The sequence below is a fragment of the Onychomys torridus genome, chromosome 11, assembly GCF_903995425.1.
Source record: "Onychomys torridus chromosome 11, mOncTor1.1, whole genome shotgun sequence".
Taxonomy (NCBI): Eukaryota; Metazoa; Chordata; class Mammalia; order Rodentia; family Cricetidae; genus Onychomys; species Onychomys torridus.
In genome coordinates this window covers 61538948-61642463 of record NC_050453.1, presented here as the reverse complement: position 1 = coordinate 61642463, position 103516 = coordinate 61538948, and the positions used below count along the sequence as shown (strand labels likewise).

General features: G+C 48.4%; 2 protein-coding genes across 2 annotated transcripts; both read left to right on the top strand.

Annotated features, from left to right (window-relative positions):
- Window positions 1-26606: 26606 nt before the first annotated feature.
- Slc26a9 (solute carrier family 26 member 9) lies at window positions 26607-52378 on the top strand. Its single transcript, XM_036202784.1, has 21 exons — window positions 26607-26697; window positions 33448-33590; window positions 36033-36172; window positions 36301-36411; window positions 37073-37248; window positions 38740-38904; window positions 39503-39655; window positions 39947-40029; window positions 40762-40909; window positions 41794-41907; window positions 42089-42166; window positions 42679-42774; window positions 44622-44728; window positions 45322-45391; window positions 45485-45577; window positions 45715-45828; window positions 46288-46569; window positions 47456-47510; window positions 48252-48394; window positions 49419-49490; window positions 51145-52378. Exons 2-21 carry the CDS (start codon window positions 33466-33468, stop codon window positions 51190-51192), a joined length of 2373 nt encoding a protein of 790 aa, XP_036058677.1. The 5' UTR covers window positions 26607-26697; window positions 33448-33465; the 3' UTR covers window positions 51193-52378.
- A 21337-nt stretch (window positions 52379-73715) lies between these two features.
- Window positions 73716-100606, top strand: Pm20d1 (peptidase M20 domain containing 1). Its single transcript, XM_036202263.1, has 13 exons — window positions 73716-73899; window positions 75270-75356; window positions 79810-80042; window positions 80640-80726; window positions 81225-81358; window positions 82138-82257; window positions 83436-83511; window positions 83970-84031; window positions 84245-84323; window positions 86576-86647; window positions 93165-93333; window positions 94973-95072; window positions 97351-100606. The coding sequence occupies exons 1-13, from the start codon at window positions 73746-73748 to the stop codon at window positions 97472-97474; spliced, it is 1497 nt and encodes a 498-aa protein (XP_036058156.1). The 5' UTR covers window positions 73716-73745; the 3' UTR covers window positions 97475-100606.
- Window positions 100607-103516: the final 2910 nt, after the last annotated feature.

The following is a 103516-nucleotide window of genomic DNA, read 5'->3' as shown; positions in this document are numbered from 1 at the left end:
GGACGAGGCGACCCTCAGAGAGTGGGGAGGACAACAGGCTGAGGAAGAAGATACATTGCAGGGTGCTGTCGTCCAGTCCAGGCCAAGCAAAACCATATGTGACGCCGGGCGGTGGTGGCGCACGCCTGTAATCCCAACACTCGGGAGGCAGAGGCAGGTGGATCTCTGTGAGTTCAAGGCCAGCCTGGGCTACAAATCAAGTTCCAGGACAGGCTCCAAAGCTACAGAGAAACCCTGTCTTGAAAAACAACAACAACAACAAAACAAAACAAAACAAAAAACCAAACAAACAAAAACCATATGTGACAAAGCAAAAAACCTAAACGTCAAATTAAGGGGGCTGTGCACCCCAAGTGTCAGTGGGGGAGCAGGGGAGTGGGACTGGAGAGGTGTGCGAGGTGGCTAGGCTGAGTGGAAATGCTGTATCACTCCAGCTGGTGGTGAGGTCATTTTATCATGAAGCTGTGTATCATGGGTGGGTGTGAGTGCACAGACCTTTACATGACTCAGATAACCCAATTTCAAAACCTACACCACGCCCTAAGCTTATCCCATATGTTGCATGCCCAGCACATAGTAGGTGCTCAACAAACGTTTGTGATAAACAGGTATGGGGGCATTTAATTTGGTGCTGTTTGGCTTTGTTGAGACAGTGTCTCTGTGTAGCCCTGGCTATCCTAGAACTCACTCTGTAGACCAGGCTAGTCTCAAACTAACAGAGACTATAGTCTCTGCTCTCCCAAGTGAAGTTCTAGGATTAAAGACATACACCCCCACACCTGGGTTTGGTGGGGGCACTTGTTTTAAGTCTATGAGTGAAGGGTAATATATTGTGTTTAGAATGTGTCTTAGCTATTTGGGTTTGATTACAGAAACTAACATTCTCTAAAGAAAAGAATAAATGTTTGTGACTTCAGCCATAAGCCTGGGATCTCCACTGTCTATAAAGGGCACAATAAAAGAAGGTTGAATGAATGGAAGGTTGAATAATAAGGAAACAGATGAACACGTTCATGGATTTTTTTTTTTTTCACTAGCTCCACATCTTCTTTCCAGGATAACTCTGGGATTTGAATCCTCTCAAAAACAAATAAAAACTTGAAATTAGAGCATGATTCATGCTCACAGCTTCCCAGAATCTTGAGCCACAAACCTGATAATCTGAGTCCCGAGAAGGTGTGGCCCCCTCTTCTAAATTAGACCACCGATCCTGTGCAAAAAATTCTCATTATCTCCCCTTTCCCATGATTCCGGGCACCTTCCCATTCTTGGACATGTCTGCTTATTGAGAGGAGAGGCCATAGACTGGCTGTTGGAGAACTCCTCTGCAGCTTTTCTTGATGCCAAATGGCCAGGAGCCTTGGTCTTGCCTGTATTGATAGGACATGATCAGAGGAAATTAAATGGATTTGCACATCTGGAAGAGGCTGGAGTATATTCTATTTCAGAGCAGATGTGAGCAGAGACTTGCCTACCGAGTCATGAGCAAAGCAGCCACCTCCTAAATCACACCTGCATGACCTTGAATAGACTTTCCATTCCCAGCTTCAGTTTCTGCTCTGTGAAAGGGTGGCAACTACTTCTTGCTGATTTCACAAGGCTCTATAAAGATTTTGTTTATATGTGTGTGTGTCTATATATACTCATAAATACATATTCTTATATACATTCTATATACCTATACAGATATATATATATATAAAATTATGAACATGCTGGCGATTGAGAATCCATGAACTTTTATACTTAGGTTATGGGGAAAAGAACACTAGGTTTGGGACTGAGGTAGTAATTTGGGGATCAAATGTGTGCTGAAGCGTACTATATGCACCAGGTGCTGTTCTGAGCAGGCCTCACAACAGAGCCACGAACTAGGTGTATCATCCTTCTGATGCACAGGTGGGCGAAGTGTGGCACGGAGAAGCTAATTAACTCCCCGGAGTTGCACAGCTAGCGTGTGGCAGGGCTGAACTCTGAGGACTGAGCCCCTCCTTGGCTAATGTGCCTCCTGACTGAGAGGTTCGAAGCCCAGCTCCTCAATGCTTCTCTCTTTTCACCTCAATTGCTTTTCTCCACAGAGCAACAGGAATTGGCATATAAGAGCTGGAGCGGGAAGCGTGCACAGAGCAGAATGTCTAGGAGCTAGTGTTCCTGAAACCATCTGGGACCCCGCACGGTGGCATGCTAGGGGAGAGGAGTCAGGCAGAACAAGGGGGAAGGGCCACCTCTTCAGCTCCTGCTCTCCTAGCGTAAAACAGAGGCACCGAGGCCAGTCCTGCCAACCTCAGCAGCTCAGGAGGTGATGAAGTGATCAAGGTGTGAACCGTCTGTAAACTGTAAAGTGCTCATCCAGGGGATAGGTTCGACCACTTTGCTCTTTGGCCATCTATACTCACCAGGATTTCTTCATGGCTTGCAGATCTCTGTGCCATTTAATAAACTGGGTAATATCTGGGGCAGAACAGAGCCTGGTACAGTGAGTATGACGTACAGTGTGCTTATTACATTACTGACTACCGTTTGATGGGCTCCCACCAGTGCCAGACACTGGCAGACACAAGCATGGTGCTGGAATTCATTTTCGATATGAAGTTATTACTGTCCCTGTCAAGGGAGGAACAGAGACTGAGAGGTGAGTAACTTGCCCATGACTGTCCATCAGTGAGTGACAGAGCCAATGCTCTAACTCTCTCTGACTTCAAAATCTGTCATCTGTCACCTACCCCAACTCAGTCACACTCTTTCATTCATCCAACAAGTATTTTTTAGATGAGTGTAGAAATGCATACCAATAATCCCAGCCTTGGGAGGATGAGGCAGGGGGATCATAAGTTCAAGGCCAGCTAAATAACAAAATACTGTCTCAAAAAGGAGGAGAGAGAGAGTGAGAGAGAGAGAGAGAGAGAGAGAGAGAGAGAGAGAGAGAGAGAGAGCTGGAGAGATGGCTCAGCAGCTAAGTGTACTTACTGCTCTTTCAGAGGACTTACGTTAGGTTCCCAGCACCCACACTGGGTAGCTCATAGCTAGCTGTAATTCTAACACCTCCGGCCTCCACAGGCTCTGCACCCCCCCACCATAATTAAAAATAATAAGATAAATGCTTTAAAATGCAAGTATGCATGCGTGTACGTATTTCTGAGCATCTGCTTATGTTCTATGCCAGAGACTGGAGACACCCATGGACAAAGCTCCACATAGATAAGACACTTGTCACTGTATAACCAGGAATCCTAGGCTGGGAGCTGAAGGGGGATTCTGGGAGCAGGGATATCTTTGCCAAGCCCTGAGCTGGTGAGGAGACACCGGCCTTCAAGATTTCCCAGAGAAAGAGCGAACGAGAGCAAAGAAACTGAGACGTGAAGTTGTTGGGGGGGCCCCAGGCAAGCAGGAGGCGCCCCAGGATAGGAGCAGAAGGTGAGGGGGGGACAGTGGAGGAGGAAGACTGCACCCATACCACATGGGGCCTGGCGCACTGGGGAAGGACGCTGTCCAGACAATGGAGCAAGGTGGCCTGATGCACATTTTAGGAGGATGCTATTGCTTTGGTGGGGTATTATAATTAATAACTGTTTAAATAGCATGGAAGTTTACAAATAATAGTTCCAACAATGTGAGATTTAAAAAAAAAAAACTGGAAAACAAGGATGGGAAGAGCTTTGAGATGCTCTCATGAAATCAGAGAGGAAGCTGAGAGGGGGTGGGACAAGTCCTTCAGCTGGCAGGGCTTTCTAGCAGGTGTTTCTCTTCCACAGAAACAGACCTCATTTATCTTCCAGACAATGATCCTTGGCTGTAAGTAGAAAAAACAGATCAATTTGCAGCCCTTCCCTGTGAGAGGGGCCAGAGTTCTTCCCACCCCCGCTGTCTCGGGAGAGCGTCCTCTGCTGCCAGGGTCAGTGGGGTGGTTGGAAGGGTTCACTTAAAGCCAACCCCTGCTCCCTGAAGGTGGTCTGGCTCCGAGATGTAGACCCACCTCTGCCACAGTGTAGCCTCGGAGTCAAGCTCTTAGGGTTCTTGCTGTGTAGCTGCTCTGGAAGAGGAAGGTGTCCCGGGAACACCATCCATGCCTCGGGATTCTTGAGCATCCTAGGACCAGAGGGTGTTCCTGAGACCTGGCCAAGGCCCTAGGCATTGCCCTTCTCCAACTCAGACGTCTACATGCCTTCTCTTCTGGTTTCCTTCATCATATCTCTACTGTCCTCTTTTCCTACAGGGGAGGAGGCACATGACATTTTAGGACACTAACCAGAATCAGAAGAAATCTGACAGGGTGGTACATCCCTGTAATCCCAGCACCTGGGAGACTGAGGCACCATGAGCTCACAGCCAGCCTGAGACAAGATCTTGTCTTATAAAAAAAAAAAAAAAAAAAAACACTAAAATTTCTTAAATCCAAAGAAAATTACAACAAAGAGGAACTTTTAGGAAGGAAAACATTGAATTGGAAATTTTCTAGAAAACAGAATAATCCTTCCGGAGCAAATTATACAGTATTATGCAAATTTATGCAAACCAGTCCTTTCTCTTTATTTACAACGCCTCAAATCTTGAAGCCTTGGGGAAGTCTAGAGATGAGGCAATTCCAGCAGGAGCCCACAAAGCTAATGCAAAGAAAAGCTTGAAGAGGTGAGGTCCAGTCTTCTTTGGTCGGCTCCACTCCCACCGGAACCCACCCTTGGAAGGGACGAGGGAAAACCCCTCTACCAACAACCTCCAGCCAAGACTCAGTCCTGGTGACTGAAGGGAACACTTAGGTATCAGATGAGATCACTGGGCAGATCTGAAGGAGCCGAGAACTAAGAATAGACCCCTGCAATACAATCTCTCTATGCTAGCAGCATACAAGCACAGCTGTTTTCCACTTTCTTCGTCCCCTGATCTGAAGGAGACAGGACTTAGAAAGAGCCGGAGGAAGGCAGAGGGCAGAGGCCCAAGAGGCCAGGTTGACCTTCACTCTCATTTGCATATCCAGACCCAAGTGACCCCAGCAAAGGGCAGCTCACAAGGCAATCCAGATGTCATAGAGAGAGCTGCTGTTCCAGGCATGGAGTCCGGGGGCATGGGGGTGCAGGGAGTGTCGCCCCACATCTCTGGGCTTGTGAGACAGGTGCTATCCCTTGTCACTGCCCCCTGCCTCCCAGGGAGTGTCTCTCACTGCCTCTCTCTGTGGAGGGATCATCTCCCTCCTGCACCATTCTCTCTCACAATTGCTGGTCCCCCGCAGCACCCCCAGGGCCCGCCAGGCACTTGAATCCCTCCCAACCAGGAGGATTAGCTCCTCTTTGGTTAGCCCATAATGGTCCTTCACATCCTTTGTCGCCTCTGTTTGCATCAAATATTGAAGCTCTCTCCTGAAACTCATTACAGGCCACCAGGACAAAGGCTTGCTCTCCATGGTCTCCAGGGCAGACCCAGTGCCAGGATGTTCCTCACAGCTCACCTGCCACCTCTTCTCCAGTTACCGCCCAAGGGAATGAGCCACCGAGATGGCAGGCCAGTGGGCAGAGCAGCTGCCGTGGTACCCACACCCCCAGCGCTGCCCACTGGAGAGGAAATGGGAGCTGAGTGCCCTGGGGGTGAGCCCAGATCACAAGTGCTTAGAAAACAAGAAGGTCAAAGGTGAGAGCCTCGGAGAACACAGTAGCAGAATGCTGATGGGTGACTCGCTCTCACGCCTCTGCCCACTTGGAACATCCCTGTGTCCTGTCCTCAGTCTCGCAGAAACCCCTTTACGCATGCTCTGGGTCTTAGGCTAGACCTCACCTCAAGATCTCCTTAGGGGACATCCTCGCCTCCAAAATGTAGGTGTCCTTCAGTTCTCCTGTCTGTTATTGTAAGGGCCACTCACTTCCTGCTTCCTGTTCCTGGCCGGTACCCCGGCCTCTGAGCTCACACGTACAGTCAGCACTGTGTCTACGCAGCAAACACAGATCCTCAACATGGCGGAAACACATGGCTGAACCAATGAGTGAGTGCATGAACAAATGACTGAGTGAGGGAATGAGGAAGCGGGGAGTGGAGACTAAATGAGGAGTGAGTGAGGGAATGAATGAATGAGTGAATAAATGATGAGTGAAGACTAAATGAGGAGTGAGTGAGTGAGTGAATGAATGAGTGAGTGAATAAATGATGAGTGGAGACTAAATGAGGAGTGAGTGAGTGAGTGAATGATTGAGAGTGAATAAGAGGTGAATGAAGACTAAATGAGTGAGTGAATGAATGAGTGAATGATTAAGAGAGCGAATAAATGATGAGTGAAGACTAAATGAGGAGTGAGTAAATGAAGTGAGTAAATGGAGTGAGTGGACAACTGAATGAGTGAGTGAATGAGTGAATGAGTGAATGAGTGAGTGAGTGAGTGAATGAGTGAGTGAGGGAATGAATGAGTGAGGGAATGAATGAGGGAATGAATGAGTGAATGAGTGAGTGAGTGAGTGAGTGAGTGAGGGAATGAATGAGTGGACAACTGAGTGAGTGAGTGGCTGACCCACCTCACCCAGCACTGGCTGTGCCTCATTGAGTCCTCAGCATCCCTGTCTGGTGGCGTTGGGTCATGCGTGGCCCTCAGAGGGCCTGGCCTCCCACAGCCCCCTCCGCTGGTGGACACGGTCCCGTCCTGCCCACGCCCCAGCTGCCCTGCAGGAGACCCCGAACCAGCTGGAGCCCCTGTTCCTTCCCGTGCCTGAGGCAGGAGCAGCACTGGACAGACAGCAGGAACGGATGTTCTGATGGGCAAAGGGGACGTGCGGGGTTGAGCAGGCACGCAATGCAGAGGCACAACCTGGCGGCTGGCTCATGGCGAGCAGCATCATGAGAAGAAAGAGAACGCATCTCCAGGCACCCAGCTGCCACCGTGGCACAGGCGCTGTGTGAGGACCAGTCTCCAGGAAGCCTGAGGGCTTGAGAGCCACTGTTGGGCCAGGCTGCCCGGCCTGCGATGTCACTTCCCAACCACTGAAAGGAGGGACTAGACAATTACTCAGTTCTCTTCACTTCGGCTTCTTCCTTTATCCAATAATGACAAGAGTAGTCTTGCCTCACAGGCTCCGACGAGGTGAGGTACATTAAGCACCCAGCGCCCAGTCTGCCCTCACTGGGAGCTACGGATCATCTCCCCACTTTGAAGGAGAGGGGTTCCAGAACTTATCTGAGGTTACCAGTGACTCAGGAACCCTTGGACATGGGCCTGGAATACTCAAGTTTCTGCTCCCGTTCCCTTGGGGACAGGGTTTGAAGCATTCTTTCACTGCTTCTTGTATACAGTTCCAGGCCACTCTGCAAGGTGACAACAGACCTTTCCTGTGTTCCTCCCAGGGGGGTACTGGTCTATAGATACTCTTAAAGAAAAAGAATTGTGGGTCAGGGTGCTGAGAGACGGTCCTCATGGGCTCTTCAGAGGAGCCTGAGCTGAGCATCTGAGAGGTCGGGTTTCCATTGGGGACCAAGGTGTCTATGGACACACTTCATAGGCCTGGCCAATTGGACTGAAACACATGTAGTGAGTCAGGAGCTTTCCCTAACAAGACCATCAGCGCTCCAGGGACATCCTGGGTTGCTCAGCTTGGCCACATGACAGACCTTTGAGTCATGTGGGAGGCTCCTGTGGAAATGTGGTGACATACTAGAAGGCTGGCAGTCAGTCAGCTTTCTAGATGTGTGTGTGTATATATGAGCCATTGAGGTAGTTGGCACACGCAGGGAGTTCAGGGAGGAAGGAAACTCCACTAGAGGGCTTTCCAGCCTGCTAGGCACTGCGTCCCACTCCCATCCAACCCCCAACACACCTCCTCCTCTCACAAACTCCCCTTGGGGGCCAAGTCCGGCTTGAGCAAGAGCTGCACCTGTGTGTGCCAGCCAGAGAGCTAACTCTGGATGGGGACAAGGAGGCTGCCAGGTAGGCAGGATAAGACCTTCTGTGTGACCTTCGGCACCTGAAAGAAGGATCCAGTGCTCCTTGTTCATGGTTCTTGCCCCTACACTGATGAAGTGCCAGGCATTGGTAGACCCTAAGTCGTATTGAGTAACAACTGAAAAAACTACCCTCAAAAAGCCCAAAACTAGAAGCCATCTTCTTCAGCAGGATCAGCGCCTCACAAGTCCCTTCTCATCCCGCCTCCTTCCTTTCGGCCGACCTTCAGTCTCCAATTATTTGGTCAAAAGTCTAACAAGTCTCTCAAAGTTCTTGGGTGGTGATGAAGTGCCCCCTCATTTTTCTCTGGAATTAGTAACTCTAAAAAAGAATTTTCCCTGACTTCCTCGCTCTCCTTGGCCCACATCCATGCCTTTCCTCAGGTTTCCTCTTTGGGCATGAACCTTATGTTCCTGGTTGGCTTGTGATGGGAGTGAGCACTTGAGAATTGGGGGTGGTAACACAACGGACACAGAGGTGAGAAAGCAGTTTTCTCCTCCAAGGGCGTCCGGCCAGGGAAATGCCTTCCTGCCTGGGTTTCTGCTCACTCAGCCAGTCTAATCTCACCACCACCACCCCAGACTCCTTCCTGGCATCTAAGGAGACCAATGCTCTCCTGCACAGAACAGTGTGGTGATCTCATGCGGTGGCTGGAGACCCGATTGTTCCTAAGAACTCTGAGGAACTTACTAGAATGCAGGTTCCTAAGCCCATACCCCATGGTGCTGGGGTGGTATCTGCCCAGCTCTTCTAACCAAGCCCCCACAGGATGTTGACAACCCTGGGCTAGGAAGCCAAAGGGTCTAGTGAGAGCTAGGCCATCCATAATAGGCCAATAGAGGTGGGGACACTGAAGAACCAAAAGCTGGACAATAGCCATCACAGAAGAGTGAAAGTCTCTTCCACCATCCCCCACCTAGGGGCCAGAGAAGCAAAAGGCAGAAAAGTCTCAGAGAAGAGACAAAAATACAGCCTGACTGACCTGGTTAGCTTCTACAGTGACAGATGGTTCCCTCAGTTTCGGGACACTGAACAGACTGGCTGTCTCATTCATAAAGATACCTGATCACTGGGCAAAGCAAGGAAAAGGCGGGGTAATGGCTGATTTCTGCCCTGAGAGAGGGCCCTTAGCTTCTCTGTGTTCTACAAGCTCTGCTTTCCTATATCTCAAGGCAGACCCTGAGTGTTCCACACCTCCAGCACCCCTGAAGCTTTAGGCTGAGCAGTATCACTGCTCCAACCCCTCAACACTACAGACCAGACACCTAGATTCAGCCAGCTTCTGTGCGTACCAGCCCATCCCCACCTCAGTCAGGGTAGCTTCAAAGCAAGCAACCTATGTCCAGTAGCCTGGTTTTGCTGCTAACCAACCTCATCCATAAAGTGGATTCCCACCTCCTTCTGAGGACTGAGTGAAGCTACTAGCCACTGACTTCCAGATAAAGACATCTCTAATCAGTCTTCCTCCTGAGTGATGTCCAGGTACTCTGAATTCTCTGCTAGGTTGATTCTGGGGATATAGAAATGAACAGCATGGTCCAACAAAGCCCAGAGGCTGTGGCTTCCATTGGGGTCTACCCTGGCCCTCATCTCTTGGCCACTAATGTGTGCTCTAATGGAAGACAGACACAAAAGCAAGAATTGATCACTTGTTGCACATGATGATATAATAAGGCTAGGCAGGGGCTCGGGAAGAGGAGAGGTACCAGATCAAGGCTAAGGGCCGGGAGGGGGTGGTAGCAGCAGGTGTGCCTCCCTCAGAAAGCTGTGCAGAAACAGAGAAGAGAACATTCCAGAGAGCAGATTAGACCCTAGGAGCAAAGGTGTAAAATCAAAAGCATGGCTATCATAGCTGTGAATGCTTAGAGAAGGATTTAGAAGTCACCCAGCTGCTACGGCCAAGGATCTCAGGAAAATAATATAACGGAGACTTTTGTTAGTTGTTTTTTTTTATTGGTACATTACCATCTTGTTTGAATATTTATAGTGAGCAAAAATTAGTTTCAGAATCAAAACGTATATATGTAATTAGTAGAGTATTCTGTGTCTGGTGCAAGTCTGAGAGACAAGAGAGGAGCATAGGACGTGTAGTGGAGGAGAAAAGCAGGGAGCTGCCACAGATCCCAGGCCTGCAGAAACAACAGTCTGACTCTAGCCCAGACAAAGTCAGACTGCTCATTCCTGGCACGGGAGAATGCCCCTCAGCTGGACTGGTGTTCCGCCATGATGCTTCCCCAAAGCTCCGGGGAGTAAGCTGCCCACAGCCATGCCAAGGTAAGACTCAGGCAGTGCCCGCCAGCTGCATCAGGGAGCTCCAGGCTTCTTGGAGAGGGGATTTTTTTTTTCTTGGCCTCTGACTTTCTCAAAGTCTCATGCTCTGACCCCGACCCCACCCCTGCCTGGATCTGAGCTAAACTGGAGGGAGATGAAAGGCCTGAGCTCTTAGTATGAGGTCACTGGCAAAAGAGAAAGTAAGCACCGAGAGATAAGTCCCCCTGACTTTTCAAATTAGTTTCGTACGGACTCCAGTCACTTTTCTGTAGAAATCCTTTATTTGTCCTCTGTCAGAGAAGAAGGAAATAGCTCACAAGCTATAACTCAGGCTTGTCACTCAAACATGCACACATGTACAGTTTTTATTTCTCGGTTCAGAGTGATCCTTAAGACATGGTTGCCATTTTTAAAACTACAACAATGTCCCCACCCCAGAACAAACTCTCCCTTTCACTGGGGTTGGAATTTTATTCTGGGGTTAGGCATTAGGTCAACTTCATCCTCTACCTAGTTTCTCTCTCTCTCTCTCTCTCTCTCTCTCTCTCTCTCTCTCTCTCTCTCTCACACACACACACACACACACACACACACACACACACACACACACACTATACCACACCACACCACACAGATGTCCTAGTCAGGTTAAGTAAGGCTAGGGTTATAACTCAGCAAATTAATGAGGTTTGTTGATGCGGTACCCAATTTCTTTTGTGGAAGGATGGGCCAAAATGGCATCGTTGTTTACACTGCTTAGTAGGGGAACAGATTAAGGGAACAGCCCAAGACAAGGCTGAATTAGGAATGGTATACAGCACCAGTACTTTCTCCTCAGCTTGAGAACTCTAGAGAATAAAACATGGGGTTGTGAGGGCAGGTGGCGCAGAGAGGCCACTTGTTCAAAGCTTGGTTAGTCCTGAGACTGGGGACCTATAAGAAGCCAGTCCCCATTCCTTCTGAGTGATCGAAATGGAGAGCACTCCCACCCAAACTGTCCTACTCACTAAAACCTTGGTCAGCTAGGGGCAGCGCCGGACATGGGGACATGATTTACGCAACCACCGGTCCAGATGCTGCGTCTTCATCACCACACAGAACAGCTAAGAGACGGCTGGAGGTTTCCAAGAAGGCTAGAGTCTAAAACCATTAAGGTGAAAAGTTGCCAGCTGCCGACCAACATCTGGTCATCTGTGCCGGGAAACAGAGATACATACTTGGGGAAGAGGGCAGAGAAAACAAGATTAAGGTGAGGCGGGGCTTTGCTGTCCTTGAGTCACCTGAAGAGCTGTCAGGAAATAAGAATGACAAACCTCTTGTGTAATGGATCTGGACTCCTAGGAACACAGCCTGGGGATCTGCGTGTTTATTTTTAAATCTTCTAGATGGTTCTCAAGTAGAGCCAAACTGAAGAAAACTATGTATTCAAATGAGGAGGAATCTGGGTGAAGAAAGAGGGTGTTAGGACAATGGGACATGGGATCCCAGGTTTGGAAAGGGAAGAGCTGAGTGCCAACAGTTCTGAGCCAGTTTGTGGTGGCCCCTAATGCTGACCAGTGGCCAAGAAAAACCCAGACTCCTTCACTCTGAGCAGTTTCAAAAGCAAGCTTTCCAGGGAACAGCTGGTCTCCTGGGAGCAGGGCACCTTGTCATGAGAGATCTGTCAGAAACAGAGACTCATCTGTGTCTTTCCACAATGAATTTGCTGAAGGACAATAAAATTCCATTATGTCAATTTCCTTGGCTTTCCTTCACCAATACTCCTAACCTAGTACTTATGGATATGCTGCAGGCATGGGTTCTGTCATTCCTATGTTAATGACTAACGTCAGCTCCCAGGTCATATGTTACAGTTCACATAATGACACGAGTTAGAGGGCGGTTCAGAAAGGGTTAAAGCAGTGATAGGATCCAGAGGGGTCTTGCTGAAGGCAGGGCAGAGGGATCACTGCAGTTAGATGAACACAGCTCATCCACAGAGCTACTCCAGAACACACTGCAAGGCAAGGCACTGGGCTGGTTTGGGGCATGCTGAGTCCAGACTGATTGCAATTGGTCGTCTTAAGTGGGCCTCATTGAGCCAGGCCATCATGTGGAGCTGAGCTCCAGAGATAGAGGGAGGAGTTTGCCACCTGTCAATCAATCGTTGGGATCTTATGGGTGCCATGACCTGTGCATAGAAGAGTCTGGTGGCAGGCAGGTGGGTGCTACTGCACCCCAGGTTGGATAGCCCTCCTTTTGTGTGATCTGAGGAAGGAGTCTCACCATGTTGGTGGTGTGTCCCATGTACCTGATGGCCTCAGCCTAGCTTCCTGGCATGACTGTGATACATCCCTGTACTCACGTGCTCCTGACTTAACTTGATAAGTTGTCAGGTGACAATATTTTATTTAAGTAAATATATTATTATCAGTCTGGGCCTTGTGACCGGTGCTGGACCGATAGCGGCTGTTTACTTGCATAAACAAAATCTAGAGTCATTCTGCCTTGCCGTGAGCACCCAAAATGGAGCAAACTGCTGTTTTACAAAATGGACTCATGCAGGACACAGGCTGAAGGTTTAGTGTGCATTGTGTGGTATCTTAGGGCAGCACCCAGCCTGATGGCCAGACTCTCTCCCACCCTCCCCGCCATCCCAGTTCTGACCGGAGGAACCTGCTCTTCCCTTCAGGGGTGTGCTAAGAACACCCCTGGGCCATTTCGACTAAAAGGTCTAGGAAAAGCTATGCCTCTCAGCCTAGGCAAGGTGTGTATAGTCCGAAGAACCCCAAGCCCAGAAAATAATGCCCCCTGGAGCCTGGAAATGGGGGAGAGGATGACGGGAGGGTAGAGGGGCAGAAGAAGGTAGTAGACAGAGGGAAGGCATTGGGAATGGGGGGGAGGGGGAGAAGGGAGATGGGGAGGTGGCTTTACCCAGCTAAACCGGGAGGGTGTGGTGTGGGTGGGGTGTGGGTGTGGAGAAGGTGCTTTCTTGCGTAGGCATTCTTGAGCCACACACGGTGATGACTACCACAAGGCTCTCTTGAAGCAGCCCGCCCTCCCCTCTCCCCTTTCCCATCCCTTGTTATTTGGGGTGGGAGGTCTTCTAGTCACTTCCTTTGGGTCTTCCCATGTGTTCACTCCTGCAATTACTTGTTCAGTCTCTTACTATTCCAATGTGACTATTATATAACCATCAATGCCCAGGTCACCTACCTCCACAGCATCATAGACTGAAGCTCTGGGCACTTCCAGAGTTCAGTCTGAGGAAGAATTAAAATCTGTGACATTTCTTAAAGAAGCCTGTGTCCACCACGGAGAGTGGTGCACTGAGCCTTGGGACCTGTGAGAACTGTTCAAGCTCCCCCAACTGAGGGGTTGTCAGTGGAGTCTGGGAGGCCACTGGGCCTATCAGCCCGCTGGGAGATAAAGGCCAAAGGAGAAAATAGCTGCAGAGGAACGCCTGGGGAGGCCTCCAGTCACAGTGCCACCTAACTAGCAGTTATCCTGTGTACATGGAAGCTTATCAGATCCCTGCTTCTGTCAGGGAGGCGGGAGGGCTTGAGCACTAAGTATTTGGAATTAGAAGAATCCTGGAGGTGGGGTCAGTTGCCCCCAAGAGATCCTGTACCAGCAGAAAGTAAAAGCTGGGATCTGAAATTCTTGCCCAGCTCACAGATATCTCTACACCCAACCTTGTTGACCTTCTGTGGATCACTAGTGGGCATACAGGTGCTAGCCACATCATTTCCTTATGTAATGGAGAGTGTACCAGGGGATATATTGTTTAGTAGTTAAGAGAAATGTCCAGGGCTGGGGAAATAGGTTAGTGATGGAGCACTTTGTAGGAGGCCCTGGGTTCCACCCTTAACAACTTAAAAAAAAAAAATTTTAAACAGATTTTTAAAGAGTTGAACAAAGAAAAATGTCTTACTTCATATAGCAAATTCTTTCTCAGAGACAGGACCTTATATGCTAAGGGAAGACCTTTGCAAGAACATACTGTAAAATTTTACTTGTATGAATGAAGTCACAGAACAGCCAAACTAAACCAGAGAGGAAAAAAAAACTCAGAACAGCTGTAAGAATTCTTACATGATTTAAGAATAGGATGGGGATTTCTTGGAATTGGGCTCCCAGGGAAGTTCACCCTCATATTCTGTGGGTGTTGAAAGGATCCTGAGTTAGCCAAGGGTAAATGTGCAACGGAATTAAGTATATGGTCCTGCGCAGTAGATTGGTGTGTTTCATTATGAATAAAATTTGCCTCAAAATAGCTGTGAAAAATGCTGACCAGTGGTCAGTGATCCAGCACTGAAAAGTTGGTCTAGATGGAGATGGATGGCCTCACCTTGCTTTGAAATGCATCCAAAGAAGAGGGCTGGTGGGCAGCCAGGGTGTGGGCAGTGGGGAGGCATGGCTAAGAGATGCAAGATTCCAGGTGGCAGGCACATGGCTTCGGCTGCAGAAGTCTGGCAGGTTTTCTGGCATGTTAGTCACTCCTTCTAATAAACTATGGGGAGAGAAAACAAGTCTAAGATCATCCTCCTAAGATCATCCCAGCCCCCCAGGACTCTGAGGGTCCCTGCAGAGTGTCTGCACCTCACCAGCCCTCCAGCAGCTCAGAGCCAGACAAGCCTTGTCCCCTCCCATCAATTGTGCCTGGATTGTTCTTCCTTTGTTCTCCTGCGTCAGGGTTAGGGACCAGTGACTTCATACCTCATTCATCCACTTGGAAAGTCCCCTGATTCCGCTCCTACCCCCACTACCAGAAAGAGAAACAGTGCTCTCCTGTTTTTAGAAACTGTCACACATCTTTCTGAAGCTCCATACTGTCCAGGATGATCCAATAGCCTCGCCCTGAGGAAGCTCCCTTCTGTCTTACCTAAACCCTGCATGCTGCTTTTCTACAGAAGTCGGAAGTCGCTGGAACCTGGGGCCGATGGTTATTAGTATATGTATGTGTTTGTGTCCATGCGCTAGGCTGTGTCAAAGCAACCAGTGGGGCAGAAAAATTAGGCGCACCAGGGTCAATCCAGGCTTTCTTCCTTGATGGCCCTTTGCCCTGCACTCCACCCAGTCACCTGACGCCGCCAGGCCACTGCAGCTAAAAGAGCATTTATTTGGTCATCCAGTCTGCTTTGGCCGAGGACTTCTCTCAAATGATGGATCCCTACCCAGAGGCCAAACCAAGTGGGGGGGCAGATGGCGCTCTGGGGACAGAGGACCCTAAGACCTGGGTCAACACAATGGCCTCTTCTTAAGGCCATCCTCATGGTTCACACTTTCTGAACACATTGCTGTCCATCCTGGCAGTGCACAGAAATCCAAGCCTTAGTATTCTGTCTTGTGACGGACAGACCCTCAGTATCTACACAGGAAAAATGGAGATGAGTAGCCCATGCCCACATCTCAGGCCATTGGCACAACTGGATGAGACCGCACTCACAGAAGCTCTTTGGGAACTCCCAGGGCTTCACAACTGCTAGGCGTTTGCTCACAGACCCAGATGCATTACTGAAGGACTGAGATCCTTGCTGTTCCTTTGTTGGTTTTTGTTGTGTTTTTCAAGACAGGGTTTCTCTGTGTAACAGCTCTAGCTGTTCTGGAACTTGCTTTGTAGACCAGGTTGGCCTGGAATTCACAGAGATCTGTCTGCCTCCCAAGTGCTGGGATTAAAGGTGTGCTCCACCACCGCCCGGCTTGGGTTTTTCTTGTTTGTTGTTGTTGGTGGTGGTGTGTAGCACGAATCTTAAATGGTCTTATTAATAAAATCAAACCTGAGCCAGGTGTTGGGATGAATGCTGGAAGATCAGAGAAGCAGAACAAGCCATAGCTTCCTCACCTCGCCAGTTTCTTAGCTGATCCTGTTTCCTCAGACTGGAAGCTTCTGAGTCCTCATCCAAATGGATCTCAGCTGAACTGTTGCTCAGAAGCCTAAAAGCTTAACCAGCCAAATGCTTCTAGTTTCTGGTCTTCACGCCTTATATATCTTTCTCTTTCTGCCATCACTCCCTGGGATTAAAGGCTCACTTCTTGGGATTAAAGGTGTGTGTCACCATGCCTGGCTGTTTCCAATGTGGCCGTGAACTCACAGAGATCCAGTCGGATTTTTGTCTCTGGAATGCTAGGATTAAAAGCGTGTGCTACCAATCCCTATCCTCTATGTTTAATATTGTGGCTGTTCTGTCTCTGACCCCAGGTAAGTTTATTAGGGTGCACAATATTTTGGGGAACACAATACCACCACAATGGTGTTTTGTTGTTGTTGTTTTGTTTTTAAATAGAGTCTCACTGTGTAGCCATGGCTAGCCATAAAATCATTATGTAGCCCAGGCTGGCCTTGAATCATGGAGATCCACCTGCCTCTGCTTCCCAAGTGCTGAGATCAAAGATGTGTGCCACCACACACAACTGGCTATTTGATATCATATAACCCAGGCTAGTCTCAAACGCATTAGATAACCAAGGAAAACCACGAGCGTCTGATCCTCCAGCCTCAGCCTCCAGAACGCTGGGATTATAGGCATGTGTCGCAACACCTGGCTAAAGCCCTGTTTGTTTTCAGTCTCTGTGAGGGGCACCTCTTCCGCCATCACCTGCTCACTATTTCCAGGAAGGAATATGGGTGACCGAGAAGCCACCAAGCTACCAGATTCTTTTCGGATCCCAAGGACCCTCACTGCTTGCCCTGGAGACAGAGGCAAGGCCAACAGGAGGGCTGAGCCCTCTGCCAGCCTTACTTACCCTAACACCTAGGAAGCAAGGAGATGGAAGTCCCGCTCCAAGTGATGCTGGGATCCCAACTCACCTTGACGAAGAGCAGAGTCTGGTACATCCAAATCAGAGGTCTGGAGGAGAAAGCAAGTGTCTAAGAAGAGACCCTCCATGGCCTTTCTCCCAGCTACCCTCCTGGGTTCCATCCAGCCACTGAAGAGTGTCGAGCTTCAAGAAGTGGCAGGAGCTCTTATCACCTGAACCTAAGTGAGGTTTGCAACCAGATGTATGTTAGAGACCCAATTCCCGCTGTGAAGGGAAGCTCATTGCAGCGGGTTATGATCCAAGAAAGAACTCCCCTGACCCACTCCAAAGAGAGTAAACCAAAGCTGGCAGTGCCTTTGGCTTCACAAGGTCGTTTTAGGTCCAGATTCCTTTGAATTTTCCAGACCACCATCAGCAGGCATGATGGAGCCAGGAGTCAGGAAAAAACATGGGAGAAACACCCACAACTTAAGCCAGGGCACAGAAGTGGCTTTTTGTCTCTGTCACATGGGGAAGGGAGGCTGGGCCTAGCATCCTCTCTGTGACGTTACTTCTGATGATAAAAGCTGGCAGTCTACACCACAGGAACCTCCTCCCGTGCTTCTGATGAACATGAGGTGGCTCCTGGCCATTATTTTCCCTGAGATACCTGTCCCTCAAGGGCTAGAGCTCCAAAATACAGCAGAAGAGCAGAATTTTCCAGATGGCCTTGCTTTTCGACTCACATCATCACCATCACCATCATCATCATCATCATCATCATCATCATCAACAACAACAACAGCAACAACAAAACCTGCAAGAACCAGTTTTGGGTTGGGGAGGGCTGGAGTGTAGCTCAGTGGTAGATACCCAGCCTTGGGTTCAACCTCAGATCCAAAACAAAATAAGCTTGAAGGAGAAAAACTGGAGAATCTCAAACCTAAACCCAGCAAACTACAGTCCAAGGGAGATCCAAGTTAGCGAGAAGATGTGGTCCCCAGCCAGTGGGGCAGGTCCCCAGCCAAAGGGTCATGTCACAAGCCCAGGTTCCTCATGGGAACACTTGGCCCTCCAAACCATGTAGCTGAATTAATTATGCCTCTTCTAACTGCTCTGGGGCAGAACCCAGGTTGGCCACAGTCAATGACGTCAGTAGATGATACAGCTTGTGTCTTAAGTGCCTCCAAAGCTCATATGCTAAAGGCTGGTTCTGCTGCTGATGTCAGATGCTATTAGAAGATTGTAGAAGCTGCTAGGGTGCAGCCTGCCTGGAAGAAGATGGTCATTGGGGGAATACCCCTTTTTTTTCTCTCTCTCTCTTTCCTGGTGGTTTTGTCCCACCATGTAGTGCCTGCCAGAAGGTTCTGCTTCACACAGACCCAAAAACAATGGAGTCAACTGACCATGTACTGAAACCTTTGGAACTGTGAGCTAAAAATAAATGTCTCCTCCTTTCAGTGGTTCTCCTGGTATCTTATCAGGGCCACAGAAAGCTGACTAACATGGAAAATACAATGCCACCATGCCTAGTATATTTGGTCCAGAAGGAAATGAGAGAGGCACGTGCACTACTCCTACGTGCAAGGGGTAAAGAGATGACCCCAGGGGCAAGTGTGACCATTCGAGCCAAGGCCCTGATAGCAACTGGCCAAGTATCACCTACGGTGAGAGGGTAGGCCAGCCTGAGTAAGTAGACAGGCATCCTGGAGCTATGGCTAAGCAGTCTCAGAAAAACGGGGAAGGGAGAAAATTCCCAGATGGCTGGGGAGAGAGGGCTTCACACAAAGGACAGTGTCCACGAGGAGGGAGGGGGTACTCGGGGGGGGGGAGGAAGTGATTCGAGCTGTGTGCTTTCCGGGAATGACGTCACATTTAATCTCCCCCACCTCCCTCTGAGGTAGGTGCTCTTGTTACCCACATTTTGCAAATGAGGAAACAGCTCAGAAAAGTTCAGTAACTTGTTGAAGCTGAGTGTGGTAGCACATGCCTGTTGTATAATCCAGCACTCAAGAGGCTGAGGCAGGTGAGCTGAGAATCTGAGGATAGCCTGGGCTACCTTGAGAGACTCTGTCTCAAAAACATTAAGAATAAAAATCACACGCCCATTCCTAGGGGAAAGCCAGAACCAACCTTCAGGAGCTCTGGTTTCAGGGTCTGACAAACTCAGCTCCCTTCCAGGGCCAGTGGTGGTGTTATATATTCCTGTGAGATGCTCTCTTGCCCTGGGGGCAAACAGCCCCAGATGGTCACATCCCAGTCTGACAGGAGCCCTGGCTGCCTCTCAGCTCCCGCAGTCCAGATCCTACCCACAAACTTGGCACCCTGCCTGCACCCTCAAGATGTCTTTGACTGGAATCACAGCCAAGGAGAACGTACCAGCAGGATGAGACAAGCTGAATGCTGTGAGCAACCTGGCTGGAGCCGGGTCCTAGAGGAATGGTGTGAACTGGCCGGGGAAGGGATGGGCAGGGGGCAGGGGGAAGCCTCTAAGAGAACTCCCAAAGCCCATTCCAGTGGGCCTGTCCCTATACTCCAGAGATGGAGATATATCTGAAGCTATGGACCCCAACAAGACCCAACTAGTCTTTGTCCCACCCACCCAGGGCCTGCCTGCTGGCTGAGGGGACTCAGAGAGGTACCTTTCCTGAATCCACCTCACTAGGGAACTCCACACACATGTCACATGACCCCTGGCTCCCAGAAAGCAAGTGGTGTTGAGGCTGTTCAGGAGGAGTCAAGCAGTTTGAGGAACCAGGAGTTTGTTCCTGCTTCCTGCTCAGAATGGACTTACCCTCCTCTAGCTACCTCCACCCTAGCCTTTGGAAGTTTGGGGAAGGATTCTGGAAAGGGGGTGGGAAGGATCTGAGTCCTAAGTGCCCTGAGCTCAGAGGTGAAAAAAAAAAAAGCAATATAATGTTGACTTTGATGGGGGCGTCGTGGAGTTGACTGATTTACGCCCCTTAAGCACAGCCTCTGAGGGACCCTCAGAGCAGAGTAGACTCTCTAGGGTAAATTGGTGGTGTTGGGGGCACAAGGTTTCTCACAAAGACACCCACACAGAGAGTGGATACTGCCCTAAAGAGTCTGTTTTATTCCAGGCAGGAGCGGCATCTACAGGTCTGAGAGCTCATTCCAACCAAGTAGGGGGCCAATCTCACCAAGAGCTGGAAAGACCACAGGTCATTAAGGAACGTGTGAAGGCTAGGAAGAGAGCAAAGGAGAAAGATAACTATGTGTCCCCTGTCCCCTTCCTTTATAAAGGTCTTTTTTTTTTTTTTTTGAGCTGAGGATCGAACCCAGGGCCTTGCACTTGCTAGGCAAGCACTCTACCACTGAGCTAAATCCCCAACCCTATAAAGGTCTTCTTGTTCAGTCCCTACGCACCAACACTCATACATGGACACACACACCCTCCCCACTGGGCACCTCCCAAAAAGAAGAGAAGGTAGAGGGACCAGTGGCCAAGATACCAGAGTGAGGGCACCTGCTCAAATCTCAGAGGTTACGAGGGAGGGCTGGGGTATGGCTCTGGGGCAGAACGCTGAAGGCTATCAAGAGAGGATATCAATGCTGAAGATAGGCAAGCAGGCAGACAGTATGTGGTCACCTCAGAGCAGGGGTTTGTGCCCAAAGAAAGGAATTAACTTTACCACAGCACCTCCCTTCCGCCATGAGCCCCTTTCACAGACGGACAGACCAAACTTCATTCAAGCAGGCTAATGCTGCGCCCAAGGTGGGTCACATGCCTAGTAAGCACCAGGAATCAGGACATCGTCGGCCTGAAGTCAGCCTGAGGCCTCCTGGGGCCTGTCCTCAAGCAGCTGTGAGGAGACGTGCCACCTTGGAAAGCCCAGCATTTCACATTGGCAGATCTGTGGTTAGAGTCACTGGGACCCTGGGAAGATCATGGGTGATAAGTACCCTCTAGGTTTACCTTCTTTCCTAAAGCGTGTAGACTTGGGAAGGAGAGACAGACACAGTCTTCTCCCACCTGACCCCAAATCACAAACTCTGTTTTTCCATCCAATCCCCAAACTTCCCGAGCCAAGCCAGATGTGGAGACAGGATGTCACCCTACAAACCAAGACGACCAATTTTATGTGTCTCCAGTTATTTCAATTTCGCTGAAAATTGGGCTGCCTACACCCTGCCCTTTAAAGCATCCCCTATACCTAGTTACTAAGGCACAGAGCCCCAGAGTCAGAACTGCAGCCCGGAGGCCTGTCTGTAACCATCAACAGCCCAGAACTTGTCCCCACCAGACCTGTCCTCACACCTGGTCTCAGCATTTCTAGGCTGGCTTCAGCTGCCTTGGACACTCCTACCTAGACGACCAACTTCTGGTTCTGAGCAGTATCACCCCCTCTTTCCCTGCATTTTATTTGTTTGTCTATTTATCGTGAATATGTACACACACATACATACACAAACACACACAGATACACACACATACACAGACACACACACACAGACACACACAGACACAGACACACATACACAGACACACAAACACATACACATACACAGACACACACATACACAGACACACATACACAGACACACACATACACACATACACAGAAACACACACACATACAAACACACACACATACACAGACACACACAAACACATACACACACACAGACACACACACAAAAACATACAAACACACACACATACACAGACACACACACACATACAAACACACACACATACAAATACACACACATACACAGACACACACAAACACAGACACACACACAAACACATACAAACACACACACATACACAGACACACACAAACACATACACACACACATACACACACATATACACATACACAGACACACACACACAAACAGACACACATACACAGACACACACACACATGCACACAAAAACACACACGTACACAGACACACACAAACACATATACACAAATGCATAGACACACATACACACACAAAAACACACAGACAGACACAGACACACAAACACACACACACACACACACACACAGGTCAGTGGGAGGCTGGCTCTTTTTAATTCCACCATGTGGGTCCCAGGGATCAGGTCATCAGGTTTGACAGCAAGTGTCTCTACCTACTGTGCGGTCTCACCAGACCTCCTCTTTCTAGAAGCTGCAGAATTGTCCCAGTCAGAGCCTCAGCCCCTAGGTGTCCACATCCAACAGACCCACTCCCCTCCCAGCAGTCAGACCCACTTCCCTCCAGGAAGACCTGGAGCATCACCACAGGAGAGCAAAATGGACTGAGAAACAGAACATGAGGTGTGGGAGGGAGGTTTTGTGGAAGAAAAACTTGGCCTGTGTGCCAAGGCAGGTGAGTGTCCTGTGGGGCACCAACCAAGCTGCCTTCTTAGCCCTCCTGACGACCTCAGGAAGGCTGCTGGCCTTCTCTGTGGACTTGGGAGGAGCACCTCAGACAAACCCCAAGGCCTCATTTCCCAGGCTCTAGGACAGTTTTTCCCCTTGAGTGACAGACCCTGGGGACTGTAACCTGTCCTGACCAGACCACCCACCTCAAAGGCCACTTTCATCTCCTTCTGGCCTGCTATTCTCCAGCTCTGTCGTGTATATTCTGGAAGCCTCTTCTGTCTGCTCCTGACAGGGTCTTGACCTCTCCGGACTGGTTCTCACTGGGTCTTGGATCCCGCATGCCCATCACGGGACCAGGCAAATGTTACCAGCTCAGGTTTCCTGTGTGGGAAGACTGAACCCTAGCTAATATCACCCTGCTCACCTTACTCTCTTCCCAGACATTCTGACCAGACCATGATGCTGCAGCTGGGGCGCTAAACCCCTGAGCTCCTTTCCCTGGGGAGAGAGAGCTAAGGATGTGACGTCCTGTGGGAAGCGCTACATTTGACCAGTTCCTATGAACTCCTGAAGCTGGCAGCCTGAGGCTCTGGTCAGTTCCTGCATTTCAGGGCAGGAGTGAAGACTTGTCTGTCTTTGGCCTTGAGGTGTTTGTTTAAGTCACTGGGCCACTCTGCTCAAAACATGATCCTGCCCACACCCTTGGCACAGGCTCCATACAAGGCACTCATGCAAGAAGCCACAATGCTAGAAGCCCAGGGATGGACAGTCAGTTCGGGGAGATCCAGTGTCTGTCTTACAGGTTTAGCTTCAGCTTACTCATCTGAAAAGTTATTGTTCCTTAACAGGAACAGCGCAAAGATGAGCTTTGTCAAGAGGGTTCTTGATGAACACTGTGACTTTACCTGCATTACTCAGAAAATCCCCAGACCTGTCTGATGTGAGCACAGCATGTGTGCAAGCCATATGTGCAGGCGTGCACACATGTGCAATGTATCCTGATATGTAGGAGAACCACTGAACTGGGGACACTGAGCAAGCTTGGGCTCAGTAGGGAACCCAAGGACAGGTTTAGAGCAGAGACTCTTGGATTGATTCAGAGATTACAGAGGACTGGACACAATCTGAAAAAGCTCTTTAGAAACAGTGCTTCCAGGAGCATCACACATCCTACTTCCTGGTAGCGACCCCCTGGGGATTTTAGCTCAGCTTTCCTCTCAGCAGGCTGGTTTTTTTGTTTGGTTGGTTGGTTTTTTTGTTTTTTGCTTTTGGGGGGTTTGGGGTTTTTTTTTGGGGGGGGGAGCTTTTTTTGTTGTTGTTTTGTTTTCTTCAAGACAGAGTTTCTCTGTATAGTTTTGGAGCCTATCCTATAACTCACTCTGTAGACCAGGCTGACCTCGAACTCACAGAGATCTGCCTGGCTCTGCCTCCTGAGTGCTGGGATTAAAGGCGTGTACCACCATCGCCCAGCAGCCTGGATATTTTTATGACAGGAATTCCATTTTAATTATCTAGGTATTCAAAAGACAAGTTCCTAGCTCTAGGGAAGTGGTTTTGAAGAGAGGGAGGGAGGGAGGGAGGGAGGGAGGGAGGGAGGGAGGGAGGAGGGAGGGAGGGAGGGAGGGAGGGAGGAGGAGCCAATACAACTTCTAGCCCTAAGATGAGTGTAAAATGGGAACTTCCAAAGAAGAATCTACCCGACTCCAGAGGGAGATGAGGGACTGTGGCTGGCTTTTGACCTGAAAACAGACAGTGAGCTAAGGAAACCCAAGGCTGAGGTGCTCTGGGTGTTTTCACTGCTTTCTATCAGAGAATTGGTCTCTATTTCTCTGTCTCTGTGCTCCTTAGCTCAGCTCCTCCACGTCTGTTTCTCTATATTTTCATGTCCCTACTCAGCCCTAACTGTTCCCAGGCTTATTCCATCCAAATGCCCACCCCCAAGATGCCCTTTCAGGCCTCAGGGCCGCTTGCCCGCCAGTGCCACCTATGTCTCCTCACTTTTGGTCCAGGATCCTCCATCCTGGGCCTCCCACCCAAGCTTCAACTTCAAAGGAGTCTCTGGGTTCACTCGTCTCGTCCAATTCGGTAAAGCCTCCCTGTCTAGAACTTTTCTGAAGGTGGAAAAGTTGAAGAGAGAGCCAATGAGCCCCCACGTCGTTCTGGAAGCCCCAGCTATGTGTCCAGATCTCCTGAGGATACCCGGCACCGCACCCCCACGTTCAAAGGCAAAGTGATATAACAAGCACACACTTAACCAAATCCACTTCCTATCTCTTCCATGAAGATCTTTGTGATCTTGGGGCAAAAAAGTTATTTCCATTTAGTCGACCTGTGTTTACTCATCCAAACATGAGAGCAGCATGTGATGCCACATAGTTAGTTGGTTCTAGAATTAAATTGGATAGCCTGTATGAAAGTTGAAAGGTACTATAGCAAGCCAGACAGGGCTCAGTGGGAACTAGCTCAGTTAATAAAGCCAGCCCTAAACTGGTCGGTAGCCCAGAATATCTATGGGTCATTTCAAAGAGAAGAGATATCCGTAGATAACCCTGTTTGTCTCAGTCGACTGGGCAGTATACTCTCTGCCCAAAAGAAGTACAACCCAAAATTCCCTGATAAACATGGTACCTCAGCAGAGAGACCTATTGTTTGATCCCGATGGTCACTGCCACTTGGCTACAGTCGGAGTCTGATGAGTCATCTGCTTTCTAGGAATTTCCTGGCCAAAATGCAGATCAGGCCAGACTGCCCACTGCGCTGGACAGTGCCAGATGCTGATGGACAGATTCTCGTTTTTCCGTCTTGCTTTGTTCAAAGACCCCATCATATTGCCATTCACCCATTTTACAGACGCAGAGTGAAGTCTTAATGAGCACTAGGCAGTGGGCTAGGTGGTCAAAATGCAGAAGTACACAAGCCCGGTACTGGCCACGGACATCTTCATAGGGTAAGCAGGTTTGAAAGACTGACAGCTGAGCAGATCACGCCCACTGGCTATGCTCTGCAGTATGACACCCAGACAAGAAATACAGGAAGGGGGCGTGCTGTTGATGCAGGAGCATGGGTAAGGGCTCACAGACACACTGCCCACCCACACAGCCTCCCCTCACCCGGGTGGCAGGCATGCTTGGGTCCTTTGCATTCTGGATTTCTCTAGCAAGTTGTCTGGCTACACCTTGACAACTCTGAGTGACCTTGGGTGTTTCCTTAGTCCCCGCAAGCAATGCATCTACAAACTATCCCTTGGGTTGGGCTTGCAGACAATTCATACTTTCGTTCATTCAACAAATATTTGTTGAGTCCCTGTTATGTGCCGAAGCCAATTCATTTCGCCTTCCCGGGGACACTTCCAACAGTGCTCTGCTGCAGCACCCCTAGACCGATTCCATCACACTTCAGAGCTTCTGTTTTATCTTAGAGAGATGGAAGGACAACTCAGGGCTAGGATAGTCTACTGCAGGATGTCTTGGAAAAAAAGGGCACCTGGCATCAGGGATCAGTCCCACATGCTGGATTCCCACACTGCCTTTCAGAGGTCTCTGGCTGCATCTGTGGCCATGGAACCCACAGCTCTGTCCCCAAAAGCAGCTGGGGACCTAAGCATTACTGTAGACTCTGCTACATCGCTCCTGGAAGGGGTAGAGACTGTGGTGTAGAGAGTTACTGGCTTTCAGAACACCTTGCCTAAATTTGCTATAGGTCCTCTGTCTTAAGCTTCTTTACCATAGTGAATCTGAGCCTCGTGCATCTCTGACGGCTCTGAGCATACTGCACGGGGACAAATTTCACAATGACTTCAGGTCAGGGACAGAACTGGAAACCAAGTCTCCACCTCAGCTCCTCCAGGGCCTCCAGACACCATTCATTCCCTTTCCCAGGGTGCTCAGAGGTCCACTGTCCCCCACCTCCAGTTCCCCAATCTTCAAAGCAAGAGCCTCAGAGCCCTACCCCTCAGGTGCCTTCAATAGCGTCCATTGTCCAAGAGGCTGTGTGGCTTGACCCCCAGCCCCATAAGTAGCAGGACAGCAGGCTCAGAGAGGAATCTGCCTGGTGCCCCTCCTCTGCTGACTGCCTTGGGGGAGTCTGTGGGGTAGTGGCCCCGCTGAATGTGACCTATTGTCTTTAGGGTGGATTTAGGAAGTGCCAAGCTCCCATCAAACAACCCTGCTCCCTGGGTAAAAACAAAAAAAGGCTGTTCATTTGGGACCTTTTCCCCCTTATCTCCTTTTCCTATCTCCTTAGGCTTAGCTCTGGTGTAGTGTTCAAAACCACTTCCCTTCTGAGCCAATCAGAAGCCGGGGCTCACCTGTGGCCCTGAGGTGAAGTTATTTATAAACGCCTCCCTGGATTATTTGAGCAGAGCCTTTCACACACCTCAGGAACACCTCTTTGCTGCTGCTGCCCGCTGCCCGGACACACCTGCAGCCCTGCCCAGCCGGCTCTGCTCACTCAGAGGTAAGCCCCACCCAGCCCAACCCACCCTAAGGGCTGGGGGTTATCCAGAGAAGAGGACAGGCCCCAGGGGGACCTCCGAAAGAGAGATGAGAGGGTGGGGGCTTGCCAACCTGAGCACAAGTCATGAGGACACTCTGGACCGGCGGCTATGAGCAGCCCTCCAGCCCTGCCCTATATAGAGTCCACTGTAAAGACCTCAGCTACTAGGCTGAGGAGTAAGCAGAATGGACACTGGGTTGGAGCAGGTCAGTGACACTCAGCTAGAGTGGGATAAAACAAGGCCTTCCAGGGGAAAGAATGGAGCCTGGGCCTTCCTGGGCCACCTGAGTCTCTTAAGTAGCCTGCTCTCTCTACTTCTTTTCAAGTCCTGGAAGCAGAAAGCTCTGGGTACATCTGTCTGTGTGGCTGTCCCTGTCCTTTGGTCCCTAGACACTCTCCTTCCCTCACTTACTTTCCCGAGCTCAGGGTACTGAGCATGAGCTGTGTGGACTCCTATTTGGTCCCTGTTACTTCTGTGAAGCTGAAAGAGGTGGACAGAGAGGAAGCTAAGGAGCAGAAGTCAAGTGAGGGACAGGCTCCATCAGGCAGGGGGAGCGTGAGTGGAGCAGCGTGGAAGGGTGTGGGTCAGTGCGGTAAGAGAGGAGCCAAGCCCATAAGCGCCCAGCTCCTGAACTTCGCACCCTATAGTTCTAAGGGGTCCCAAGGCGTCCTTAGACAGTGCCTCTGCTCTGGAAATCAGCCCAGAGGATCCCCAAACTAAGCCAAACAAATCTTTTATCATCACAGCACCAACTGCTTGGTTGAACTTGGGTCTGTTAGGGCTGAGTGCCTGGAGAAGACCAGCTGTAAGGATGTTGCCCCTTGGAGTGGCAAAGCCTTCCTCACCAGGAAATAGGACAAACTGAGAGAGGAATTTCTTCCTATGTGCTTTTAATTGAAGATACTCCTCTCCCGGAGCCCCTGCAGCCACCCTGCCAACACACACACACACACACACACACTCGCTCTCAGAACCTGGCCAGAGCCTGCTTGGGCAGTATGAAGACAAGCACATACCAGAACTAGATCTGCCACTATACCAGCCTTCCTGGTACATGCCAGGGTCAGTTCTGACCTGGGGCTCACTGTACAGAATCCTGGAGCAAAGGTGTCCTCTTATCGCTTAGTTCTCAGGGGCTTCCAACAGAGTGACATAAAATCTATACTTAGTGAAAGTGTGTCCAATCATACAAAATAACGTGAGGAGGCTTGTTAAAGGAATGGAGACCAGCTGGATGTGAACTAAAGGGAGGGTGATGTGGTCATGACTTGAAAGATAAACCTCCAGGGGAGTCAGCCTTCCCTCAAGGCCACCTGGAATTCTGGCCTAGATTCTTGGATTCGCTGGTCTCTTTAGGGATTTCTAAGACTCTAACCCACGTGTCCTTATGGGGACCTCGTGACCTGGTGCAGGTCTCACTGTTCAGCATCTCACTTAGTCCCTCCGCTGGGACTTAGTCCCACTTTATCCCTTCTCAACAGGGAGAGCAGACAGGCAAGTCGTCTGGGAGATAAGGAATGGGGACTTGGGTGCCACAGCAATGAGTCCCCTTCACAGGATACAGTCCTAGAACCCAGAGAGTCAACATTTGCCTTATGTCACCAAGGAGGACATCGCCTGGGCCTAGAAGGGGACTGCAGATTTGCACAAGAAACACAGTAACAAAAGAAAAAGTATTTCAAGAGGCCGTAGAGGTGACAGGCTTCTAGAGCCTCCCTCCTCCTGGCAGGGACATGGTCTCCAGCTAGGACCCGAACCTTCTGTCCTGTCAACCAACTTAGAGCCTTAGAGAGACTGCCCTTTCTTGGGATACCTACTCTAGATGAGGACTGCAAGGGGACCTCAAGGGGACCTTTCCACTCCCCCAGAACCTGTGATAAGGACACCTGTAATCTGCCAAGCTAGGGCTGCTCCAGTGTCCGGCATAGGTGTGTCAAGGAACAACTCCCCTGAGGCACCCTCCCCCCATCCAGGGCTTAGGGAGGAAGTCATTCTGGGCTATAGTGACAGGGTCACCTCCAGACGTGACAGGAATCCATGGGCAGGCCCTCAGCTTTCTGCTCCCCAGTGTCCTCCTACAGAAAAGACTTGTATCTCCCTCCATTAGGCCAAAAACCATCGGGAGTATGAGCCTGTGCCTGAAGCTTAGGATCAGAGAGGAAGAGGAAGGCCGAGTGAGCTGCCTGAGATGGCAGATCTAGAAAGGGAATCTTCCATAGTGACAGTAATAATCCTAATGGCCAGAACTGACTATGCTTCCCAGGGCCAAGCACCCTGCCATTCATTGCCTTGGGCATCATGCTGAGCACCCCACCCCTCCCACCCCCACCCCTGCCCCCATAAAAGCATCCTAAGGGGATCCACAGACCTAGTTGGACACAAGCTAAGGAGGAGGTCCAGTGGGCTTTCTTTTGTCCGAGCTCATTGGAGGGGGTCCTCACAGAGTCCGTTTCTCCCTTTCTCCAGGTCCTCAGATGTACAAGGTCTCAAGATTCCTCCAGCCTCGGGCTGACCTTATTCCTTCCCCCGCCCCAGATTTACAAATTGCTTATGTGACCACATGTCCTCTTTTCCTTTCCCTTCCCTTCCCCTCCCCCCCTCCCCTCGCTCTTCAGGATGCCCTCCCCCTTTCTCCACAGTGAGATTCACCTTTCTGCCCCTCAGTACTGTCACAGGGCACCTGCAATCTGTTGAAACAGAAGAGGTACACACTGTGTGGTGGGGGGTGGGGCTCAATACACCGCTGTGGCCACAGAACAACACTTGGCCCACCGGGACTGTGTTTAACTAGGGATCAAATCATCTCGTTCCAGATACCTCTCTCACTGTCTTGCTCTGTTGTTGTTGTTGTTGTTGTTGTTGTTGTTGTTGTTGTTGTTGTTTTGGGGGATTTAAAATTTACGTATATGAGTATTTTGCCTGTATGTGTGCATGTATACCACATGTGTGCCTGGTGCCCACAGGGGCAGAAGAGGCTGTCAGATTCCCTGGAACTGGAGTTGGGGGTTGTGAGCCACCATGTGGGTGCTGGGAATTGAACCCCAGTCTTCTGCAAGAGCAAAAGAGCTCTTAACCCCCGAAACCATCTGTTCATGTTCGTTTACCCACCCAATCCAACATCTTCAGGCTCTCTTAGCTCTCTGAGAACCCCTAGGTCCCATCTACCAGAAACTGAGGTCCTCTCCACTGTGACGGCTCACCCCTTTTCCCTTCTCACACTCTGCTTTTCTCCACAGCACCAGGGTCTGAAGGACTGACTGGGGTGGTGTGAAAGGACCATTCTTGCTATGCCCACCCCACCTCAGCCTTCCCTTCCTGAAGCCAGGAAGGAGCCAGGGTTGTCCCTGAGCCGACACTTGCATGTCTGTCATTGTGTAGACAAGCTAAGGCCAGGATAGGAGGCAAAACCCAGGCAGAGTCCTCAGGGGTAAAACAGACCCAGAAGCCTTGTCTGATCACAGGTCATCGAGAGCACACGTCAGCGTTGTCCCTGGGGTCCTGGAGACCCTTCCACCAGAAGCGTTTGAGTAGTTGTCCAGGCCCAGTTCACACACATTGGCCATTCTCCATGACTCAGTTTCCCTCAAACACAAAATAAGAGAGTTGTACCTGCCCGGTCTCAAATCCTCAGTCTAGATAAAACGTCCTGACTTTCAACCAGCTGCTGGCTTCTCCTTTTTATAAACAGGCTCATGAGAAGCCCTGGTCCCCTGCAACACCCTGCTCCTGGAATAGATGAGGAAGAGTATAGGAAAGGAACAGACTGTTACCAAAAGCAAAGGGACTTTTCCTTCTGGTAGCCTGTGTCACTGGGGACTCCCCAAGTCCAGGCTACAGGGAAGCCTTGCCCAGAGAGAGAGGCAGAGACCGTGCTGAGTCACACACCCATTACTCTCTAAAGGATCCCCAACCCGGCCCCTTTCCTCCCTCCTTTTCTGGACAGGCTGAAACCCACCACAGTACCCAGGGCCAGACTAGCCATGAAGGAGACCTGAGAGGAAAGAGCAGTCACCCCAGGCCAGGGTGGTGGGAAAGGCTCCCGGATGGGGTGGGGGGAGGAATTCGAGCAGGTCTTGAGGACAGGCAGGGCTAGACAGACGGCAATGAGTCAGAGCACCTAGGGTGAGGAGGCACTTTGGAGAGAGACCCAAGCCTGTTTGGGGTGAACAACCTGCCTGCACGGGGAAGAGGGACCAGTCAACTGGATCCTCGAACACAAGGCCTAAAAAGGAGCCTGGGCTTGGTCCTTCTGGAAATGACGACTGGACTTTCCAGCCGGCCAGAGGTGCCGAGCGGGAGAGGAGAGCTGGTGGCCAAAAATGCAGTGAAGAATGGTACTTGAGCCGAGTCAGACCTGGAGGGTGGGGGCAGGGCAAAGGCCCGGCACAGGAGGAAAAGGGACAACCCAAGAAGGAACTGGCCCTAGGATTGGCTGGGGGATGGGGACAAGAGGCAGGAAAGGAGTGACTGGGTGGAGGGAGAGAGAGAGAGAGAGACTCCTGAGGAAATGGAAGAGCTGCTGGGGATCTGGAATAATAGCATGGGATGCCCCCTTGCCCCCTCCCCACACGGATGCGCTAGCAGAACAGAGAGCCTTTAAAAATAAATAGCCTAGGGCAATCCTTCAGCCCACCCCCATGCTACTGGCTAGCACAGAAGCCAGACTCCCCGCCTCTCATTCCTCCTCTAAGTGGCTCTGCTTTTTCGTCAGTCAGCTCACCTTGAAACATTTGGCCAGTTCTTTTGGTCTGTTCAGTAGCCAGAGACATACTCCACAAACTGTAAGCATCCCTAAAGCCGGGCCAGGCACTATGGGTTCCTTTGAGGAGTCATACTTGGCACTCATGGCTCCCAAAGAGCCTGTCAAGCAAACCAGCTAGAAAGCCAGACCCTGGCAGACGCCAGGGAGGTTGGGAGGAAAACGAAGCCATGCTGCTCCGTGAAGCATGAAGACTGGAGGCTGGAGAATCATCTCTCATTAAGGAAGAAAGCCTCCTCCCATCTTAATAATCAGTGTCCTTACCATTCACCGGGAACCTAGGAAACTGGCGCATCAGTCACACACAAGCTCACTCAATCCTCACAGCAACTGCCCGGGACTGTTATTATCCCCACTTACAGATGAAGAAACTGCATCTTTGAACACAGGTCATTCTGCATCTAAAACTTGGGCTGTTTTCTGGAGGCCACTCTGAGTTTCTCCCACTACATGTCTCACATACCATGGCCCTTACTCACTTCTGCCGGTGTCTCCTCCAAAACCCCACAGGTTGATTCTCTCAAGGAGCGAGCAGCAGCGTTTGTTAGGTACTAAATACCAAGCGAGTAGCTGGGCAGGGGCTCTGCAGGTAGGTTCATCCACCCATTTTTACCCTCTGGAGGGTATCATCATGGGGTTTCACTAACAGTCCAGCCCTTGGCTGCCTCAGCCCCCAGACCGAAGGAATGGATACACCAATCAATGGATATACCAATCAACTCAAGCACTTCCTTAACCAAGACCCTCACGTTGCTGGCCTTTTCATTTTACTTAATTCCTTCTCGGCCATCATGCTCACATCCCCGTGCAGTGGGCAGCCAAGCTCACGTTGCTGATGAGGGTTTGGAGGATCTGAGGAGCAATATGACCCTTTCCTTCTTTCCAACAAAGCCAGGACCAGTCTCGGGTCCCTGGATCCTCGGCTCTTGCCAGTGTCGTCTTTCCAAAAAGGCATGTGCCAACCACTCCCTGAGGCCTTCACCTAGAAAGTCTGGCGGGGTGGGTCCCTCTGTGGTTGCCCATATCCAACCCTATCTCAAACCTTTTTCGGTCAACCCAGATCCCCCAGGACCTCTCAAATATGTCTTCCTCAGACCCCCCCCATCTCTCTCTCCTCCCCTGAGGGCCTCTACATAGCTTTCTCCCAGCTGAGCTGGAGGGACAGGAGAAGGGGTCAGAGTTAGAGGAGGGCGGAGGAAAGGTTCTCACGGGGAACCCAAGGGCCCTGGCACCAAGCTCTGCCCAGCTCAGCTCCTGGAACATCGCTGAGGTTGCGCAAAGCGTGAGGAGGAGAGAGACACCAGTACACAAGGGTGGAGGAAGCGCTAGGCACAGGAAGCTGTGGGAGAGAGCTGAAGCCGACCATCCAGACTTCCCCAAGCACACCATTGTCCTTCCCCGGGGAAACCTGTTGGTGAAGTCGTAGGCAGGTGCGGCTTATCCAACAAAGGTCCTCCTGAGGTCACGTTGGCTATCCCCCTGCCTCTAGGCAGGCTGTTTTCCCAGTTGTTCCAAAATTAACTGGCTGGATGACATGAGCCCATTTGCCAGGGAAACAGAGGCCTGGGGCAGGAAGCAGTCAGTGGGGCCATCCCAGCCTAAGGGGAGTGGGATTCGTGTGTGGAAACCAGCCCTGCACTCCCACCTCCTCTTTGCCTGGTGTTCGGCAGCAGGGACAGTGTTGTCACGGGTGTGGAGTGCCAGCCACGTGCTGGCTGCCAAGCAAAACAGCCAGGGCGAGTGTGTGTATCATCAGTGCCTGAGAGGGAAGGCCACCGAAAGAATTGAGCCTGGTCGCAAAGCTTGACGAGGAAGGGAGGCACCTTGCTGGATGGGGGCGGGAAGACCGGAATAAATCTCTGTTGCAGTGAGGACCAGAGAGAGAAAGAAGGCCCTAGCTGGCACTGAGAAGGGATGCCCCTCACCTGTCCATACTCTGCTTCTCCTAAAGCTTGTCAATGCCCCAGACATGAGCCAGCCCAGGCCCCGCTACGTGGTAGACAGAGCTGCTTACTCCCTCTCCCTCTTCGATGATGAGTTTGAGAAAAAGGACCGCACCTACCCGGTGGGAGAGAAACTTCGCAACACCTTCAGGTAACGTGGCCCAGAGCCCAGACTCCTCTTTCTTCTGTTCCCTACCAAAATCCATCCTGCTCCAGTCTGGGCTCCTGGACCAGTATCCAAGGGGTTAGGGAAGCCCTGGGGGAGGGGAGATTCTGAAACCTGAATATAAGAACCTGCAAGCTCGTATACCCTGAGACCCTTAGGGAGGTTGGAGAGGAGGAACAGGAACCACTAGCCATTTCAGAGGGTTGTAGGGTGTTTCTGTCCCCTACATAGTGTCTCCTGAAGTCTCAGTCCTCTTAAGCCTCTCGGGTCTTCAAAGGACCTCTAGATGGATGTGCTACAACATGGAGTGGTAGGGAGCACCTGAGCCCCTCCTCCATGCCCCCCAGCCCCTTCCTTGTGTATCAAAAGGCACCTGAGGTCCCATCTCCCCGTGCCTCATCCCCTCATGGATAGTCCTTCTGTCTGGTGCACAGAAATCCTAGAGGAGGCCCTAAATTCCTAGGCTATACTAAGAGGCCTCACCAGCCTTTGGGTTCTTCCCACTCTCAAGTCCCTGTACTGTGGTGGTGGGCTGTGCAACCTTGCCCCGCAGGAAGAGGCTATACACCGTGGCCCACATCCATACCTCAGGAACCCGAGGCCACAGGCTCCCCGCTCCTCCTCCCTCCCCCTCCCCAGGCTTCTGGCAGACCTCACACTCCCTCACTGCCCTGGGGAAACAGCTGATTCAGTTACCTGGATTGAGGTCACCAGCAGAAGCTATAGTGGAGCTGCAGGTGGAACTGGTTGAGGCTGGGGAATCACCCACTGGAGTCTTTCCTAAAAGTCCTAGACCAACCCTGCTTCTCCTGGGAGGTTCCATCTCAGCCCAGTGACACTCAAGAGTTGTGTGCCCAGTGTCTGAGCCTCATCCCTGAAGCCGCGCTCCCCAGACGGATGGGCTCAGCCAGTCTTTGTGTTCAAGGAGTTTTGTTTTTTGTTTGGTTGGTTTGGTTTTTGTTTTTCGAGACAGGGTTTCTCTGTGTAGCTTTGCACCTTTTCTGGAACTCACTCTGTAGACCAGGCTGGCCTCGAACTCACAGAGATCCACCTGCCTCTGCCTCCTGAATGCTGGGATTAAAGGTGTGCGTCACCACCGCCACCGCCCGGCATGTTCAGGGAGTTTACTTTTAGGTTGTTTGTGTGCTGGAGGGATGGAGGATCTGATGTTTTCCTGAAGGTTAGGGATGACTAGAACTCTAAAGAGGTACAGAAAACTAACAGTTCCCATGATACTGGCACAAAAGCCTTGGACAGTGCCTCGCACGCAGGCGGTGCGCCAAGGAATATTGGTTGAATGAATGAATGAGTGAATGAGTGAGTGTCTAGAGAGCTAATCCCTCCCTCCAATTCCATCCTGGCCTCTGAGGCTTCTGTGTAAGTTGTCTGGCGTCTCCTTCCAGCACTCCTTGCAGACTTCAGGTTGCTTTGCCTGACATATGGCAGAGATACAAGGAGGCTGAGCATGTGAGTTGTAGCCCCAGCCAGCTGCCTACCGGTGAGTCCAGTTTTCTCTGCCATAAGCAAACCTGCTGGAGCTCTTGCCGGGCTATTGCCTCCTAGCACAAGCCTTTTAGGTATGCAAGAAGCCATTCACCACCATGTCCTAGGCGCAAGAAGCACCACAGGCCCCAGGCCCCGGAAGAGGCTGGGCTGACAGGCTGGTGGAGATGCCGTTCCGCAGAGTATTTAATCGGAAGGGAAAAAAATCTGCTTAGACTTTCCAGGATACAAAGCATTGTCTGTGTTGGTTTCAGTCTTGGGTGACATCCAGGGGCCCCAGTGTCAGGGAAACCATTGTTGAGCAACAGTAAAGAGTAAAGATTGGTGTGGGGCAGGAAAGGAAGCCTAATCAGACCAGGCCCGTGAGTCACCAGAGGGACCCGGAGCATTGACTTCCCTCACTTGGGAGAAGGAAAGCAAAACCCACCCCAAGTCATCAATCCACTGGCTGTCACCCCAGGTGTGTAAGCCCTTGTTTCTGCTACTCATGAGTTTCCACAGAAGGATCTCAGGGTGTTCCACAAACAGTGGCGATCAATACATACGCCTTACCCTGTTGGCCAAGGAACGACTCTCCCATCTCTCTTTTCCCCTCTGCTGCTTTGCCAGTGGTGAACACCCATGCTAGACTCACCACAGCAGGTTGGCAGAGTGCACCTCACAGGGACAACTGAGGTTGCCTTTTTGAGATGCTCAAAAAGAAAGGAGGCTGAGCTACCATAAAATCAACAGCTTGAAGTCCAGCCTCGTTGATTCCCACGTGGAGAGCTTGCAACGAGGCCCGGGGTGTATTGCTGGGCTCTCCCGTTTAAAGCACAGCTTTCCCGTTGCAGCATCCCGCGGCAGGGGATGTGCATTGACTACTGAGTGAACCAACTCCCAGAGATGCTAGCATCCCTTGTAACCTGCCCTCTTCTCCTCCAGGTGCTCCTCCACCAAGTTCAAAGCCACTGTGTTTGGGTTGTTACCTGTGCTCTCCTGGCTCCCCAAGTACAGGGTCAAAGACTACATCGTCCCTGACTTGCTGGGTGGACTCAGTGGGGGCTGTATACAGGTGCCACAAGGTGAGAGCACCCCCAGCCAGGCCTAGCTGGCCACTCCCTCATTCCTTTTCCCATCTCTACCCTACCAGTCTGTGACCCCAGTGAAGAGGATGCTCTCAGAGCTCAGCCTCCCTCCTTGTCTCCTGTAGGCATGGCGTTTGCATTGTTGGCCAACCTTCCTGCTGTCAATGGCCTCTACTCCTCCTTCTTCCCCCTCCTGACCTACTTCTTCCTCGGGGGTATACACCAGATGGTGCCAGGTGAGGTCTCCTCCCCACACCCCCACAGCACCCCTCCTCCCCCACGACCCCCTGCTCGGCACGATGGACTTGGACCTCAAAGACACAGGGCATGGTGAAGGAGGCTCCATTTTTCCATCTTTATTCTCCTGGAGTTGATGTTGATCCAACCTGAAAGGATGGTTGCTGCATCAGTCCCAGGTCCTTGACGACCTTGGAGAAATCAGTGCACCCGTGTGTGTGCTCAGTCAGCACGGCCTATTGTATCTTCCTCCCAGGAAGGAGAGCCAAGTGTGACCGAACAAGATATACCATATGCTGTGCAGACCATGAACAGATCGGAGACATGGCTGCTCTCAGCAGGCCAGGGCAGGGATATTTGGAGCTGTCTAGGTGTTGAATGAGATGGAGGAAGAGAACCCGGACACAGGGCTGGTTTCTGGTCCAGGCTCTGCTTGCTCTTCTGAGTCGGTGTCCAAAGAGATGATGTTAACAAGGATGTATCTGATCTAGGGAAGTGTCCTTGGCAGCTTAGATATGACTGCCGGTGATGTGCTGGCAGAGACCAGTGTAGGGAACCCTCCCTCTGGGGCTGGTGCGTGTTCCAGGGCTGGACCCCTTGGTCATTTCCATGGGCATGCTGCAAACTTCTGACTTTTGCTGGCTGGGTGGGGCACCACAGGTACCTTTGCCGTTATCAGCATCCTGGTGGGTAACATCTGTCTGCAGCTGGCCCCGGAGTCGAAATTCCAGATCTTCAACAATGTCACCAATGAGACCTACGTGGACACAGCAGCCATGGAGGCAGAGAGGCTGCATGTGTCAGCAACACTTGCCTGCCTGACTGCTGTCATCCAGGTGAGGAGCACAGCCCCCAGCCCTACCAGTGACGTCACCTCAGAAGGTGGCAGGCCACCTCAGCTCTACCTCAAAACCACCCGTGTGGTATTAAAGCTATTCCCCACCCTAGGGACTGAAGGGACCTTAAAAAGAGTTTAGAGTCGCCAGGCGGTGGTGGCGCACGCCTGTAATCCCAGCACTCGGGAGGCAGAGGCAGGGGGATCTCTGTGAGTTCAAGGCCAGCCTGGCCTACAGAGCAAGTTCCAGGAAAGACTCCAAACCTACAGAGAAACCCTGTCTTGAAAAACAAACAAACAAAAAAGAGTTTAGAGTCTCCACTCCTTGTGTGGAGCAGTCTTGAGCTTAAAGTCTGCCCAGAGACGTTCAGATGCCCCTTAGGGAAACCCCGGTCTCTGCCACCATCCCTCCAGCCTCCTCTGCCCCGGCCCCGGTACATCACATAAGCTGACCATCTAACCACACGGGTGCAAAGGGTTCCTCCAGTCTTAATGAAAGAGGCATAGTGTGGCAGAATTCAAGGACACCGGCCACTTCAGAGCGTACCTATCATTCGGTCATCACTCACCTAATGTTTTCTGCCAGGAACTGAGCTAGGCCCTGAGGTTATAAAGATAAGTCAAAAAAAAAAAAAAAAAAAAAAAAGGCCCAGTTCACAAGTGGCTCCAAGCGGGACAGAGGAAGTGGCCTTGTCCACAGATAAATTTGTGTGCCGTGGTGAGATAAGAGACAGGTAGAGCCATGAACAAGTGGTTATAGGAACCCAGGAAAGTCCTCAGAGAGGAGGGGACATTTGACCTGAGAAGACAAGGACCAATGGAAGTTCACCAGTGGCCGAAAGAACAGGTGTAAGGGCTGCAGAGAGAACCCAAGAGCCCCGAGGCCTGAGTGAAGCCTGACTAGGAAGGAGACAGCAAGGAGTTTAGTGTGGCTCAAGGGCAGAGGGTCAGAGGAAGCCAGAAAGGTAGGCAGGGGGTCAGTCATGAAGTCTGCGCTCCGGCCCCTTGGCGGCAACTTGGGTCCTATTAGCCCCAGAAAGAGGGTGGGTGGGTGGAACTAAGGCAGGGATTCCGCTGGAGCCCAGGCAGGAGGGACAGAGGGGTGGCCATGGAGGAGGAGATGGGGGTGGGAGGGAGAAACATTTTGCCAAAAGCATTACCAGTTCTCGGTGGTTAACTATCTGTGGGAGGGAAGGCGGTGAGGTGTGTCTCTGAGTTCTCTGTTGGGCACCAGGTGGCCCCGGGGGAGGACCAGGTTTGTTGGAGGGAACTGAAGCCAGGTAGTGAAGAGACAGACAGGCCGTGTGCTGAGGGAACTAAGGTTTGGTGGCAGGCGCCCAGGTCACAGTGAATGGCCGGGAAAGGTTGCTAGGGACTCTTTTCCCTGAGTCCCCTCCGTCTCTGAGCTGCACAAGGCTCCAGGCCAGGCTATGTTTCCTCGGACACTTGGAGCAGATGACCCACTGTGGACTCTCCCTTTCCTCCCTTCCAGATGGGCTTGGGCTTCATGCAGTTTGGCTTTGTCGCCATTTACCTCTCTGAATCCTTCATCCGGGGCTTCATGACAGCTGCCGGCCTGCAGATCCTGATCTCGGTGCTCAAGTACATCTTTGGTCTGACCATCCCCTCCTACACAGGCCCAGGCTCCATCGTTTTTGTGAGTCCAGAAACACCCTTTGGGGGAGGGACAGGATGGGAGCAGAGTTCACATCCACAGGGAGGTGGTGAACTGGTCACCCCAATAGCTGGCTGGGCCATCGGGCCAAGCGGATCCCAGTGGGTTCTCCTTGTGCAAAAGGATCCTCATGCACTCACTCGGACTCTCTGTGGTCAATCCCTGCAGAACAGGAGACTCCATTGCAGTGTCTCAACCCCTTTGCCTGGGAAGCCCCTCTTTTTTTTTAGTTTAAACTCTTGACAAGAAAAAGAAAATATATTAAAGTCCCCGGCTCCCACATCAGGTGGATCACAAGCCCCTGTAACTCATAGATCTGACACTCTCTCTGGCCTCCACAGGCACCATGTGTGGTATACATACACTTACACACTCACATGAATAATGTGAGAGAGCATGACACCTTAGCACTCGCTCCTGACACGCCCTTTGGGAGAGGGTAGCTGGAGATGGGACAGCATTCACAACCAGGGCTTCTGCCTTTGTATGTCTCCAGTGGCATGCCTCCCCTGGGCCAGGCACCCCAGGGCAGGGCAGTATGGGAAGAAAGGATGGGAGCCTGTGATGCTCTCTCCCTTAGACCTTCATTGACATTTGCACAAACCTCCCCCACACCAACATCGCCTCGCTCGTCTTCGCCCTGGTCAGCGCTGTCTTCCTGGTGCTGGTGAAGGAACTCAATGCTCGGTACATGCACAAGATCCACTTCCCCATCCCTACGGAGATGATTGTGGTGAGGATCCTGCCTGCCTAGAGATGGGGTTCTGGGGGTCAGGATAGGAGGGCTGTGAGTAGAGGTGCCCCTGCCCATCCCTCTACCCACTCCACTGGCAGCCAGTGGGACAGGAATATGTGAATATGTTGTATGGCCCATCACGTGACTGCTCAGGCTACCTCATACACACGCTGCCCTAAGGGAGCAAGATGGTGGGACCTGAGAATCCTAGAGAAAACATTTAGGAAAGACCCCCGACCTAAGCCCTAACTAAGAGCTGAAATCCATTCTCCACTTTGGGGTTTCCAGGTAGTGGTGGCAACAGCCATCTCTGGGAGCTACAAGATGCCAAAGAAATACCACATGCAGATCGTGGGAGAGATCCAACATGGGTGAGTCTGGATCACTCGGAGGCTAACCCCAGCCTGTTCTCCACCAGACCCCGGGGCCCTGATGGAGATGAGAGGCTCCAGGTGAAATGTCATTGAAAACTCTGTGACTCTGACTCAGAAAAGCCACATAACCAGCCCATACTGGCCACTTTATGGGAAATGAGTCTCAACTGCTACCCTCCCGGGCCCCATAAATTTCCTGTCCTGAACACAGTCAAAGAGATCTCTCTCTGAGCCGCCATCGCTGGCTTTCAGCTTCACTATAGTGCATCCTCTTACCCAGGCAGAAAGGAAGAGACTAAGATGAACCAAATTCTGTAAGCATCTGTTCTGTGTCAGGCACCACGTTGGATCCAGGACGGCTGGCACAAGGCTTGCCCCACAGAGTTGGAACTGGGGAGGAGGGAGGCCAGGCCTCATAGCACTAGATGTCTATGGGTGTAAAAACCAGTGTTACAGAGAGTCAGAGTCAGGGCACAAACAAGTGAAGTCCTCCCATTTACTGGCTTGTTGACCTGGACAAGTTAATTCTCTTAAGCCCTGGCTTCCTCCTTTAAAAACCAAGAGTGATAGGACCTGCCTTCTGATTACAGTGAGTGAGATCATGTGGGCCAAGCCATACAAATAAGACCCTGGCATATGTGGGGTCTCAGCTCCCCTCCTTCTCACACCCCTGTGCCCTACCCCTCCTTCTCACACCCCTGGGCCCTGCCTCTTTTGGCCCCTCGGCAGGTTTCCCACTCCAGTGGTACCGGTGGTTTCGCAGTGGAAGGACATGGTGGGCACAGCCTTCTCCCTGGCAATTGTGGGCTACGTCATCAACCTGGCTATGGGCCGGACCCTTGCCAACAAGCATGGCTATGATGTGGATTCTAATCAGGTATCTCCTGCTCAGGATTATGGGCCCACAGAAGCCTACTAATGACAGCTTAGTGGGAGTGGTGATATGACTCAGTGGTAGAGTCCTTGCCTAGCATGCAGGAGGCCTTGGGTTACACCCCAGTATCTCAAAAGGGGAAGAGAAAGATGTCTTAGGACTCCATGCTGAGGTGAGACAGGTTAGGGGCCTGAGAGACTGACCTATGGTTTTCAGCCTTCTTTTCTCTTTTCTTTCTTTCTTTCTTTCTTTCTTTCTTTCTTTCTTTCTTCCTTTCTTCTTCCTTTCTCTTTCTTTCTTCCTTTCCTTCTTTCCTTCCTTCCTTCCTTCTTTCTTTCTTTCTTTTCTCTTTTTCTTTCTTTCTTTCTTTCTTTCCTTCTTTCTTTCTTTCTGTGGGGAGTCTTAGGGGAGAGTTTACATGTTCCATGTGTGTGCACATATATATGCAAGTTCATATACATGTATGTGTGTGCTACTTAGGGAGGCCAAAGGTTAACATCTGAAACCTTCCTCTATCTCATCTCAACCCTCCCCCCTTTTTTTTTTGAGACTGAATCTCTCACTGACATTAGAAAGCTCACTGACTGGCTATATTGCCTAGACAGTAATCTCTGGGACTCCTCCTGCCTCTGCCTCCTCAGCACTGGGATTACACGTCCACTTTTTTTTTTTACACGGGTGCTGGGCATCTGAACCCAGATCCTCATGCCCATGCAACAAGTGTTTACCTGCTGAGCCATCTCCCCAGCCTGAGGCTAACCTTTTGAGTGGTAGAGTGTGGTCATACAGCTCACAGTGGCTTCCAAACCAGGCCTCAGGCTCCCCTCACACAGATGACTGCTGACACCTGGTCCCTACTCCCCACCAACCCTGCCCTCTCTCCACAGGAGATGATCGCCCTGGGCTGCAGCAACTTCTTCGGCTCCTTTTTCAAGATCCACGTCATTTGTTGTGCCCTCTCTGTCACGCTGGCCGTGGACGGGGCTGGAGGAAGGTCTCAGGTGAGCCTTGTCTCAGGGGACCCGGGGAGGAGTGGAAACGGAGCGATTGTTCCAGAGAGTTCTGGTGCCACAGGCATGCCCTCCTTAGCCAGCGAGTTTTCATTCCACAAAAGATGAGCTGGGAGACAGTCAAGCCACGAGACACCCATGCCCACTCACTCGCAGCTCTTTCTCCGACTAGGTGGCAAGCTTGTGTGTGTCTCTGGTGGTGATGATCACCATGCTGGTCCTGGGGTCCTATCTGTACCCTCTCCCCAAGGTAAGAGCCCAACCGAGAGCAGGGAACAATGACAGCCTTCAGCAAGAACAGTCCCTAAGAGTGGGAATGGCATTTGATGGGTTTCCGAGGGCCACCACTGTCACACTTGGAGTCAATACCCTAGGAAGCAACAACAGAGATCTTCTTTCTCGGTTATACTGGTGAGGGAGACTGAGGTTGACAGTCTGACTTGTCTAGTGAGGCTGTGTGGAACTGGTTTCAACCTCTGGATTTCTGGGAGCTTGGTCTCTTTGCTGAAGGGTAGAGCACAGGGCACCCACACAACCTTTTAGGAGGATGTAAGGTGTGAGCCATTCAGGGATGCAGAGAGAGGGCAAACATAAAGGCAGGCCCACAATGAACTCTATGACTCAAGAGTCTATGCTTTCCAATCCCAAGATTGAGGGGGAGTTTAGGGAAAGTCCTGGAACTCTAGCTTTGTCCTGCCAGGCTCCAGGGGCAGGTGTGTGTGGGAACCACAAGTGACACAAAGCAATGGTCTGCTTCTCCAGGCTGTTCTGGGAGCCCTGATAGCTGTCAACCTCAAGAACTCCCTCAAGCAACTCAGTGACCCCTACTACCTGTGGAGGAAGAGCAAGCTGGACTGTGTAAGTGCAGGGTGGTCTCCAGTGACCCACAGGCACTTCCGCCCTCCTAGCTCTGGCCTGATGCAAGGCCTTCCCGTCTGCTGTTCTCTAGTTCCCAGGTGCTGAGAGGCCAGGCTTTGGAGAGCCATTCTTTGTTCAAACCTAACTCAACCACTCCCTGGCTCTGGAGCCAATAGCAAACGCCTTCCCCTCTCTGAGCCTCAGCTTCCGCGCCTGTGAAGTGGGCACGTCCACCTTCAGGATGGCTTGTGAAGAAGGCGGGATTAGGGAACTGCACGCAGTCTGAGTTACATTTGTGGTCAACAGATCACAGTAGCTATCATTTTTATAATTTACTACCCACACCTCCCCTAATCAAAGGAGATCACTCCGGAGAAAAGCTTAGAACATAAAACCAGCAGATCAGGATCCTGAGCAAGCTTCGAGACTTCTCTAGGGCTCTACTTCCCCATCTGTGTGTGGGATGAGGTTGTGTTCCATGCGCATCAAAGACTGGCTCTAAAGATTAGATGAATCGCAATGGGTAAGCGCCATGCTACGTAAAACATCCTGCGACTTCACACATCAGCTGCGCCTTCCCCGGCAGTACTGATAAAGGTCCAGTGTGGCTGGGCGGTGGTGGCGCATGCCTTTAATCCCAGCACTCAGGAAGCAGAGGCAGGTGGATCTCTGTGAGTCTGAGGCCAGCCTGGGCTACCAAGTGAGTTCCAGGAAAGGCACAAAGCAAAGCTACACAGAGAAACCCTGTCTGGGGAAAAAAAAAAAAAAAAAAAAAAAGGTCCAGTGTACTGATGCTGCCTAACCCACCATAGCCCAGGGATGAGACTTATTAAATGCTGTTGAAGATGACAAAAATTGAGGCTCAGCATGGTTATGTAAATAAATCATCAGAGGCAACAGAGGAAGAAAGAGCCAGGGTCTGGCTGGAAACTCCCTGCTGGGCTCCAGACTTCTGGGCTGTCCTGCCTCTCATAGGAAAGGAAATCTTTAAAGTCAGGAAATGTGTGGTCCCTCTGAGGACTCCCAGTGAGTGACAGAGATGGGAAGAAATGAAATGTTCTAATTCCCAGCTCATGGATCTGCTTTTACCACATGGCACCCATCTCCTCGCTATGGCCACAGTCCCTTGTAGCCCTATGGTGCCATGTGACTTGATCTTCTCTGCATCTCTCTATAGACATCCCAGCAGAGCCATTCAGAGGCTCCTGAGGGCCCTTGGGGGCAGTGCACACAACCAGGCCCCTGCCCCACGTTTTCTGTTCAAGAGCCAAGTTCCCATTCAAGCACACACGCATCACTATCAGACGGGAAGAAAGCTCACATTTTCCTGGGAGCACCCTGCAAGGCTAGGACCCATGGCTCTCTGACCTTTCAATCTTCTTGCTGAATGGACCTCATTTTCCCTTTTTATGAACTACACAATGCAGAACCCAACTTTGAACCTGGGTGCATCCGAGCCCAGGGCATGCTCTCCTGACTCTGCTCATGCGGTCTCTCAGTGCACACTTCTACCATCTACTAAAATAGAAAGCTAGAATTCTATTTTTAAAACTAGGCCAAGGACTGGGGTGGGGGTGGAGCTCAATGGTAGAGTACTTGTCTAGTATGTGAAGCCCTGCATTCAATCCCCAGCTCTGGGGAAAAAAAAAAATCAAGAGCCACACTCAATGTAAGAGAAACGGGCAAGCAAACCAAAGTACCAGCATGTGACGCGTTACAAAAATTAAGCAAGAACAGAAGGAGAGATCTCAGTTAGGCAGGCCAATTAGGGCCTTGGCTAACCCCTAAAGACTTCCTGAAAGGGACAGTTTTTCTCCCCAGACTGACATCTCTCTCTCTCTTCACAGTGTGTCTGGGTGGTCAGCTTCCTCTCCTCGTTCTTCCTGAGTCTGCCTTATGGCGTAGCAGTGGGTGTGGCCTTCTCCATCCTGGTCGTGGTCTTCCAGACCCAGTTGTAAGTGACAACCTCATCCTTCCCTGGCCCAGTATGAGGTTGCTGGGCCAGTCTACAAGGGGACTCTCATGCCAAGGCCCAGCATAGCACACTGTCCCCTCTGCCTTCTGGGCCCAGCACAGGGACATGCTGCCAGACCTCAGAAGTAGATAGCCCAGCCAGGACAGTGGGCATAGACTGAGCTGTCTGACATCTGTGAGAACCTCAGCTCAAATGGAACCCTACCCTGGAGAACACTAGGTCAGAGGACGGACTCCTCCAAAAGAAGCCATTAGCACAGGCTGAGGATGCTACAGAGGAGGTCATGGTGTGGCTAAGGACGGTGCTGGGTGTAGGAGAAGCCAGGAAGTGATGACTTTGTCACCTGTGTGCCCTTTTCCCTTCTGTCTCCTGAGCCCCAGTCTGGGGGCTACATCAACATATGCCTGGCTGAAGACCAGCCGCAGACCAGCAGGCCCAGGTCCCCAGGGCAGAAAGCCTGACAAACGAGCCTGCCTAAGGACAGGAGCCCTGGCTGGCTTTCCTTGTCCCCGCCCCAGCATCATGCCAAGCTGCTAGCATCCTTACCCTCCACTCTCCCCGTCTTCCTCCAGTCGAAATGGCTCCACACTAGCCCAGGTCATGGACACGGACATCTACGTGAACCCCAAGACCTACAACAGGGTACGTAATCCAAGCTCAGGACCTCCCTGTTTCATTCACTCTGTCCCCTCCCCAAGACCTATCTGCGACCTGAGCTCAGTCTCCCTGTCACAGGTCCAGGAAATTGAGGGGGTTAAGATTGTGACTTACTGCTCCCCTCTCTACTTTGCCAACTCAGAGATCTTCAGGCAAAAAGTCATTACCAAGGTAAGGCTCCACCCTCGCCAACCAGAGGGCTGAAGAGAGAGTGGCCAGAAGATGGGAGGCAGAAGTAGGTTAGGAGCCAAGGGCAGGCCACCCCACAAAGGTTGAGGTCAAGGTTGCTGTTGGCCTTCTCCCCACAGACAGGTATGGACCCCCAGAAAATATTACTCGCCAAGCAGAAATATCTCCGGAAGCAGGAGAAGAGGACAGCGATGCCCACCCAGCAGAGGAAGTCCCTCTTCATGAAAACCAAGGTGAAGTGAGGCCGGGCCCACTTCCATGCCCTTTCTGATCTTGACCCTGGCTCTGCAGCACATGGAGAGGCAGGCGGAAGTCTCTGCCAGCACTGCTGGGCACTCTTCTAGGGAAGAGGCTGCCAGCTCCCGGAGCAACCACTGCCTCCTATCTCCAGTGGGAATTTCCTAGGTGCCCAGGCTGTGTGAGGGTGCAAGGGTGGGAGAAGCAGGCAGGGCAGACATGGGCAAATGCACAGGGAGTCCTGTCTCCAGAGGGGCTTCCTCTCAAGCAGAGTGGCCAAGGCTTCCAGCTTCTCTGGAAGGTTCTTCCCACTTGGATTGGGAGAGAGAAGCTTGCAAGCCTCCCACAGGAAGGACTTTCAGGGGAAGCCTGTATTCACTACCAAGCTGAGATGTTACCTGCCTCTGCTTGGGGTTCAACGCCACAGTCCCTGACTGTCCCCTTCCCACCCACAGACGGTCTCTCTGCAGGAACTCCAGCAGGACTTTGAGACTGCTCCCTCTACTGACCCCAACAATAACCAAGCGCCTGCAGGAGATGCCAATATATCCTACATCACCTTCAGCCCAAGCACCTCGGCAGCTGCCCCGTGTGAGCCACCCTCCTCCACTCAGTCCCCCACAGAGCCTAGTGACGCGCTAGCCAGCGTCCCACCCTTTGTTCCCTTCCACACGCTCATCCTCGACATGAGTGGAGTCAGCTTCGTGGACCTGATGGGCATCAAAGCCCTAGCCAAGGTGAGGCCTCGTAGGGCAGGGAGGAGGGTATGTGCCCCTACTCCTGCCCTCTTACCCCCAGGCCCTCCTTTGAACTCATTGAGGAAGGTTCCAGACCCTAGGGACTCCTTGTCCCGGATGCAAGCAGGGTGGATATACTCTTAGGGCAATGAGGTGTTGGAGCAAGCTCCCTGAGTCTCAACACATCCACCAAGGCCATCCTGAGTTCTTTGTCACCAGTCCCCAGAACCCACCTTGGGTCCTCTGAATGAGGCCAGTTTGGCTCCTGATTCTGCTGCCCCTTCCTATACTCAACAGCCACGTCAGGAGAGAAGAAAACATAACAATGGTGTGTCCCAAACAGGCAGCTTGCAGATGCCATGAATAGAAAGGCCCATCTGATTACTAATCAGTGGCCCTGTTAATGTCAGTTGGACAGCAAGCCTTGGAAGGGCTCAGATGGAGGCAACCCAGGAGGTCAGAGGGGCACTGAGAATGTACTGGCTAATGTCACAAGGACAGCAAAGGTCCCTCCCTGGTGTTGAGCTCTGTTAGCTTCTCTAGACTAGACCTAGATTCCCGGACTTCACAACGTGCCTAACTGAGCCTTGGTCCTGAGCATTGAAAAAGGACCATGGTAACTTTAAGTGTCTGCCACACCGGCAAAGCCCCATTTCCGCTCCACTTCTCAGAGAGGCCTTGGCCAACACTCCAGAGAGACGTGGGGTGCCCTCTACCACTCATGCCTGTGGCTGCCAGGGCCCTCAGGACTGCTTGTTTGTTTGGCTTCCCCTCTGGAGTGTGTTTCGTGAGTCCCTCTTAAGACCCACTCAGAACATTCCTTTCCTTTCTTTTCTCCCCATTTCCGTCCCCTCCTCCCTTCCTCTCCCCTCCCCAACCTCTCTAGCTAAGCTCCACCTATGGGAAGATCGGAGTCCAGATCTTCCTGGTGAACATCCATGGTAAGAAAAGTGGGGGCTGGGTGGGCCTTTAGGGAGCCAGAAGCTGGAGAAGGGATGCAGAGGGGAAGGGTTCGTGAGCATCCTGGGGGTGGGGTATGTTGATGTGGTTGAGAGCAGGCAGGATTATAATCTGCTCACCACTAACTTGTGTGTGTCCTGACTCAAGTCAGCCAAGTCACTTTACTGTCTGGGGTCCATCTTCACCCATGTAAATTGGAGGTTTGGCTGGTTGAACTCAGGATCCTTTCCAAATAAGATCCATGGATCTGTAGAGGCCCAGAAAACTCACATACCCTAACTTCCCAGGGACTTGTCTCCAGAGGATGCTTTAAGCAGCTCCAAGGACATGCCTCAGAGCAAAGGACACTCACTGAATTTTCACATATGCCTAGTACAGACAGCACACAAGGACCCAAGAGATATATGAAAGAGAGGCACAGATACCGCCCAGCAGGACTCTGCAAGGACCCCATAACGAGCATGTTCATTACTCTTACCCTCAATGAACACTCCCGGGAAACCATCTCTAGAGTGTGATGTAGTAACCTTTCTTTGGCAACTTCTCAAATCCAAAGGCTTCCTTCCGCACTGGGTTGAGGGCTCAGTATTTTCAAGATCATGCTTCCCTCTGCTGTCCAGAACTGATATTGCAGGGCCAAGTGTCCTCTTCACCAGCCCCTCCCTCCAGCTCCAAACCACAACTGCCGTTACTTTTTCCTCACCATACCTGTCTCCTTCCAGCCCAGGTGTACAATGACATCAGCCATGGAGGAGTCTTCGAAGATGGGTGTGTCCAGCGCAATCATGTGTTCCCCAGCATCCATGATGCAGTCCTCTTTGCCCAGGCGAATACTAGAGAAGTCCCAGCAAGCAGCTTCCAAGGGGTAAGGTCTCCACACCTGAAGAATCCTAGGGCTCCCACAAACAGGAGGACCAATGCATGTTAGAAAGAACAGGAAGAGGGTTTCAGTTCCATCACCAATTCTGCCACCTCACTCTCTTGAATCACGGTTTCCTTATCTGTAGAATGGGCACCACCAACCATCGCCTGCCACACGCGGCTTTTCATTGTTTCTGGTTAGGGTGAAGCAATGATTATACATTCTTATACAAAAATATAATTTTACTAACTGCTCCATGTATCTGGTGTCTCGCTGGCCACCACCTTCACTGTTTTGTAGTAGTGGTGGGTGTCCTGGCTTGGAGATTTCAGGCTTGGAGGGAGAGGCTGAGTTTTGTCTCAGCCTCTTGGCATTTAACTTACTAGCTCAGTGAGTGATCTGAGAGGCAGATACAAATAACTGTCTATAACTTCAGAAGCTGGAGAGCCAGACCCAGCCTCCCCTCACTTGCAGGTCCTGGGAGACTAGGGAAGCATTCTGATTCATGAACCTTGTCCACAGGGACTCTTGGAGAATCCTTATTTGTCATTACACCAATAATATCCAGTTGTGTAGGCCCTGGGAATCGAACTTGGGTTCTTTGGCTTGGTGATAAGTGCCCTTGCCCACCAAGCCATCTCTTCCCCCTTGTTTTAATATTTATAAATAATTTATATTACATAGATTCTCTATTACACGTTATAAATTACATACACTATGCATACACATGCCTTAAAACAGTGCAGTAAGAAAGCCAGAAAAGGGAGTCAGATTATCCTGCCTTTGCAGAATTCCAGAGAAAAGAAAGGAATTCCAAGTCAGGCAGCCTGTGCCCATCCCTGCCTATAACGCCCACAAGGGAGGTCCTATGGGCATCTGCCTATGGCTGTGCTGTATCATGAGGCAGGTGGGGGGGGGGACCAGAGAAAGGGATGAGGGAAGCATGGGATCCTCTCAAACATCCTTCCTGCCACTGTGCACCTCCCTCCGGTACTGAACTTACCCCGCACCCTCTCCCTTCCCTCAGGCTCCGGGAGACACTGAGCTCTCCTTATGTGATTCCCAAGAGGACGGTCCCAGCTATTGGGACTTAGAGCGGGTGAGTAGAGGGGCAAGGGTGAGGGAGGAGAGGGACAAGGACCTGCTTCTGCAGAAGGTGTTTGCTGCTGCCTGTCCACTCCAGTTCGGAGCAGCAACCTCGAGGGTGGCGAGGTTTCCCCTTTCTTTTAATAATAGATCTCGATTCTTCTCAGCATCAGCACACACACACACACACACCACATACTCACACACACATGCACACACATACACACACATATACACACATACACATACATGCACATATACACATATGCACACACATGCACATTTACACACTCACATACACACGCACACATAAACACACACACACACACACACCACACACTCACACACACATGCACACACATACACACACATATACACACATACACATACATGCACATATACACATATGCACACACATGCACATTTGCACACTCACATACACACGCACACATAAACGCACACACACACCCATACACAGGGATCCTGTGGAATGAGGAGCCTCTGGACCAAGTCCCAGAGAACTGCTGTCTATTCTTAACTCTCCAGTGTGCCAACCTGTGACTGTGGCCAAGCTGTGCGACATCACTGGGCCTGTTGTTACTACTATCTGTAAAATAAGAGACATTTAGTTCAGCTGTCCACACCAGGACTGGAAGACGAGGCCACTTGTCTTCCATCACTCCATGAGGTGTTCATGGAACACCCACTGCTTGCCTGACACTGTTGCAGGTGGACAGACAGCAGTGAACAAAGGCCCCTGTGCTTTGGAAACTACATTCTGGGAGAATTCAGTGAAGTTTAGGGGCATAAATGAATCATTACTGCAACTGGATAAGCATTTAACTCAAAGCATGGGCTGGAGAGATGGCTCAGAGGTTAAAAGCGTTGGCTGCTCTTCCAGAGGTCCTGAGTTCAATTCCTAGCAACCACATAGTGGCTCACAACCATCTGTAATGAGATCTGGTGCCCTCTTCTGGCATGCAGGCACACATGCAGGCAGAACACTGTATACATAATAAATAAATAAGTAAATCAAAACAAACAAACAAAAAAAACCCCTAAAAGCTATGCAATATGTTACTGCCTGCTTGGGACCTGCGAAATTTATCATCATTCCAGTGCCCTGAATTAAAAGGAAGCAGGTGACTACGTTTAGAGACATCTGGATTTGAACCTGTTAAAAGCATCTCTCTTCCCGTTCTTTCCGGTTTGAGTCCCCTCTGAGTGTGTCACTCAGAGTGCTGACGATGGCGAGGGACACCTGAGATCTAACAGGCTGATTCCCGTGTCCTCTTGGAATCTCCGGCATATTTCTTAACAGTTAAAAATCTAGGTGGGACAGAAACGATACAGCTTCTCTAGTCTCGACGTTGGTGTTACCTAACGGGGCAAAAATGAAGCTGACACCCCAAGAGGAAAGTGTAATAAAACTACATAGCACAGGCCGGTGGGACACAATTCGATGCTACTAACACTCCTTCCCATCGCCAGTACCAGCTCGTGTCTTGTGCTAGCCTGCCTCTCCCCTGCACAGTTGCACACAGAATCTCCCTCAGGATGCTTCATTCTGGCCTGTGGTGCATAGTCACCTCTAGGTTGCAGCCGCTCTAACACCAGCAGGTCCGACACTCCCTTGCCCTCACCCTTCCTTCCTATGGTCTCTGCAGGAGATGTTCGGGAGCATGTTTCACACAGAGACCCTGACTGCCCTGTGAGGGCTCCTTTGGTTCCCATACTGCCTCCTGAGCTCCTGGCACCTGGTATTTCCATGGACGATAAGCCCAGGACCACAGGAAGTGACAGAGAGAAGTGTCCGTCCACCAAGGCTCTAGATCCTCTCTCAACTCCTTGTTCTCTCTCTGACTCCCCCCCCCACTTCCCTGTCTCCCTGGGAGAGAGCCATCTTAGCCTCTGCAGCTGGAAGAGCCTGTCCAGACGAGGGTTGGCAAGGATGAGAGTCTGGTGGGCCTACCTCGTCACCCTTCCCTTCCCACTGAAGCCTGGGCCAGCAGTAATCTTATTCTGCCTATCTACACACGCCCCACCCATGGCAGCTGATGGACGCCTTGACTTCCAGCCTTAAGGGTGAACCAAGAACAGAAAGATAAGAGCAACTGTGCTGAGCTGGAGTGCAGTTCAGACGGGTCTGTGGCCTGGGTGGTCTGGCCTCGGAAGGGTCTTGGGCTGTCGTGGGACACCGGGATGAGCTGGGTTAGAATGTTGAAGCTTGTCCCTCCAATTGCCTCAAAGTTGTCAGCTCTGTGCCTCAAAGACACGGTACTATCCACAATCCAGGAGTCTCTGTGGCCATTTCTCTCACTAAGACTGCTGAGGTTCCCCATTGCTGTCCAGCACTTCAGACTCTAGTGTGGCAGTGGGCGGCCCCTCAAGACTGTCAGCACTACCTCTCCAGGGACAACCCACCAGGGAGCTGACTGGACCTCTTCAATCATCCCTGCCTGGACGCTGCCCCATTCTGGAGAACAGGTGGCCAGCAGAATCCTCCGACGATGCAGCAGCAGCTGTTATCACAAGACCTTTCGAGCACCCCTCTTTGTACGAGAGACATGGAAAGGGAAGTCGGTTGTTAACGCAAACTCAGGGCAAACCGGTGGGTCCTAGGCCTGACAGTCCACCTGACCTCAGAGCCCACAGCACTTCTCCTGGGGAAATCTGCCATGTCCATTTCCATTTCCACTTGGAAAAAGCCAGCCATTTGAACTCTCTCTTACCAGCCTGGAGCCCGGAGCTGTGGCGGGAGGCCCTGACAGGTGGAGGAGAAAGTTCTGAGGCGCTAGCTTCAGCATCCAACTGGGTACAGATGTGAAGGACTATTCCAGACTGCATCTCCCTTTACAGGGACCTCCTAACACTCCTAACACTCTCAGGACCTCCTTCCCCCAGGAAAGATGAAAAATGGAAATTAAATTCTCAGGAAGACAGGGAAGTAACTAGAGATCCACTGTTGGCTTGAAAATAAATAGGTTCTCTCTCTCTCTCTCTCTCTCTCTCTCTCTCTCTCTCTCTCTCTCTCACACACACACACACACACACACACACACACACACACACACCCTGCCATACAAGTTACACAGAAAATCCGGCCTCTTCCCATTGTTCTCCAAGTTCCTTCAGTCATGACCCCTGTGCCAACAGGCTGGGCCGGCCCAACCTGGGAGAGCATCCCACTTCCTAACTTGAGCCTGACCTTTGTCATGTGTCCATGTGTGAAGTGAGCTAGTGAGGCTCCTCCACAGAGTTAAAGCACAGTGCTCTGACAGCCAGCACATTCTTGGCCACAGATGCTGCGTCTCAGTGAATTCATTATGCCATCTGGCTGCAAATGGAGCCCCAAACTTGGAAGGCTAAAAGACAATGTTATCTGGGATTCACTGTGCCCAGCACTCCAAGTGCCAAATTCCAGGAGGAAGAGAACCCCAGCCAATGACAATTTACCCTCCCCTACTCCACCTCCTCCAAAGTCCAAGAAGCAGAAGAAGGTCACAGAGCTGGAGGACATTATAAGGCCTTTTTAAACCAAGTGTCTAGATCCCATTAACCTGCAGGTCAGGCCTGGAACTGAAAGGGATCGCTGACTCACCGGTGGCCTGGGGTTTGGGCTTGTTTTAGAGAGAGGGGGCAAGGATCTGCAACATGTTGAGGCTATATACACTCACAGAACACACGGTGAAGGTGTTATTAGAAACACAGGGGGCAGGGGTACAAAAAAAGGTGCCAAGGAAAACTCCACAGTTGCAACTCTTGGGGCAGAGTGTAAGCATCACACAGACTGATGCTCTGGACATGACCGAGGCAGGAAGGGAGGGCGCAAGGGAACAGAATAATCCAGATTTTCAATTGCTGTGGATGTTCTCACAGACACTGACCTGTGACATAGGATTCCCTGGAAGGGCTGCAAACCTTACCTCTTGAGATATTTGTATAATTTATTTAAATGCCAATCTCCTTTATTTGTTTTGGTAATAAAGTGGTCTTGAAATGTGCCTGTGTGTATGTGCTGACACGGTTTTAAAAACTGGCAAGAAGATCCCTCCGAACAGCTTTTGCTCTATGTCACCTTGAGAAGAGGCCATGGCAGTTTCCTCATGAGTCTCCCAGAAAGCCTCCAGATCTGTTTGCCCACCCCTCACCATGAATACATTTGCATGAGCCAGCCAAAGAGCAGATTGGAGAGAGGAGACTCAGCTGAGGGGCCGCTTACTCAGTTCTGAAAGCCAACTGGTGCTTCTGTAACTCCAGAAGTTGAACAGTTTGGTGTAATGGTGCACACCTGTCATCCCAGTACTTGGGAGATAGGGGCAAGAGGATGGAGAGTTCTAGGCCATCCTTGACTACACAATGAGTTTGAGGCCAGCCTCGGCTCCGCGCACGTGTGCACACACACACACACACACACACACACACACACACACACACACACATCATACTTTCTGCCAATCCTCCCATCAATTCTTCTCCGTGTGTGAAGAAAGGACTATTAGAGATCAGTCCCACTACTGCCCAGCAAAGCCTTCGTGAGAGATGTGGTCTAATCTTGCCCTTCCCTCCCAAACGTGAGATATTACCCACAGGTTTTCGGTCCAACAAGCAAGACTGACTCCAACTTTGTTCACTAACAGTGGGCAGATAGAAGGATCAGAAACCCAGAGTGATGGTGGAGAGCAGATGGGAAGAGGACAAAGTGGAAGGAGACAAAGGGACGACAAGGCAAAGAGAACACAGACAAATGAGGCAGGAGGATGCTAAGTTCATCATTGGTGTTTAACATAAACGTCACCTGCTTCACTCTGCTGCTCAGGACTGTGGGGATTCCACTAAATTACCAGTCAGCACCCTCCCTACTTGAGTGTTAGAGTCTCTTCCAGTGACGCCCTGGTCTTGACCTAATTCCCCCGTGAAGAAGAAAACCCCAGTACATTTTTCTCTCCCAATTTCCCACCAGAGGCCAAAGCTGAGGCACAGGCTGTTCCTGTGGTCCCAGGAAACAGTCAGGCGTGGGCCAACAGTGGAGGGAAAGCCAAGGTAAGAACGAGTCACAGGTGCAGCCTGCTGAGGACCACTGCCTTCCAGAGACTCCTGGAGTAGCGCTGCACACTGTCCTGAAGGAATGTTTGCCTGTGGTCCCATCTCACATTAGTCATGGGCAGCTGGTGAAACGTTCCTCACAGGCACATGTATCTGAACATGTGGTCCCCAGTGAGTGGGGTGGTTATGGAGCCTTTAGAAGGTGGGGTCTTGCTAGAAAATATACATCACTGGGAGTGACTTTGGGGGGTTTATAGCCTCACCCCCCCACCTCTCCCCCACCCTCCCACCCCACCCCACCCCACCCCACCCCGTTGCTTTCTCTGTTTTCTGTGTGGGGTTGAAACTGCGATCAGCAAGCTTCCTGTTCCTACTGTCAAGCCATGCCTTTCCCGCCATGACGGACTCTATCCATCTGGAACCATAAGCCAAAATAAACTCTTTCTGCCATAAGTCATGGTATTTTACCACAGCAACAGAAAAGTATCTATCCCTTGCAGTGCCTCGAGGCAGGGAACTCTGCAGAGACCACAGGCAGCAAGGCTTCCCAGGGTGCCCCATGAAAAGACATCCACCAGGAAGGGGCAGGCACGTTAGGCCACTCAGAACTCAGTCTGCAGAGGCGTAGCGGCACTGAAACGGAATGTACCTTTTTATCTTTCCATCTTCAAATCCTGTTTCTTCTAGGCTCTAGAGCTGTACCCTCTATAAGATGTCCAGCTGCTGTGCTAAACTGGAGAGGAGTACTTTGAAGGCTGTGGCTCCCCTCTCCTATGTATCCTCCATAGGTGGGCGGCTGAAGGAGCCCACCTGTAGAAACCAGTTCGTGAGGGCCAGCAGTAAGATGACTCTAGGGCTGAATGACGTAACAAATTGCATGATTTCCTCCCCACTTTTCAGGCTTCCTTTAACAAATTCTAAAGACAGGGTTTTTGTTTGTTTTTAATTTTCTATTTGGAAAAGAACTCAAACTAAGAAAAAGTTGCAGAACCAAGAACTCAAGGACTACCCCGTCCTCCTTGCTCTCCTCGTTAGCATTTTACTCTTTTATTATTTCATTCCATTCTTTCTCTCTCTCTCTCTCTCTCTGTAGATACACACAACTTTTTTTCTGAACCATCTTAGGGGAAAGTCCTTGTGATAAGCAATCTCGGTTGTCAACTACGGCACACCCGAGAAAGGGGTCCTCAAGTGAAGAATTGCCTTCACCAGACTGGCCTGTGTGCATGTCAGAGGGGATGGTCTCGGTTGATGGCTGATGTGGGAGAGCCCGGCTCACGTCAGAGTGGTGCTGCCCCTGGGCAAGATGAATTCTAACCAAAAGCATGGGATAGCCATGTTCATATCGGACCAATTAGCTTTAAAAGAATGAAATTGTTCTTTTTAAATAATGGTGGTGTGGTGGTACCCACCTCTAATCCCAGCGTTCTGGAGGCTGACTCAAGAGGATCTTGAATTTGAGACTTTTTTAAAGGGCAGGGAGAGAATTACTAAACATACAAAGAAATAACTTCATGATCAGAATTTAATTTCGAAGGGAGGTGGGGGAGAGGAGTATGAAGGAGGATCAAAAAAACACAGTGTACTTGAGAACGCCATTATAAAACCTGTTGCACGCTGATTTAAAACCAAATTTAAAGGTGAGGGGCTTGAAAGATGGCACAGAGGTTAAGAGCATTGGCTGCTCTTCCAGAAAACCAAGGACCCAGGTTCGATTCCCAGCACCCATGTGGAAGCTCACATAACTCCTGTTCCTATCGATCTGATGCCCTCTTCTGGTCCCCATGGGCACCAGGCACATACAGGTACATATACATGCAGGTAAAACACTCATACACATAAAACAGTTTTTTAAAAATAAATAAAAGGGAATGTCATTTCAGCACAGTTATATAAAAATTCTCAACTTGCAGGTACCAAATGAAATAGTCTCAAAATATACAAAGCAAATCCGTCATCCCATAAACTGGGAGAAAAAATCGACAAATCAAAACATAATGGAATACTTGAATGCAGTTCATTCACTGTTGATTAGCCACAGAGACAAAAAAGTTACTAAGCACAAAAAAGCTCAAGCAGAAAGTAATATTGATTTAATGGGCAAATGTGGAGACCTGTACATACCTGATAAAATCTACTTATCCTTTTTCTTAAACACACATTAAATTACTATTTTTAAATTGACTGCATACTAGGTCCTAAAGCAATTCACAACCATTTTTAAAGGATAGGTATACGTTGTTTTGTTTTGTTTTACCATAATGCGCTGAAGTTGAGACTCAACTAAAAATGATAATGTGAACAACAGCTTCATAGATAGATAGATAGATAGACAGACAGACAGACAGACAGATAGATAGATAGATAGATAGATAGACAGATAGACAGACAGACAGACAGACAGATAGATAGATAGATAGATAGACAGACAGACAGACAGACAGACAGACAGACAGACAGATAGATAGATAGATAGATAGACAGATAGATAGATGATAGATAGATAGATAGATAGATAGATAGATAGATAGACAGATAGATAGATTTCATTCTCAGCCACTTCAGCATGCCATTCTTTTTTTCCCTAATAAGTGAATAATTTTCATGTTTTTACTTAAAGGAAGTACTTGATATATTTTTATTGTATGCATGTGTGTTTGCATGTTGATGTGTGGGTACATGTTCATGTGTGGGTGCAGGGTACACGTTTAAGTATGTGTGCACATGTGTGAAGGCCAGGAACTTTACCAAATAGGCTAGGCTAGCTGGCCAGCAGGCCCAGAGAACTGCCTAACTTTGACTCTCGTCTTGCTATTTCTGGGGTCATGGTCTCTCTAGGCTTCTTATGTGGGTTCTGGGAATCTGAACTTAGGTTCTCACACTTTATCAACTGAGCCATCTCCCCAGTCACAAATACAAATAGGGTATAAACTGTATGTCGACTTCAATTTTTTTTTTTTTAAGATTCTTGGAACTATACCTAAGATCATAAGGTAGACAAGGCTCTACCACTGAGCTATATGCCCAGCTTGTGTGTGTGTGTGTGTGTGTGTGTGTGTGTGTGTGTGTGTGTGTGTGTGTTATCTGAACTGACAGCATCACTATCCTTGCCTTTTGAGGCTATTATTAAGTAAAGTAAGTGTTCTGTGAGTTCAAGTATTACAACAACACCACAGTCAATCTGATAAGTGAAAGTACTCATAAGTCACTGATAGGCAGGTAGTGGACATAGTGTGGACATGTGATGGCTAAAGTTATAGGGTTTGTGTGTGTTTTGTTTTTTGTTTGTTTGTTTGGTTGATTGGTTGGTTGGTTTTTCGAGACAGAGTTTCTCTGTGTAGTTTTGTGCCTTTCCTGGAACTCACTTTGTAGACCAGGCTGGCCTTGAACTCACAGAGATCCGCCTGGCTCTGCCTCCGGAGTGCTGGGATTAAAGGTGTGCGCCACCACCGCCCAGCTAAAGTTATGTTTTAAGTTTAAGTTTAAACTGTGCTTAAGAGTTCTATAAAACAAAAATGCCTCTCACCTGTAACCCCCCGTTTGCCCAAGGACAGATAACTTCCTAGAATGCTGAGAGCTGTTCACATAAGATAACAAGCCATGTGTTTGCACTTCTGTAACAAGCTTGGCTGCACCAATTGCACAGTATATGCACCTTATCACAATAGGCAGGAGGTGTGTCAGGATGTAGACTTGCCCCTGGTTGGAAAAAAGCATGAAATGCATAGTCTTGTGGGGTTTGCCTTTATAAACCCCTGAATCTCATACTCTGGAAATCCCGGATATGAGCTTGGCCATCATCCCAGCCATATTTAATAAAGCTTGCTTCAAATTTAGCTCAAAATTGTGGTAGTGGTCTTACTCTTGCCCGGTGGAATTAACATTTTCTGGAGGTCCCTAGCAAGATCACACCATGCACCCAAATTCTAAAACTGGACCTTCACTCCAGGACTCCAGGGCTGAAGGGCTACCTCGGAGGTATGCACCTTGAGACATTCCAAGACTCCAAGCCATGCTTTTGGTTTCTCAGACTATCAGAAAGAACTGCCTGCCGAGAAAAGCAGTGAGCATCTATGGAGGCCTTCCCTGGTATGTCACAGTAATTTTCTTGTTCTGTTGAGATCCAGATCTGGAATGAGGAGAGGTCTGACAAAACCCAGTACTCTCCCATCCACAGCAAAAAGTGAGACATCACACCACCAGCCAGGTTCTGGTTGTTTGAATACTAGGAGCCGAGTTGGAAATTGGTCAGGCCCAGTTAAATATATGAATGACGGCAGCCACTGCATGCTTTGTTTCTGACTGGTCTCCTTTGGGTGTTTATTGGTATTGGTTTTTGCCGTCTTTGCTACACCAGCCACTGGCCACCACTGATGCCGCATGCCTTGGCTACTTCAATGGCCAGGGCTCAAAATTTCTTATCTCTGGACTTTTCTGGTCACTGGATTCAGGTTAGCAGGGATTCAAACATCTCTTGGGTGTGGATAATATTAAAGTTGTTTTATACTGTTGTACTTTATTGGAAAGCTGTCTCTGAAGTTAAGTTATGGCTCTCCCTTCTCCAGACCCAAGCATGCTTATTTAAAGTTTCTTCTCTGTCCTATGTCAGGAGAATCACCTGATTTTGTGACAGAGAAAAGAGAGCAAAGCAAAACAGCTTTAAAAAATTAGATTATTGCTCATTTAACTGCCTAAAACTTTTGCTAATATATAAAACTTATCTTAAGATTTGTAAGACTGTTATGAGAACTTTCTGTACCTCAAAATTTGTAAGGTTATTGGGTATGGTTAAAAATTTGTAAAATTGGGGTTGGGGATTTAGCTCAGTGGTAGAGGGCTTGCCTAGCAAGCACAAGACCCTAGGTTCGATCCTCAGCTTAAAAAAAAAAAAATTGTAAAATCTGTAACAAAAAAAATATTAGCTTAAAACTCATAACACAGGGGGTTGATAGTTAAAAACACATAGGTGATCTTAAAGGAACTGTGAGATGTAGGCAATATGTGGTTTGTTACCATCCTAACTGGTGACCCCCATCAGAATGGAGGCAAACACGTGGGGAGCAACTGAGGCTTGGCACTGTGTGGCAGGGCTGGAGTTCCTAAAGACAGCCTATGAGGGGTGAGTGATGAAAAGTCAGCCCAGTTGCAATGGGGGACTGCAGCTGTTTTGGAGATGCTGGTGCCATCAATGAAATGGAGCAGGCTGTATGTGCCACCGAGGGTGGAGCTGGAGAGGTGACCCGAGCGCTCTGGAATCCCAGAGCACAGTGAGTGAACCCCAGATGCTGAGCATGGAGTTGCTGCACTGTTGGAGTTTGGTCTTGCCTTGTCTAGGTTGTGGCAGTGCTGTTTCTTCCCTCTTGAAGTAAAATAGGTACTTAATTTATTTTTTGATATCACAGGACACCACAGTTGCGAGATTTTAAACTTTTAAAAGGAAATTTTAAAGTAAACAAAAACAGCTTGTTAAATATTCATGGGGCATTTTGAGTTTATAAAATATTTTATTGTATGGTGTCTTTATTAATATGTAATCTTAAAAACATAAATAAACAGAAGAGAGAGTTAGGGCCACCAGCGCCACTTAGAGATCTTTGGCAACAGTTAACTCTGCAGCTCTCACACGATTGAGCCTGTATGATAATGAGTATTCAGAGAAGGGTAATACCTGGGGGGCACTCACCAACCTAAGACAGAGTGCCTGTGTGGCCTGGACAGGCGTCTCCATGATGGGTAAGGTGACCTGCTGACATCCCATGCAACCTAAGTCAGAAGCTCATTTTTTAGTAAAAGGAGTGGGGGGCACCTATAGGTCCCTGGCCCCCATTTTGGGTAACTGTTGCCTTGCTTGCTGACTTTGACCTTGATATCCTCCCTATGCTAATTCCCTGCAATATTCAACCCTCCTGAATGCTTAAGGGAAGTTCCCTGTCTGTGTATCCTGCATATTGAATGTTAACAGCTTAGATGCAAGATAGTGAAACATCGGAAGCGAACTTCTGCCCTCCGGGGTTCTCCCATTGTGCTGTAAGCCAGGAAAGAAAGAAATTGAAGACAGTGATGTTTTAAAACAGGAAGTGGTGATGGTGTCATGGGCCTATGAAGATGCTGGACTAAAGTCTAACAAATTGTGCAAACAGGAAAATTGTATACTATGTGAATTATCTATCAATAAAGATTATATATATATATATATATATATATATATATATATATATATATATATATATATATATATATATATATGAGTTAGGGCCACAGCTATGAGCACCAAGCACGGGAACACCAGAAACTGAGATATTCCTGTCTTACGATACAGCAAGACAATGGCCTAAGCAGTCTGGCAAACAGACTATAGAGTGTTACTCTCACAGAGACTGACTTAAGAACGGATTTCCATCCTCCTTGACTTTTCCAACTTTGTTAAGCTTTAGCTATTTTGATAAACTGAGTCATACAAGAAACTGTGATAGTCTGTAATGGTGTACTGTGAAAGGACCAGGAAAATAAAGTTTTCAGTTTCCCGTGGTCTGTATTTATGATTTAAAGTATTATTTCAGTACTAAAAGAGCTTCCATGCAAAAAGGCTAAAACTAACAAGGATAAAAATACAAATCCTAATCTTGTAAAATACTAACTTATTGTAAACCATTAAAGACAACCAACACACGCAAGTTAATAGTTACCTTATAAATAATCAAATTCTTGAATGTGTTTTCATGCTAAGTACTGATGTAATTTATTTATAGGTATAAGCTTTATTTAGCTTCCTATATATTTTTCAAGGTTAAGCCTAAAGCAAATAACTAAAAATACGTGAAGTTTGCTTAAAATCAGGTATCTTTAATAGATTATGGTCCTCAAATTCTTCAGAGTTCTGCTGAATATGGCATTTTAAATGTTTAGTGGAAGAAGCTTCCTGTGACAGACAGAAAAGACAGCCCCTGGAAGTAACCCTCAAGTCTCCAAAGAAGACAGGTGGGGCACTGACCTGGATAGTGCTGATGCTAACCACTGGGAAAAACTGCCCCATGCCTCGCTTGCTTACAGGGCCTGCACAAACTGTGGACACTGTTGGGTTGACTGCCCCCCTCTACCTATGTCAAGGTAGGCCAATTTTCCCAAGTTCCTCATGCACAGGAAAATTTCAGACCTTCTGGTTCTGACAGCTGAAAGCCTATGGTGTCCTGTGCAACAGCTGAAGGTAAAATGCTGTCCTATGTGACAGCCAAAGACCTATGACCTCTGCCCCCCAATGAAGCCATCAAGAGCACAGGAGCCTAGCAGGATAATCAGTTAGCTGGTAAATCTGTCATTTCAATTGATACATTTGGATTACACTTCCTGCTATAATTTATCCTTCTCGGATTTCTGATGGTATTGATGGCTAAACTAGCTTCATCTGTTTGAAAGCAGCAGGCACCCAGCATCTCCCCCAAGGGTATGGCTGCTTGGTCAATGCTTTTTCATGTATGAGAATAGACCTTGATTTTCTTTCTTTTTTTTCCCCCAGAGCTGAGGACCAAACCCAGGGCCTTGTGCTTGCTAGGCAAGTGCTCTACCACTGAGCTAAATCCCCAACCCCTAGACCTTGATTTTCTAGAACTACTAGATCTTCTGATGAAAAAGACAAACTCACAGGCAGGTTCACCTTGCTGACAGGCCTCATAAGGATAAACAGGTTTCAGATGTAACTTTTTATGGCATTATCAGAACTAGGCGGGGAACCAGGAGAAATCAAAAAGAGGAGATTTTTTAAATGACCAAAGCAAAGTCCATTAGAACTCCTGTTGGGTTCATAAGAGCATCCATCTATTGGCTCCTCCTCACCAGCACCCCCACGGCCTCCATGGTTGGTCTCCAGAGTGATGAACCCAGGGTCTACTTTCAGGCACTTTGATAACCAATGATGTCGCTAAAATCTGTGTGACATCCCTCTTAGATGGCTGCTGCAGAAAGGATCTCCCACAGCAGCATGTGAGCTCAGGCAGAGCTGGCTGATGGCTTCTAGATAGATAGAGAAGAAAAATCTGCCCATCCTTTAACTTTTAGATTGACCTAAATAGTGGGCCTGTTTCTCCTGGCTGTAGGTACATACTGCAGTGAGCCAAAGTCTGAAGTCTTCTCTCTGGGCAAGATTTTTCTTATCATGAAGAAAATCATTAATTAAACTATTAAATGATGAATGGACCATTGAGGAAATCGAGAAGACAATGTTTTAAATTTCTAGAACTGAATGAAAATGAAAACCCATCATACCCAAACTGGTAGAATACAATGAAAGCAGTCCTAAGAGGGAACTTCATAGCTACCAATGTGTACATTAAAAACGAAACAATACAAGCAGAGAGGGCCCAGTCGGGTGGTTCAATGGGTAGAGACACCTGTATGCAGGTGTTACAGTCTGCGCTTGATCTCTGGATCCCATAAGGTGGAAGAACTGAGAGTTGTCCTCTGGTGCGTGCGCACACACACACACCCCACAGAGTAATAATAACAATTTAAAATTTTAAATTCTGAAAGAGATTCTGAAATTTTTAAGTTCTGAAAGATCGGGCTGGAGAGATGGCTCAGAGGATAAGAGCACTGGCTGTTCTTCCAGAAGAGCAGGATTCAATTCCCAGCACCTACATGGCAGCTCACAACTGTCTGTAACTCCAGTTCCAAGGCATCTACGTATGATTAACATACAGACATCGTTGTGTCAAAGGGAGAAAGATTCTAAACATATCCACTAAGATCAGGAATGAAACAAGGATGTCTGCTCTCTCCACTCCTATTCAATATGTGTCACTTAAAAGTCTTAGCTAAATCAATAAGGCAAGAAAGGGAATAGAAGTATATAATTAAGAAATGAAGAGGGATCCTTATCTGCAAATTATATAATTCTACATAAAAGAGACCCTAAAGATTCCACTGGAAAATTCATGGGGTTGATAACTGTGTCTGGCAAAATGCAGGATACAAAATTAGTGTATGAAAGCCAGTAGCGGTCCTATACACCAATAACCAACAAATTGAGGAAGAAACCAGGGCAACAAGCTCATTCACAATTGCTTCAGAGAAATATGTTGCAAGGAAGAGAAAGACTTCTACCGTGAAAGCTTGTGACACACTCAGGAAAGACGATGAAGACACTAGTTGACAGAAAGACCAGCTATTGAAAGAAGTAAGTATTAAAACTAGGTATCTTACCCAAAGCATCCTCTAGACTCAGTGGAGGCTGCATCAAAATTCCAAAGCCAATTTTCACAAAAATAGAAGAAAAAAATCTTGAGTTTCATTTGGAGCCATAAAAGACTTGGGATAGCCAAACTGATCCTAAACAAAAAGAATAACCCTAGGCCTATCACCATACTTGATTTCAAGTCATATTACAGAATTATAGTAAGGAAAAGATCATAACACTGGCCTAGAAAGACATGCAGATAAATGGGACAGAATAGACATCCAGATCCAACCCCACACAGCCATAATAACCATCTGACTTTGGCAAAGTCTGGGGGAAAAAAAATACACATTGGAGAAAAGACAATCGCTTTAGTAGTGCTGGGAAAATTGGACATCTACTTGTAGAAGATTCAAACTAGATCCTTCTCTCTCAACCTGCAAAAGAAGTCAACTCCAAGTACGTCAAAGACCTTAATGTAAGACCTGAGATTCTGATAGAGGAAAAATATAGACATAGTGAGGACTTTCTGAATAGGACTACTCGCCCAGGAGTGACAGGGCAAGACAGTGCAGAGGTTCCTCCATCTTCTATTCTTGATGAGCCCATTTCAGGTTTAACTAGAATTTTATCTCCTTGGAAGAAAATCCCACAGGAAATTACCCAACTCTGTTCTAGGAATCCCAGGTCAAGATGCCCCAGATATCTCAGTTTCTATCAAACTGCTTGTTTATGCACAGCTCCCATCCCTACCCCACCCCCATACTCCCCTGCAGATGCCAGGCTGTTGTGGGAATTTGGTCCAATAGCCAATTGTATTGGAGCGGTTTGACCCAATGGGCGTGGTCCAGGGAGAGGAGGTGCGGCCCTCTCCTCGACTGTGAAGGGCTTGCTCCATACCTTCCCCATCTCTCCCTTGGGAACTAAGACACATTGGCGCAGCTTCGTTCTGTATTCATGAGGGTATTGTATTGATTGTATCCTTTAATAAACCTGACCTGATCCAAGACTTCCATATCCCACTTTACCAGGCCTTGGCTTCTGCCTTCAGAAACGGTGTGCTTTGGACACTTGATGCTACACTTAGGACCTGAATACCTGAGTGTAGTGCCAGCCAGCTGGAATAAACACTTTCAATTGGCTATAGACTGGGTCTGAATGGTCATCTCTAGTAATCTTCTCATAACACAGGAAATAAAGCAAAAAAAAAAAAAAAAAAAAAAAAAAAACCTCATGAAATTATATTTCTGTACAGCAAAGGAAGTAGTTAATGGAATGAAGAGACAGCCTTTGAAAAGAGAGAGATTGCTTGCCAGATGTACGTCTGACAGAGGATTAGTTTCTGGAATACACAACAACCAAGCAATAAAGAGCTAGAGAGATGGCACAGCAGGCAAGGGGGGCACTCGCCACATAAGTATGAGGGCCAGGTTTGGATACCCAGCACCCACGTGGATGGTGAGGTCAGGCAGTGTGGCCCACCTGCCTGGGATACCAATGCTTGAGAGGCAGAGCTCAAGATCCCTGGAGCAGGTTGGCCAGCTAGACTAGCCAAATCAGCGAGCTCTGGGTTCAAATTAAAGACTCTGCCTCAATGGATGAGACGGAAAGTGACAGGAAAACAGCCAACATCAACCCCTGGTCTCCGCACACAGATGTGCACTTGCACACATAAGAACATTTATTTATACATATACTATTAATCTCACCAATCAAGAATAAGGCCACTCCCACAGTTTAAAGAAAAATTTGAAGCAAATTTTAATTAAATACTGGCCAGGTGGATGGGCTCTGACCAGGTCCAGTTCCCAGGAAATGGCCCAGAATCACAGTTTGTAGCAAATTAAGAAGGAAAACCCGTAACTCATTGTGTTTCCCATCAGGTCCGATCAGAGGCAAGCACACATCCTGATGTATATCCAGACTACATCGAATCAGAGGCAAATGTATATCCTGACGTACTTCCTGCCTTTGAACCTCCCACCCACATGTGATCAACCACATCTAGTGCAGATGGGTCAAACAAACTTGTTTAGGGGAGTGAAAACATGTGACTTGTTATGTCCCATAAACAACAGCCTCCAGCATTTCTGGAACCATCTGTCCTTGGGCAAGGGGTTTGCAGATCAGAGATATTTTTGTTTCATGGATCTCTTAGGCATAGTAATTAAAACATAAAATGTAACTTTGGCTGTCACAATTCACAATATACAGCAATGAAACTCTTTTTAAAACTGAGCAATAAGTAAACAAATCATCCAATCAATAAATGGGCTAATGAAATGAATAGACAGTTCACAAAGGAGGAAATACAAATGGCCCATTACCTTATGAAAAAATGTTCGCCGGGCGGTAGTGGTGAATGCCTTTAATCCTAGTACTTGGGAGGCAGAGGCAGGAGGGTCTCTATGAGTTCCAGGCTAGCCTGGGCTACAGAGTGAGTTCCAGGACAGCCAGGGTTGTTACACAGAGAAACCCTGTCTCAAAAAACCAAAAAAGAAAATATGTTCAAGCTCTCTAGCCATCAGAGAAATGCATGTATCACAGCTACATTAACATTATTCTCTTTTACAGCCTGGTGTGCTGGTGTGGGCCTTTAATCTCAGTGCTTGGGAAGCTGAGACAGGTGGATCTCTGTGAGTTGAGGCAGCCAGCCTGGTCTACACAGTGAGTTCCAGGACAGCTAGGACTATGTAAAGAGACCTTGTCTCAAAATTCACACACAGATTCTGTCTTACCTTAATTATTAAGAAATAAGAGCACTGCCTGGTGGGACACACCTTTAATCCCAGAACTTGGCCTTCAGATCTCTGTGATTTTTGAGACCAGCCTGGCCTACATACAGCATTCCAGGATAGGGATACATAGTGAGATCCTGTCTTAGAAGTAAGAAAGAAAGAAAGAAAGAAAGAAAGAAAGAAAGAAAGAAAGAAAGAAAGAAAGGAAGGAAGGAAGGAAGGAAGGAAGGAAGGAAGGAAGGAAAGGAAGGAAGGGGGAGAGAGAGAGAGAGAGAGAGAGAGAAAGAAAGAAAGAAAGAAAGAAAGAAAGAAAGAGAGGGGGAGGGAGGGAGGAAGAGATAGAGAGAGAAAGAAAGAAAAGAATTAACAATAAACATTGTTGGAATTCTCAGCTCCTCCCCCAGCTATACCACTACACATGCGCAGTTCAGTAGCCAATAAGGGTCCATATGTCCTATATAATCCATGTGCTGCGTGATCATATAATTTGTGCACAGTATTTGTGCACATGTGCAGGGGAATCCAGAAGAATCGGGTCACAGACTCCTCCCTCTCTCTGTTCTGGTCCCCTTCTCTCTGTGCACATGTCTTCCACAGGCCTGGTCACGCTCTCTTCTGTCCTTCCCTTCTCCTAATAAAGCTCTGATACTGGTTTTGTCGTGCCTTGTGGCCTTTCTCGCACGGTAACAGCGCCGCTTAATGAATTACACAGAGCTGCCGCATGCTACCACGTTAAAACCAACAAACATTGTTGGTGGAAATGTAAACTTGCCAGAGTCCGGCTCCTGTAGGGGTTCAGGTCCCAAAGAGGAGATGCGGAGCCATGGAGGGGAAGAAGATTGACACAATCTGAGGGTGAACCTGGATAACTGCCTGTTTATTGAAAAACAAACTACACCTTTTTATACTCCGTAATTCCACTAAGGATTAAATGGAAGAAAGTGAGGTGTGAGCTGGGGTGTGGCTTGTGATCAGGGGTGGAGGAAGCTAGCATTGACCTTGACAAGTTAATCCTGGACAAGTTAATAGGCACCAGTCATATGTTAATGGAAGGGCCAAAAGTTCTGTTCAGTTGGAACCTCCAGCTCACCCTGCATGATCCAGGAAGTCCCATTCCGGTGTCTCTGTCTCTGTCTCTTTGTCTGTCTCTCTCTCCAAACCCCGCCCACTCAGAGAGGCTCTGAACAAAGAAAAGGCTCCAAAAAGCCCAGTTCCACATTCTTAGCAGCTACCCCTGAAGCTGCTGCCCAAGTCCCTACCTAAAGCGCTCAGCTTTTGACCTTATCTGGGCACAAACCCAGCTTGTGATAGACACGTCACACCCCTTGCCTACAACCTATAAAGTCTCCCTGCTTTCGTTTGCTTCTCTGGTCCCAGTCTCTGGGACTGGAGAACCCACTCAGGAGTTGCTTTGCTCAAATAAACCTGTTATACTTTCACAGTTTGGCTTGATCTGGCTTACTGCATCACTGGAGAAACCTATTATTGTGTGTGACAGGAGGGAGAGGCTGCAGAAAATCTATTAAGTTCTTGCCAGAAAGAAGAATGATTCCTTTTTATCAAGCAGGAACTTTCAAGCCCCTTAGAGAATGGGGACTTTTGTCTAAATGCCTGACCTTGGGAAAAGGAGTTCCTTGGGGGATCAGACATCCCATTAAAGAATATTGCAGTTCTTTATGTGGCTTAGTTTATCCAAATAGCTAAAGCTTAAGTGAGCGAAGACGGAGCTAGACAAATATTACTGTGAACCTGAGTATGTAAGGATTCTGTCCTTAATTACATCATCAGCCTGGGATGGCGGTCCAGCGTAAAAAATGGGCAGGTCCTCTGTGTGTCTCCCTTTTCTCTTTCCACTCCCTTCCCTCCTTGCGGTCTCTCTCTCTCTCTCTCTCTCTCTCTCTCTCTCTCTCTCTCTCTCTCCCTCTCCCTCTCCCTCTCCCTCTCCCCCTCCCCCTCCCCCTCCCCCTCCCTCTCCCTCTCTCTCCCAATAAAGCTTTCCTCCAGCACTCTCCTCCATTGGCATGGCCGCCATGAGCACCAGCCAGTCACGAGCAGAGCAGCCTTAACCAACAGAGTAGATCTTAGGAATTTATCAAATATACCTTATTTGTATTACTTACCTAAATTTTCTAGCAGCTTGGAGTTAATTTGTGTGGGAGTAAGCAGAGTTATCACACTATATGGCCCCACAGTAGTGGGGATTTTTTCCAAAGAATTATTTTGTTTAAGAGGCTGCCATTTTATACATTTTCATGCTTCAAAGCCCACAAAAAATTTCCTAAAGGGAAAAGCATAATAGTGGGAACTATTAAAAGTGAAAGTAAAAGGGTGCTGGAGAACTGTGATCCGCAAGTCCAAATGCTGAAACTTAGTCAAGCAGCAATGGTCGTGGCCATGTGGTCCACACAATAAACCAGTCCAATCTCTATGGAGGTTTCTTTTTTCTCTCTCTTTCTTTCTTTCTTCCTTTCTTTCTTTCTTTCTTTCTTTCTTTCTTTCTTTCTTTCTTTTGTTTTTTGTTTTTTGTTTTTTGTTTGTTTGTTTGTTTTTTCAAGACAGGGTTTCTCTGTGTAGTTTTGGTGCCTGTTCTGGAACTCACTCTGTAGACCAGGCTGGCCTCGAACTCACTGAGATCCGCCTGGCTCTGCCTCCCGAGTGCTGGGATTAAGGGCGTGCACCACCACCGCCCGGCCTTATGGAGGTTTTTCAAGAACTAGAAATAGGGGCTGCAGAGATAACTTAGTGGTTGAGAGCAGCAGCTGCTCTTCTAGAGAACCAGGGTTCAATTCCCAGCACCCGCATGGTGGCTCACACTGTCCATAACTCCAATTCCAAGGTAGACACCGCCCTCTTCTAACTTTGGCAGCCACCAAGCATGTACATGGTGCATACACAAACATGTAGGCAAAACACTAATACATATAAAATAAATAAACCTAACTTTCTATTTTAATTTTTATATGTTTTTATATCCTGATCACACTCCTTCCCTCCCTCAGCTTCTCCCTGATTCCCTTCTACCTCCCTCCCTCCCACCCAGCTTTATGTGCTCGCTCTCTATGTTTAATTTTGCTGAGGGTTTTTCTCTCTTTTTTCTTTTATTTATTCTTCTCCCAAGTATTACATCCTGACTGGTTTCCCCTCCCTCCCTCTACTCTTCCCAGTTTCCCCCCCCCCCCTCTCCCCCAGATCTCCTCCTCCCCCATTTCCCTTCAGAAAAGAGCAGGTCTCCCAGGGATATCAACTAAACATGGCATAAAAAGTTACAATAAGGCCAGGCACAAACCCTAATATGAAGCCTGAACAAGTCAATCCAGTAGGAGGAAAAGGGTCCCAAGAGCAGTCAGGAGTCAGAGACACACCCCGCTCCCACTGTAAAAACACCAAGCTACACAACCAAAACATATTTGCAGCGGATGAAGCTGCAGCTTCAGTCTTTGTGAGTGCCCAAGAGCACTGCATAGTGGATTCTTTGGGGCCCTGTTCTCACGACGTCCTCTACCCCTAAGGCTTCCTTCCCCTCTTCTGCTTGGTCCCCTGAGCTCCACCTAATGTTTGGCTGTGGGTCTCGGTATCTGCTCCCATCAATTGCTGGCTAAGGCCTCTCTGATGATGATGGGGCTAGGTACCAATCTATGAGCATAGCAGAAAATTATTAGGAACCATTTCGTTGACTTTTTTTTTTTTTTCAGCCAGTCATGTTTGGTTCTATACTAGGTTTCTGGGCATGGGCTCCCACTCATGGTATGATTCTCCGGTTGGACCAGTCATTAATTGAACACTCCCACAAGTTCTGTGCCACCGATACCCCAGCACATCTTGCACGCAAGACAAATTTTAGGTCAAAGGTTTTGTAACTGGGTTGGTGTCCCAGTCCGACCACTAGAAGTCTTGCCTGGCTATAGAAGATTGTTGGTTTGGGCTCCGTATCTCCCATTACTAGGAGTCTTTGCTAGGGTCAACCTCATAGATTCCAAGGAGTTTCCACTGCACTGGGTTTCCCCTTCACCCTCCTGCCCAAAAAAAAATAGCCATGGTGGTACACACCTTTAATCCCAGCACTCAGGAGACAGGGGTAGGTAGCTCTCTGTGAGTTCAAGGCCAGTCAGGGATATGTAGAGACACCCTGTCTCAATCAATCAATAAATAAATATAAAAATTGCAAGAAGCAAGCAAAAGAAAATTAAAACAAAGAAATGTATTACTCCCCCCAAGCCAAAACACCACACACACACACACACACACACACAGAAACATCAATTTTAGTCTATGCTGGCTAGCTGTTTCTGGGCCTGGGGCCTCTCCTGGATCACTCCGTAGAATAAAACTGGCTTTCCCTTTGCCAGCAGGGATCAGTTGCAAATAGTTTCTTGATTAGGAGTGGGACCCTGTGTTCACTTCCCCGTCAAGTGCTGGGACCCTACCTGGCTTGATAATATGCAAACAAGTAGAGAAATAGACTACTATGCAGTCTGGCTATACCACTCCTGAGTATTTTCCCAGAGGACACCAAATCAACAGATTACACAGACACTCATCAATGCTAATTGCAGTAATACTCTCATTAGCTGAGTCACAGACCCTAGATGTCCAACAGCATAGGAACGGGTGAAAAGGTGTGATATATACACACAATGGGTTCTTTTTCTTCTTTTTTTATTAATTTATTTATTTTTCTATTATCAGCTTGATACAGTATAATTTCTTATCCTAATAGTGAAATGTTTCATTGAGGCTTGCCCAGTAATTGAGTAAAACCAAAACTTATTATAAGCCACAGTCATCCTAGGGTCCCCCTGCTAGGTAGCCTCCCTGGATCTGTGGGTTGCAGTCTGATTGTTCTTTGCTTTCTATCTAGAATCCACTTATGAGTGAGTACATACCATGTTTGTCCTGCATTTGGGTTACCTCACTTAGGGTAATATTTTTAGTTCCATCCATTTGCCTGCAAATTTCATGCTGTCATTGTTTTTCTCTGCTGAGTAGTACTCCACACAATGGATTCTTTTCATCCATAAAGAATGAAGTTACGTCATTTGTGGGAAAATGGATGCACCTGGTGTGAGAGCCAAAGTTACATTTTAAGTTTTAATTACTATGCCTTAGAGATCCATGAAACTTGTCTCTGATTTGCAAGCCCCTTGTCCAAAGACAGATAGTTCCTGAAATGCTGGAGGCTATTTTTTTTTTTGGAGGCTATTGTTTATGGGAGATAACAAGCCATATGCTGTTCACTCCCCTAAACAAGTTTGTTTGACCCATCTACACTGGACGTGCTTGATCACCTGTGAGCAGGAGGTTCAAAGGTAGGAAATATGTCAGGATATACATTTGCCCCTAATTGGATGTAGGCTGCATATCAGTAGGATGTGTGCTTGTCTCTGATTGGACCTGATGGGAAATGCAATGAATAATGACTTTTCTTTCTTAAGCCCTTGCCATCCTTGATTCTAGGCTATTTCCTGGGAACTTGGGTATGAAATTGACCAGAGCCCATCCACCTGACCAGTATTTAATTAAAATTTGTTTCAAGTTTGGCTTTGAAGTGTGGTAGTGATCTTATTCTTGATTGGTGGGATTAACATTGGAGGTAATCATATTGAGCAAATTAAGCCGATCTCAGATATATATATCTCCCTCATTTGTGGTTCCTACATTTCATGTGGTCTCATAAAATTATGTATGTGTAGACTAAATGAAAGAACTGAGATTATCTAGGAAAATAATGGGATCAATGCAACAAAGGAACAAGAAAATGGAAGATAGAGAATAATGAAGAGGAGATATTTATGTTCAAAATACGATACACACCTGTAAGAATTTTGTTTATAAAGATGGAGGTAAGAGCTGGAGGAAGGGATGTGGGCTATGGAATGCTGTCTTGCCAGCATGGCGAGGCCTTTGCGTTCTCGAAAGCTCAGCAGATTGTCTGCACAGAACTGGGCTACACAAGTTCTGTCATGGAGGGAGCAGGAGTTCATAAAGTCTTCCTGCTTCTTGAGAATTTATAGGCAGTCAATGTTGCTTAGAAAGGAACAGAAATTTTCTTCAGAGGGGTAGTCATTAGTAAGTTGTCCATGCTCCTCAAGTAGCCCTAATTAAACTCGTTGGATCACACACACACACACACACACACACACACACACACACACACACACACCAGAGGCAGACTAGCTGGGATAACAAGGTGATCAGTGGGTGTGAAAGGAAGACAGAGGTTGGGAATACATTTGATCAAAATCCATTATATACATGTATAAAGTGTCATAATGAAACCTATCTCTGCTGTTTAGGGGTACCGGACTGGGTTTCATTTTTTCTGTCAATTAAGAATTAAAAGGAGCCAGGTGGCGGTGGCGCATGCCTTTAATCCCAGCACTCCAGAGGCAGAGCCAGACAGATCTCTGTGAGTTCAAGGCCAGCCTGGTCTACAGAGCGAGATCCAGGAGGACAGGCACCATAACTACACAGAGAAACCCTGTCTCGAAAAATGAAAAACAAAAAAGAATTAAAAGGAAGGAAAGAAAAGTTGCCAAAAAAATTTCGGAGTCCCAGCAAAGCTATCATACCTGGGAAATTCGAATTTCCTCTTGGGGTTCTTGGTGTCGTTAATAAAAGAATTTAAGAGCCATCACACATGGAAGCTTGAGAGTTTTAAAGGAAAACCCTAGGGCAGGCAAGCTTACATCTCAAAACTACAGGGAAGGGACCTGTCGCACCAGATTAACCCTTGAGGAGGAAATAAGGTCACATCTCCAACTACAGGTAGATTCCATCCTTTGCACATTATTGTGTTCAGTTATGCTCAGAAAAGGTTCAAAACAGCTCCATCAAAATTCCTACACAGGAGCAAACTGTCCTAAGCTGGTACGTCAAAGCACATTCTGTTGCAGTGTTAGATGATAAATTAAAGCCGAAATCCACCGAGTTCTTCCATAGAACCTAGGGACTAGGAGTCAAAATCTAAATCTAAACAGACTTCAGAAAGACTGAGGTCTAATAAACTTGGTTTACACGCCCACTGAACTGGCTTCCTCTCATACAGCGAAAGAGTCGCAGTATTGCGAAGCACCAGAGGACTAGCCCTAACCTTTGCCCAGGGCATAGTATTGCTTCACGGTTCGCTTCCTGACTCTACTCCCGCCTACTGTGGGAAACCACACACCCCTACAGGCTTTGCGGGGCGGGGGCGGGGTCGTGCTGTTGATTGGTTAGCTGCCATCCAGCCCAAGCGATGATTGGTCAGCGGCGAGTCAGGCTTTGGGCTCTTAGGTCCAAACTCCAGCCGAACTGCAGGCGCCCCGGGAGAGAAGATATGGCTGGACTGTGCGTTAGCGTGCGGGCACCGGCAGCGGCACTCCTGCTTTTTCTCGCCACCGTCTCTGGATCCACCGACCCTAGCGGGGCGTCGCGGATCCCTTCCCAGTTCAGCGAGGAGGAGCGCGTCGCTATTAAAGAAGCACTGAAAGGTGAACCTCCGCCCCCTTGTGCTCAGATGTGGGTCCCTCGGTCCCCAGGCAGCCCGGGACTGTCACCCTTTGCAGAGGGACCCACCACTGCTCAGGCTAGAGTTCCATCCGCCACACTGCCGGCCAGCCCAATCAGCGTTCCCGCACACGTCCCGGCACACGGTGCACGGGTCTAGCACGCTCCTGGCGTCGGTGTCCCCTTACCTAGCCTGGATGCTCCAGCTTCTCTCCTCTTGGCAAAGCCGACACCCACTCCACCCCTGCCTGCCTCCTATAAGTGTTTGTAGCACTTTCAACTTCTGAAAGGTTTCATGTCTGTTAAATCTCCGCGGTGTCTTAAAACTGATTAGCTTCGTTAAATGGGCCCCGGTAAGGACTGGGCTCTGGGTGGGTAGCAACATTTTAGAGGCAGTGGGACTCGCTGGCTCTGAGGTGAATGAGTTGTTCTTGGGGTGTAATATTTATCTAGTTGCCCCCTAATACGAGGGCCTAACAAGGCAACTAACTCATTGGCCTAAGTCTGTGCCTTTCAAGAGGAAAGAGCAGCATTTGTGTACAGGGCTCATGGGATGCTTTGTGACCACTGGGCTCAGCTCCTCTTTTCCGTTCATGAAATAGTGGATTAATAAAAACTGCATACGCAAACATGTGCAGGCCAACACAGGGACCAAACGCTAGCCCCTATGTGGGAGATGGATTATGCATATCCTGGCGTGACAGGCCTGGGAAGAGCTTTCCCATCGTGCAAAATAGCCCTCTGCAAACTGGTGGGCTGCGGCAGAGTCCCTTTGCACACAAGAAAACAAAAGTTTACCACGACCTCATAACATCATGAGGTAGAACGCTTTAACAAGATGCAAAGCATCCACGTTCAGATGTTGGATCTGCTCCCAGGTAGGCAGTTTAATCTTTTTGGACTTAAGATTCCCCCTTTGGAGCTGGGTGGTGGTGGTTCACACCTTTAATCCCAGCACTGAGGAGGCAGAGCTAGGCGGATCTCTGTGAGTTCCAGGAAAGGCGCAAAGCTACACAGGGAAACCCTGTCTTGAAAAAACCAAAAAAAAAAAAAAAAAAAAAGGCAATCTTCTTGTTTTGGCCTTTGAGGTGCTGGGATTACAGGTGTGCACCATCACATCAGCTATGGTTTCAGACTTTTTGTTTTCAGACAGAATTTCTCTATAGTTCTGGCTGTTCTAGAACTCGCTCTGTAGACCAGGCTGGCCTTGAACTCAGAGATCTGCCTGCCTCTGCCTCCCATGTGCTGGGATTAAAGGCGTGCACCACCAAGCCCCGTAGTTTCAGATTTTTATTAGAAACTTCCAACCTCTATCAACTTGAATCCTCCATCTCTGACTGTTGAATCTTGACAGGTGCCATCCAGATTCCCACAGTGTCTTTCAGCCATGAGGAATCCAACACCACAGCCCTTGCAGAGTTTGGAGAATACATTCGCAAAGGTCAGCTGCAAACTGGGGGCCAAGGATGGCAGAGATACACCGGGGACCTTGTCCTTGACAAGGTGATAAGGACATATATTTTGTCACTGATAGAGGACAGTCACATTTTGGGGGGTTGCTTTTTACTTTGTACATGGACTGTATAGAAAGGAGAATCCAAAAGTTTCACAGTAGAGGGTAAAGTGAGAACTGTAGACTCGCCTTTGAAGAACCAAACTAGCCATAGTTCTCTAAGTACGTATCCGTTTGATGTAGATCATTAGCAGGTAAAACAGGGCATTCCTTCCCTTGTGCAAATGTCTAGAGCTCTGTCCCAGCACCTCCCACTCCTACTACCCTACACCCATTCACACAGCTTGCAAGGCACTCCACCTACTGGGCTCCATTCACAGTCATTACTAACACGTCCCTAAACCTCTTGGCAGCCAACATCCTTGACCTGTCCTATCATCCTCTCCCTTCATGACTGTAGAGCTGTAGAGCCCAGAGCTGGGAAGAATGAATTGGGGAAGGTATTAGAATTCTCCTTAGTAAAAAGAGAGAGAGAGAGAGAGAGAGAGAGAGAGAGAGAGAGGAAAAAAGAAAGAAAGAGAGAGAGAGAGAGAGAGAGAGAGAAAAAGAGAGAAAGAAAGAAAGAAAGAAAGAAAGAAAGAAAGAAAGAAAGAAAGAAAGAAAGAAAGAAAGAAATCTAGTGGAGAATGGGGAGGCCCCCTTTCAGGATGTCAGAGGTGGAAGAAGCAGGCTTAGGGGCATCAAGTAGGCCCCTCTCTAACACTCTGAGACAAATGGATCTGGGACTAAAGCCTTGTCACCAGGCAAGAAGTCATTACCAGAGAAGGGAGGGGCTGAGAGGGGGAATGAACTAGGGGCCTGGAGATATAGTTCAGTGATAGAGTGTTTGCCTGCTATTTGCAAGACCCTGGATGCAATCCCAAATCTGTCTTCCCCACCCCCCTCTCTCCTCTCTCACCAAAAATAAAAACAATTTAAATTAGAAAACTAAATATATACCGTGACAGTAGACTAAGCAAGCTGCGTGACGGCTGGACCACAGTCTTCAGTTTTGTTTTTTTTACTCTGTGTGTGTGTGTGTGTGTGTGTGTGTGTGTGTAGATATGCACAGAGGAATAAGTGGATTCTTCCCAAAAAGTCCAGGGGGGATTAGCTAGACCACCTGTATTAAGGCATGGCAGTAATATGAGTAGTCTGCCCTAAGAACATCCACACCTACCTACATACAGAAGTATGGCCAGACAGACAGAATAGATTTTATCTCCACAAAGTACAAATAGTGGCCGGGTGGTGGCGGCAGCAGCGCACGCCTTTAATCCCAGCGCTGGGAGGCAGAGGCAGGTGGATCTCAGTGAGTTTGAGGCCAGCCTGGGCTACAGAATGAGATCTAGGACAGGCACCAAAACTACACAGAGAAACCCTGTTTTGAGAAAACAAACAAACAAAAAGAATATAAAGTTTGCCAGGCTTGCTTTTAATCGCAGCACTGGGGAAGCAGAGGCAGGCAGATCTCTGAGTTTGAGGCAAGCCTGGTCTGTAGAGTGAATTAGGTCAGCCTGAGCTAAACAGAGAAGTCAAAACAAAAACATACCTTTAATCTGAGCACTCAGGAAATAGAGGCAGGTGGATCTTTGTGAGTTCAAGGCCAGCCTGGCCTACATAGTAACTTCCAGGACAGCCAGAGCTATGTAGAGACCTTGTCTAAATAAATAATATTTTTACTCATGGAAGATACAACAATAGCAAACATTTGTCTATTTCAACAATCAAGTAAGAGAAAAAGTTGGTGGGGGTGCCCAAATAGCCAGTCTCTGACCAGTTCTAAAGTGGGATCATGCACCGTGTTCCCCATCCCAGCACATCACAGACAGGTCCATGGTTCTTTACCCTTGGGGAGGACACTTTTGCTTAAGAAAGTGATTATGAAATCAGTAGCTTGTCTAGTACTGTGTCTGTTACAAGATGGCTCAGTGTAGTTCTGGGGGGCATTTGACACTGTACAGAAATGTGTTGTGAGCATAAAAAGCACTAATTTTCATGATACATCTGATTGTATGTGGTACACCAACATAAAATCAGGCAAAACACACATATACTTAAAAAAGTAATCAGTTTTTAAAAATATTAAACACAGCTGTCTGTCTGTATCCATGGATTTCATGTGTGGGTTCTACCAACCTTTGATTGAAAATATGAAAAGCTAGACATGGCGGCTCACATCTGTAATCCCAGAACTTGGAAGGCTGAGGCAGGAGGATCATGGGATCCTAGACTACATGGTGAAAGCATGTCTCAAAAAACAGAAAAGACAATCAAATCTTGCTGTCTGGAATAGTTTAATATCAATTTGACCCAGGCTAAAGTCATCTGAGGGGAGGGAAGCGCGACTGAGAAAACACCTCCATAAGATTGGGCTGTACGAGAGCCTGTAGGTCATTTCCTTAGTGATTGATGGGGGAGGGTCCAGCCCATTGTGGGTGGAGCCATTCCCGGGCTGCTGGTCCTGGGTTCTGTAAGAAAGCAGGCTGAGCCTGGCAGTGGTGGCGGACGCCTTTAATCCCAGCACTTGGGAGGCAGAGCCAGGTGGATCTCTGTGAGTTCGAGGCCAGCCTGGGCTACCAAGTGAGTTCCAGGAAAGGCGCAAAGCTACACAGAGAAACCCTGTCTCGAAAAACCCAAAAAAAAAGAAAGAAGGAAGGAAGGAAGGAAAGAAAGAAGGAAAGAAAGCAAGCAGGCTGAATGTAAAAGTGGATGGAGAAAGGGGTTTACTGCGTGACTCACTGGGTCACACTGCAGCTTCCATGATGAGATTTTCCCTTTCTCCCCCTTTTTTTCCCCCTTTTTTCTCTTAAATTTTATTTTGTTTTACCCAGGGGGTTGGGGGGTTGGAGGAGGGATCTGGATAGGACCAGGAGGCATGATATGAAAGACACAGAGAATAAATAAAAAGTGAAGTTTAAAAAAAAGAAAAGCAAGCCAGGGGGAACAAGCCAGTTGACTGCACCCCCCATGGCCTCTGCATCAGCTTCTGCCTCCAGGTTCCTGCCCTGTGTGAGTTCCTGTCCTGACTTCCTTCAGTGATGGGCAGTGATGAGGAAGTGTAAGTCAAATTAACCCTTTCCTCCCCCAGTTGCTTTGGTCATGGTGTTTCATCACAGCAATAGTAACCCTACCTAGATACGTGCATGTCTCTGGCTCTCCATCTGCATCCTGTTGGTCCAGTTGGGACAGTATACTGTCGGTAATTGAGGCAAGGGCAGTTTCTTTGCCCAGATGGCCAGCTTTTGCCATAAAGAAAGCAAACTCCATATGGAGGTACCTTGATGCCCATCATCTTTTCTGAAGTAAATTGGTGCTGTCGGGAACAGATGTGTCTTGCTGCCATGAAAAGCCTTAGGTTATTAAACATATTAAATGCCATATTCTATAGGTCTTTGAAGTGAAGACCATCTAGCTATCTAAATATATATTTATTACCATGGAAACGTACCTAACATGACCATAAGTTTGACTATTATAGATGGCTATTAATCTGTATTTCTTAATTATATATTACATTTTAAATAAGCTGCATAAACATAATACCCTAAACAAGAATAGAAACATGCATACAGTATAACAAAATTAACTTTAAATTTGAATCAATAAATTAAAACCCATACAATATAAAACTTTGAGATTAATAGTTGTCTTTTGGATTAAATAATCTTCTCTTTTATCCTATCATTTCTATATCCCCTTTTCTTTTCAGAGCAAGGTCCTTTGCTGCCCATCTTGCCTCAGCTAACGACTCCTCAGACTCCGCCCTTCTTCCTCCCAGCATTCTCAGTGTGGCTCTCCCCCCTAACCTTATCCTTATTGGCCGGTCAGCTTCTTTATTAAACCAATCACAGCAACATATATTCACACAGAGTAAAGGAATAGTCCACATGTGTGCCGTTTTGCCTGCTTGTATGTCTATGCCCTATGTATACAGGTTCCTCAGAGGCCAGGAGAGGGCATCAGATTCCCTTGGAACTGGAGTTACAGATGGTTGTGGGTCACCATGTGGGTGCTAGGAACTGAATCCAAGTTCTTTGCAAGAGCAGTTAATGTTCTTAAACTCTGAGCCGTCTCTCCAGCTCTAATATTTAATGGTACAGTTTTAAATAGCATTTTAAAATAGGAAGGGTTTGATCCTGGAGGGAATGTCTGTGTGAGTATACATTATGTTACATATATATTATAATGTACACACACACACACACACACACACACACACACACACACACAGAAGAGGAATTTCAGAAACTGAATAGATGGATCAGAATTTATATCTGTGAGGAGCATTCATATTTAAAAATAGAGAAAGAAAGAAAAGGTCTTGGGAGCAGGAAATGGGAGGGAAACAGAAGGAAACTGGCCCTGGCTTTCTAACTGCTTCTTATTCGTTTGTCTCAAGTTTTCCCTACAGTGTTCCACAGCAGCCTTATCCAACATGAAGTCGTGGCAGAGTATAGCCACCTATTCACTGTCCAAGGCTCAGACCCCAGTTTGCAACCCTACATGCTGATGGCTCACTTCGACGTGGTTCCTGCCTCTGAAGAAGGATGGGAGGTGCCCCCGTTCTCAGGCCTGGAGCGTGACGGCTTCATCCATGGCCGAGGCACACTGGACAACAAGAACTCCGTGATGGTCTGAAATGCTATGCTTAATACCTGACCTAGAGCCCAAAGTTTACTGCAGGATGGGAGAATTTGACTGGCTGTGGGACAGGAAGGAGGTTATGGTTGCAAGAATTAGCTGGAGCTGGGTGGTGGTGGAGCGCGCCTTTCATCTCAGAACTCAGAAGGCAGAGACAGGTAGATCTCTGAGTTCAAGGCCAGCCTGGCATATAGAAGGGAGGGAGAAAAGGAGGGAGGGAGAGAGAAGAAAAAGAAAGGAAGGAAGGAAAGAAAGGAAGGAAGGAAGGAAGGAAGAAAGGAAGAAAGAAAGAAAGAAAAAGAAAGAAAGGAACAGGCTGTAAGAGGCCTGAATGGTAGCTATCAATTTTTCACTTAATTTTCTGGACCTTGATTTCTCAACCATGTAGGAATTGGGGGTAGATAATCCGCTGCACAGGGACCCTTTCAGCTGGCTTTTTTCGGGTACTAAGGGTTCTCTACAGAGCTCTGGACCACCTGAAGTTGTTCTCTTTAAAGCCAGTCTATCAGATCTTAGTTCCACCATCCCTGATGAGTGACTCTGACACCCTACTTAGATAGTGAACCTTTCTCCTCTTCTGAATCCTAGGCAATCCTGCAGGCCTTGGAGCTCCTGTTGATCAGAAACTATAGACCCAGAAGATCTTTCTTCATGGCATTTGGCCATGATGAGGAGGTAAGCCGTGTACCCAGTACTTGTCTCAGGGTCTCTTAGAGATGGGGTGCTTTATCCTGATCCAGTATACCCATCAGCTACAGGGGCTCCATGAGATTCTGAAGCTGTTCGTCAGTTTCTCTGTGTGTCTGTGTGCCAGAACTAAACTTACTCGTAATATCTAAGGCAAGCAGATAGTCCAGCAATGCTACCCCAGGAACCAAAATACAGCAGAAAGAGAACTAAGCGTTTCATTCACAACAGCAAGGCCGCCAGCTTTAAACCTTGACGAACCCTTCATTTCTGGATCCCAGTTTCTTCACTTGTGAAATTAGTGGGACCCAGAGGGACTCGGACATTGGATGATTCTGTGAGACAAAATTATCTCAGGCCCCGCCCCACCAAAAAAGGCTAGGAAGGAAGGTTCTGGAGGGGCCAGCTGAGGGAGTCTCCATTCGCTGTCTCTATTTGCCTGTTTCTGGCTGAGAAGGGCAGTAGCTTTGTATTCTCTGTCTACAGGTGTCTGGGACAAAGGGAGCTCTGAAGATCTCAGCACTCCTACAGGCTAGGGGTGTTCGGCTGGCCTTCCTTGTGGACGAGGGGAGTTTCATCTTGGAAGATTTTATTCCAAACCTCAAGAAGCCCTTTGCCATGTAAGTGAATCACCCATCTTCCATCCTGAGAGTTATCAGTCTATTAGAGACTCTCCGGCCTGCCACCTGTAAGCCCCAGTCATATGCTGTTGCATCACTCACCCTCATTCTCAACATGTCCTGGGCTGGACATCCTCTCATGCCCTTCTTCTAGTGTTGAATTTTTCAAAACAGCGTGAAGCTAACTTCCCAGACCACCTGAAGTGCAATCTTTTTGTTTTGTTTTTGTTTTTTGAGACAGAGTTTCTTTGTGTAGCTTTTTGGAGCCTGTCCTGGATCTTGCTTTGTAGACCAGGCTGGCCTCAAACTCACAGAGATCCGCCTGCCTCTGCCTCTTGAGTGCTGGGATTAAAGGTGTGCGCCACCACCCACCCAGCCACTGAAGTGCAATCTTAATTAGTCTTAATAAAAACTATATCGGGGGTGAGGGTGGGGTGTGAAATCTGAAAGGTCAAAGAAGCAGAGCAGTAACCACAGTCACTTCTTAATTCTACAAAATCTCAGATTAAATGGGCAGGATCCTGTCTCTATGAATCCTCAGACTGAATGGGCAAGATCCTGTCTCTACCCACCTTATATTCCTGTCTCCACTTCCCATGTGCTGGGATTAAAGGTGTGTGCCTCTGCTGCCTGGCCCCATGGTTAAATAGTGGCTGGCTCCACCCTCTGATCTCCAGGCAAGCTGTATTTGTCAGAACACAAAGAAACTTCTCATACAACATGAGCCCTGTGGGTCTAGGGAAGCAGCCTGAAGACTCATCTCTGGTCCTCTCCCACAGGATTTCACTCTCAGAGAAGGGTGCGCTTGATCTGATGCTCCAAGTAAACATGACTCCAGGCCACTCTTCAGCTCCCCCAAAGGAGACAAGCATTGGCATCCTTTCCGCGGCTGTCAGCCGGTAAGCAGCTCCTGGCTCTGCCGCAGCTCCTGGCTCCCATCCCAGGACTGCTTTGGATGGAAGACCTGGTATTTGCCCACTTTGAGACTGAAGAGCCTGCCTGCCTATACTTCCTGCCATAGAGCTGGCCCAAGGAGCAGAGGTGAAGGTCACCAATACCAAGAACAGGACTAGGATCAAAGGATCTATCAGTACAGCTAGAGGGCATGCAGGAACCAGTAGACAGAAACCTAGCCAGAGAGCTGGGTAGTCCGGAGCCCAGCCAAACAGTTAGAATTACGAGTTGGCAGTGACTGGTAAAGCTGTCTAAATTCTGCTGCTTTGGCAGGAGGACCAAGATAAATAAGAGGTACTGGCTGGGGATAAAACCCCACGTTTACAAGAACAACGCTTACCTGTGTCTAGGTTCTCTTAGCAAAGTAAAAAGAAAGTGTGCTGGCTAGTTCAGTCAACTTGACGCAAGCTGGAGTCATCAGAGAGGAGGGAGCCTCCGTTGAGAAAATACCTCCATAAGAGGGGGCTATAGGCAAGCCTGTGGGGCGGTTTCTTAATTAGTGGTTGATGTGAGAGGGCCCAGCCCAGTGTGGGTGGTGCCATCCCTGGCTGGTGGTCCTGGGTGTTATAAAGCAGGCTGAGCAAGCCATGGGGAGCAAGCCAGTGAGCAGCAACCCGTGTGGCCTCTGCATTGGTTCCTGCCCTGTTTGAGTTCCTGTCCTGACTTCCTTCAATGATGGACAGTGATGTGGAAGTATAGGCCAAATCAACCCTTTCCTCCCCAAGTTGCCCTCGGTCATGGTGTTTCATCACAGCAACAGTAACCCTAACTAGGACAGAGCTGCTTTGTGTCAGGGAATATGTTAAAAATTGAGATGGCCCCTTCCCTAAGGAAGGCCAAGTTGGTACAGTAGCCTGGCAGCCTGGCCACAATTTGGTAAGCACTGTGAGAGTGGGCACAGGGTGGCAGAGGAGCAGAGCAAGAGAAGGACGTGACCCTGACTTACACTTGTGGCGGGGAAGGCTCCTGCTGATGCTCTGGACCTTCGGCTCGGCTTGCTGGAGGTGACAGGCAGGGGATGTCTGAGCAGACTTGTTGAAACTTGCACCCAACGCCCGCATCTTCAGGACGCTGATCTTGGTCTGGGAGAGGCCTAGTCTTGAGAACTCTGTTTCTCTTCCAGACTGGAGCAGACACCCATACCGAACATGTTTGGAAGTGGGCCGATGAAGAAGGCATTGAAGCTACTGGCAAATGAGGTGTGGGAAGAACGTTCGGTGCTCCTGGCCAGCTGTGGAGGAGGAGCAGAAAGTGGGTGGAGAAGGAAGGAGCTGGAGAGTAATAAAAGGGCCACTCTGTCAGTCTGGTCTCTGCCCATTCTCACCTCATCCCAGCCAGTGGCTGAGCCAAGAAAGGGCGTGTTGTCTGAAGTTGATAGGACTTACCCAAGGTCCTGCGGCCTAACGTGCCCAGGTCCCCTGGAAAGCTGTTTCTCACTCATCCTTTGTGACTGCTGAGCAATTGTTCCAAAGAGTCAGATTTGCCCATCCAGGTGGAAACTGCCTCACTCCAGCAGAGACTGAGTCAGCTGATGGGGGGGAGGGGGGGCATTGAGCTCTGAGCCCTGAGGTAGGCCTCAAGTAGAGAGACTCAGGCCTCAGCAGAAGCTGTTGTGTCGACCCGTTCCCTCCTGCTGACCTTGATCTTTCTTTTCCAGTTTCCCTTCCCTGCCAATATAGTCTTGAACAACCTGTGGCTCTTTCGGCCCATTGTAAGCAGGTAATGTATTACGTTTCCCCCTCTAAATCTCCCCTCTCCAGCCCCCCATCCGACCCCCCCACCCCCCGTTTCTTGGCTTACCTGGCCATAGATACTTCATGTAATTAATTATAGGCCGGTGTCTCTCTCAGCCTGAAAGGTCTCAAGGTTTAGGACAGAGAGTGAAATTTCAAGCCTTCTTCCTAATGTCTAACCATAACCTTTTCGCTGTAGGTTAATGGAGAGGAATCCTGTAACCAACGCGCTGGTCAGAACCACCACAGCCCTCACCATATTCAACGCAGGAGTCAAGGTAACATCATCCGGTTCCTCTGGCTACACTTGCACCTCCAGCCCTTGAATTTTATATTTGGGCTTCCCCTTCCTGCTGTGGCTACAGTAAAGGAAGGGCCAGTGTGGTCCCGTACCACTGTTCTGACATCTGCTGGAGAAGCCTCAAGAGCAAGGGCTCCAGCAAATGTCTGCAGCCCACTGAGTGTGGTCACATCTATCTATGCGTGTGTAGAGGGGACTGGGGGCATTGGATCTCCTAACCCATGCCCCGAATGTCATTCTGCATGTTTTATATTTTCCTAGCACTTCGGTCATAAGGACTAAAACTTTCACACCCTTTAATCGTCAAAGGTCTCTGTTTTTGTTTATTCACTTACTTTTTAGTAGGTTGAGAGCCCTATCACTGCACCATAGCACCGGCCAAGGAGAATCTTTTATGAAAGCCTTTGTTTTTGAAGATTTATACACCGAACTACTTCAGTGGGTGGTTAATGTACGTTCCCCTGATATAAATTCAAAGACACACTCACTTGCCACTCATAAAATTTATGATATCTTTCCCCCAAATCCGCCTCAATAAATGTAATTTCCATATAAGTCTTACTTTTCTAGAAATAAGGATCAATAATTTGATAAGCTTTTATTCCATAAAGCAAGCATTAAGCTTTCAGTAAATCGGCTCACTTGCAGTTCAACTACTAAGGAGTATATCTTGTTGAGGGACCAGGCCTGGCCCACAAAAGCGTAGGGCTTTGAAGAGAATTAGACCCACCCGTAACCATCAGGACCACCAGCACAACTTCAAGCACCACTATTTTCCTGAAGTACAATATGATCTTGAACTATACTAATCTGGAAAACAAGACTGACTTGGGCTTGGCATCTTGTTTGTATGGTGTCTCACTGTGTAGCCCTTGCTGACCTAGAACTCACTACGTAGACCAGGTTGGCCTAAAACCCGCAGAGCTCCACCTGCCTCTACTTCCTGAGTGCTGGGATGAAAGGCGTGCGCCACCACACTGGGTCCCAAGTTTTGATAAAAGTGAATGATACCTCCAAATTTACTTCTGCCTTAATGAACCTAAGCCAACCCAGGTTATCTTCACCAGCTACTGTTCAAAATAGTCATATATGTCCAGCTATTGCTTGATGGCCAGCATAGTGTGCTCTTGCCTTTGACCTGTGGTGTTCTCTCCACCGGGGCCGGGGGATACTCCATTTGATTCTTCTAGGACTATGCAGGTAGCATTGCTGCAACCACCAGCTGGAAAAGCAGAGGTGCCGTGAAGGAGCAGCTACTCAAAAATCACACTGCCAGTTTGTACTACCTAGCATGTTACTGTACCTGGTGCTGGGTTTTTTTTTTTTTTTTTGTTTTGTTTTTCGAGACAGGGTTTCTCTGTGTAGCTTTGTGCCTTTCCTGGAACTCACTCTGTAGCCCAGGCTGTCCTTGAACTCACAGAGATCCTCCTGCCTCTGCCTCCCGAATGCTGGGATTAAACACGTGTGCCACTGCCTCCCGGCACTTTTTCCACATCTTACCAGTTCAAAGAAAGATGAAATCTCTCTCAAGACATCAAGGAAATACCCCTCTGTAGTCTGTCTTCTCCACACTAGTCATAAGTTCAGACAAAAAATAGGTAGATTTTGTACCTAGACATGTAAAGCAACCACCACTACCATCCCTTAAGGACTTAAACACAGCTTACTATGGAAGAGACCCTTGAGACGCTGGGTGTTCCACCCTGAGTGTGCCAGGGTTTTTTTTGTTTGTTTGTTTGTTTGTTTTGTTTGGTTTGGTTTTTTGAGACGGAGTTTCTCTGTGTAGCTTTGCGCCTTTCCTGGAACTCAGTCTGTAGACCAGGCTGGCTGCAAACTCACAGAGATCTGCCTGCCTCTGCCTCCCGAGTGCTGGGATTAAAGGCATGCACCACCACCACCCGGTGCGCCGGTATTAACAGAAGTGACCAGGGTGTCCTGGGAACATACACACAGAAGGCTCCCGAAGGCACAGCACAGTTGTCTGGGCAATCACAGGGAAAGCAAGCCTGTTCCGAACTGCTCTGTGAGCCCTCCAGGACCAAGAAACACACAGCTCTCACCTAAAGCAGAGGCCCTAAAAGTGTTCACTGTAACAGCAGGGCGAAGGCCAGGAGAAGACCAGGGCAGTTGCTTCTCGTCCTCCTGGTTGGGGGTTGGTGTTTCCTGGGCAGGGGCCAGCTCTGGAAGACATGAGGAGGGTTCAGGCCAGCTTTCTGGTTCTCTGTCTAGGTGAACGTCATTCCCCCATTGGCTCAGGCTACAATCAACTTCCGGATTCACCCTTCGCAGACAGTACACGAGGTGAGTACTTGCGTTCCCAAGAGCAGATGCGGCATCAAGAAGTAGGGCTCTCGAAACCCGAGGTTTGCTTTGTTTTCCAAAAGCTCCTAGGTATCAGCTGCATAGGACATATCTGGTTTGGGAAAACTTGGAGTCTAAGGCTGAGAAAGAAATACAGCTATATGATACTGATAGTTTACATCTTTATAGCGGGCTTGCTGTGTGCTTGGCGCTATGCTTCCGTATACAAACGCATGCACTCACTCATTAGCCCTCGACCACCCAATAAGCTAGGATCTCTACTGTCCCCACTCAGCTAAGGAAACCTGCGGTGCAGAGCAACAGAGCCCTTAGGCAGTATGCCTGTGAGTACATAACCGACGATCTGGCTCCCGGGTTGCTGCTTTTTCCAACCCTTCACTGCTGCTGTAATAATGAGGAGTGAACAGTCTCCCACAGGATCACTGCAAAGCCACCTCGAAGGTCAAAACAGCCTTTTCTTACTAATGGAAATTTGAGCTGGGTGTTAAAGGACCATTAAGATGTTGCTAAGAGGGGCTGGAGAGATGGCTCAGTGGTTAAAAGCACCTCTTCCAGAGGTCCTGAGTTCAATTCCCAGCAACTACATGGTGGCTCACAATCATCTGAAATGGGGTCTGGCACCCTCCTCTGGCCTACAAGGATACATGCAGACAGAACACAGTATGTATAATAAATCTTTAAAATAATAATTAAAAAAAAAAAAGATGTTGCTAAAAATAAGATCTTAAGGGTTGGGGATTTAGCTCAGTGATAGAGCGCTTACCTAGCAAGCGCAAGGCCCTGGGTTCAGTCCTCAGCTCTGAAAAATCCAAAAAACTAAACAAACAAAAATAAGATCTTAAGGCAAAAGAGTAGATAAATGAGAATATAGGGAAGTTTGAGACTAGCCTAGGCTAGAGACCTTGCCTCAAAAACAACAGCAAGACATGAGCAGTACTAAATGAACTCAGCTAGTTGTGTGTGTGTGGCTGGGGGTCAGCTTGTAAAAAAATAATAATTTAAAGAATGAGTCCACGAATTTGAGAAAGAGTGGGGGAATATGGGAGGGGTTAAAGGGTGGAATGATATAAATATAGTACTCATATGAAATTCTCAGTAACAACAAAACCAAATAGATAATGGAAAGCAGCACAGAAGCTGGGGAAACGGCTCAGTGGGAGAATGCTTGTTGTGTAAGCCTGAGGACCTCAGTTTGGATTCCCACAGAAAAGCCAGGTAAACTGTAAGCAGACGTTTCCATGTCCCGATTGCCCAGTCCCAAATAAACACATAGAGGCATATAAGAACTATAAATGCTCAGCCGGTAGCTCAGGCTTATTACTAAGTAGCTCTTACACTTAAATTAACTCATAATTCTTATCTATGTTTAACCATGTAGCTTGCTTTTTTTTTTTTTTTTTTTTAGCTGAGGACAGAACCCAGGGACTTGTGCTTGCTAGGCAAGCGCTCTACCACTGAGCTAAATCCCCAACCCCAGCCACGTAGCTTTGAACCCTTTCTCATTACAACATTCTTATCTTACTTCCTCTGCATCTGGCTAACAGCTCCTGACTCCACCCTTTCTCTTCCCATCATCCTCAGTTTGGCTTTCCTGCCTAACTTCCTGCCCAGCTACAGGCCTGTCAACTTTTTATTAACCAATGAGAATAATCTATATTCATAGTGTAGAAAAGGATTGTTCCACAGTGCACCTCTTAACATAGCACACGGGGAGCAGAGCTAGGGTCCTTGGAGCTTGCTGGCTGCCCAGTCGATCTAGCTGACTTAATGAACTCTAAGTTCAGACCCTGTCCTAAAAACATAAGGTGGACCAGGATATGATGGTACATGCAATTAACCCCCAGGGCTTGGGAGACAGAGGTAGGTGAAACTCTGAGTTCAAGGCCAGCCTGGTCTGTATAGCAAGTTCCAAGCCAGATGTCTTAGTCAGTGTTCTATTGCTGTGGAGAGAGACCATGACCTCAGCAACTCTTATAAAACAAAGCATTTCACTGGAGCTTGCTTACAGTTTCAGAGGCTTAGTCCATTCTCATCATGGCAGGAAACATGGCCACACACAGGCAGACCTGGTTCTAGAGAGGTAGCTGAGAGTTCTACATCTGGATCCACAGGCACCAGGAAGAGAGAGACCCTGGGCCTGGCTTGGGCTTTTGAACCCTCAAAGCCCACCTCCAGTGACACACCTCCTTCAACAAGGCCACATCTCCTAATCCTTCTAAGTAGTGCCCTGATGACTAAGCATTCAAACATGAGCCTGTGGGGACCATTCTTATTCAAACGTCTACACCAGGCAAGGCTACATAGTGAGGTCTTGTCTCAAAAATAAAATAAAAAGTAAGGCAGAGAACAATAGAGAAAGGCACCCAACACTGACCTCTGATCTGTTTATCACACACACACACACACACACACACACACACACACACACACAGGAACATATATGCACATGAACATGAACGCACACACACATTCACAATGACAATAATAACAACAAAAGGAAAGAAAACCCCAAAAGGCAACCCAGCAGCTGGGAGATGGATAGTCCATTCTAGAATACAGTAGGGACTCTGGCCCGTATCCTCAAGAGTCAGACACACCTAGGTTTCTCCTTGTTGGTTTTCAAGAGTCCTTCCCATGTAAGATTCATCTGCCCCTATGCAGGGAGGGAGGTGTGTTCATTATAGACACAGGAGTGGGTTAACAGCCTGCCTGCCTGGCCTTGGGAAAGGGGCCTGAGCTCAGTGTGAATCCTGGATTCGGCTGCTTTTCATCAGGTGCCAACCTTGTTCTCTCCCTGGAGGCTCATAGGACCAGGAAATCACTGAATTTAATCAGCTGAGCTTTCCACCTGCTTTTTTCTTTTTTTTCCAGCTCATTCCAACTCTATTCTTTTCCAAAGGCTGTTTTCCACCCATTAAGGCTTTCATCTCCCTGGTCCTAACCACAGAGGCCTTCCCTCCTATCTATCTGATGACACTCCTGGAATCCCCTGGACTCATCCTGGCCACCTGCCCCAGTGAGGGATGGAAAATCTCCGTCCTTTAGATGGCTCAGAGAACCCGTTTGTCCTGGTCACTCTTTCTTGTCCAGGGGCCACAAGCTCAGAGCTTCATGCTGGGTCCAGTGGGAACACACGTGGGGGCCACAGCTCCCATTAGCTACACTTACTCCTCTTCCCCACAATGTAGAGGTAGGTGGCTGGGGACACACACACACACACACACACACACACACACACACACACACACACACACACACACACACGTTGAGAGCCCTCCCATTATATCCCCAGCCCCTCCCCATTTTTTCCTATTTTTGTTATTTTGAAACAGGGCCTTTCTAAGTTACCCAAGCTGGCCTTGAACTTGTCATCCTTCAAAGTAGCTAGGATTACAGGCCTGCACCCCTGGACCTAGCTAGATGTTCTTCTAAGCACTTGGGATAGTGGTGATGCAGAAAGACAAGACTCCCATTCTAATGGTACTTGTGCGTGGTCCAGTGAGAAGGGACAGCAGCAAGCTTTGAGTTATCGAACGAATGAACAAGGTGGCAGAAGTGGGAAGTGGTGTAAGGAAGTGGCTGCCATGTCACACAGTGATTGTGAAGTGGCAGTGGGGACATACGCAGAATGAAATGCAGGGGCAGTGAAGTGTTAGCTGGGCATATTGACATGCCATTTTTTTCAAAAGATGGGGTCTCAAGCCAGGCGGTGGTGGTGTACACCTTTAATCCCAGCACTCGGGAGGCAGAGACAGGCAGATCTCTGTGAGTTCGAGGCCAGCCTGGGCTACAGAGTTCCAGGAAAGGAGCAAAGCTACACAGAGAAACCCTGTCTCGGAAAACAAACAAACAAACAAAACAAAACAAAAAAACAAAACGGGGTCTCACTGTGTAGCCCCCACTGGCCTGGAACTCATTGTAGATCAGGCTGGGCTTGGACTCACAGATCCTCCTGCCTCTGCTGGAATTAAAGGTATGCTCGACCACACCCAGCCAGCCAGCCAGGCCTTTACCCCTGCCCTCAGGAGGTTCATATAAGATAGTAAGTTAGAGGCCACTCTGGGTTACAGTAATTGTCTGTTTGTAGTGAAGGGACATGACCCCTCCAGCAATAATCAGAGGTACAGTATTGGGACTAGAAGGAGGGACTACCCATGGGGAGAGAGATCTCCAAGGTGGCTATAGAGCACACTGACCATTTAGTTCTCTGTCTACAGTCCTTCCAGCACATTACCACAGTCTGTGGTGTTCTCTTTTATGTCTAGAGATATTTTCCTTTCACATGTGTTACGTTTTTTGACGGTAAGAATACTGGCTATCTAAAACTTGGTCAGGTCTTTATGGTTGTGAATCCAGCTTCCGTCCTGCTCTGTGGGCTGCTTACCGGAAGACCCACAGCAGGCAACCACTCAGTATATACTGTCCCATTTTTTAGCATGCTGGTTATGAATATCTTCCTTGTGATGCCCTTGAGGCGTGGCTTGATGTAACACCTAACCCCATTTCCTTCTTCCATAGCGTGCATACTGCACTGAGAATGTAATAGTAGACACGTCATAAACACTGAGAAGAATCTCAGCTCCTGTCACAGAGGAGCACAGGCACAGGGAGGTCTGGGGGCTTGCCCAAAGTCACACCACTGTGACCAATTATCCAGAGCACAACATTTTTGTCATGCCTCATTTTCTTTAACCCACCCTTCTCCACCTTAGGAATATCATTTTGCCTCTTCTCTGCTAGTACCATATTCTCTCTTCAGACTCAAAATTCCTAACACCAAACTACACACCTAAGATGAATGCTTTTCTTTTTTCTTTTCTTTTGTTTGTTTTTGGAGACAGGGTTTCTCTGTGTAGCTTTGGCACCTTTCCTGGAACTTACTCTGTAGCCCAGGCTGGCCTCGAACTCACAGAGATCCGCCTGGCTCTGCATCCCAAGTTGGTGGCATTCGCCACCACTGCCTGGCTGATGAATTCTTTTCTAATCCTCACCTCCTCTTCTGGTGTACTCAGGACTCAGTAAAGCACCTTCCTTAGGTATTCAGAGACTCAGCCCAGCACTGCTAACTACACAATGGGCAAGGTACTTAGGGGAACCATGCCTGTTATCATTTTTGTTGGTTCTTGTCTGTTTTAGCTCAAGTAGCCAACATTTATTCCTTTTCAGCTCAACCCTATAGATAATGAGGCTGACATACAGTGTCTGCCTCTGGATCAGGCCCCCGCCTCTCACTAAAAGGAGCCAGTCATCATACCTTCTTCAGTTTCCAGATGCAGAAACCTCTGGAATGACTGAAGAAGGAAAAACAGGCACAGCCCCTATCTACTGCAGGTGATAACTTAGGAGCCTTTCCCTGGATAAAATAATATGTGAAGACTATACATACTTTTTTTTAAGGTACTGGGACTTGAACCTATGGCCTTATGCATGCTAGGCAAGTATTCTGCCGTTGAGCCATACCCACGGTGAATTTGGTGTTGACTGAGAGTATTGGGGGTACTAGAGCTGAGGTAAAACTGAGCTCTGATTGAAAACCAGCTCTTAGAACTCTCACCCATTCCCCGAAGGATATTTACTTCGATTCTGATGGAGTTTCTGAGCTACAAATGGGAGCCTTCACTGCTCTCTCCAGATCTGGCTTCTACCACACTTCAAGGGGCCATTAGCCTAAAATGAGTATCCAAATAATGTCCCCATTTAGTGATCTCCAGCTATGAGACACAGGCCATTGTAGAACAGAAGCAGCTTCAGACTCACCATTGATCAAATGGTTGATATTGAGCTTTTCCTGTGGGGCTGACTGGATTGGGGGACCACTGTAAGCCTCCAGGTCCATTCCTTCATGTGACCTGAGCCTCCTCCGAGTCTGATCTACATCCTTCCTGGGAGCAGGGATTTCAATGGATCCCCCTAGTCACCTCAGGCTCGGGTTTTCTGGGAGTTTCCTCATGGTCCTTCTCAATAAAAAGAGGCAAAGGGAAACCCTTCAGCCACAGCACCACGCTCCTGATTTTGTGGGCATGGTGAGCTCATCTTTCTGGCTTGGTGTATTTGGTTACAAATAGGTAGCAGCTCAAGAGAGGAAAAAGAAAACTACGTGGTCCAGTCCTTTGCAACCCGTGTCTGCACCCCAAGGCGCTCAGGTTGAAGCAGGATCGGCCCCTTGAGATGGCTGAGATTCTCTCCCTACTGTCCCTTATACTTTACCTAAGCCCATGGCTCACAACCCGAGGGAAAAAATTAATTTCCAGGTTATCCAGTTCCCCATCTGATTCGGAGCTGTAAGATAATCCTCCCAAACTCTTAGCTGAATTCTGCCATGCTTTCTAGGAAGTGCCAGCTCTTACATCACCCACAGCCAGGCAGGAAAAAGCTGGGGTCCCACTGCAAAAACAATCTTTTCTCTAAACTCCAGAGTGCTACCTTGCTGAAACAAAATATCTGAATTCCGTGCTTAGATAGCAGACCTGTGACCCTCTTTGTTTCTATCCTGAAGGTCCTAGAACTCGTCAAGAACATCGTGGCTGATGACCGCGTCCAGCTGCATGTGTTGAGATCCTTTGAGCCCCTGCCGGTCAGCCCTTCAGATGCCCAGGCCATGGGCTACCAGCTGCTTCATCAGACCATACAGTCTGTCTTCCCGGAAGTCAATATTGTTGTCCCCGGTAATGACTTCATGAGCTGTGGCTGGTGGGTGGTGGTGGCTGGGACTGCTTCCTATCTGATGTCCCATTCCCTACCCCCAAGCCAGCTATTCATCCTGGAAACAGCTGGCTGCTTCTGTCCCTGGAACTGTATTTTTCCCTCGGGGTGGAAGTGAGAAAGGAAACAGGAAAGGGAGAGAAACAATAAATTGGGTCAGTCGAGGATGGGTCCTTGCTTAATCGAGAGAAGCAGTGTTCCATGTCCCTCTGCCATAGAGGAGGGGGTGGCTTAGAATATTCCTCTCCTGGAGGAGTTACCTCCGGGAGAGTAACAGCTGAGGAGCAGGACGCAGAATAGCAGCCCAGAAAAGCCTCTGTCTGAGTCCATTTATACCACTGCTCCTCAGTCTAATGCCTGCAGATCCCCGTGCATTCCCCCCAACCTTCTAGCATACCATCTAAATCCGCCAGGGGTTCTCCCAGGGAACTTCATAAAGTGTAGAACATCTGGACCCACTCGTATATCCCAGCTGGAATCTGCCTTTTTGAAAGATGCTCCCAGAGGATTTTGGCATAGTGATGACTGAGCAGTTTCCAAATCTCTGGTCTCGATGTGTGGGCATGTTCTAATGTGAAAGCCTGTGTCCAGTTTCCTTCTAGGTAGGTTCACACGTGGCTTTCTATGAACTTCTAAGAACCCCTGGCTCTCACAGTGCATATCCTCCTCTTTCAGCCTCAGCGGCTCTCTCCACCCCATCCTTACCGCTGGCCATCATCCATCCCATCAGTAGGGTCAGGCTCAATAGGGGTGGAGAAAATCAGCAGGAAGAAATCCACAGAGCACAGAGTAAGACTCAGGCACCCATGTGAAATAAGAAGAGGAGAACACAGAACACCAAGTACCACCTTGAACCATCTCACTGCCCTTGAACTGAACCTGGGGATGTCTTTTCCCAGAGGCCATGCCTATTCAAGGCGGATCCCAGCCAAGCCGGGTGACCTATCCTTTGGGACAGTAGGAGATTGGGAGGAGTTTCCTAGGACTTTCCCATCCGAGCTTTGCCTCCCAGACAGAGTCATCCCTCAGAAGATGAGACCAGCAGAACATTCCCATGAGGAGGGATCTTGTTCTACCTCAGTAAAATGTCCCCACAGTTGTTGACTTCTGTCCTAAGTGATACACAATACAGGCCAAGGGGTCTCTCTAAACTCTTGATTGACAGCAAATGGCCTTGACTGTGGGGATACAGTGAAAGAACTCCCTGGTCATCCTGGGACGAGAACAACTTAGCTTCCGGCCACTCAGGGCTGTCTCACCAGTGCTTCCAGGACATTCCATGTTCCTGGTTAAAGTTATAGTTTTTGTAAGGATTTGAAAAAAGGAAGCTTAGACAATAAAAAAATGTCTTAGGTGCTAGGTGTTGCATGTCTTTAGTGCCAGCACTTGGGGGGCGAGGCAGGCGGATCTTTGTGAGTTTGAAGCCAGCCTGGTCTACAGGTCAAGTTCCAGGACAGTCAGGGCTACCCAGAGAAGCGCTGTCCTAGGCAGATGCTCTTAGGAAGACCCAGGAATTGGCTCCCAGTCATCACCCAGCTTCCCCTACTTCATTGGCCAGGTGGCTCACATAAAGCCCATTTTCTCTTACTCTTCCCTTTCTAGGTATTTGTATTGCCAACACAGACAGCCGGCACTATGCCAACCTCACCAACGGCATCTACCTCTTCAACCCCATTTTCCTGCAGCCTCAGGGCTTCAGTAGGTAAGTGGAACAGGGTTAAGCAGCAGGGCAGAGAGGAGATGTATCTGAACTGTCCCTTCCCATTTGGGTGACTTACACAATAGAGGAAAGCCAGATTCTGACAAATTGGAGAGATTCTAGAACCCACACTGGCATCGTGCCTCCAGGAATTGTGATAATAACCCCTATGTGCACTCCTCTTTTAAAAAATGGAGAGACTCAGGTGACTGGTGAGAACTCGTTGAAAATAAGGTAAAGCTGAATGTAGTAGCCTATAATCCTAGCACTTAAGAGACTGAGTCAGGAGGATGGCCATTTTTTAAAAACTTATTTTGTGTATGAGTGTTTTGTTTGCATGTATAGCTAGCTGTACATTTACATGCATTGCTTTTGGGGGCCAGAAGGGGCACCCCAGAACAGATGGTTGTGAACCACCATGTGGATGCTGGGACTCAAACCCAGATCCTCTGGAAAAGCAGACAGTGCTGTTAACTGCTGAGCCATCTCTCCAGCCCCATGGATTGCCAAACTTAAATCCAGCCTGAGCTATGTAACAAAACCATGTCTAGGAAGGAAGGAGGAGACCCTTAAGAGACTACTCACCCCTGGACCTCACTGTCTCCACCTATAAAATAAGGAGACCCTCCATCATTCTTTGATAAGCAAACTGACGTGAGTTCACAGGTGGGCATACTAGTTGGCCTTCTCAGAAGAAATACTGTGGGAATCCAAAATGTGAGTACCAACTTTAACTATCATGTGTGACTATTTTGTGATTCTTCAGCAAATCCACCCCCCCTAGACAGGGTTTCTCTGTATAGCTTTGCGCCTTTCCTGGATCTCGCTCTGTAGACCAGGCTGGCCCCGAATTCACAGAAATCTGCCTGCCTCTGCCTCCCGAGTGCTGGGATTACAGGCGTGCGCCGCCACCACCACCCGGCATCTTCAGCAAATTTTGACTCTTGAAGTCTGAGAATATAATTTCCATTTAGCCTTCTGCAATCTGTTACATCAGGCCTGATTTCTTCACCACCACAAGTCACTTGAAACAGAATAAAAGTGTTTGAATGTGATCTTAAGAATAGCATTCATTATCATAAATATAGTTATTGAATGAATACTGCGAATGTAATCAATGAATACCACAAATGTAATTAATTTCATGAGTGTAATTAATGAATATCATGAATATAATTAATATCTTGAATGCAATTCATGCCACTGAATTGTGAACTTGAAAATTATTACAATTGTAAATATTATGTTCATTTAAAAAAATAAGGTGGAGCTGGGCAGTAGAGGTGCACGCCTTTAACCCCAGCACTCGGGAGGCAGAGCCAGGCGGATCTCTGTGAGTTCAAGGTCAGCCTGGTCTACAGAGTGAGATCCAGGACAGGCACCAAAACTACATGGAGAAACCCTGTCCCGAGGGGGAAAAAAAGGTGGAATATAATCACCATACATTATATGAGTATATGAAATTGAAGACAACGATGTTCTAAAACAGGAAGTGGTGATGGTGTCATGGGCCTATGAGGATGCTGGACTAAAGTCTATCAATTTGTGCAAACAGGCAAATTGTGTACTATGTGAAATTATTTGTCAATAAAGATTTTATAAAACGTAAAAAAAAAATAGCATTCATGTCAGGCAGTAGTAGCGAATGCTTTTAATCCCAGCCCTCAGGAGGCAGAGGCAGGCAAGTCTCTGAGTTCAATGCCAGCCTGGTCTACACAGTGAGTTCCAAGGCAGCCAGGGCTACACAGAGAAATCCTGTCTCAAAAAAAAAAAAAAAAAGCATGGTATTGATGCTGTGGGGTTTGTTACAGTTGGAATAAGTGGCCCATCTCTTTCCCATCATCTTTACACTTTGGTGGGAAAGAGGCTGGAGGGGTGCCCCAGGTTGTTGTCTCCTGCCCTCTCTTACCCCCGTGTGCAAACACGTAGGGAAAACTCAGGCAGGGGACTCTATTCTAAGAAAAGGAGAATCAGGAAGATAATTCTACCAGAGGAGAAACGGGGCTCAGAACCAAAGACTGGGTGAAACTCCCCCAGAGTTTATTCATTATCTCTCCCCCCCCACACACACCCCTGCTGTTCTTGTGTGTGAGCACAGGTCCTTGAGAAATAACTGGTGTATCACACATAAGCTGACAAATGACTTTTCTCACCTTGCCCCCATGGAGGGCCAAAGACCAGTCATGGGGCATGGGGATGGGGATGGGGTGCAGGAAGGGTGTTCTGTGTCAGCTCCTGTGACCCTTATCTCCTCCCCCCAAATTCATTCTTCTTCCCTCAGTATCCATGGAATCAACGAGAAGATCTCAGTCCAGAACTACGAGAACCAGGTGAAGTTCATCTTTGAGTTGATCCAGAATGCTGACACCTACAAGGAACCAGTTCCTCACCTGCACGAACTATGAGGCGAGGCCCCAGCTGGGTGAGAGGTGCCAGCACTGGGCCAGGACTAACCTGCGGGCAGAGAGAGCTGGTTTTGACAAAAGGTTTGGTGGAAACCACCTTGTCATGCAGATTTCGTCGGCCTAGCTCCCTCCTCCACTCACCATAGAACAAGCTCCAAGGAGGCAGAGAAGATGCGCAGATCTAGCCTGACATCCCCCGGACGGACGACGTCTATACTCTTCCCGAGTGGCCTCTCCTGCCTCTGACCTGCCTCAGAAGGTGTTGGCCTGACTCATGCTGGTTATTTAACTAGTCTGCCTTCCCAGCCTGCCTTAACTTCACAAATGCAGATTTTGGAAACATCTCAAGCAGGTTTTATCTAGATGGAACGCTAACTTGAGCTGAACTGTTCTAGAATTTCCTTTCTCCCGTCACCCGCTCTCTTCGTGGACTTGGGACCTGCCTTTCCTACCTCTGCTGTGCTTCCTTCCTCCATTCTCTATCTAGTCCACATCTGAGTAACTCGGTCAGACTGAGACGCTCCCCCAAGCACGGTCGGTCAAATAAAGGGGTCTGTGACAGGTGAGCCTGAGGGGAGGCTCTGAGGGAACCCCAGAACTCCTGGTTCCAGAGGCTGGGGCCTGAAAAAAGCAAGCTGCTGTCCTCGGGCTCCTGGAACTTTCCTCCCCTCTCTGCCCAGTTCCTGCCACCTGCTGTTGCCGCCCCACCCCAGGAGGCACTAATCTGTGGAAACGGTTCCCTGGCACAGCCTTATTTACCCAGGTCCCCACAGGAACTCATGATCCAGCCTCTCACTGGAGCCCAGAACCAGCAGAGCCGTGGCCCTGGCACCATGTCCTGTTTCAGAATGACCAAGGGGACGTGGGGGTCAAGAAAGGGGGTGGCTAGAGGGGCTCCTCCCTGGGCAAGAGAGGCAAGGGGAGGTCACCTCCAAGAGAGCCTAGCAGAGCTCCTGTCTTCTCTGGGGACTCCAACCCTAGGCGTATTTGAATCTGCCCAGTAGCTGCCAGGTGGGGGGCATTGGAAAGCAGCATTTCTTGGCGCCAGGCCAGGATCTGTGCTTTGTGGGTCACAAGGGAGTCGAGGTCACAAGGGGAGACACAGAAGAGGTACTGAAAGGCCTCCCTCTTTTTCCCTCTCCAAGTGAGGGCCTTCCATGTCTCCTAAGGGTTTGGTAGCACTGGGTTTCCTTGCCCCCCCCACCTCAGAACCCCCATTCTCCCTCCCCCAGAGCCCTTACCTTCCTCCCGTAGATGTGAACTGCTCCTTGCAGCTCTGGCTTAATTGGCAGTGTTAGGAACAGAGTGGGGATTATTCAGGCCTTTTTTGTTACTCCTGCTGAGATTCACATTCCTTCCCTGGCTCTCCCTTTTTGGCCACTCCAGTACTTATTCAGCCTTTGCTGGAGGGCAAGCTTAAGAACAAAAATAACCCTTCACTTTTGTGCAGAGCCCTACAAAGTAGTCCCGTGCACCTTATCTCAGCTCTGTGAATACGCTGTTGGCACTCCTTCCTACAGAGATGGACTGGATTCTGAGTGGGTTGCACATTGAGCTGGAAACGGTTGCTTGAACCCACGTTACCTGGCTCCCAAAGGCACCACTGGTCTCTGATCCTGACTCACCTACTCCCCACTGATTTCTTATTTAATTCTCATAACAACTACTGAGGTGTGAGTGTGTCCCCCACATTTGTAGGTTGTAAACTCAGTCACAGGAGAAAAGTGCCCGGAGGAAGGAAACATAACGACTGTGGTCTGCCTTTGTGTGGCTGTTAGGATTAAGACAAGGCCATTGGGGCTGAGCCTCATCATTGACTTCTTTGTGGCTTTTTAAGAATAGAGTTTGAGAAAATTGACACGTTTAATCTGATTTGGACATCCCACCATGAATACGTGTGTCGAAATATCACACAGTACCCCATTAAAAGAGAGAAGGGGAGGGGGGAGACCAGAAGACAGACAAGTTCATACATGCATTCCCTGCATCTTGCCATGTGATGCCCTATGCTCTCTCCACCGGGGCAAACCAGTGCTCCCCACAGGATTTTAAAGCTGCAGGGCTGTGAGCCAAAACAACCCCACTTTCTTTATAACTCAGCCCAGTTAGCAGTATTGTGTCCTTGGAAACAGAAAACTGAACAGCACAACTCCGATGTGCTATTGCTTATTTTATAAATGAAGTCCCAGGTTTACAGATGTCAAGGTTGCCCAAGGTCATGCAGGTGCTAAGGACAGGGTCTCTCTGAACCCAAAGTCTGCAATGATAGTTGTTCTGAAGAGAAAACAGACTCCCCAAAAGCCCAAGGTGACAGGATGCTTAAGGGACTGTTGTAGGACTAGAAGGAGGTCCAGATCCCCAAGTCCTGCCTCCCCTCACCCCCAGAAACTGTGGGGTTTGGCTTATTCCTTGTGACCCAGGGAAATGCAGAGAACAAAGACTCCTCCATCTGGAATTATTTCCTTGCTCTAGTTCTCTGTTCCCCTGGCTAACCTCCCCCTATTCACACCTCTCCCTGTCTGCCCACATGCATTTCTTCCTGCCCTCCTCCCGCTCTCTAGGTTCAGCTCTTTTCCCTTCTTTGAGAACAATCGAGCCTCTAATTATCCTTGAGTGACAGGAGGAGAATGAGCAGGGAGCTTGTCCCCGTCCATCTTACTTCCTTTTCCAGCTTTAGAAAGGAAAAGCTTTCTGAAACCCCCAATGGGAAGAAGGAGGCTTGAGAGGGAAGGGCTCAGAGTCCCTGAGAACTCAAGCCAGGGCGGTGGCCCTGAAGGCTCCTAGAGGAGGTGGCCCAAAGCGTTAGCTGGCGTGGCTAGAATTAGACTCTGCATAAGATGGACAATAAATCTGAGGTATTCCTCCAACCCCCACCCTACCCATCTGCCAGTCCCCAAGTTCACTTGAAAGAGAGCCAGCATACATATACGACGAACATATCCCATGACCCTAATCAAGAAAAAGCTCAAGCTTTCTACTTAGATCTCACTGCATTCCTGCCTAGGTGGGAAGCAAGACAAAATATGTGTAATCAAAGATGGGGAACCCAAATTGGGCTGCGATCTTTGATTGTGAGTCTTGAGCTAAAAATATTTTTATTTTTATCTTTGAGACAGGGTCTCACTATGTAGCCCTGGCTGCCCTGGAACTTGCTATGTAGACCAGGATGGCCTTAAACTCGCAGAGATCCTCCTGCCTCTGCCTCCTGAATGCTGTGATTAAAGCCGTGTACCTCTGACTTCGTATTCTTTTCTTCCAGTAAGAGCTAAACAATTCTTCAAACGTTTTTTGACAACATAAAATTTTAATTGAAATAAAACAACTTGAAATTCTTGTTTGATGTCCAGAACACTGTCAGTAATGAAACTGCCCCTTTGCATATGTTACTTTTAGATCTACAAATATAAAAATTTCAGAATTGAATAAAATGTTTAATACTAAAAGAAGTTCTTTGGCCATTCTGCAATGTTGTAAATACTACACTAACTCATGAGTACCCCAAACCAGGGATTAGAACTCAAAGACCATCAAGAAAATGACGTTCAGTATTACCGACAAATAACATGTCACACAAGGACCATTGCCCTCTTTGTATCCGAGGGGAGGGTATGACGGCTTTCCTTTGTGTTTTGACAACTTGGCTCTTCCCTGTACTCCAAAGCCATGCCTGCCTCCAGTCTACAACCTCCCACAAGCCTTTAGGACAGTCAGGCATCATTAACTTGTTCTGAAGATGGGGGGGCCATACTTGCTTTGACAAGCACACACACCAAACTTGGAAGCAAACAAAAATTTGTGTGCCCCCCCTCCACCCTGCAAGGATGGCATGGGAATTTGTAAGATGGTCCATATTTTAAAATTAGTCTTCCTTTATTTTTCTTTTATGTGTATAGGCCTTTAGTGTGTTTGAATGACTGAGCACAACATGTGTGTAGTGCCTGCAGAGGCCAGGGGAGGGGCCTGGAGTTACAGATGGTTCTGAGCCACAATTTAGGTGCTGGGAATCAAACTCTAGGAGAGTAGCCAAGTGTTCTTAACCATTTAATCATCTCTCCATCCCTTCATATTTTTAATGTATACCTACTTCAGAACACTACAAGATAGACCAAAATATATACTATTTTAATCTATCAATTTAAATAAAGACTTAGGGCTGGAGAGATGGCTCAGTGATTAAGGGCACTAGCTGTTCTTCCAGGAGACCAGGATTTGGTTTCCAGCAACCACATGGCAGCTCACAAATGTCTGTAACTCAATTTCTAGGGGATCCTGACACCTTCACATAGATATTTATGCAGGCAAAACACCAATGCACATAAAATAAAAATAAATTATGAAAAATAAATAATAAAGACTTAGGGCAAGACAGAGGAGTGTTTCCCTGGAGCCTAATCTCTCAGGAATGTATGCTCAGAGTTACTAGCTGCTCCATCAACACTGCACATTAAATGCAAGGGACTGAGTGTTAGACACATCAGGACTATGATATACGGCTCGTTTTAAAGCAAGAGGCCTAGGTCAGAGGAAGTCTTATTCTACATGTGTCATGCTGCCTAGTTTGGGAAATGGGCCTCCACGGTGAAGAGATCACTATTGCGACCCGAGAGTTCAGAGTTGAATAGGAACTAGACAAAGGACTGAGAGAGCATGCTAAGATGATGAAGAGATGGACATGTGAGGCCTTCAGAAAAATGAACGATGTCAGCTTGGGCCCTTTGAGTCAGGGGAGGGAAAGAGAAGTACAGCAAAGACCCTTTCTTGGGTCCTGTCTCATTTTGTTCCTCCTTTCTAACCTTTGTAAGGTATTTACTATCTACCAGGCACTGCGATATATCCAGGCAATGGGTGCTGATGTAATTAACCCATAAAGTAAGCTGTTGCAGTGGAAAACAGAGACAGGGAGATGGAGAAGGATATGTAAATGTGAAAGTTGTTCGTCTCCCTTAGGGAAAGGCAGATTGAGGCTACAGTGACCTATGCCACGTTATAGTCACCAGGTTGGCCGTAATCAAAAGAGTGGAAAAAAAAAAAAAAAAACCGAATGTTGGCGAGGATGTAGAGAAGTTGGAGACCGTGTGCATTCACCGGTGGGAATGTGAAATGGTACAGCAGCTGTGGAGTCAACTGTGGAAACGGTGAGTATTTCCTCTGAAGCTAAACAGAGAATTACTGTATTACCCTGCAGTTCCACTTCGAAGTGTGTGGTCAAGAGAACTGAAAACAACAGGTGCTCAAACACCTTTTTGTTGACCCCCAAAAATGACATCACAGAAAACTTTAAATATAAAAATTTTAATGTATGCAATTTAAAATTATATACTATCTATGCTCAAAGACTTTGTAATGTAGATTGGGAAACAAAACAAATGTAATAAAATAAGACATTCGCCGGGCGGTGGTGGCATACGCCTTTAATCCCAGCACTTGGGAGGCAGAGGCAGGCGGATCTCTGTGAGTTCAAGGCCAGCCTGGGCTACCAAGTGAGTTCCAGGAAAGGCGCAAAGCTACACAGAGAAATCCTGTCTCGAAAAACCAAAAAGAAAAAAAAAAAAAAAAAAAAAAAAAGACATTCATGGGCCCAGCAAGATGACATAAAAGGTGCTTGCTGCCAAACTTTACCAACAGAGTTCAATCCCCAGGACCTACATGTAATCCTCTGGCCTTCATATACACAGTCTGGCACATGTGTGCCACCCTCTTACACACACACTAAGTTAATTTATTTTTTAAAAGAAATTCATGGAGCTGGAGGTATATAGCTCAGTGACAGAGTACTTGCTGGGTATCCATGGAGCCCTGGGTTCTATCCCCAGCAACTGAGAGAAGAGAAGAGGGATCGAGGGGGAGGAGGAAGGAATGAAGAAGAAATATGCATGAGAGAAATCTTGAGCTGTGTAAGTGGCCATCTCATCTTGCATGCTCTTCACATGGACGCAGCCACCCACTTAGTGCTGTCCTCTGCATAGGCCACATTCTCCCTTGCCTGACTACCTGCCATTTCCATCTTTTCATTTTAACCAGGATGATTTTCTTCCCTGCTTT

Coding starts and splice junctions, on each gene's coding strand:
- Pm20d1 (XM_036202263.1), top strand. CDS start 73,746: ATGGCTGGACTGTGCGTTAGCGTGCGGGCACCGGCAGCGGCACTCCTG. Junction 84,324..86,575: donor TATTCAACGCAGGAGTCAAG/GTAACATCATCC, acceptor TTCTCTGTCTAG/GTGAACGTCATTCCCCCATT. Junction 95,073..97,350: donor CAGCCTCAGGGCTTCAGTAG/GTAAGTGGAACA, acceptor TTCTTCCCTCAG/TATCCATGGAATCAACGAGA.
- Slc26a9 (XM_036202784.1), top strand. CDS start 33,466: ATGAGCCAGCCCAGGCCCCGCTACGTGGTAGACAGAGCTGCTTACTCC. Junction 37,249..38,739: donor GCCTGACTGCTGTCATCCAG/GTGAGGAGCACA, acceptor CCTCCCTTCCAG/ATGGGCTTGGGCTTCATGCA. Junction 44,729..45,321: donor GTGGTCTTCCAGACCCAGTT/GTAAGTGACAAC, acceptor GTCTTCCTCCAG/TCGAAATGGCTCCACACTAG.